Source organism: Heteronotia binoei, chromosome 8 (assembly GCF_032191835.1).
Source record: "Heteronotia binoei isolate CCM8104 ecotype False Entrance Well chromosome 8, APGP_CSIRO_Hbin_v1, whole genome shotgun sequence".
NCBI lineage: Eukaryota > Metazoa > Chordata > Lepidosauria > Squamata > Gekkonidae > Heteronotia > Heteronotia binoei.
The window spans coordinates 49,211,374-49,321,845 of record NC_083230.1 but is presented as its reverse complement, the minus strand read 5'-3'; the positions used below and the strand labels follow the sequence as shown (position 1 = coordinate 49,321,845).

General features: G+C 40.6%; 2 protein-coding genes across 6 annotated transcripts; both read right to left on the bottom strand.

Moving 5' to 3' along the window:
* Window positions 1-12,197: 12,197 nt before the first annotated feature.
* Window positions 12,198-79,824, bottom strand: FRS2 (fibroblast growth factor receptor substrate 2). 4 transcript variants are annotated; one of them, XM_060245047.1, is made up of 8 exons: window positions 79,410-79,824; window positions 33,697-33,790; window positions 28,058-28,158; window positions 26,250-26,341; window positions 25,654-25,840; window positions 16,400-16,558; window positions 14,252-14,415; window positions 12,198-13,993 (listed from the first exon to the last, which is right to left on the bottom strand). In XM_060245047.1, the coding sequence occupies exons 4-8, from the start codon at window positions 26,313-26,315 to the stop codon at window positions 13,004-13,006; spliced, it is 1,566 nt and encodes a 521-aa protein (XP_060101030.1). In that variant the 5' UTR covers window positions 26,316-26,341; window positions 28,058-28,158; window positions 33,697-33,790; window positions 79,410-79,824; the 3' UTR covers window positions 12,198-13,003. The 4 variants fall into 4 exon arrangements, with proteins under 4 accessions (XP_060101030.1, XP_060101029.1, XP_060101028.1 ...); XM_060245046.1 differs by lacking the exon at window positions 33,697-33,790 and having other exon boundaries at window positions 79,410-79,822; XM_060245045.1 differs by lacking the exons at window positions 33,697-33,790; window positions 79,410-79,824 and adding an exon at window positions 54,057-54,164.
* An 11,264-nt stretch (window positions 79,825-91,088) lies between these two features.
* Window positions 91,089-96,292, bottom strand: YEATS4 (YEATS domain containing 4). 2 transcript variants are annotated; one of them, XM_060245043.1, is made up of 7 exons: window positions 95,983-96,292; window positions 94,424-94,543; window positions 93,382-93,448; window positions 93,200-93,294; window positions 92,228-92,320; window positions 92,065-92,152; window positions 91,089-91,864 (listed from the first exon to the last, which is right to left on the bottom strand). In XM_060245043.1, exons 1-7 carry the CDS (start codon window positions 96,031-96,033, stop codon window positions 91,695-91,697), a joined length of 684 nt encoding a protein of 227 aa, XP_060101026.1. In that variant the 5' UTR covers window positions 96,034-96,292; the 3' UTR covers window positions 91,089-91,694. The 2 variants fall into 2 exon arrangements, with proteins under 2 accessions (XP_060101026.1, XP_060101027.1); XM_060245044.1 differs by lacking the exon at window positions 94,424-94,543 and having other exon boundaries at window positions 95,983-96,259.
* Between the last annotated feature and the right edge of the window lie 14,180 nt (window positions 96,293-110,472).

Genomic DNA, 110,472 nt, shown 5'->3' with positions numbered 1-110,472 from the left:
TCATTGCTGAGTTTTTAGAAATAGACTCTGATGAATCCAGCTATTAGTATGACTATATAATAATAATAATAATAATAATAATAACTTTTTATTTATATCCCGCCCTCCTCGCCAAGGCAGGCTCAGGGCGGCTCACAACACATAAATACAATACACAGTAAAACCATACTACACAATAATTACAATTAGATAAAACCATCATTTAAATCGACTTATATTAAATTAACATTATGGTGCTATAACTCAGATCTTCTATAAAATTCAGTGGCTAAAAAGCATCTTCAGCGAATCTATCTTGGCTCAGCATTAAGTGAAGGCCATTTTAAAGAGAAAGGTCTTGCAGGCCCTGTGGAATTCGTCCAAACACCGCAGGGCCCATACTTCCTCCGGGAGCTGGTTCCACAGTAGTGGGGCTGCAATAGAGAAGGCCCGTTCCCGAGTAGTCTTCAATTTGGCCTCCCTTGGCCCAGGGATATTCAGCTGGTTCTTTCCAGCTGACCTCAGCGCTCTCTGGGGTTCATATGGGGAGAGATGGTCCCTCAAGTAGGCAGGTCCTCGGCCACATAAGGCTTTAAAGGTAATAACCAGCACTTTGTAACGAACTCGGTACACCACTGGCAGCCAGTGCAGCCCGCGCAGCCCTGGCCGTATGTGGCCCCACCTCGGGAGTCCCAACAACAGCCTAGTCGCCGCGTTCTGCACCAGCTGCAGCCGCCAGGTTCGGCACAAGGGCAGCCCCATGTAGAGGGCATTACTCTAATCCAGTCTCAAGGTGACCGTTGCATGGATCACCGTTGCTAGGTCCCAGTGCTCAAGGAAGGGGGCCAACTGCTTCGCCCGTCGAAGATGAAAAAACGCGGACTTGGCAGTGGCCGTTATCTGTGCCTCCATTGACAGTGAAGGCTCCAGAAGAACCCCCAAGCTCTTGACGTATTGTTGAAGCGGCTAGCGAACTAGAAATCACTTCGAAAATGGCAGAATGTTCGGCTGAAATATCTTTATCTTTGAAAGAAGAAGTAAAGCAGTTAAAAGCAAAAGAGTCTTTATGCAACACTAAAATAATATCACTGGAAAATCACTGAAAAATTGGAGAGCCCTGAATTTAAAATTTCGAGGGATCAGAGAGGGCGTGGAGGAGAATGTAGATCTAGCTGCTTTCATGTCACAATGGTTAACTCAGGTTTTTAAACAAGAAGATGGTGCGTCTCCAGCCATTGCTAAAGCACAGAGACTTGGACAGTTATTATTGGCACGCAAAGAAAAACCACGGGATATTTTGGTACAGTTTCTCTACCCCAAGACAAGGGAAAAAATTCTGAAGGAAGCCCGACTGCAAGGCTATTTTTTGTTTGAAGATCAGAAAGTGTGCTACTAGACCTACCAGCAGAGGCGTTAGAGAAGCAGAGGAACCTAAAGTTTTTTGCTTCAAAGTTGTACCATGCTAACATTAAGTTTCGTTGGAGCCCTGTCTCAGACATCCTAGTGTATAAAGGAGGCACACTGTTTAAGGCTTCAAACATCACCACAGAGAAGTTGCTTCTTCAAAATTTGAACTTAAAACTAACAAGAAGTGAAGAGAAAGATCTGGGTGCTGATGCGTCCATAGCAGAGAAACCACACATGCCTGAAGCATGTGGCTTTATCCCGGGTCATTCTATTAATGATAATGTTCGTAGAACTCTCAATTTGATTCACTATTGCAGGTCATCTGAGATCCCCTCGTTAATACTTTCACCAGACACTGAGAAAGCGTTTGACAAATTGGAAATACCCTTTTTGAAAACAGTTCTAAATTCTATGCAATTTGGTCCCAACTTTATGCGCTCCATAGATGCCATATATAACATGCCAAATGCCCAAATTTCTATTAATCAATTCAGAACAGATAATTTAATTCTAGATAGAGGTACTAGGTAGGGTTGTCCTTTGTCACCAATTTTATTTGCGTTGTCGTTAGAGCCACTGGCTCATGCAGTTAGAGAAGACCCAGGAGTGGAAGGCATTGTTCTAAAAGATAGTTCACATAAAATTAGCCTCTTTGCGGATGATACTTTGTTTTATCTCCTTTGTTTTATCTCCTTGTCTCCTTAAATAAATTAAAGACAATAATTGATCAATTTAGTATTTATTCTGGATTTATTGTTAATTTTTTGAAGTCTGAGATATATCCTATAGTACTTTCACCCAAAATGAAACAAACTATTTTATCTCACTTTTCTTATAAGTGGGTGGAAAAGTCTTGGCAATATCTAGGAATTAATATACCGCTGAATCTTAAAGATTTAGCTCAAGCTAATTTTCTCCCCTTTTTCTTTCCATTAAGAATTCGCTTGCTGAATGGTCCAGAGGTACCTTTTCACTGCTTGAGAAAATTGATCTTTTAAAATCTTTTTTATTACCAAAATTTCTATTTTTATTTCCGAATTTGCCTATTCCAATTGATAGATGTGCTTTGCAAAGGTGGCAAAAGCCTTTATGGATTTCCTGTGGAACTATAAGCACCATAGACTCTCCCTTTCTATGATATCAAAACCTACATCATTTGGCGGTTTGGGTGTTCCCCTCTTAGAGAAATATTATGTAGCATCTCAACTGAAGTACATACTTTTATATGCGAATCCGTACTACGAGTTGTCGTGGCCCAGTATTGAAAAAGTCTCGCTAGGCGAGACGTTGTTACATGAGGCTTGGGAAATTTGAAAGACCAAAAATGATTTTGAGCAACCCATTTTTAGAACACACAATTAGTTTATGGAATAAATATAGAGAGATTGTAACACCAGCCACCTCTCCTTTTATGGTTTTTCTTGGGCAAATCTGGTTTTTGCCAGGGAAAATTTTTGAATGATTTTAAAATCTGGCGTGAAAATAATATTTTTCGTCTGACAGACATTACAACCAATGGTAAACTTAGTTTAATAGCCCAACTAGAAACAAAATAGAAAATCAAAATCCCCTGGATGCAATATTATCAAATACATACCTTGAACAAAATTATACCTCTTACATGTGCAAACAGACAGTTAAACACAATTGAAATTCGGCTAAAGAATGGATCTACAACTGTTAGAGGTGTAATTTCAAATATTTATCAGTTACTAAACTTAAAGACATGGGTGAAATGTACATTGCAACAAAATCAATGGAAGAAAGACTGTGAAAAAGTTTTCTCAGAAGAACAATGGAACTCAGCATGGAAAAGCTCTCTATTTAAATCAAGATCCTCTTATGTTAGAATCCAGAATTTTAAAGTCTGGTCCAGATGGTATTGCACACCTTATACTATGTTTCGTAGCAAACTAATCCCAAACCCATGTTGTTGGAAAGGGTGTGGAGATATAGGCACGTTCAAACATTGTTGATGGGATTGCCCTAAGATAAAAGTATTTTGGAAGTCTGCGGTAAAGATTGTTACGAAAATAATAGGTTGTGTTATCCCTCTAGAGCTGGAGTTGATTCTGCTGAATATATGGAATAAGAAACCGTGTTCTAAATTGAAATTAGAACTACTTTCTATTTTATTAATGGCAGCTAAAATCAAGGTGGCACAATGTTGGAAATCTGATAAAGCTCCTAATATTCGTCAATGGTTTGATAAAGTCTGGGATCTCTTGATTCATGATAAGTTGGCATCCTACATATTGAAATTTGAAAATCCATTATTAGCAGATACCTTTGTCAAAAAATGGTTTGGGTTCCTTGCATACATAAATGAAAATCCGTCTTCCAGCTCATCTATTCCACCTAAATATCTGGATTACATTCTGTAGTAATTGGTTCTTTAAATATGTTGCCAGTATGTAACGAGTCAAGGTTTTGTATATGTATATTGTATTTATATTTAAGTTTTTGCACTGTTTCTGTATGTCTTATCTCTGTAAGTGATGTTTTTTATTATTATTCTAAGTTAAAATAATAAAAATGTGAGTTATAAAAAAGGGGGATTCTTGATTTGTTAAGTTACCTTGTTTCTTTTTTTCTTTAATTTTAAAACACCGGCGGGGATCAAGAAAAAGAGGGAGGAGAAGGGGGGGAAAGCGATGTATTGTTTTTATTCTGTATTATTTTAAAATTTCTTATAGATTTCTATAACAATATATTGCTAATTAATAAAATTATTTAAAAAATAAATAAAAATAAAAAACGTTGTGCTGCAACGTCACCGCAGAGTTGGAAATGACTGGTGTTTGCACAGGGGGCTACCTTTACCTTTTTAGTATCAACAGCATAGGGATTGATTTTCTACCCACCCCATGTCCTCACTGGTTGTTTATACTTCTCAGAAACAATCCCCTTGCAGGGGTTCTATCACATCAGAGTATAGATGGGTGTTTGAATATCCTTTAAAAAAAAACTCCTTGCAGAGAATCATTCAAATATGCGCGCATGATCCAGTATTGTCCTCTTGCTTAACTAGTGTATGTACCACTGGAATTAGAGATAATGAACTGCATAAAAAGACAGAAGGCTGGATATCAAGGGCTGTATTAGGAGGGCCTCAGGACTAGATTGAATTTCCCAGCCAACTGCTTATCCTTGACATGGCCCTATATCCAGCATTCCCTGCTTGAACACATTTGCCCCCTAAAGAATTCTGAAATTATTCCCCTTTTGAAATCAAGTAGGTTATTTGTTCCAAGCTATCCCTCTGAGCACAGTAACAGTTAAGGCAAAATGCCAACTGCAAATTGAGATAGGGACTGCTACACACAGTAAATAACTGTATACATTATCATAATAAGTTTGAATCATTCAGAGAGACTGATCAACCAGCTTCAACATCCAGGCCACAACAGCCAATAAAAATGTATTCTGTGTGTTGCATTAAAGAAAAGTTTAAATTGGCTTGACTGTAAGACATAACAAATCCTGAATCAGAAACCCAAGAATAGTACACACGCTTATATAGCAAAAATCAATGCTTTATTGCCATGCTACAATTCTTATGAAGCTGGCACTGGCAAGGGGACAATGTTGTCAATATTACAGAACACATTTTAAGATGGAAATCTGGTAAGCTCAATGAAAATGCAAGCCAAAATTAATTGGTAGTACATGGTGGTTGAAAAGGAAAACATACTATGCATAGTACAATGTCATTTTGTCTTTAAAAGAAGCCTGGAATGTTCAACGAGAACTAGGGGAAAGGAAATTCAAGCAGTTTGTGAGTTTTTGTGTGTGAGAGATTTTGGCAATGGTAATACCCAACTCTTCAGACTTTTTTTTTATAAAATAAACTCTAAAAAGCTACCTTTATACAAAGTTGCTATATTGATGCCTTTATGTAGGAAAACATTTTTATAATGCAAAATTAGGACATACAACTTTACAGTATTTTACAATGTAATGACAAAGTAACAAATACAGTTTTGGCTTTTATAGAAATGTATATTTATGCATTTCATAAATGCATTTGTGGCACACTGGTGATTACTCAACTACTGTTGTCTGTTTTCAGGCTAAGACTTGAGATCAGTTGCACCGTAACTTCAGAACCGTAGTATGGTTAAAGAGGCAAACAGTGTTTCAGAAGACATGGCTGTAGTTGATGCTACAATGGAATGAAATGTTATGCTTAAAAATTTCTTTTAAAAAAGAAAGGCACCATACTTGCTGGTTGGGACACACTATATCACGGTATATGTTACAAACACTATTTCCTTATGCAAAATGGAAGCATTTCCTATACATTCAGTAGCAATCAATGTCTTATAACCAAGACAACTGCATTCAAAGTTTGGCAAAGATCAGGGAAAATACAGAATTAGTACCATATATATTTTATATAATATATTTATATATATTTATATATTGCATTGGAAATTAACAGGGAGTTAAGGTTGTTGACACCCATTATTAAAACAAAAGCAAAGTATATAGAAATTCCTGAGTGAAGGGTCCTCTCAATTTTTAAAATTTGTTTCATACAGAGAAAAATGCCTTTAAAAATCAACACACAAGTAAAATTCAGACAGTAATCTCAGAATTAAAACCATCATTTGTAAATTCTGTTAAACATATAATCTTGTTTGACATTTCATAGTCTCTGCTAACAGAACATACAGGCCATGCACTGGAAGACTTTAACTTTCTACCTTAGAGAGGAAGCTCAGATGCAAGTGAATGACTAGGGTAAGCACTATTAGTTCCTACCTTTATTCAAATAATCCCCTCTTCTTCACAAGTGCAAAGGAAAATGGTAGAACCAGTCCTGGTTTATGGCTAATTTTACAACACATCAGGCTGTCCTAATATTGCTCAAGGCTCATCCTGCGGCCTTGAGACACTTCAAGCAGACCAACAAGGATATAGTTATGCTTTAATTAGAATGCTATCTAGGTCTTCCATAAACTGTAGATCTGGCCCTACATCACAAACTCTTCTGTGGTAGGTTTCAAAACCATTGATCAGGGAAAGATGCCTTTTTGTGGCAGGTCCTTTTTGAACCTATAAGTCTGCTCTCTGCCTAGAAACCTAACCATCCAACTGCTGATGACAGTCAACTGTTCATACTAATATGAAAAAGATACAGTGCAATGAATACAGCTGAAAATATGTACTTTAGGAAATATATAATTTACCAACATGAAAATACGTAAGTACTTTAAATGCCCTTTGCAAATATACTGTTAAAAGTAAACACACTGTTTGAACTATAACGGCAATGCTGTATTAAATTTTTACCCCCACAAAATATTGTGTTAATATGAAATAAACAGCATATTATGATAGCAGCCTAATAACACATTTGACAAAACTTCCTGACCATACCTCAAGAGCAATAACGATGAAGACCTTTTAATATTTGTGGCCAGAGCCATTCTACACAAAGGATTGGCTCAGTTAGTGCTGGCCTGTATTATCAGAAAGAAGAGATGCAGGACTGAAAAAATAATGTAAAATGAAGTTATAACCTGCTTGTATATATACCATGAAACAGATATCAGGAACCTTAACTCCATATTAACATCATTATTTTCTGTAATAATTTCGTTAAAGATTTCTTGGGCCCTGTGAGATATGAAGCACAGTTTGCAAGGTAGAATGGAGTGCCTGCGCCATTAACAAGTTTAAAGGACAAGACTGACTGATGAGAAAAGCTGAAACTAGAATCCACACTTCTATGCAGTTATTGAAGGTACAGTAGCTCTCTCTTCCCTTTTGTATTCAAGAATGACAAAAGAATTAAAGTTAGAGCTGAAATACATTCTCTGATTCTTCCATTACCATAGAAACATCATGAGAAATCACAGTGAAAAATTCACAGAGAATGTAAGAAAGCAGGACTGAAGTTACTAATGATTTATGAAGAAACAAACTCTATTGCTTAGTTCTTGTGATGGAAGAAAACACAATTACAGGATTGAAGTGTTTGTCTAGCCCAGAGGTGTCAACCATGTGGCCCGGGGGCTGAATCAGGCCCCCAGAAGGTTCCTATCAGGCCCGCAAGCAACTCACTGTCATCTGCTTATTACTCCCTCTCTTGCTTCCTTCTGCATTTCAACTTGTTTTGCCAGGTTTGCTCAACTGCACAGGAATTACAGAGCAAAGTTCCTCCCTTGCAGAGGAAGGGGGGGGGGGAGAACTAGCTTTGCCAGGCTCTCTCAATTACACAGCAGAGATACTGAGCCCAGCCTCTCTTCCTTCTGTTGACTGAGGCTCAACAAGCCAGTGATGTGGATTAGGCTGAGTGTGTGTGTTTTCTTGTGTCCTTTATAAGGTTTATATCTCTCCTACTTGGAATTACATTTTATGACACACATGGCCCAGCCCGACAAGGTCAGGAGCTGGCCCTCATAACAAATGAGTTCAACACCCCTGGTCTAGCCGGTATTGCTAATTTGAAGTACACAACCATAATTTAGGGCTTAAAAATTTGCCTTTAAAAGAAAGCCTTGTGTTTTACATTTAAAGGGATGGGTATCTGCTTCAGTCTTTCCTGGATAAACAAAGTGAGAGTCTAAAACCCTATCAAACTTCACAACTGACCACTGTAGAATGAGATTCCATACAATACTGCTTAGGTCTAGTCTATTACCAGTTTTTACATAAAGCCATTCCTATCTTACAGTTAGAAAAACAATCCATAGTACAGTAGAAGCGACAGTACCAATGACAAATTGAAGTCCAAGCTACTCATATCCATGCTGTCACCATAATAAACTGCATGCAACTTGAACGCATATAGGCCTTATCTGCACCAAGGCTTTGTTTTTTAAACATTTCATTTTACCTTCCTTTCCTGGCCCAGAAACAAAATTTGACAAGTTTCCTGCATGTATGTATGCTCCCACTCTTGGAATGTATGCCCTTTAAGTCATACACTTTCTACTTTTGGCACAGCATTTAAGAGTCCTGTGAAGTCTCATGGAAGAAAAATATGGGGAAGGGGGGGGGAGTAACATAACATGTTATAACTTTGAACTTGGAATACTGATGATTTGTGGGATTATGAAACAGAAGCTGAAAACCTGGCAGCAGCCAAAATGCATAAAGTATATAAGTGAATGTGTACAACAGTGCAAATTCCTTGCAAATTAGTGAAAGGCAGAAAGACAGGGAATGAGGAGAGGTGGCTATGAACAGTGACAACATAAAAGATTCAATTCACAAACCAATGTTGAAAAATACTTGCACCTTTTCAAATGCATGCTTTTGTACAAGAAAACTATGCCACTTTCTCTGCACAATTATCAGTGGCACATCATGGGAAAACACTACTGAAACAGACACAGCTTTTGCATTAGTTTGTTCCAAGGCAACCTGCCCTCCAGTGATAACACCAGGGATGCTCATTCACGTTGAGATTCCTAGTGTTTGGGGTGGAGTTTGGAGAGGGGAGAGGATAACACCATGGAGCCCATCCTCCAAAACAACCATTTTCTTCAGGGGAACTGATCTCTGTATTCTAGAGGTAAGTTTTAATTCCAGGAGCCCTCCAAGCCCCACCCAGAGGTTGGCAAGCCTATATACTACCCCAATTTAGCCTCTGCATTTGATGTGGCATTTTCTATCATGCCTTCAATAGGAATAAAACAATACAGTTTCACAGCAGAATTATAACAGCAATCAATATCATCTTCACTCACTTTTTTGTAGGATGTTATTCATTTGAACTGAAGTCAACAAGGTACCTCCCTGCTTGGATGATGGATTGAAAGGGCTGTGTATCATCCAAAAGAGAATCTGATAACCTGATTATCAGTGCCAGCTCATTTTTTTTCTTTTTAAAAACCATTTGTTGAACAAGTTTAGAAATACATCCTGATAAATCTCTGAAGCAAGGATGGGGATCTGTAGGACTTCCTGTAGTCAAAGAACAGGATTCCAGTAGCCAGCACAGTTTAATTTCATGTTTGGAAGGTGCTATGGCTCAATGGTAGAGCATCTGCCTGGCAGGCAGAAGGTCCCAGGTTCAATCTCTGGCATCTCCACTTAAAAGGACCAAGTAGTAACTGATGCAAAAGAACTTCTGTCTGAGCCCCTGGAGAGTTGCTGCCAGTCTGAATAGACAGTAATTACTATGAAAGACCAACGGTCTTATTCAGCATAAGGCAGCTTCATGGGTGAGTACTTTCGCCCTCTTCCCATTCTGCCACTAGTTGCTTCAATTCCAGTTTTCTTTGGGGAAACATACAAAGTAAGATCAATATGCAAATATGTTTGCAAGGCATAATATGATTTGGGCTGACATATAATACAGCCTTGACGATCATATCTACGATTTTATAGAGATGGCTTCCAGAATAGCATAGCACATCCCTGTTATTAAACCTGGTGAGGTTTTACCCTTGTGAACATGATAAACTGTCATATGCTCTGACAAAATTATAAGACCTCAAATCAGTTAATATTAGCACACATATTTTTACCTTTTTATAATAATGAAATAAAGGTTCATTAACCATTAAAGTTAAAACAAAAAGGCACCTGAAAGACTGCATGCATTCTTTCAGGGCATCACATGGATGATCAGTATTGCCACTTTTTCACAGGATTTTTTGGGGGATGCATTTCTTCATCATGCTGGTTATTTCCCCCCAAAGTATTTGGTGCTTTCCTGCTAAGTACATTTGCAAGTCCAATGCAAATATTAATACTGATGACAAAGTAAAAGGAGCCCCAGATCTGCAGATGATGAATCTTTTGCCAAAATTTTGATAAATCTCCAACAAAGTGTGGATCTTGTGATTTCAATAGCAGCTCATTAGACAAACCAGATGATTCTACTGAAAATACAGCGAAGAAACTCTGAAATAATTTTTAGCTGACTAAAATTCAGAAAAGAAAGAACAATCCTAATTTCTTTCCAATATACATGCAAACAGGTGGTGTTCAGGTTTGTAAGAAGCAAAAACAAGTTAAGGCATTTCTTGGGGAAACTAATGAAATAGAGGATTTGCATACAGAAATAAAATGACAGCCATATCTTCCTACCTAGCCCACTCTAGTGGACACTTGTAATATCCATTTACTTAAGCAAGATCCTGACCTTGAACAGCATGAAGTATCTGCAGTCTGGGCACAGGTGAAGATACCTTGTAGACACATTTTGTTCACCACTGGTTTGAGTGTCAGCGGTCTCTTGCATTCTTGGTCAAAATCAGAGCTTTTTTTTAAAATACCCAAACTCTACCCACAGGTTCAGGTTGCCTGTGTTGTATGGAGTCTTGTGCTGCACCAGCAGTCTTACATGCTTTTCTATAATAGTTTTAGTTTAATTTATTTGATTTATATCCCGCCTGTCCCACTGAAGCAAGCTCAGGGTGGCATTTTTTGAACAGAGCACCAGGGAAGATCAGCAATGCTAGATGTATTGGGAATATTCAGCAGTAGTCAAAATATAATCCATTCACAAAAATATTGCTTTTGGGGATTTTATGTGATGTTAGCAGGTCTCAAAACTCACTGTGCCAGCAAACATGATGCTTAAGATGAAATATACTGCTAGTAGCCCAGCATCACAAAGGAGGACATTATGGCAACATTGCAAGGAATTTTACCGGCATCCTGAAGTGCGAATGTAGACAGAAGCAGACCAGGATCTCTGTCTCACAAAACCAAAGAGTACTATTATTTATAGAATATATAGCAGTACACCACAGGATGTATTATGACACTGACCTATGATGTTTGCCTCTGGAAGAAACCAAGACATGAAAGCTCATATCAGTTATCATCTAAGGTGCCACAGCACTTCTTAACCTCAGCTAATACATTTTCCCTTGTGCAGGCAATAAAAAGGTCTTTCTGTTAGTGAAAATATTACCAACAGGTCTTCAAAAAGCTTTTCCATGGCAATGTGGAACTTGAACAAGATGAAATGCATAAAGTATTTTAAACAAAGACTATATACAAAATTAATAGTTGCAATTTAAACACTGTACAGACACACAAATGAAAAGTGAGAAAAAGAAAAGTAAAATTAGAGGATCTCACTATAGATACAACGTAACTGACCTATATCTCAAATGTCTTCTTAATATCTGTACAACTGTACAGAAAAACTTGAAGCTGCCTCTTGAAAATCTGTAGTGGACCTGATGCAAGGCTGATTTCAGGATCTGATGAAAAGAAGTTCTTTTCTCAAGATGGCAAAAAAAGTCTCATAGAAGCACATGGGCTGGGATCAAAGCATGAGCAGATTTCCCCCCCCCCCTTATGTATGTGTGGGAATGGGGTAAGGGATTGTTTGTTTTTTCTCCCAGATGCAAGGAATTTCATTCTGATTACATTTATATCCCACCTTTCTTCCATCATTGAACTCAAGGTGGTGTACATAGGATTCCAAAGATTTCCCACCCATGCACTGATCAGACTCTTAGTGTCAAGCAAGGTTATAGCATCATGTATGCTATATCCTGGGCTGCTCTGAGAGGTTACTTTGATCTTCAGGAGTAATTTTGAGGAGCAGAAAAAGGTGGAAAACAGAGAACACCCACTGGACATGCAGAACACTGCACATGGGCCTTTGGATTCTGATTAAGGAACTTCTAAGCCCTTCAGCACAGTACAAACTCTATTGTGCCAGCCATGCCAACTTGCCAAAAAATAGAATTTATCCAGATGTATCCCAATTTCCCTAAATGAAATACCTACTACACATTAATCACTGCTAATTTTAACCTTACAGAGAAAAAGAAACAAAACTGCAGCATAGACTATTTCTGAAATGCAAAGTACAACAAAGCTTGTTCCTCAAGTACTAGTTGCTGCATTTATTGTTGGAGGTTTTAAAGTGCATCTGGTCATTAATTCATGAAGTGTTTAAAACTGTGCTAAATGATCCTTGTATGCTTAAAATGTTGCTGATTTCATCAGTTTTTCTCAAGCCACTCACTCTAAGAAACGGCACCATATACACTATTAAATTTTTTAATTTACTACTTGGATTTATAAAGAGTTGCACTCTTCAGCACTGAGAGAGCTGTACGGAGGGCTTTAAAGAATGACAGTTGCTGTCAGTTCTTTCCTATCAACTAAGTTCTGGTTTCTACCAGAGTAATTCAGTCCAAGTCTAGATAGAGGAATTTTAACCATTTTTGATTCAATTAAAACAGATAAGAGAAGATCAGAGAATCTCTCATTTATGCCACATGACATTCAGTTGGAAGATATGAGTCTATGGACATATACTATGAAAGACTATAGTGATCTGCTAATAATGCAAATTTCAGGAGGCATAAAAAGTCATGCCTTTAGGGGCTTCAGACATGGCCGGTTTGTCAAAAATGGCAGGTTACTCCAACTTTCAGTCAATAAAATAGGCACTATAAAAGATGGCGATGCTGTCCAAAAGCTGTTACTACAAATGTAAAATGAAGCAGTGTTATTTAATACTCTACCTTAAATTCCCTTTCATTAAACAAGCACATGGAATATTCAGGAAAAAAAGTCTACTGAATCTATGAAAGGTGGTATTAAAAATAAAAATCAACAATTTGTTTTTTTTTAAAAAAAAACTTCACAAAGGTGCAAACAATTTAACTAATGCATTCCAGGCTCACATAGGCAAGTCAGTACTGTTATGTCTAGTTTTCCTAGAAGTACCGTCGTCTCGTGGCAATGCTTTCTGCAAGCTTGACATAGCAGCTGTTCTTTCAATGTCTATCACAGCATACAGCTCTGTGCGCCTAGTTGGAGTCTGTGGAAGAGGAGTGGTAGGAGTTTTGGGGGTCTGAGGGTTATCAGAATCACTGCCACCTTCCAGATCAACCTGTATATAGTTGAGCTGCCTGTGTTCTGAATTCGGTCGCCTAATATCAAAATTAAAGACCGTAGGGGTACAGTCTCGCCGTCTTGCATATTCTACTTTGTGAGCACTTGATGGCACTGTTACATTCTCTGTATTGACATAATTATGCATGGGATCTAAGTTATTATGGTAGCCATTCAGAGAAGGGGTCTTTGGTCCTAAACTGTCATCATCCTCTTTACTTAGCTTATGGCCTTCCCAAACTGGAGGCAAAGATGGCAAATTTTCATAATTCAGCAGTGCAGTTCTTCTTTGAGCTGAATTGTTGATATTCTGTGTATCAGAGGTACTGGATGATATCAGACGACCTCTCCTGAGCCCTGGAGCACTAGGTATAGACAATCTATTTACATTTTCATATGCTAGTTTATTACCAGAAGAGGCTTCTTTGCGTTCATCACTGTCATATCCAGTGTCCCATTCACTGTTACTACTCCCACTAGCTTGAGTGCTGCTCACACTAGTTTCAGTACTGTTCCCAATAGCTTGTGTACTGTTTCCACTTGATTCCAGTTTTTCTTTTTCCATTAATTGTCTCTGGACAGGTGTTGGTCCCAAAATAAATCTGACTCCTTCAGGTTCCAGTACAACCTGGGCATCTCTGTCCTCAGAACAATTTTCTTCTTCTTTTGCCTTGCTTGATTCTGCATGAGATACCCTTTGTTCCAGAGGTGTACGCACACCTGGCCTATTTTTTCTTTCCTCCTGTACACCAGTTGTATTCACATATGTATGGACCTGCAAAGAACAGATTAAATTGTCAGCTGCATTATCATTCAGCTCCATATAATTTGCCCTACTCCCTTTACAGTTCATGGCCAATGAGCACATAGTTTTGTTATGTCCAAAAACAATACATGGTGACTTGTATGTATGCTTGCACAAGATACTATTTTCTTAGTACTTCCACCACAGAATATAAGAGTAATAAGACCTTAGTACAAATGTCTGTCATGGTAACATTGGCCATGTACATAAGAACTCAACATTCCTTACCTGCTCCTCTGCTACAAGCAAAGGATGTGTTGACTCTTCACCTACGGAAGGAAGACGTGCACTTCCTACAGAGGGGTGTCTGCTGGAGGGATGGGATGAAGCATCTCCATAGGAGGGATATCTTGGATACCCGTTAGGTAAACTCTGACCACTCAACCCAGGTGCTGATTGGAGAGAAAACCAAGTTATCCTATTGATATGAAATGCAGTTTTTCTTTGGAAAATGTTTCATGAAAACATATCTATTAAGCATTAAGTCATTTGATGTTGAATTCAAGGGAGGTCAGAAATCTTCCTTTAAACTAGTATATCATTACCATAATAAATACATTTAAATAGTTACATTGCCTGTGCAATAGGAAAGCTCCTTACTTGACACATGGGAATCACAGGATCCATCCTCCAGAGAACAATGAAAATAATAAAGCCATAGAAAATTTATATCCTGGAAGGTACTTTCTTCTTCACCAAATCAAGATTAAGGCTGTTTTACCATGAACGATCAACTTTTATACAGTATATCTAAGACTTAAAAACACATGGCTGTCCTATACGGCACCAAAACTTGCTAATGCCATTTATAATGGATAATACGTTTACATAAACAGTAGAGTACATTTAAAAACAAAACAGCAGATGGAAGTTTCATCTCCCTTTTTACATAAAAGAGTAAATTTAAAATCAAAATAAAACTTCAGATAGTTTAGTCTCCCCTTTTTTAAAAGGAGAGCGTTCGTCTAACATCATAAAATCTTAAAGGAAGAATGAGCCTCCTCAAAGTCATTTTCAGTCCCAAATTACTACCTGCTTTCCTCTCACTTCCCATGTGCACTATGAGCTCCTAAAGAAATCAAGGGAAATTGATTGGCACAGCCTCCAATGAACAAGCCTTCTGAACCAGACTCAAAAAGGCAAGGATTCTCTGATCACCACAAAATCTGTCTTTTTAGGAGAATATTTCAACATTTAAATTGACCGGTATTTCATAGCAGCAATTATGAAGTAATGTGAAATACAAAGCCAGACATCTTTAAGAATGACTGGTATATTATTTTTGAAAATGAAATACTAGCAAAAAAGATTTTGGGCCTGTGCACATGTAATATTTTCAGCTCTTTTAAATAACTGAGAGCAACTCCGTGGGATCAGATGCTTCCACTCCCAACCCCAGACTGTCTCCTCCAGTGGAAACTGCCTTACCCCACCATCCTTCATCCCTGTTAGGAAAGCACCCTGATGACAGTTAATGGTAACCAGGGTAAACTGTTAGAATGTTGATGCCAACTACAAACTCTGCTTTCAAATCCTGGTTAGAACTGGTCATAGTTAAGAACAATGCCATTAGGATGACAATAGTTAGGGAATTCATGCCAGATAAAGTGAGGTTTCATATAATTTTGGTCCACTCCTTATTTCAAAACTTTGGTGAAGGAACTGTGAGGGTCACATGTAAGTTAGTCCTTTGATTACAGCACTTTTTGTACAATCCCTAAGAATTTGGAGTTTACAGGAAGCCAATCTGAGATTGCAAAGTGTTCGTCCCAGAAGAACATTTTTTCAAGCAGATATCTTACTAATAATAATGCATAATAATGCCTTAAACCATTTCAGTAATTCCAAAAGTGATTTTTCAGTTTTTCTTAAAATGGGGCTGGGGGGAGGGGGAGGAGAAGACTGGATTTACATTCTGCCCTTCACTACACAAAGGAGTCTCAGAGCAGCTTACAATCTCCTTTCCCTTCCCCTCCCCACAAAGGACACTCTGTGAGGTAGGTGGAGTTGAGAGAGCTCTAACAGAATCTGCTCTTGAGAGGAAGAGCTCTGCGAGAACTTGTGACTGACTCAAGGTCACATCAGCAGGTGCATGTGGAGGAGTGGGGAATCAAACCCGGTTCTCCCAGATCAAAGTTAACCACTACACCAAACTAGTTAATACTGGGAAGGGAAGTCTCTTATTTTTATTTCTTCTTTTCATCTATCTGAGACATACCTCTAGCCTCTCTCTTATATCATGAGTGAACATTCACAAGAAATATTAATGCTGGAAACTGATTAAAATGATCTCACTGTGACTTTAGCATGTCAAAAGGAAAACTGGTAATTCAAGTTTATGTTCACACCCAATATTCAGTAGAAAAAAAAACTTACTGGTAGGTGTTCGGGGAGTTCGTGGAACTTCCATCTCTGTTTGATGTTGGTTCCTTTCTACGACTGGCTCTTCTACCACATTTATGCTGTTATTCTGCATGATCTCTTGCAACATATTAAATAGCTCTTCAGCACGGGCACACTTGAATGCAAATATTCCTAAAACAACATATTGTACATTAGTTACAAGAAGGAAAATGGGCATTTTCAATTTTTAATATTGCTGGAGTCCATTTAAGTGCATACCTGTTAAAGAAAAACCTATCAAATTAACCACAAAGTTAAATGGCCTTTTAAAAAGTTTTTAAACCTTTATGCACACATTTTAAAAAGGGTAAAGTGAACAGAACACAAAAGAAAGTGTTTGGTATGCACTTCAGGAAAGAAAAGTCTCTTGGTAAGTAGTAGCCTTTGTAGGAACAGAGTTCTGGTGCAGCAAAGATACGCTTTAACACAAAGCCAAAAAAGTTGACTTAGAATTCCTGCACAAATAAGTAAGAAAGATTTGACACAGGGAATAGGCCCAGGTTAATGTAAGGATTTAGGATGAAGGATTATAAAATGGATTTGGGTGAAACAGACCAAGCCAGTTTGGTTTTGGTCTCATGGATAGACACAGAAACAAAGCAGCCAATACCATAGATTCTCCTGTAGTATTGTTCCACTTTGCCTTTCAACAGCAGAGGGAGCCCAACTTACCATCATCGACACACAGAGAACCCGTGCAGTTGTAGCTTTGGATTTTTCTTCCATTGAAAGCATGAAGTTAAAGTTGACATTCTAGTTAACAAGTGTGTGTGCTTTTGCTGAGTGTCAGCTTATCTAACATGCTAGAACTATTGCATCTATTCTATTTTAGACAATGCAACTAAGCACATACAGAAGGGACAAGCAATAAAGAGGCAATAAACTAGAACTCTGATTCTAGTTTATTGCCTAATTGTCAACTGTAATGGCAGAAATGTTCCAGGAGGTAGCAGTTAAGTCAGTTTTATGCATGCATTTATAATATTTTTAATTTGCACAGAGTTATTTTTCATCACTCACATTCATGCATCTCCATTTGGTCTGTTCTTGCAACTCACAATTCCTTTATCCTACAGTACACTATTCCTTTATCCTACAGTACACTATTCAAATATATGCTAATACTTCAGACTAAGGGGCTCTTAATTGCTGTCTTGGTCATTCTGTAAAAATGCTTGTGTTTTTCATGTCTAGCTTTTGTAACATATGACATCATTTTTCAACACTTTCTACTCTGAGGTACTACTGATCATGTAGCCTAGTAGAGGATTATGGTGTAAATTCTAGGGCAAAAACAGTTTATGCTACACACTAGCCAAGCATTTACAAATACAGCATGAACCAAGTATATGTCCTAAAACACATACAAATTCCCTTGCTGCTGTGCATTTTCGGGGATGATTGAAAAAGTCTCTTAAAGAAAACCACTGCTGATCTTTTCAGTGAGGAACTACAGAGTTTCCCAGAATACATTGAGAATTACTGTCTTGGTAAACAAAACACATCCTAATGAAGAGAGCAATTCAGAAGAAATTTAAGCCTTGTAAACTGCAGGGCAACTAATACTATAAATTTGTGACACAAGTAAATTCCAAGAAAGGTTTGTGATACAACACGGATTTCTAAGCTAAAGGGTACCTGGGCCAAGGAAACAGCCCATTAAGGAAAAGCTAAATTTGTATCCAACAATATTAACCAACCCCACATTGTGTGAGGGAAGCAAACATGTACATTGAACTAATTTGGAAGGTGTTTGACAACTCCCTAGCAATTTTTTATATCTCCTCAAAGACTGAGGCAGAACTGAAATGTGCAAATTTTTTAGTTGCAACTGTATACAGAATGAAGTACCAATGCAACTTTTTGACTTTTCACAGGAATTTGTGTTTTGTTTTTTGGTAAGCATCCTCTCTTCCTTAGTGACCTCCTTCGGAAGGCCCACTCCACATTTAAAGAAGATTGATCCTAACTGACTTGACCTCCACCTGCAGACATGATATTTTGCAGCTGTAGGTCATAAATGTTTGAGGTGGGCTGAATATGCACTTTTGACTTTTAGTGGAAGACTGGACTAATGGTAGCCATTATACTTAAAATTTTGTTTGGGGAGTTTTTTTAAGTAAACCAACACCCCAATACCCCATCCTTCACAGAAGCAGGGAAGCTTTACACAAAAGGCTGGAGATCAAGATAATATTTGGTAATTACACCGAACAAGCCATACATTTCTGCCACCTTTAATCATTTAGTGAAAGAAAAATGACATCTAAAATATTGCTGTATATGAGTCCAAGTACACACACTTGTTTTCAAACACTAAAACAAAATCTAACTGGTCACTGAAGGAATGGCTAAGCATTTCCCTTGATACAGGTTTCTTCTGACATACTTCACCCACAAAATGCCTCCTTAACGATGGAGGCCAAAGTAGCTGCCACTTCCAGGTCAGCTTTTTACCATCTGTGGATGGTAAGGCAGTTGGTTCCCTTTCTTGATCTTGATGACTTAGCTGTGATCTATGCTACGGTCACCTCGAGATTAGATTACTGCAATGCCCTCTACATGGGGCTGCCATTGTCCCAAATCTGGCAACTCCAGCTAGTGCAGAATGCTGCAGCCAGGCTGTTAATGGGAGTTCCTTTACGGGAGCACATTCAGCCTGTGCTGAAAGCACTGCACTGGCTACCAATAGTGTACCAGATTCACTTCAAGGAGCTGGTTATCACCTTTAAAGCCCTATTTGGCCTGGGTCCTGCATACCTTAGGGACCACCTTTCCCCATATATGCCTCAGCGAACACTTTGGTCCGGAACCCAAAACCAGTTGATGGTCCCCAGCATCAAAGAAGCTAGGCTTGCGTCAACAAGAGCCAGGGCCTTTTCCATCGCTGCTCCTAGCTGGAATAAGCTGCCGGAGAAGGTGAGGGCCCTGCAAGAGCTCAGTTCTGCAGGACCTGCAAAACGGCACTCTTCCACCACGCTTTTTCACAATGACATCTACAGCCATGGATTGGGCCCAGAAACACCACCAGTGGCTTGTCTGGGACCTCCAGAGGTTTAAAAATCGAGCAGTCTACTACTGCTACTAATATCCACTACTAAAATCTTCTTGTTCAGATACATCAAATTAGCACCAGATGTTTTAAATGTTTTAATGTTTTTATATTTAATATTGTTTATATTTACTGTTAAAAATGGGGAAGGAAGAAGAAGAAGAAGAAGAAGAAGAAGAAGAAGAAGAAGAAGAAGAAGAAGAAGAAGAAGAAATAATTGGATTTCTATCCCGCCCTCCACTCCGAAGAGTCTCAGAGCGGCTCACAATCTCCTTTACCTTCCTCCCCCACAACAGACACCCTTTGAGGTGGGTGGGGCTGGAGAGGGCTCTCCCAGCAGCTGCCCTTTCAAGGACAACCTCTGCCAGAGCTATGGCTGACCCAAGGCCATCTCAGCAGGTGCAAGTGGAGGAGTGGGGAATCAAACCCGGTTCTCCCAGATAAGAGTCCGCACACTTAACCACTACACCAAACTGGCTCTCCAGGATGGTGGCTCAGTGGTAGAGCATCTGCTTGGTAAGCAGAAGGTCCCAGGTTCAATCCCTGGCATCTCCAACTAAAAGGGTCCAGGCAAATAGGTGTGAAAAACCTCAGCTTGAGACCCTGGAGAGCCGCTGCCAGTCTGAGTAGACAATACTGACTTTGATGGACCGAGGGTCTGATTCAGTATAAGGCAGCTACATATGTTCATATGTTAAATGGTTGGGCATGCTATTGCTGACCCTCATATTGTTAGCCGCCCTGAGCCTGCCTTGGCGGGGAGGGCAGGATATAAATTAAATAAATAAAAATAATAATAATAAAATAATAATAAAAATCTTCATCAATAATTTTATACATTTTAAGGTTAACGATGTATATTGGTGTACATTTGATATAATCCGCACAAGAATATTGAAGAGAGGTTACAAAAGCAGTTTCCTGATATCCTCCACTGCAACAGCTATACTTATCTTAGCAAAGTCTTTTGAAAGTCCCACCCTGTAGATGCATAAGATCAGCAGCAGCCTCTACCTGAGCCTTCTCTGTGGTGTTTCCCCTTTTGTAAAATGGCCTGCCTGATGATCAGGAAGGTTGTTATGCTTTTATTGTTCTGCAGAGTGTGTAAATCAGAATTATTCAGGAGGATTGTAATAATGCAGGTTGTAATAAAATGGTATTGTTCAGGGTGACTTTTTTTTTAACCAAAGAGACTAGGGCTATCGTTTATGGTACTGTTTATTGTTTTCTGACATCTCTAATCTAGCTTCTAGACTGCTTATGATATGCCATGTTATATACCATTTCATGGCATTGTTTTCTAATTCTCCAATCCAATTTTATTGTATTGTTCATTGTGTCTTATACTGTTTCTATTGCATGATCTTTCAATTTTTTAAATCCACCATGAGTCCCAGCAAGAAAGGTAGACTATCAATAAAAGAAATCTTGCTGCGGGTTGGTGGCCATGGTGGGGTGGCTAAAGAAGAGCAGGCTGAGACTGAACCCAATAAAGATGGAGATTCTGTGGCTGGGGGGGGGGGAGGGGGGGATTCTCCTCAGGATGGGGGCACAGATTCCCTGCTCTTGATGGAATGCCACTGGCATCAGCATAGTCCATCAGGAGATTGGGTGTGATCCTGGATGCCTCCTTAAATATGGAGGCCCAGTTCATGCATACTGTCAAGCTGGCATTTTTCCATCTCTGTCAGGTTCAGCAATTGGCCCCTTTCTTGTCACGCCCCAATCTTGCCACAATTATCCATGTGATGGTCACCTCCAGACTGGACTACTGTAACCCACTCTATGCTGGCCTGTCCTTGAAACTGACCCTGAAGCTCCAACTGGTCCAGAATGTGGTGGCGCAAGTCCTGATGGAAATGTAATGGACAGCACATATACAACTTGTGCTGTGCCACCTACACTGGCTTCCACTGAAGTACCAGAACAAGGTCAAGGTTTTGGTGTTAACTTCTAAGGCCCTGAGCAGTCAGGGACCAACGTATCTGCAGGATCACCTCCTCTGGTATGTCCCCGGGGAAAACATTACGCTCCCTGGATAACAACCTGCTGGTGATTCCCAGCCCCAAACATATACAGCAGTCATCAACCAGGGCCAGGCCTTTTTGAGTCCTGGACCAGGCCCGTAGCCAGAAAATTTCAAATGGGGAGGCCCGCGAAATAAAATTTTGGCCCCCCGCTCTGGCAGCTCCCACTCTCTCCGCCGCCGTTGCTCTGGCGGGCCTCGATCTCCCTGCGGCTCTGGCGGCCCCACCCCCTCTGCGACGCCTCCCCCCTGCCTCCAACCCACCTGGTGAAGGCCCACCCCCCCTTTCCCTTTGCCTCCCCCCCGCACAATCACGGCAAGCCCTAGAAAGAAAAATAAGCCGTGATCGGGGGGGGGGGGGTGATGGGAAGAAAAGGGAAAGGAGGGGCAGGCAGCACTAGTGGTGCCGGCAGAGGAGTAAAGGGTGGCGGGCGAGCCCTGGGGGGAGGTGCAAACCAGTGCTGATCAGGGATTTATTTTTCTTTCTGGGGGCTGCTGTGATTGCATGCGGGGGAGGAGACAAAGGGAAAGGAAGGGTGGGCAGCGGCAGCAGCAGCGAAGGCTGGCTGGTGGAGGAAGCACAGGTGGTGGGCAGCGCGCTGGGGGGGGTTGGAAGCAGGCGCTGAATGGAGGAGCATTACAGGGGGAAGGGGGGGGTTAATAAAGGCTAAGGGCCTGTCCTGGCCCCAACCTGGCCCCAACCTGGTGGAACTCTCTGCCAAACACCATTAGGGCCCTGTGGCATCTTATGCAAATCTGCTCAGCCTGCAAGGCAGAGATGTTCCACCAGGCTTTTGGTTGAGGGCAGCAACAGTTTCCATTCTGGCTGGCACCCTACCATGTTTTCCTTTCCTTCAGACTGTTTCTCCTCCCTGTACACTCATGAGACAGTCCAGTCCAGAATTAAGGGATAACGCTATTCTTAGTATCTTTGCCACTTGATGTTAGACTGCTGCAGAATGTATTTGTTCTTAACTTTTAAATGTTTTAATTATGTTGTGTATCGCCCAGAGCCATGCAATTGCAGGGATTGGGTGATGCATAAATTTAAATAAATAAATAACACAGATCACAGAAAGGGTCTGGGATCCCTGTACTCTGGCTTCATGATTCCAACCAGTTAGATGAGTCAGGAAAGCCAACAAGCAAGGCATAAAAACAAAAGTTGTTCTTCTCTATTGTTTCTGCCTCCCCTCATCAACTGGCATCAGAGGCATGCTGCCCCGAAGATGGAGATTCTACTTTGCCATCATGGCTGACAGCTTCTGAAAAACAGACTGATTGGTTTGTCTTATCTCCTTTTAAAGCCATTTAAATGAATGGCCATCACCATATCTTCTGGCAGCAAATGCCAAAATGTAATTATGAATTGTATAAAAATTATTCCTTCTGTCTAGAATTTATTGCCTGTAAGTTTAATTGGATGACGCCAAGTTCTAGCATCATTGTAGAGGGGGAAAAAACTCTTACCAGCTCTCTCTACATTTTTAGATTAACACATTTCACCTCTTTATGATGTCCCAGTTAAATTTTCTACAATAAGAAGAACTAGACATTTAGCCATTCTATGCTGAGAAAATGTTCCATTCTGTTGATCAGCCATACTTATCTGTAACCATGTTAATCTGCTGCAGCAAACAGGAGTCTGACACTTTAAAGAGCAACACATTCCTATTCTAAACATCACAAGACTTCATGAACTACACCCCAGTTTGTAAAAAGCATAAGCATCTATGGACAAGTGGGCTCTAGTCCAAAAAATTCCTATAAAATTCCTATAGGTTTTTGAGAATTTTGGATTCCCATTTCTGCATTTGCTTTTCTCATTTAACAGTATTTCTAAGCTAACAGTACTGGATATAGTATGCCAAAACCAAAGTGGCTACAATATATAATAATGCTAATTTTATTTTCAAATTCCATTCAGTAGCCACTGATAAAGGAGACTGCCTATTTCACTGCCTGCACATTCAGCTGCTATTTTGATTGAACTATTCATCATAACCCTAAGAGCTGGATCATCATGGCCAAGTCAAACTATGGCAATCTTGCCCTCTTCCCTTCCTCACACTCAGGATTTTCCCTTCTCTTTCTTCTTTCATTCTTGCTGAGCAGTCCCTACATCTATTTTCTTGTTTGTTGGTCTATGGCTGTGCCATCCTGTCATGTTATTATATATTTTGATTCTGGCGCAGCCGAGAGACTTGAGGGAAGAGGCAAAAATCACCTTCTTATAACTGTATTTCTGTAACGGCACACAAGAGACTTTTAAAGTTCAAAAAATATCCAAAATATTTTATTTAACTTGGACGGGGAAAAGTCACATGGAATCAGGTGCAGGATGTGTGAGCTGAACTGATAATAAAAACTGAAGTACCTTTGTAATCACACTAAATCCAGCTAATATGTTGCCAACAAATAAGTGTTTTTGCTTTTCAACAAGGTCTTTGAAACTCTTTGGAGACTTTCTTTTCAGTTTCTGCTTTAACTCACAAGCAGAATAAGAGTCCAGTAGCAACGTAAAGACTTATAAAAAACTGTGGTAAGGTACAAGCTTTTGCAAGTCACTGCTCACTTCTTTAGATAGCTAAACAAGTTTGCCATCTATAGGAAATAGATCATCAATGTTGTGCTGAGTCCTGCGTTGACGAGGCTTTGATGCCATATTGGAATCGGTATGCTGAGGTTGAGCAGTTGAAGTTGAATGTTTAGAGTAGTTTTTGCCTTTTTTATAGGTGGTTCAGAAGTTGCTTTCAGAGCCTGAGTCATCTGCACAGCATCAGGCTGAGAATGTTCAACTGGCACAGAGACCACTGAGGGGTATGTGTGTCTTGGCTCTCCTCTGGGGGGAATCCAATTTTTCAGAATCCAAAAAAGACTGCTCCCACAAGGCAGCCTTGAGGCAAAGAGCCCTTTCTTGCCACACTTTTGGGATGAAGAGGCTGCATGCCTTACAAGAAGCTGTGTTGTGCCCTTCCCCATAGCACATGAGGGAATAGTCATTATTTTGTGCCATTTTTGTGCAACAATTGAGGCATTTTTAAAGAGTGCCATTGTAATAAGATAAAGATAATCTGTGATCCCCAAACATACAGTTTTTATCTAAGGAATTCTCTGAATGAACCAGATGAAACTGTAGTAATCCTTTCTCCACAGCAGCAGAAAAAGGACTGAGGAAAGAGTGCTATCCTCGCCCCTTATCACATTATTATTTGGACAGAAACAGAGTCTATAGCTCTGTTGTGCCATGGGGAGGGGGAGTACTCAGCTATAAAATTCTAGAAGCTTGTAGAAAACATCTCCGTGGCAGGCCTGCTCTGAGGCAGTCCCATGTGGGACTGCACAGAAGACATGGAGATGAAGTTAGTTTCCTGCTCTCCTGTGTTTTGCTACTTTTTACCGTTCTATCTGTTTATTCAGTTTGAAGTGATCATACTGAAGGTCTTCACAGTTGTATGTGTTTTCACCATCATGAAAAATGTGACATCATCTGTAAACTTGGCCACTTCACTGCACACACATAATTCCAGATCAACTGGGAGTGGGTGAAATGCTGCTGCCACCAATACAGATCCTTGGAGGAGTCTATCATTTGGAAAATGGTCCAATTTTTCCCAACTCCCTTAAAGAGGGAGGACATCTCTATAACATATTACACTGTGCAAAACAATATAAAGTTTCAAAAGGATGGCACAGCAGTCAATTACATAAGACCAAGGATTCCACTGAACTAGTTTAAGCTCTTTGCATAACCTGAGCAGCAATTCTTAATGCATTCTGCATATTTTTCTAGGTCATTAAAACATCAGCTACCATATACCTTATCTAGCATGTTTCAGTAGAATTACTAAATGAGAATTCAGTAGTTCTATTTGGTGATTTCAATAAACTTCCACTATTACTTACAATGTCACTTTAAGAAATACAGAACTACGTAGCTAAATTTCATCAGTTACTTAAACGTAATTGATTAAAATCATGTATCCCATTTAATCAGAACAGTTTACATTGTAAGATCCATCTCCCTTTAAGTTATAAGCAAATTAGGCTATTTTAGAAGACATAGAACAGAACAAACACAGCTAATACACCCTTACTTTATACCTGAATTTCACTTACACTTTATGAAATGGGAGGCTTCATACATACCTGGTCCAGTTTGACATCTTCGACCACTTTCAAAAGAGAAGAGATTGGAATCATAGCCATAGCGGCGAAGACAAAGGTAATGCCACTTGACAGAGTCCCGTTTACGAGTATACAAGATTAGTTCTGTGTCCGTAAGTTCCATTATACCAGAACCCAATTCATTACCATCATCATCCACATTAATAACCTATAAAATGTTTTTTAAAAACACGACATTAAATGCTTGCATATATAAAGGTAAATAATTTCACAGCTACTGAAAAGTAATTAACTAAAATCATGTATTCCATTAAATTCAACTCGACAAAGGTTTTTTAAACTGAAGTCTCAGCACTATTCCTGAGGCAGCATAAAGTTATCCATATAGATTATAACTGTTCATGAAATGGGATGGCTCTGTCATAAAACAATACCAATGGATTTTATTTTCTTTCTGTACCCGGGTTCATGAGTGTACAGGCCACACATATCTCAGAAGAAAACTGAAATTTACCATGGAAGTCCCTACTAATTATTAACATTCCTTCTTCTCTTCCCTGTCATTGCAAAACAGAATTCAGACCATCAAAGCAACAAAATCCCACTTAGAATTTTACCTTGAATTTGTTTCGATGGTTATCTGGGACATTTTCTTTATCTGGACAGCTACAACAGCTACCCATGACTTTTTCAGAAGACCATGTGATTGCTACAGGCAAAGCAAAGAACACAATTTTAAGAAAGTGTTGAAAGTACTCTGTGCAAATAGCAGTTAAATGTAAAAAAATAAAACTGACAAAGAACAGAATTGTGCACCAACGTGGAGTTCATATACATGAGAGATGTCACTTCAATTTCTGTTGCACAAACTTACACTTTATGACAAACATTTTACTTTGAACATAAAAATATGTGTTTATAAATAGCTATATTTATAAACACATATTTTTATGTTCAAAGTAAAATGAATGATTGGAAAATGAATAATAGGGATGAATTCAAAGGTAATTTGTCTGGAAGGGATTTCTGTCAGTGGAACAGGACTTTCTTGCCTCTTCCATTGCTGGCCAATACTTATTTATTAAGGAGCAAAGCTTACAATTAAAATAAATCACCAGCATAGAAATACACAACCCATTAACACAAGCCCACAGACCTACATAAAACTATCCATAGACCTCAGAACAGAAGCAGAGCATATAACAGATGGAAAGACAATTAAAAACTTGGAAAGGCCATCAGTCAGAGCAACAAAAGCTGTTGAAATGGAGCGCCCAAGAATGGAGGAAGAAGAGATTGGAATTATACCCTGCCCTTTACTCTGAGTCTGAGCAGTTTACAATCTCCTTTCCTTACATTTCCCCACAACAGACACCCTGTGAGGTAGGTGGGGCTGAAAGAGCTCTTTTGAGAACTACTCTTAAGAGAACAGCTCTTAAGTCATACCAACAGCTGTGGAGGAGTGGGGAATCAAACTTGGTTTTTCCAGATTAGAGTTCATGCTCTTAACCACTACATCAAACTAGCAACCTTGTGGGAGTTATTTAGGTCATTTGGGTCTAGAGATGCCTTCTTCTGGAGGGGCCTCACAACTGCTTCTTTCAAAGCTGTGTGAAATATATGCACTTCTTCAGAGAAGCAGTTATTGCCTTCTGGACCCATTCATTCAACCCAGCCTGGCACAGCATTATTAGCCAAGAGTGGCAAGGGGCAAGCCCAGAATTAGGTGCCCTGCCACTTCTAAGCAATATATTCACTATATCCGGTCTCACCAAATGAAAGTCATTCATATGATGACAACTGGACTCAGCTCCAGTAGCATTCTGACTGAATGAACCATGGTATCTAAGTCACTGCAGATGCAAGTAACTTATCTGCAAAATTTACCTACACTGGCCACTAGTTTCAAAACTATTGTATAGTCACATAGGCAGAAGGGCCAGTGACATAAAAGCACCCCATAGTGGCATGACTTCTATCAGGCAGTAATGGCTTTGACTATAGGGAAGAGGCCATTGCTCAGTGGTAGAGCATCAGCTTGGCATGCAGAAGGTCCCAGGTTCAATCCCCAGCATCTCCAGTTAAAAGGTCAGGCTGTAGGTGATGTGAAAGAACTCCACCTGAGCTTCTGGTGAGCAGCTGCCAGTCTGAGTGGACAACACTGACTTCGATGGATCCAGGATCTCATTCAGTGAAAGGCAGCTTCATGTGTTCAGACTAGAAGAATCCCGAAGAAAGCTAGCCCCCCCCCCAGCAATAATTATTTAAAAGGGAGCTCTAAAGTAACTGTGCGAGAGTCTCCTCCCCCTCCCCCCTGCTACTTCAGGAAGACAACGTAAGTAGTGACATTGATATTACAGCTATTTTCAATTCAAGAAAATATTTTAAACACAAGCAAAGAACATCTGCGTAAAGTGAAACTCACCTAGATTTGGCCATTAATATTCCTAGCCTCTGGTGCAGCATCAGTATTTCTGTCATACTTCAAAACATTGTGTTCTTCTTCCACACAAATTGCCACTTGATCTAGAAAGCAAAATTTAAAAATTGGTGGCTTAAAGAGTTTTAAAACATGAAACTGGCGCTGAAACCAAAATAGCATAAAGAGATGTTTGGATAGGGAAGTGTGCAAGCCACTGTTGGCCACTGAGGTGTTGCCTTTCAATACTGTCATTTATTTAAGGGTGGTGCCCAGCCTGACCTCTCTTTATGCAAGTAAGAAAGAACAGACAGGTCAATACAATGTGGGGACAGGACATTTCCAGCTGTAACAGATCTCTCACCCGCTCTGCACATTTCATAATCAAATGCTTATTATTATTATTATTATTATGGCTGTTCTTTACATTTTAGTAATTCTGCAAGTTCTGTTATTTGCCACTTGCCTGAGACAGGTAACAGCTCCCACCAGACAACAATCTGAGGAGGCAACTAAGGAAGCCAAATCATACAGGTAGCCAGCCCCATGTATGCGGCATGTAAGCCTTGAAAGAGTGACTGTGGCGCATCAAAAATTATTATTTAGAACATGCATTTACCACCTCACCATTAACAGTGTACAAGAAATGTTCTACAGTCAGTGGAATGAAACAATGTAGTATCAATATAAACCACAGAATTTTAAAACATAGTATCTAAAACTAAAGATAGCACATGTGGCCAATGTATTAGGGGCTGTATCAAAGCCTGTAAAAAATGGGTATGTATGCATCTTGATTCAGAGTGACACAGTGATTGCCACATTCCCAGGCTCAAAGGAAACAACGTCAAGAATCTGTGGTGTGGATCGTACCCCTATTCAGTCTGGTATTTGACTAAGGGAGCTTTGACTCTTAAAAGCTTATACTCCCAAAGTCTTGTTGGTCTCTAAGATGCTGCTATACTCAAATGTAGGCTGTACCCCGATCCCATGACCCCACTGAGCAAAGCTTGAACATAGCTTGTTGGAAGATGGTTGGATCTAGCCCCATATCTATACATATTTTCCTATCCGGTGAACATAAGGATTGACTATTATTTTTCTACTGAGGTGCAAGGGAAGAAGTGGTGGCAAATACAGGAAAGAGGATGGGAGGGAGGAAAAAGAAAATGGATAAAGCAGACCTAGGGCAAGTGATCAATTCCCTAAGTTAAAAAGCTGACAGACAGCAGTTAAAACTGCTTTGTTTACTTGTAGGATTTTAAACATCAAGGTCATACAAGTCCAACCTGCTAAACAGACACTTGTTCCTTTCAAACAGAAGCAACTGGACAAGCATTGGTATGCACACAGACGTTAATGCCGCAGCAGGCCAATGTCTCAAATACATAATGTGCATATTATTCATCCCAGAAGACAATATATTTTTAAAGCAAGGGGAAAGTCCCCTTGACTAAACATTTTAAAGGCAACATGTCATATCACTACACAGCCCTTCAACTCTTGTAGGTAAAACAGAATGGTCCAATAAAATGAAAGCCTTTTGATAATACTACACAAGTCCAGTTTTTCACAAGACTCCAAGAAAGCCAAGATTGTGATACAGTCACCAATAGTCTACTCCATCTCTCTTGAACATCTTTGTTTTTGCATCAGTGTCAATTATTGAGCCCCACCTTCATTTGTGCAATCTAGTGTTTCTTTTTAAACAAATACTTGGGTCAGTTCTCAGTATCACACAAGTGAAAACTGAGTAGCTGTACTGAAGTCTGTAGCACACATAAATTAATGCAGCCCATGTGTGTTGAATTAATAAGATTAGAACCTGACTCATTATACATTCACTGTTATGACTAAGAAATATCTTGTTTAGAAAACTTTAATTATATGTATTGCATAAAGTATTACTTTTTCTTAAAGAAAAAAATCATTGCCAGTGGCCATTCCTTTCATCTTGCATAATTAAATTGCAGTGGGAAGGCTCAATTGGTGTTCTCTAAGCTTACACACACAATGCTGATTGCTTTTTACACACTACACACATCCTACCTCTCCACTCTAGAGTACAGTCTTAAAGAACATCTGATACAGAATAATGTCTATAATTTATTTTTGCTCTCCTTGAAACTGAAATAAAACTTCATAGCAAGATCCAATTTTCATTGCCAACTCTTCCTAAAGATTTGTTGAAACACACTTCATCTACTGTGGAGCATACAAAAGTTATGGGATAATAATGGCAGAGACATTTATCACAGATTTTACCAGCAACTAAAGTAAACAGGCCTTGAATCACAATGTGTAAATCATCTAATAGTTTCTTTCAGACTTGACCTACATACAGAAGATATCAAAAGCTAGACACTGTATTCCCCAGACAGTCATTTAGGGAACAATACCAATTTTGAAGCTAGCACCATTTCATTTCCATTATAAAACCAATGTCTTTTTTTCAAAGCAAGAATCACTGTAATCAAATAGTGAACTAACTCATCTCTGTATAGATGACAAATGCAGCATAAGAAAGGCGCCTAGAAACAAAATGAGGGCCTCAACATACTACAGGGACTTTCCATATAGCCACAGAAACATGACTGAAAATTTACCAAAAACAAGGTAACCTTTAAAAAAATCTGCTTAGAACTAAATTGCACTCCAAAATCCATAGCCAATAGGAAACAGCGAAAGGAAAGGGGTGAAGAGAGGGAGATAAATCAGACTGCTCAAGTCTCTAAAAGCTCACAGAATGTTTGAGAAGATTTTGGAGCAGGGCTTTTCAAATTAACATCCTTCCGCATAATTCCATGAGTCCTAAACGTCCACATTTTATTTAGAATTGGAAAAGTTTTTAAACTCTGCTTTGTTGTACTGTGTGGTGCATACAATAAACAGCAGGCATTAGGACAAAGTCTTGTTGAAACAATGCAGTTATTGTAAAAATAAATATTCTCAAGGACTAGGCGCAGCCACTGGATAGCATACTAGTTTATTTAAAAATGAAAATTTCAGCTTCTATCAAATAATTTCTTGAAATGTAAGATCTTGACAATATATACACATTTTTTACAGGACCAAATAAAAGAACAAATTTTATGGTTATAAAACTGGTATCATGATTTTTACTGGCCTGACAATGTAAATGGATTTTAATGTCTTAAACTGGCAGGAGGAAATCGCTGCTGGTGTTAAGAGCTTCCAGAATTTAAGGCAAGCTCATTGCCAAGGCCCTGGTTCCATCCAAAATCTTAATGTATGCACAACACCCTACAAATAACACATACACACACTAGAAATTGCATACCAGTTTGAAAAGGAATTTGAACAAGCTGTAACATGGTGCTGATGAGGCAGATATGTAAGCGGGCAAATGCATTGCTTGTCTTTTTTGAGCAAAACTGCCAGGCTGCTGACTAAACTAAAACTGCTGTATAATCATTGGAGTTCAGAAACTCCAGTCTAAGAGCGCTGATACTGTCCTGGAACTTTCTTTAATTTTTCAAAGTCTCAGCAGTTTTTCAGGTAAATTAGTACAAGATTTACATGAAGCAAATTAGTATGCAAACATCCATTTTACAATTCTCTTGGCTACCTCTGAGTTATGTACAACTGAGTGATTGAGTGGTAATTTGGTTCACAATCAAAGTATTCCATAACGCTGTAAAATCCCAGGTAATTTGATTGTCAGGGCTGATAAAGACTGGAAGTAGTTTTTCTGCCCTACCAGTGCAAAAGCTGACTTGGTGAATTGGATCAAGATCCTCTTCGCCCAGCCCAGCTGTTTGTCTGGTAATTTAAGGTATGTCATTCCTGAATATAAAAACATCAGTTAACAATCACGGTCAACAATCACTCAGTGAATTTGCCTATTACTTTTTCAAAGGCCATTTTCACATGGGCTATTTGCCCCATATTCAGTGCTACTGGGAAGTGTTTTCCCCCTACTTCCCCACAGTACCATGGTGCATTCCCGGCATTTCTCCTTTATAAACTGGCTTTGCTACAAAGGTTTGATAAAGATCACAGCAGAGCCTGGGTGGCTACTATTCAGGTGGGGAAGTTCAGATTTTTCTGGTCCCTCCTATAAGGCAGTCATTTCTGGTCCCTCCCACAAGGCAGTAACCACCAGCCCACACCACCAGAGGACTTTCTTTAACTGAATTGGCTATGGACTATTGTTATAACAGTCTATGTATCAGATTCTCTAAATTCCATTATTTCATTTAAAACAGAAAAAGTTACTCACCTATTTTATTGTTGGAAGGTAATAAAAAAAGATGGAGACTTACTTTTTTAAAAAATTAAGAGAACCTGATAAAGAGATAGCTAAATAATTGAATGTGCTGATAATACAGGTGGAGGAATGTCCACTGCCAGAGGACTGGGGCAGAGAAACCAAGAGGAATTTGGTCATGAGGAAGCACCATTGCTGGGGCACTGCATCATCAGCAACAGGGACACTACACAAGCCTGCCCCCCCATGCGGAAACATCAAAGTCAGTAAAGTAGCAAATTCTATAAGTTAACTTTGTGCCATGTGAAACAGTACTTCTTTGTACATGTCATAAATAAGGATGGGCATGAACCTAAAAAGAGCAGTTCAGTTCAGAGTTTGAGGTGGCTGATAAAACAAACCCCAAACTGAGCCAAAAGTGACCCACCTGAAATGAGCTGCTCTTTCCCTCTCAGCTGCAGCTTGCCACAGCCAGAAGCAGGGGTGGGGACCACCCTGGAAGGGATTTCCCTTCTACCCGTCTTCTGGCCACAGTTCACTGGGGTCAGGAGAAAGGGGGGGACTGCCCAGAAAAGGAACTCCTTTCTCCTGACCAAAGTTCACCGTGGCCAGGAGAAAGAGGGCAGGGATTGCCTGGGAAGGGTTGCCAACCATTTAACCATTTAGTTTTGCTCTCGGCTGCTTTGAAGGGGGGGGGGGGGACTTTGAAGGGATTTAATGGTGCATAGCCATTTAACCTAACAGCTCAGTGGAACCCCCAGTCAGCTGCCAGCCATTTAACCTGTCGGTTTCACTCCCCCCCCCCTTAAACCTAGCAAATGAGCAGGTCTGCCAGTCGGCTGTCAGGTTTAAATGGCTATCAGCCATTTAACCTGTTGGTTTCGCTCTCCCCACCTCTGAAGGGAGGGAACGAAACTGAGGGGTATAATGGCTCACAGCCAGTTAAACCTAACAGCTCAGCATGTCTGCCAGTCAGCTGTTAGGTTTAAATGGCTGGTCCTGAACAACTGAAGTGGACAAAAGTCCAGTAAATGTTTGAGGCACTTTCCCCAAACATTGGTTCGTGAGCCAATTTGTGTGCATCCCTAGATGTAAATGGTATCACACTTCACTAGACACCTCTGAATTCTATCACTATCATATTTTTCTTCCAAGAACATTAATTTTAAATATTCTACACTTTTCCAGGTTTAAACCTTCCAAAATAAAAAGATGGTTTCTAGTTCAAGCCTAACTCATAAAAGAATGTAATGTCTAATCTATAAATTGCTGAACTGCAATTAATGTTTAATCTACAAATTGCAAACACTAATTCTACCTTAATATGTTCAAATATTCATTCTTCAATAGAAAACACAATTCCACATTTAGGCATAGGAATTCAGTTCAAACAGTATTGTAATTATATATTCACCTTTCATATGAAGCAGAACAATTCTTCAAGAGCAATTTCCCTGGGCCAACAAGATACTTCTTATATTGCCTTGGCCTTCCCCACTCACGCTCCCCTGATATGATACAAAAGAAAAATAAAACAGGGGAAGTAAGTACCCAAGGGCCAAACCAGAAATTACCTGGGAATGCATGATTAGGAGGATCCTACAGTTATTTAAAAGCTGCTTTGGTGGCCTCAATTCAAATGAAGGAGAAGATGGCAATCTAGAAAATAACAAACAAAGAATAACCCCTTCATTCCCCCAGTATCAAAGTCCTGATGTTAACTATACCCATCAGAGTTGCTTTTAGCCTTTAAAACAGCTGGGTATGTGTGTCCTAATCATGGATCTCTTGCTTCAAATCTATTTTGGACTTTTTCTGCATCAAATAAAGTGAAAATAAAGTCAAAAGCATACTCTGTGGCTCTAATTGATTTTATTGTAGTTTTAATAACTATTTTACTGGATTGTTCAAATCTGTAATCCTATTGGAAGCCACTATATAAACCTTTGGCTCATGGGCAGTGTTAAAAAAAAACAGCAGCCAAACTTAACAATGCACTAGAGAACCAAGATTTTCCTCTCTCTAACAGGACAGAACAAACTTACTAGAACAGTACTGGAGTGCCTTTTTTAAACACTTTTTGTTAGAAGCAGCAAAAAGAAGAAGCCACACGAAATTAGCCTATTTAAGCTTTTAATACCTAACTTGTGTATGTTATAATTTTCTTGTACTGGCATGCAAAAAAATTAATGCATGATGCAGAAAGCCTCAAATACTGAAAAGACTATACAAAGTAAGTTTTTACTAAGCTTCAGAAGTAAGTGCCACAGCTGCTGCTTTCAGAACATGAAAGAAACTACATTCAGTTTGGAAGTTTATGAACACATTCTTCAAATACCAGTAATATTAAAGGTCTCAGAAAAGGCAAGACCTTGTTCCCCAGCCTTAACATCACAGTTTAATCCTTTGAACAGCTGATAAAAAACCCTGCAATCTAGTTGGACTTCACAGCTTAAGGGAAAAAATCCAACATTCTGAAGAAAGTAAGTTAACTTCCTGAAATATCTTACAAAGATAAGGTCTGAACCTTTGCAGAATCATTTCACAGTAGTTCCAGCAAAAATTAAAATCTCAGGTTTTAGGTAATATTCAGCAATTTTCCAAACAATTATTCAACATATTTACATAAATTCTGCATCAGTCGCACAGGTCACAAACAGGCTCAAATAGAGGAATAAACACAGATGTTTGTGCTTGCTTCTGCAGCACATATACTAAAATTGGAATGATACAGATGTTTATCATTTTATTGTATTAATTACTTTTTAGCATAAAACTGTCTCCTGAATTGAAATTGAAAATTAATCTCAGAGTATTAAAATGAATATACAAATACATGAAGCTTCCATAAGAGACCACTGATCTATCAAAGTCAGTACTGTCTACTCTGGCAGCAACTCTCCAGGGTCTCAGACAGAAGTCTGTAATATCACCTATTACCTGATTCTTTTAACTGGAGATGCTGGGGATTGAACTTGGGACATTCTGCATGCCAAGCAGATGCTTTGCTACTGAGCTTCACACACCTCCTAGATCTAATCTGTATGTAACACCTAAATGTCTGTTAACACAGTACTCTCTTCAGCTGTGGAAGCATGGTTTTGCAAAGTCCTTTAAATAGCATCTCTTTTTTTGGGAACATATCCTTTGTATCATGTTCACCCATAACACAGTTATAGCAACAACAAAATCCACAAACTGTGCAGATGGAAACATTTGCTCAATATATACAGGGGTCAAATTCTGACAAGATTTCCACTGACAGGAGGGAGGGTATTTTTTTGCCAGTGCCCCTGTGACAGTCAAGAGTTAATGTTCCAACGAAGTCTGAGAACTTTTGAGTAACAGGTGGTTCAAACAGAATTCTATGGAAAGCATCAGTTAAGAAATGTCAGTTGGGAACTGACAGTTGAAGAAGAGACAGTTTAGCATTGACTGAGGCCTGGAAAGAAGGCAAGGAGGACTGAGAGGATTACAGAAGATCACTGTTCAAGCCAAAAAGGGACAGAGCTTCTAGTCAAGAGAAGTAATCCCTGCCCAGTGAAAAGGGAAATAGCTCTAAAGTGGGGTGATCTCTTGGTCTGTATATATAGGATTCTGAGAACTTGGTTGTACATTCCTACTTTCTAAATGTGAAGTGACAGTGAAAGTTAGAAACCTATGCTTTTGCATTAAAGCAGAACTGAAAAGAAAGCCTCTTTCTTCAAAGTTTCAAAGACCTTGTTGAAAAGCAAAAACATTTGTTGGATTTAGCTGGATTTAGTGGGATTACAAAATTACCGCAGATTTACTATCTGCTCACCTCATATATCCTACTCTTGGTTCCACCTGATCTTTCCCCCTTCAAATTAAATAAAATGTTTTGCTTATTTTTTTGGGGGGGGGGGGGAACAGGAGATCTCTGATAGGTTGGCCGAAGTCACTCCTCCTCCTTGTGTCCATGAAAAGGTAGGTAGGATCATTTTGTAGCAACAACTGATGTAATTAAGTCTATAAATTCAGAAGTAATAGTCTTTTCAAATACTTTACTTTCTTCTGCATACTACCTGCTTAGCAATTAGGGCCACAGTACTCCAAGTGGCCCATGTACACTGTTTTTTCTTCAGTCTTAACTGAAAATTTAAGGTTGCAACACACACTGACTGGCTTTCTGGATCCCTCAGATTACTATCTGAGAAGTCTTTCTAATATGAATTAGATACATACATCCTTCACAGACATCTTACCCCTACCAGAGAAATATATTTTAAAAACTGCTAGTTTTGCTTAGTTACCAGCAATCCTCTGCATCCATCCTCATGAACAAGTCACACTACTGCTGACAACAGATGGCCAGCTCAGGCGGCATCAAGCTGTCCCCAAGAGAGCTGGCCGGAAAAAAAGTGGCTGGAAGCCTCCAGACGGCCAGTGGTCTGCCCCTGGAACAGACACAGGCTGCGTGCACTCTGGAGGAGCTTCTGGAGCACTTGTGTGCCTCCCGGGTGCTTCCCGGCCATCCAGACCGTCAGGGATATGTGGTGCTTTTCTGAGGTGGCTTCAATCCAGCCCTGGAGAGACTGCGTGCGATACAGGGACAGAAGCAGGTGTGTGTGTGTACATGCTTTTTTTCATCTGCCTGCCTCCAATCCCCAGAGCAGCTCAAACTGCCTGTCTGTTATCACCCTACATATCCATTATATCCTCCTAAGATTCTTGTTTTCCAGGCTTACGCACAGCAATAAACACAGATGTTTTATCATTTTATTGTATTACTCTTTAGCATAAAACTGTCTCTTGAACTAGCTATAGCCAAAATTTTAAAAAGTAATCCTAAATGTTGGGCAACACCTTTGGCCACCTTTTTCTCCATTGTAAATTCTACCAGACACATACCTACAGCATGGACTAATGCAATTATAGTCCCAATTTATAAGCGGGGCAGTCACGCAAACCCTTCAAATTTCACTTGCTATGCTTAATGTCCTTCCCTCAGTGATCCTAACAGGAAGAATAAATGGCACACCTTTCCATAATGGATTATGTCCCTGTGCAAGTGGTGCCATCGAGACAGTATCCCATGCGCTATTAGAATGCTGTCACCACATCAATGTACAGCATAGCATATTATCACCAGTTCTTAGTAGTATTTAGTTTTACCTGACTCACACAAATTGTTTTTTCTGCTAAACAATACTGCTGATGATGTTACTGAAACTGTGGCAAAGTTCCTCCAGGCAGCTCTACTTATACATGGTAAACGAAGCTATTTTATAATGATTTAATTCATAACTTTTCAGGAATGGAACTGAAAGATGGAATATGTTTTTTATACATGTGTATGCTTTATTTTCTTTTATCCTACTCTTTTTCTATACTAACAGTTTTATAATGCCAATAAAGGAAATTGCTATGTAAGTCAGATTTATTCTTGTTTTTTTAATAAGAAAAAAGAAATGGGTCAAGTATCCCATCTTGCAGTTTCTCTAACATGTCATGAATCATTTAGAAAACTAAATAATGACAATGTGCACAGAGCTAAATATATCAACAGAGTTACGTGTGCAATGCCATTCAAAGCAGATTTATGGCCTTATGAGCCTACAGACTTCTATGGACATAGAAGGGTGTGACTCTGCTTAGGATGACACCATTAAGAGTATTATTTCAAGACGAATGTTGGTTTTCAATATGAAATGCAAGTAGAAAGATTCTGAAGTTGAAGGTGTCCATCATCTCTGCAATTGTACACTAACTTAAGCATCAACATTTCAAATATAGCAGTGAATCTGTCATACTATGCTTCAAAATAAAAAAAAGGAGTTTTCATAGTATGCTCTAAGTGCTTTGGCTTCTGAGAAAATGAAGTAATTGGAAGCTTCATACAAGCTTCAGCAGAACTGTAAATTACTACATACCGCCCACATAGCTTTGAGTGCTTGAGTGTGTGTGATTAGGAAGACTGATGCATGATCACACCAAATTCCTTCCCTCAACTCAGATCAAAAACTTGCCCTTTCAGCTACATTCTTCTTTAAACAGCCACTGTTACCCTGGCAACCCTATGCTGCTGACACAGACAGCTGGTCCATTTAAAGTTGGCCCTAGCTGGCAACTGAAATGTTTGTTCAATCAGATGGGAATTGTCTCCTTCAATTCTCCAAGCTACACATGGGAGCTGCTGCCTTCTACTTTCAAAGCTGATTATCATTTTCGTAAACTTATATAATGGTGTACTTTAATAACATACACACAGAGAAACAAATTCTTCATGTATACACCCTTTCTGTTTGACAATGCATGCCAAAAACTAAAAATTTCAACAAATCTAAGGAACAGTGACAGGGGAAAGAGGGAGAAAGCATTTTTAATTAGTATTTTTAAGTACATGCAGTAGAATTAATCAGTGGGTTGAATCTAAGGATCCTTCCTGTCCTCTGCACCCACTATCTATGCCAGGGATGTCAAACTTACTTGTTATGAGGGCCAGATCTGACATAAATGAGACCTTGTTGGGCCGGGCTATGCGTGTCATAAAATATAATGCCAGGTAGCAGAGATATAAACTTTATAAAGGACACAGACAAACTCAAAGACTATTTAAAAGCTTAAAATATTAGCACTTGTTGGTCTTAAAAATGCTTTCTTTATATCTCTCCCATGGGATCCAGTGAGCTTGACAAAGGAAGCTCTGGCTCTTTCCTTCCTTCCCCAGGGGACCAGGAGGGGGAAGAGCCTCAGCCAATAGAAGAGAGGCTTGATCAGTAGTTCTGCTGTGCAGTTGAGAGAGCCTGGAAAAGCAAGCTATCCCTCCCCCCTTCCTCCCCAAGGGAGGAGCCTCAGTCAATGGAAAAAATAGAGGTTTTGTTCTGTAGCTCCTGTGTGATTGAACAAGCCTGGCAAAGCAAGCTGCGATGCAGAAGGAAGCAAGAGAGGGAGAAGGAAGCAGATGACAGCCAGTTGCCCGGGGGTCCAACAGGAGCCCTCTGGGGGCCTGATTCAGCCCCCGGTCTGCATGTTTGACACTCCTAATCCATGCCATCAAAAAAAGCTGTTTTTAAAATCAGGAGATAAGGACTGCAGCTCAAGTGGAACATTCACAAAAAACAGCAGACCACTCTTTTGTGCAAAGCTACCTTAGGACCCAAGAAACTTTTGTGTCCCTTGAATACCAAAACACGTTGTGATACTTTAAAGCAGGGGTGTCAAACTCATGATGGCTGGATCTGACATAAATGAGACCTTGTCAGGCTAGGCCATGTCAGGCTGGGCCATGTGTGTACCTATTTAAAATTAGGTAGCGGAGACATAGATTTTATAAAGGACACAAACACAATTAAAGATTTTTTAAAAAAAAATTAAATAAAACATGCTTAAACATTAGCACTCGTTAGTCTTAAAGGTGCTTTCTTTATATCTCTCCCATGGGGTCCAAGGAACTGGGCAAAGGAAGCTCTGACTCCTTCCTTCCCCAGGAGGGGAAGGAGCCTCAGCTAATAAAAGGAAGAAAGGTTTGGCTCAGTAGCTCTGCTGTGCAACTGAGAGAGCCTAGCAAAGCAAGCTCCACCTCCCCCCTTCCTCCCCAAGGGAGAAACCTTAGCCAATGGAGAAAATAGAGGCTTTGCTCTGTAGCTTCTGTGTGATTGAGCAAGCCTGGAAAGCAAGCTGTGATGCAGAAGGAAGCAAGATGTAATGTAATGTAAAATTTTATTTATATCCCGCCCTCCCCCGCCGAAGCAGGCTCAGGGCGGCTTACAACATTTAAAATGAACAATACAATAATAAAACATTAAAATCACATTAAAACCAATCAGTAATTAAAACATTCCTAAACTAACAGTGGCGGTAAGTATTATTAATCTAGCCATAAACATTAGTACAATCATTAGTAAACGCCTGTCTGAAGAGGGTGGTCTTGCAGGCCCTGCGGAACTGGTCTAAGTTCCGCAGGGCCCGCACCTCCTCTGGGAGCTGATTCCAGAGTTGTGGGGCTGCGGCAGAAAAGGCCCGAGTGCGGGTGCTTTGCAGTTTTACTTCTTTTGGCCCAGGGATATTCAGTCTGTTTTTGCCTACTGACCTCAGTGCTCTCTGGGGCTCATATAGGGAGAGACAGTCCCTCAGGTCGGTCGGTCCTTGGCCATATAGGGCTTTAAAGGTTATGACCAGCACTTTGTACTGGATCCGGTATACAATCCAGTATACAATAAGAGAGAGGGGAAAGGAAGCAAATGACAGTCAGTTGCTCGGGGGCCTAATAGGAGCCCTCCAGGGGCCTGCTATGGCCCCTGGTCTGCACGTTTGACCCCTGCCTTAAAGATTAATAAGTTTATTGTGGCATAAGGTTTTGTGAGCTCATGCACGGCTTATTCATCAGTCTTTAAGATGCCACAAGACTCTGCTGTTTTGGCTGCCACCAACATCATATTAGTCTTTACTATAAGTATGTTTCAATAGCCATAACCCTATAAGTTTATTAAAGATAAACAGAAAGAACTTACCTAGCTCCTCAGAGCCTATCTCAGAATTGTTTTCTGTTGCCCCAGAAGGTCGGACCAGAACCAACAGGTTGAATTAAATCAAAAGAGTTTCCGTTTAACCATTAGGAAGACCTTCCTGACAGAATGGTTCCTCAGTGGAACAGGCTTCCTTGCAAGGTGGTGGGCTCTCCTTCTTTGGAGCTTTTTAATACAGCAATGCTGATTCTGTAAATTAGGCAGATCATGAGAAGAAGGGCAGAAAGGGTTGCATCAGTGTTTAGTTCTTGAGGCCCTTTCTTGCACACCCAGGGAAATGCTAATTGACACTTTGGGGTCAGTCAGCAATTTTTCTCCAGGCCAGTTTGGGCAAGGGATACTGGAGGTTTTTGCCATCTTCTGGTTATGGAGCAGGTGTTGCTGGGGATGTATGCATGTGGGGGACCTACATACCTATGGGACTGTCTCTCCCCATAAGAGTCCCGGAAGCCTCTATGATAGGCCAATCAACATCTTCTGATCATCCCTGGCCCAAAGGACATCCGGCTTGCCTCAACCAGGGCTTTAACCTGGTGGAATCAGCTCCTCAAGGAGATGCAGGCCCTACTGGATTTACTGCTATTCCGGAGGGCCCGTAAACCGGAGCTGTTCTGCCAGACTTTTGGCTGAGGCAGGCGGGCATCCTCACACCAGCTAATTGACCTCCCTGCACTGAGCACATCCTGTGTTTCAATCTGTGAAGGATGTACATATCTGTACACTGACGCTGCCTTATTTTATTTCATTTTAATGGTTTTAACTGTGTAAATTTAATTCTTATGATATCATTTCAACTATTTTATGATGTTGTAATCTGCCCTGAGCCCGACCTGGGAAAGGGCAGACTAGAAATTAGCAAAAATAAATAAATTCGTGAAGTTACTGCATTGTGTGAGGGGTTGGACTAGATGACCCTGAAGGTCCCTTCCAACTCTATGATTCTATGAGGCAGAAAAGGCTTTTGACAAAGTATACTGGATATTTTTGACACCTTGACTAAATTCAGTTTTCCTCACAATTTTCTGAAGTGGATTAGAGTTCTCTGTCTCCCAGATCCAGGGTGCTGAGTAATGCCATATTTTCTGCATTTTTCCCTCTTGAAAGGGGTAATATAAAGGGGTTGGCTTTTTTCCCTGCTCTTATTTTTTAGCTGTATCTGGAACTTCTATCTTATGCCATCAGACCAAATAGTAATATTCATCATCTTGAACATAACTCCTTGCCATTTAAAATTGTTTTTATGCAGATGATATTTTGTTATTTTGGAACTGCAGTCTCCCTTTCTTTCATTAATGAATATGATTAATACCTTTGGAGACTTGTCTGGATAGTCAATTAATTGAGCAAAATCTAAGTTCATGTCACTGGGAGACTGCACAAAGTGCATTTGCCTATGGACATATTCATTGGTGCCCAGATGTCTTCACTTACATTGGAATATTGATTCCTAGCGATATTACACATATTATTATGCTAAATTTTAGCAAACTAATTGCTGATATATCTTTGGATTCAGACTGATGGGCAACTTTAAACTTGCCTTTATAGGGCAAAGTAAATATACTCAAAATGAGTATTTATATTTTACTTGCAGTTCCTTTCCACATACGTATCTTGCAGATATATTCATAAAATTAATACCAATTTGGAGTTCTTTAAAGAGGATGCAACTTCCATTCAATGGAGGAGGATCTGGTTTCCCTGATCTTAGTTTATATCATCAGACACACTTGTTAACTTGTACTAATGACTGGGCTCACTCTTTTATGCTGGACTATTCATCTGGGCTCTTTTGGAGGCTTCTCCTGTTATAAAAAAAGTTGAATAGATTTGCCACCACTGTTATATTTTTGTCTCTACTTTATATACAGCTTTTTTCTCTTTCAAAAGGTTTATTTAGTGGCAGGATCTTCAGGTTTTTATCCTTTCTTTGTTGGCGTGTTGGTGTTTGTGAGTGTGGAGGGAGAGAGAGAGAGAATAAACTGCCATTACCATTGCAATTTTGAAAAATAATACATGTGCCTGAATACACATATAAACAAACCCCTGTGATTGGCTTCACCAGACATTATTCCCACAACATTAGAAAATTTATTTTGATATTTTTCATGGTAGAAACGATATATTTTAAAAAGTGAAAAGGAGTTGCTTGCGCTTCGCAGTTTTGTTGTTCTTGGTACAAGACCTGTCACTTTTTTTCTGATGTAATTAGCACAGCAATTTAACACCAGTTAGGGCCAAAATATTTCTTTTCTAGTTACCAGTAATGCATTTATAAGTGGTGCTAGTAACTTAAATAGGGAAATCTGCAAATCTAGGAGACACATAGTATAAATGGAATTTGCAAAATCCACTGTGTTCAATAGGATTTACTCATAAATGCATGTGAGCATGGTTACGTCTTTTTGGTGACATAATCCTCAAAGCTTGGGATATTCACTAAAAACATTTCATACTTGGTTTTGATCTGTTTTCATGTCTCACTCATTAAAAATTCAAAACTGGATGTCTACATGCAGGACTTGTATATGTGTATAGCCCAAGAGCCCCTACCTTAAGATTACAAAACTTTGCCAAATGCATCGGCTATCAGGCGAACTGAGAGTGCTGAAACTGAGCCATCAACCAAATCCATTTGAAAGAACTTCATACAATCATCTCAGGTCCCTGATGTGGTGTTCACCAACATCTTTCCAGGTGCTCACCAAATGTTCAAAGGAAGTGAGTGGAGCTCTTTCCAGCAGGACTTCTGACTGGCCAGCGGAGATTTTTGTCCAGGGGTCTTGGCCAATTACCGCCCAGTTTCAAATTTACCATTTCTGGGTAAGGTAGTTGAGAAAGCGGTGCTGGAGCAGTTACAGGTTTTCCTGGATGAGACATCCACCTTGGACCCATTCCAGTCTGGCTTTTGCTTGAGCCTTGGGATGGAGACTGTCCTAGTCGCTCTCACAGATGACCTAAGATGGCACCTGGATCAAGGCAGGTCAGTGTCACGGGCTGAGGCCGGGTCAGGCAAAGTCCAGGGGCAGTCCAAGGTCTGTAGCTGGTCAGCAAAGAGGGTCCAAGGTGCCAAAACCAAATCACAGTCCAGGTATCGCAGGTCAGAGGTTCAGAAGCCGAAGTGAGGGGGTCCAGAAGTCAAAGCCAAAGTCAGGGAGTCCAGAAGCCAAAGTCAAAAGCCGAAGTGGATGCTAGAACGTCAGGTAAGTGACTAGTTGCTTCCACAAAGCCTCCTCCCAAAGCCCACAGCTATATAGCCCTCTGCTGGCTGTTGCCCATTTGGGCTAATTGCTGGCTCAGAGAGGCAGCCAGGATCCTGCTGAGACTCAAGCATCCTCACTCCAGAAGGGCCAGAATCCTTTCAAAACTCAGGGCGCGTCTTGCTCGTGAGTGTGCCGCCTTCCTCCGATCCCTGAGGTCCTGACGAAGGCGGTCACGCACACGAGCCACCCGAGAGGGCGAGGCAGGGGGGCTTGGATCTTCTCCAGGAGGAGGCAGGGGCACTGGTGCAGGTGGCAGGGGCACAGTTTCTTCTGCAGGCTCAGCTTCTTCTGCAGGGTCCCCAGCACCCATGACAGGTCAGAGCTGCTGATACTTCTCGATCTGTCAGCAGCATTTGACACGGTCAATTATGACCTTATGACCCACCGCCTCACCGTTGCCGGAGTTCAGGGGGGCGGCCTTACAATGGTTTTCTTCCTTTCTCCGGGTATGGGGATAAAGGGTGGTGCTTGGCGAGCACACTTCCTTGCAGCATCCACTTATATGTGGAGTGCCACAGGGAGTCATTCTCTCGCCAATACTGCTTAACATCTATATGCGCCTCCTTGCCCAGATTGCCTGAGGTTTTGGGTTGGGTTGCCACCAGTACACTGATACCCAGCTCTATCTGTTGATGAGTGGCCGGCCAGTCGCCGCACCATAAGAACATAAGAGAAGCCATGTTGGATCAGGCCAATGGCCCATCCAGTCCAACACTCTATCACACAGTAGCCAAAAAAATTATACATATACACACATATAAATACACACTGTGGTTAATAGCCACTGATGAACCTCTGCTCCATATTTTTATCTAACCCCCTCTTGAAGCTGGCTATGCTTATAGCTGCCACCACCTCCTGTGGCAGTGAATTCCACATGTTAATCTACTTTTGGGTGAAGTACTTCCTTTTATCTGTTTTAACCTGACTGCTCAGCAATTTCATCAAATGCCCACGAGTTCATGTATTGTGAGAAAGGGAGAAAAGTACTTCTTTCTCTGCTTTCTCCATCTCATGCATAATCTTGTAAACCTCTATCATGTCACCCCGCAGTCGACGTTTCTCCAAGCTAAAGAGCCCCAAGTGTTTTAACCTTTCTTCATAAGGAAAGTGTTCCAGCCCTTTAATCATTCTAGTTGCCCTTTTCTGCACCTTTTCTAATGCTATAATATCCTTTTTGAGGTGCGGTGACCAGAATTCTACACAGTATTCCAAATGAGACCGCACCATCGATTTATACAGGGGCATTATGATACTGACTGATTTGTTTTCAATTCCCTTCCTAATAATTCCCAGCATGGCATTGGCCTTTTTTATTGTAATCGCACACTGTCTTGACATTTTCAGTGAGTTATCTACCACGACCCCAAGATCTCTCTCTAGGTCAGTCTCTGCCAGTTCACACCCCATCAATTTGTATTTGTAGCTGGGATTTTTGGCCCCAATGTGCATTACTTTGCAGTTGACCACATTGAACCTCATCTGCCACATTGACGCCCACTCACTCAGCCTCAACAGATCCCTTTTGGTGTGCCTCACAATCCTCTCTGGTTCTCACTACCCTGAACAATTTGGTGTCATCTGCAAACTTGGCCACTTCACTGCTCACTCCCAACTCCAAATCATTTATGAACAAGTTAAAGAGCATGGGACCCAGTACTGAGCCCTGTGGCACCTCACTGCTTACCATCCTCCACAGTGAAGACTGCCCATTTATACTCACTCTCTACTTCCTATTAATTAGCCAGTTTTTGATCCACAAGAGGACCTGTCCTTCATGACTCTCGAGCTTTCTAAGGAGCCTTTGATGAGGAACTTTATCAAAAGCTTTCTGGAAGTCAAGGTAAACAACATCTATTGGGTCTCCTTTGTCCACATGTTTGTTCACCTCCTCAAAGAAATGTAACAGGTTAGTGAGGCAAGATCTTCCCTTACAGAACCCATGCTGAGTCTTCCTCAATAACTTATGTTCATCAATGTGCCTACTCATTCTGTCCTTGATAATGGTTTCTACCAACTTTCCTGGTATTGAAGCCAGACTGACTGGCCTGTAATTTCCCGGATCTCCTCTGGAACCCTTTTTAAAGATGGGGTGACATTTGCTACCTTCCAGTCCTCAGGAACCGAGGCAGATTTCAATGAAAGATTACATATTTTTGTCAGAAGATCCACAAGTTCAACTTTGAGTTCTTTCAGAACTCTTGGATGTATGCCATCCGGACCTGGTGACTTATTAGTTTTTAATTTGTCTATCAGTTGTAGGACCTCCTCTCTTGTCACCTCAATCTGACTCAGGTCTTTCAACACCCCTTCCAAAATAAGTGGTTCTGGAGCGGGCAAACACTTCTCATCTTCCACAGTGAAGATGGAGGCAAAAAATGCATTCAGCTTCTCAGCCATTTCCCTATCCTCCTTCAGTAATCCTTTTACCCCTTGGTCATCCAAGGGCCCCACTGCCTCCCTGGCTGGTTTCCTGCTTCTAATATATTTGAAGAAATTTTTATTGTTGGTCTTTATGTTTTTTGCAACATGCTCCTCATAGTCCCTTTCTGCCTGACTGATCACAGTCTTGCATTTGATTTGCCACAGCCTGTGTTCCCTTTTATTAATCTCACTTGGACTAGCTTTCCACCGCTTAAAGGAGTCCTTCTTACCTTTTACAGCTTCCATTACTTTGTTTGTTAACCATGCAGGCCTTTTCTTATACCTGTTGGTGCCTTTCCTAACTTGTGGTATATATTTTATCTGAGCTTCTAGGATTGTAGTTTTAAATAGCCTCCAAGCTTCCCCAAGGGTTTTGACTGTATTTACCTTTCCTTTCGGTTTCCTCTTCACATGCCTTTTCATCTCAGAGAATTTACCCCTTTTAAAGTTAAACGTGGTTGTGCTGGTCTTTTGGGGCAACTCTCTATTTATACAAATGGTGAAATCAATAACGTTACGGTCACTGCTCCCAAGCCGTGCGACCAGTTGTCTGAGGCATTGGGAGCCATGGCTGGGTGGTTACAACAGAGCTGGCTGAAATTGAATGCAGCTAAGATGGAGGTCCTCTACCTGTGTCAGGGTGTGGTGGGTATGGGCATCGAGCTCCCAGGTTTGGATGGTGCCACACTGGTGCCAGGTCAACAGGTTAGGAGTGACCTTGGATGCCTCCCTTTCCATGGAGGCCCAGATCACGATGGTTGCCAGGTCTGCCTTTTGTTATCTTTGGCAGATCAGGCAGCTAGCACCATATCTATCCCCCCCAGGTCCTGGCTACAGTGATCCATGCAATGGTCACTTCCAGACTAGACTACTGTAACTTGCTCTATGCTAGCTTACCCTTGAGACTGATCTGGAAACTGCAGTGGGTGCAGAATGCAGCTGCTCACCTGCTGCACCACCTTTAAGTGATGCTCCGGAGTCTGCACTGGCTGCTTATTGAGTACTGGATCCTTTCCAAGGTTTTAGTTCTAACATTTAAAGACTTACACAGCCCGGGACCAACATACCTGCAGGACCGTCTCCTTCCATATATGCCCAGGAGGTCATTACGTTCAGCCTCCCAACATCTGTTGGCCATCCCCGGCCCAAGTGATGCCCGCCTCACCTCAACTAGGGCCAGGGCTTTTTCAGTCCTGGCTCCGACCTGGTGGACTCAGTTCCCTATTGAGACCTGGGCCCTACCTGGCTTATTAGCCTTCCATAGGGCCTGTAAAATGGAGCTGTTCCACCAGGCTTTCAGCTGAGGCTGCGGGCATCTATTCTTGATCAGGTTGGCCTCTCCAGCCAGCACTGTCATCTATGCTAGAGAATGGAATAAAAACTGCCATGTCTATGAGATATCATGATGTGAGATGGCTAGGCTGGACAATATGTGATGACATGGTAATCTGAGTGCTGCTGAGTTGTCTGTTTATAGAATGTTTTTATTGTATTTTATTGTTTTATCATATGTTGTACTCCGCCCTGAGCCCTATAGGGCAAGGATGGCCAATGGTAGCTCTCCAGATGTTTTTTGAATACAACTCCCATCAGCCCCAGCCATTGGCCATGCTCGCTGGGGCTGATGGGAGCTGTAGGCAAAAAACATCTGGAGAGCCACCGTTGGCCACCCCTGCTATAGGGAATAGGCGGAATAGAAATATACTAAAATAAATAAATTTTATTTACTGGGCAGATTAAAATAACAGTTTCAGAGGCACCTGCCACCACAGAATTCCAAACATGCCCATAGGTTCAGAAAGGCTGGGAACTCATTGTCTAGCCAATGCAGTGAAGAATCTTCAGGAAAAAACATTTGATATGTCTCACAATTAATTATTGCCAGAGTATACAGCATGAGTTCCACCAACACTTGCAACTCCCTCCATCAATCTGACGACTCAGATGGCATTGCCGGCCTCCAGGTTCCTTTTGGAGGTCTCAGCAGAGGCCAGCTCAGCAGTATCAGTGCAACTGTGTGTCAATAACACATCACCACAAATGGCAGTTCTTAGGCAAGTTGCTGAGAGGCACAGCTGCCTGGGACATTTTTTCCTTTAACAAATTAACAAAGGAGAGGGCTATATTTTAAATAGTAAAACCGAGTGCTGGTTCAAAGGTTAAATCCCCTTTCCCCTCCCTATACAACCATAAGGCAAATTGCACAGGCCTAAAATATATCTATGGAATAAGGTGATATTCATATTGCCTCTTTGTACCCTAAGTGTTGTTAAATCTGTAGCACTGTAAACCTTAAACAAGACAGGATGATGACAGGGGTGATGTCATACTTTTCACAAGGCAGCCCCCTTAGTTGCAATCAAAGTCAGTTCTGGGCCAAGTTATTCTTTGATTTGTACACCCCTGGCTTATGGTATGTCCCAGTGAACTCAACTTCATTTGGATTATTTGAGTGACTCCTGGGTGATTTGCAAACTTCCATATACATGCAACTTCCAATGACATGTAGAAGGTACCAGAGATGTACTACACTTCATAACAAGTAGCTGTATGACAAGTTAAGGTTGTTTACATTCAGGAAACTGCATGGAGCACCAGAACAGAAGACATGCACCTCCTCTTAAAGCTGCCACCACTTTGGGTCTACCAAAGACAGTTGCAGAGGAGGTGCTTCCTTTGCAGCCACCATGCATGCCTGCAAGGATGGCAACAACTTGAAAAGAGATGCATGCCTCTTGTTTGCAGCCACTTTGGATCTGCCTCATCGAAAGCTGCCGCTGCCTCTACTCCATCCTGTGTAGCCCACCCTGAAGTCACTTCCTTTGCAGCACATGTCTTCTGTCCCATCTGCTGTCTTGCATCCAGCTACAGCATTTTCTTGGATCTTGTTGGGGAGGGCCAGTAGGGGAGGAAAGGATTTGGAGTGGCTCACTAATTTAAATCAGCTCTGAGAACATGTGCCAATCCAAAAAATAAGTTTCTTCAGGAAATACTTAATTACTGCCTTGCAAGGATGGTTCACTTAATTTCTTTGCCTTATAGTTGTTTAAACCTAAGTACCTTGCCAGACATTTTGTTTCTATTTATTTGTTTTTTTAAAAAGTGAAATGTTTTAAAAACCATCCAGGGAATATTCTGCTTACCTATAAAAAGGTAATCTCCATGCTGGGGGCCTTTATAGCTCACAGTACTGATTCACTCACCTTGACAGCTAATGCTTACTTGTAGGAAAAGCAAGCAGGCAGTAATTAGAATTGGGTGTGACTGAAGATTGTCAATATTAGTACTGAGTCACAGAGACAATTATTATTGCAGGAATAGCTACTTTGAGCTACACGTAGGAAGAAGCGGTGACAGATTTATACTTTTCTTTCACTTCAACTCTTGCCAAAGGAAAAAAGAGGCAGATAAAGACAAGTCACCTGCTCTCTAATAAATGACATACTTAATCTTGCTACATATGACACCTTCACTCTCCACCCTGATATCTGTGCCATTAATGGCAGTTGCTTTTGTTACGTTCTCTCTAGTGCTGGCTTTCCTAGAAAAGCAGTAGATGCTTCAAGGCTTACTTATATCACTTAGGTGATGCATTTGGATTTCAGCTGGAGAGCAATAGTTCAGTCTTGGACAGATTTTCAATTACCTTTCCACAAGGTAAAATACTTCTTGCTTTAAATTGTATGTTGGCAGGCATAAAATAGCATATTATGATGTTTCCATATTACTATCTATAAAAATTCTCTAAGCACATTCTGAGTTTCTAGAGGTTTAACTTCCAATTGCATGCATTTAAACAACATCTAAAGGTATGGCATATCACACACATACAGTATGTCACAGGAGTACACCCCCTCACATTTTGTAAATATTTAAGTATATCTTTTCATGTGACAACACTGAAGAAATGACACTTGGTTACAATGTAAAGTAGTGAGTCTACAGCTTGTATAAGTGTAAATATGCTGTCCCCTCAAAATTACGCAACACACAGCCATTAATGTCTAAACTGCTGGCAACAAAAGTGAGTACACCCCTAAGTGATAATGTCCAAATGGGACCCAAAGTGTCAATATTTTGTGTGGCCACCATTATTTTCCAGCACTGCCTTAACCCCCTTGGGCATAGAGTTCACCAGAGCTTCACAGGTTGTCGCTGGAGTCCTCTTCCACTCCTCCATGATGATGTCACGTAGCTGGTGGATGTTAGAGACCTTGCGCACCTTCACCTTCCGTTTCAGGATGCCCCACAGATGCTTAATAGGATTTAGGTCTAGAGGCATGCTTGGCCAGTCCATCACCTTTACCCTCAGCTTCTTTAGCAAGGCAGTGGTCGTTTTGAAGGTGTGTTTGGGATCGTTATCATGTTGGAATACTGCCCTGCGGCCCAGTCTCCGAAGGGAGGGGATCACAGTACATGTTGGCATTCATGGTTCCCTCAATTAACTGTAACTCCCCAGTGCTGGCAGCACTCATGCAGCCCCAGACCATGACATTCCCACCACCATGCTTCACTGTAGGAAAGACACACTTGCCTTTGTACTCCTCACCTGGTTGCCGCCACACACGCTCGACACCATCTGAACCAAATAAGTTTATCTTGGTCTCATTGGACCACAGGACATGGTTCCAGAAATCCATGTCCTTTGTCTGCTTGTCTGCAGCAAACCATTTGCGGGCTTTCTTGTGCATTATCTTTAGAAGAGGCTTCCTTCTGGGATGACAGCCCTGCAGACCAATTTGATGCAGCATGCTCAGACAGGCTGACCGCCCCCCACCCCTTCAACCTCTATAGCAATGCTGGCAGCACTCATATGTCTATTTCCCAAAGCCAGCCTCTGGATATGACGTGGAGCACAGGCACTCAACTTCTTTGGTCGACCATGACGAGGCCTGTTCGGAGTGGTATGGTCTTGGTCACCGTGCTGCAGGTCAGTTTCAGGGTCTTGGCAATCTTCTTATAGCTTAGGCTATCTTTATATAGAGTAACAATTCGTTTTTTTCAGAGGTTCATTGCCATGAGGTGCCATGTGGAACTTCCAGTGACCAGTATGAGGGAGTGAGAGCGATAACCTGCTCCCCCCTTCACACCTGATACCTTGTACCACTAACGAGTCACATGACACCAGGGAGGGAAAATGGCTACTTGGGCCCCATTTGGACATTATCGCTTAGGGGTGTACTCACTTTTGTTGCCAGCGGTTTAGACATTAATGGCTGTGTGTTGCGTAATTTTGAGGGGACAGCACATTTACACTGTTATACAAGCTGTAGACTCACTACTTTACATTGTAGCCAAGTGCCATTTCTTCCCTGTTGTCACATGAAAAGATATACTTAAATATTTACAAAATGAGAGGGAGTGTACTCACTTCTGTGACATACTGTACTATTCAGAAAAACTAATTCTTCCAAGGGTAGAGGAAATACCTTTACAGTACATGGGCTTCTGCCATTTTTTGTATCTTCTCTTCAACTGCAAGTCCCTTGATGCAGGCAAGCAGGGCTGCCTCACTGCTTATGTGTCAAGATAAAATACTTTCTTCTCTTGCAGTTTTTTTTTTTTGGGGGGGGGGGTTGCAACTTCCAGTTTAATCTTTGCTAAAGCAGTAACAGAACTGAAATACAATTTTGCTAAACTGGTAACTGGGTCTCTTTTGTTGCTGGACAGCTTCTCAATTAGTAGCTTGATAGCTTAGCCAACAGAAGGCAAACTTAAAGTTCTTTCACTGTAGGCACTCACATCCTTCCTCTAGGAGCCCAGGTGGCTTCTCCACAAAGGGCAAGATGAAAATTTACAGACAGATGCATCTACCAAAAGAAGTTGTATCAAACCTCCCATGTAAACCCTTATGCTTTCTAATATTTCCATGTGGTCTTCTTTGTATGGTTATACACATTTTGACATGGAACATCATTCCTGAATTACTAGAGTACCACATTTAAATACTCCTGAAACATTTTGCAGAAATTCTTGTCCCTCTATCTGGACTTCCAAGACTACCTACCAAGGCTGAAAATTAATCAGAGTAGATCATAAGAAGTCTTTACACAGACTTCTGTGTAGTTGATTTAGAATCAAGGCAACTTTATTGTAGCCAGTCCTTTAAATTTAATCTAGAAAATTATTTCCATTTTAGGCATCAGCCTCATTTCTTTAGAAACTAGAACCAGATTATGCAGGTACCACAAACAAGCTTGAAAATGTTTTAAAACTAAAAATGTAATCTACACTAGGAATTATACCAGGATCTCCACTCCTTTCTGCCCCCAGCTTCCAATGCTTTTAAATTTCATACATAATTGCCCTCTGTTTCTGTCAGTCCATGAAATTGCACATGTGCAATAAACACTATCACATCTCACTCAAGAGCAAAATCAGAAGGCAAAGATTTAGAAAGAAGCACTGTTAGACCTATTGACCAAGGATGCTTCTGATCTCTCCAGCTCCAAGAAAATTAAACTTGTCCCATTTCTCATTACTTGCCTTCTCAGTCACATTAACTACAAAACTATCCCATTCTTCTACACTCACACCTCTGCAAAGGGGGGGAGGGATCCTCTCACTTATCTGCTTAAACTATTCATCATGCCAAGTGTGTGAAAGGTTAACTTTGTAGCAGACATGCAAGAAATAACTTGACTTGAACAAACAGAACTTCTCAGGGTGCCTATGGTCAAGACAATTACAGTCTGGGAAGAAAATATTAACAATGTACAGACCAAGAAAAATTAAACAAGTACCCATATCCTCTTCTCCATAGAAATGTTTTAAGTTCCCAAACTAGTATTCTGAAGTTGTTTTATGGATCCGGGGTAGGGGAGGAGAATCAGTATTCTTATGATATGAAGTAGTAAGAGGAGAATGAAAAATATTATTAAAGGAAGAATAAATAACTTTACATGGGACAGAAATCCTCCTCACCCCACAAAATTATGTATGAACATGCAAGTGTCAATACACAAAGCCTTGACGTTTTAAAATATATGATTCTGTAATCTATGATGGTTCATTTTTTTAGGTTAACTCTGCACCCACTGAAATGCAGAAGACAAAGCACTGCACTTGCAGCTATGAATGTTAAGCAGTTCATTTCGCTTCTTTCAAAATAATCCAATGTATCTATTTTGTAGGTTAAGTACATAGACAGAGATTATCAAACAATCCCCCGCAGATCTCTTTGATAACATGCTGTTTTAATTCTAAAGGGTCTTTTATGTGGCATAGAAATGGTCTCTTAGGTGGCCTAAAAATGGTAAGAGCTGTTAGTAAAGATTACTATTTTTGAATTAAAATATAAAATTAAAGAACAGAAATCCCTACAAAGAAACACCATACACAGCCTTAATGGTGCTGAAGTAAATTAAGCCTGCACATTAGCTTAACAAAATCAGTCTCACTGCCTATATCAGAGAACTGAGGAACAGATTAATCTATCTTTTGCCTGCCTACTCCCTATACATATATAAACAGCCATTCTTTTCAATTTAAGGCCAGGATAGAAATTGTATAAAAATAGCACATACATTTCAAAGCTGACAGCTTTAACAAATGTAGGCCTTTCCACTGTTTTCAAAGATGAAACACTTCACACCCACCTCCACAATTTCTTTTTCATCTGATGTAGATGAGACAGTGAGTCTGGAGCCACTGGTTGGACAAGGCCAGCAAACTCAGTTTAGATAAGATAGTGACACTGTGAGAACTTGGCCTGGTCAGGTAGATGGGTGTTCAGCCTGAATAGTATGGGGCTGCACCTCCTGTTAAAGAAGCAAAACTGCAGATTCAGAATACTTGTAAATTCAGTTTTGACTCTGTATATTCATATGGCAACCATGACATCCCCTACCCTAAAAAGCAAAAAGTGAACAGAGTCCCTGAAAATTTAATGGGTGTGTGTGTATAAATGAGTGACAGGGTATAAATGCAATAAAGTATACATGTTCCAATGCATAGTTATAGGATGGGGAGACTTGTCTTGGTAGTATGTGTGAAAAGGATCTAGGGGACTTAGTGGACCATACACTGAACATGAGTCAACAGTGATGTGGTAGCTAAAAAGGCAAATGCAATTTTGGGCTGTATCAACAGAAGTATAGTGTCCAGATCATGTGAAGTGATGGTATCGCTTTACTCTGCTCTGGTAAGACCACATCTGGAGTATTGTGTTCAGTTTTGGGCACCACATTTTAAGAAGGACATAGACAAGCTGGAACAGGTCCAGAGGAGGGCAACAAAGATAGTGATGGGGTTGGAGACCGTCCTATGAAGAAAGGTTGAAGAAGCTGGGCATGTTTCGCCTGGAGAGGAAGTGGCTGAGAGATGATATGATCACTATCTTCAAGTACTTGAAGGGCTATCATATAGAGCAGGGGTCCCCAACCCCTGGGTGGACTGATACCGGTCTGCAGCCTGTTAGTGACCGGAAATGAGCCCCTGACTGGACGAGCCTCTGCCTTTGCAGTGAGAAAAGCACATCCGTAGTCCAGCTGTCTGACCCGCCAAGCTTCGCCCAGCTCTTTTTCCCCCTCTCGGCCTCCAGCACAGCGATTCCACAAAGGCAGAGGTTGAAGCTGCTGCGCTGCCCTATGCACACACAAGGAGGATGCCTAGGGGGCTGGGGGAAGCTGCTTGCACTGCCCCTACCCCCTACAGTGTTGTCAGTTGTACGCACATACCACAGCAGCAATTGCGTGAGCAGAGCAGAATGGGAGAGCATGTGCTGCTGCCACTGCTTGTTGGTTAAATACAGCTGCCACAAGTCTGGACGGAAGGAGGCAGGGGACCTGGGATATGAAGGCTGGGCACCCTTGGCAATGGGAGAGGCTGAGCCTGTGAGGGGGAGGGGCATAGCAGCATGGAGTACGGGAGCCCTTGCCTCTGGAAGAGGAGAGGTTGAGTCGTCAAGATGAGGTGAGAGTCAGCAACAGTGGCGTGGAGGCCGGGCTCCCTTGCCACCAAGAGAGGGGTGACTGATTTCTTCGCTCACCTTGTTTTGGGGCCCTGGGAGCAGCAGAGCCAGCCAGATAAGGGAGGTAGCTGGCTGGAGAAGGGTGAGGCAAGATTGGGCGCACGTGATCTGGCTCCAGAATCAGGGTCTGTGTGTGTGCAATGCTTTGGTGGTGATCCTGAAACATATTTTGGGGACACCGAGGTGTCTGTTGTGGGGAGGGGGGAAGGTAAAGGATACTGTGACAACTCTGAGATTAAGAGTACAGGGCGTCTGTGGGTGGGGGGCAAGGTAAAGGAGATTGTGACTGCTCTGAGATTCAGAGTATAGGGCGGGATATAAATCCAAAATCATCATCATCTTCAGTGTTCAGAATACATGTTCAAGTGTTTGGGCCAGAGGTAGTTTTGTAAAAAAAATATGTAGTGAACTCAGCTACCCCACCCCCACTGCCCCCACTGCAGCAAGCCCACAACCTCACCGCCAAGAGGCCACCAGTGATTGCTGGACAGTGATGGGGTGGGGGGGGGAGAATCTCCCTCTCTTTCTTTCCAATTAATCCACTTTTTCCATCTATCTCTCCCCCCAATTTATGTAAACAGCTATACATATTCTCTGCACAAAAAAACTCTAAAGATGAAGCCCCACTGGAAATGTGGGAGGGGGTTGCAAGGGTTGTTCTCCCATCCCCTCCCTTTGGAATGAAGGAAGGAGAGTGGTGGGAGAAAGAGGGAAGGAAGGGAATTGAGAGAAAGAGAGAGAGAAATTATACCCAGCAGCTGCCTCCCCCAGATCCAGCCCTGATGCAGCCTTGCAACTTCCTTAGCCCTTTCCCTTGCCCTGACACTCTCCTGGGCTCCCCCGACCCCCCAATGCCAAAAAGGTTCTAGAACTGTGTTCCCCCACATTCCTGCTGAATTCTACCCCTGGTTTGGGCCCATGATATATGGCTATATGAGGAGCAATTTCAATCTTCAACCTGGTGGTTAAGATTTTGGCACGGCAAGGTGCTGGCAAAGGAAGAAACTGAAGGAAAAAACTCCATACTACAGAGATCAGTTCCTCAGGAAGGAACTCTAACTACAAATCTCCAGGAATTTCCCAACCTGGAATAGGTAATCTTTGATGCAAATAAAGAGCCCTTGATCTCCAAGAGCCTCTCAGCCTCTACACCAGGGGTGGGGAACCTTTTTTCTGCCAAGGGCCATATGGATATTTATAACATCATTCATGGGCCATAAAAAATTATCAACTTAAAAAACAGTGCTCCACCAAGGAAGAATGATTCAGACCAGCAAAATCAATGCAAATAATTGTTTTTCTATTTGGAGGCATGTGGGGAGAGCCTAACTGGCACATGCACACACATGGCCCACCGCCCTAGGCAAGTGCATAGGTCCAGGGCTTTTTTTGTAGAAAAAGCCCAGCAGGAATTCAGTAGCATATTAGACCACATCCCCTAATATTAGCATATTAGGTCACACACTCATTAGCATATTAGGCCACACCATCTAGGATAATCAAGTGCAAACTGAACTGTGACAGTAACTTTTCCAGGCCCTGCAGCAATTCTGGCTACTATACTACCAGCCAGGCCCCAGAGAGGCTGCCACACAGTACATCTGGGCCCTGTGATCCCTGCCTGGCCCTGGGATGGCTGCTGCACAGCGCGGCTGGGCCCCATGATCCTCGCTGACCAGCCAAGCCCCAGAGAGGCTGCGACATGGCTCGGTTTGGCCCAGCAATCCCCGAGGGCCACACCAAGTGACCTCAAGGGCTGCATACAGCCCTCGGGATGGAGGTTCCCCACCCCTGCTCTACACACTCATTCTGGCATTTGGGCAACTTCTGGAATGAGAGCAAGCTGGCTGCATAAATGAAACAGTTAAACCACCATCACCACTGTGGTTTAATTTCTAACATGCTGCACCTTTCAGGCTCAATCACAGATAATGCCAATAACATTACAGACAAGTCCTGTGTAATTACTGGTAAATACTGAGCTGAACCAGTCCAAATCATCCCAAATCATCCTGAAACCATCATGCCCCCCCCCCCCCCGGTCCGTGGAAAAAATGTCTTCCTTGAAACCAGTCCCTGGCGCCAGAAAGGTTGAGGACCACTGATACAGAGGATGGTGCAGAATTGTTTTTTGTGGCCCCAGAAGGTAGGATCAGAACCAACAAGTTGAAATTACATCAAAAGAGTTTCCGGCTCAACATTAGGAAGAACTTCCTGACAGTCAGAGCAGTTCCTCAGTAGAACAGGCTTCCTCAGGAGATGGTGGGCTCTCCTTCCCTGCAGGTTTTTAAACAGAGGCTAGATGGCCATCTGACAGTAATGCAGATCCTGTGAATTTAGGGGGAGGTATTTGTGCATTTCCTGCATTGTGCAGGGAGTTGGACTAGATGACCCTGGAGGTCCCTTCCAACTCTATGATTTCATCCTCCCCACACTGGCCCACACAGCACAGGTAGGAGAACGACCATTGGTACTTACCGGGAGGGGTCATTCTCCTCTGAGTACAAGAGGACATCTTGGGTGCTTTCCACCATCTTGTCAGGGAGGCAGGAAATAGAATAATTCTTCTTCCTCTTCCTTGACCCTGGAGCACCCAGATCTCCTCAGTTGGGATACTCCGAGAAGCAGTTTCTAAACTATCAACCTTACTCAGAAGAATGAAACAGTAATAACATTAATAACAGCCAGTTAATATGCTAAAGGCATAACAGAAAAGGAACTGTGAAGCAGCAAGAAAAAGTGAAATAGATATAGAAATGGCAGAACAGACCTTAGTATGAGCGATGCGAGGTGGCGGGCCTCTCCTGTACTCAGAGGAGAATGACCCCTCACAGTAAGTACCAATGGTCGTTCTCCATCTGAGTCAGAGGCCATCTTGGGTACTCCTATAGCAGTAGATTAATGACTGGGTGGGGCATCGCTCTCTTCTAGTAATACATGTTGTAACACTTTTCTGCCAAATGCTGCTTCTGCTGAACTATAAGTATTTAATTTGTAATGTCGAACAAATGTTGAAATGGAAGACCATGTCGCGGCCCTACACACTTCATCTACTGAGGCATATTTGTTAAAGGCCGCATTAGTTGCCGTGCTTCTGGCTGAATGTGCTGTAATCCCTTTGGGTACTTCTAATTTCATTGCTCTATAAGCTTCCGCGATGCATTACTTAATAGCATAATTGATGGCAGAGGTTGACATCTTCTGGTCCAAACTTGGTTGCGTAATGTTGATAAACATGGCATCCGTCTTCCGAATTGGTTCTGTCCTGACTAAGTATGCCTTCGGGCAGCATCTAACATCTAAATTGTGCCACATTCGTTCCCTAGGATGTTTAGGGTCTGGACAGAATGATGGCAAACGTAGTTCCTGTGATTTGTGAAATTTAGATACATCCTTGGGCTGAAAGGTAGGATCTGTACGAAGAACCACTTTGTCTTTGTGAAAAATACAGAGTTCTTTCTTTACAGACAAAGCATTAATCTCCGAAACCCTTCTTGCTGATGTGATCACTATCAAGAAAATGGTCTTCAAACGTAGCCATCTTAGCGAAATGTTCTGTAAAGGCTCAAAGGGTGATTTTGTGAGTGTGGACAAGACAGTGCGTAAACGCCTTGTTGGGAACCTGTGTGTTTGTGGAGGACACTTGAGAGTGGCCCCCCATAAGAATCTTTGTACGTGTGCATGTCTGGAAACATCTTTGCCCTGTATCAGTCCCAATACAGAGGATAATGCTGCTACTTGCCTACGTAAAGTGGCTGGTTTCAGACCAGATTGTAGCCATCTTGCAAGAATTCCAAAATGTATTGAATTGAAGGGTTTAGTGGATCCCTTGCTTTCCTTCGGCATCACCTATGAAATGCTTTCCAAGTAGCATTGTAAATCCTGGTGGTGGACTCCTTTCTGGAAGCCAATAATGTATTAGTAATCTCTGAAGAGTAACCTAACTTCAGGAATGTAGACGATTCAATTTCCCCACGGCATTTGCAGCCATTCTGGGTGTGGATGCCAGATTGGGCCCTGAGTCAACATGTCTGGAAGGATCTCCAACCGCAGGGGTTGAGTGGTCGATAACTTTTGAATAGAAGAAAACCATGGGCGTCGTGGCCACCACGGAGCTACCAGGATAACTTGTGCTTTCTGGTGTTGTTTCTGATGAAAGAATCTTGATAGCACCGGAATCGGAGGGAAGGCATACAGAAGTCCCTTAGGCCAAATCCCTGTCAGAGCATCTACTGCCGCTGCGGCCAGATGAAAAAACCTGGTGTAAAATGTTGGTACTTGATAATTGATGTAAAAAGCAAACAGATCCACGACTGGTTGACCAAACTGTTCGACTATCTGTTGGAACACTGACGTCTTCAATCTCCATTCTCCAGGTTGTATGGTCGTTCGACTGTGCCAATCTGCTTGGATGTTGGCAATGCCCTTGATGTGTTCTGCCCTGATGGACAGAAGGTGGTGTTCTGCCCAGTTGAATAGTGTCTTTGCTTCTCTGGATAGAGCTGAGGATCTCAATCCCCCCTGGTGGTTCAGGTAGGACTTTGCAGCCACGTTGTCTGTTCGTATTAGAACATGTTGTTTCCGCACTAGATCGCTGAAGAATAGTAGGGCTAGCGGATTGCTCGTAACTCTAAAACAATGATCAGAAGTTGAGCCTCTGACGTTGACCAGCGACCCTGTGTTGGGATGTTGTCGAGCATCGCTCCCCATCCTGACAGACTGGCATCCGTGAACAGTTGTACTTCTCTGGGAAGGTAGTAAACTTTCCCTTGTCGAAGATTGGAGTCCTTGGACCACCACATCAAGGAGTTCTGGACCTCTAGTGTGACCTTGATCTGTGGATTCTGTTTTTCCATGATCTGGTACTGATGGGGACAGAGCAAGCTTTGTAAAAGTCTCGTATGTAGTCTGCCCCATTGAATTGCATCTATGTTTGAAATAAGTAGGCCCATCAATTTGGCTAATGTCAATAATGGAGTGTGAGCATTCCGAATGACCAGATTCACAAGCTGTTTTGTTTTTTGAATCTTGTTGCTAGGAAGAGAGTTCTTTCGTGTGTCTATGATCATCCCCAGATGTTCTAGCTGTTGTGTAGGCTCTTGGCTAGGTTTATGAGAAAACCATGTTCCTGTAGACACCGGACGGTTGTTTGGACGTCTGATAGAGCTTTCTGATTGGACAATGACCTGATCAAAAGGTCGTCTAGATATGGATGAACATGAATCCCCTGTTACCTGAGATGAGCCACCACGTTCACCATCACTTTCGTGAAGACTCTGGGGGCTGTGGCTAGACCGAAGGGAAGTGCTCTGAATTGAATGTCTGTGTCCCATGCAGACTTGAAGGAACCGCCGATGAGATAATAGGATTGGAATGTGGAGATAAGCTTCCGTAAGATCCAATGATGTGAGGAACTCTCCTGGTTGTAGGGCCTCTGTGATTGACTTTCAGGGTCTCCATGCGAAAGTGCCGAAGTCAAATGAATCTCTCGAGAAACTTTAGGTCGAGTATTGCTCTCCAATCTCCATTCTTCTTGGGGACTGTGAAGAATATTGAGGATACGCCTCGACCCACCTGATCTGCTGGCACATATTCTATAGCATAGATTTCTAGGAGATGTGCGATGGCCTTGTTTGTTATTTATCTTTTTGCCAAATTCTTTTGGATCGGAGATACTAGGAAACATTCCGGTGGGGTGTTTTTGAATTCTATTGCATAACCGCAAGAGACGATCTCTAATGTCCAGCAGTCTGTCTGAGAAGCCTCCCAGGCGTCTTGAAAATAATGAAGTCTTCCCCCTACCAGAATTGAAGTCCAGTCACGCCTTGTTAAACTTTGATTCCCGTTCCTGTTCGTCCCTACGATCTGAGTTCTGTTTGGGGAATCTAGGATTGTTGAATCCTTTTCTGAAGGATTGTCTTGGTTGATTCCAAGATGATCTCTTGTTATCTGAATAAGGTCTTGGTCTGGCCAAGGTGTGTGAGGAACGGAATGGCTGAGAATAAAAACCTCTTCTATCAGTTTTCCGAAGGTTCTTTGGCATGGCCTTCTTTTTGTCTTTAGTTTCCACTAAAATCTTGTCTAAGGCACTACCAAACAGTTTTTCTCCTTGAAACGGGTAAGATATCATGATTTGCTTGGATTGGTTGTCTGCGGGCCATGCTCTCAGCCAGATGCCTCTTCTGGCTACTGCCCCTGAGGCCAGACCTCTGGAACAAAAGGTGAGTGCGTCTAAGGAAGCGTCGGCTGTTAATTCCGCTGCTTTAAGCAGCCTAGGGGTTCCCTCCATTAACTTCTTATTGTTTTCTGGTAACAGCTGAGAAAGCCTCCTACCCCAGACTATAGCTGCTCTGGATACAATGGAGGACGCTGTACATGCCTTTATTGCCATGGTTACCGCCTTGTGAGATCTTTTTAGAGCCAGATCGATCTTGTCCCAATCGTCTCTGATGGAACCATGACCGTCTTCTGACACCAAGCCCGGGGTCTGAAGTGCCGTCACTGGTGCATCCACGACTGGAACTTGTAACATCTCATTTGCAAAAACAGGCAAATCATATAACTTTTTTACAAAACCAGGAAACTGGCGATTAGAGTTAGGTTTTCCCCATTCAGCTTTGAGTTGCCTCTCAAAAAATTGTGGGAACGGAAAAACCTTAGAAGTTGTGTGTAGTCCTGGAAAAAACTCCCTATCTCCAGTAGTTTTGTTCCTGGGGTTGGTATCAGTACTGATATTCCCCTCCTCAGGGGAAGGATCCTGCAGCGCTAGTGCTGCCATAACCTTGGTTAATAAATACTGAAAATCATCAGCTTTAAAGCAACGAACTGACTGTTCCGGGACACACACATCCTCCACCTCCTCATCTGAAATAAAACTCTCTTGATCTTTAGATTGAGACTCCACATCCGAATGAGTCTCTTCTGAATCCTCCTCTATAAATCTAGAATTATTAATCTCTTTTCTGGCTGCTTTAGTTGGCCAAGTGTGCTCTCTGGGCAGATTTTGTTCTGGGAAGCGTGAGGAGGAAGGAGAAGGGAAGGGAGACCTGGACCCCACTGACCCCATGCCCATAGTTCCTGATTGACAAGCGTTGAACAGCTCTACCCTAATCGTTTGCTGTAGCATGGACATAAATTCTTGAGAAAAGGGCCCCGTGGGGTGAAGTACATTACCACATAGTTGAAGTAGGGCTGGGTTAGTCATAGAGGCTTGATCCAACAGCGGCTGGCCTCCTGAAGTGGCTCCAGCCGGGAGGTTGGCAACCGTACCATGGGGCGAAGTAAGGGGCTCATGGCAACCATCAGCAGAAAAGTGCGCCAAAAAGTCTTCCCCAATATGGCTGCCATCCATTGCAAGCTTCTGCTGGGGAGGAACATCGAGCCCATCCATTGCCGCTCCTGCATGCTTTAGCCTGCGGTGACTAGAGTCACCATGTCGGGAAACGTTGCCAGGAACCGCAGCAAGCTGAGAAGTCATGCTGGTCCTGGGGTCCCTTCCCACGTCGTCAGCGTGAGAGCCGAGCAAAGCCACGTCCTCCAGGAACTCATCCCTGAAGGCTTACATCCGCCGCTCCTTGCGGCACTCCGCAGAGAGGTGAGAAGAAAAAAGGGGGGAGGGAGTCAGCCGCTTTGCAGCAGCCGCGGGAAGAGCTCCCTCCCTGCTTAAAGAGATATGACTGAAGAAAATAGGTAAAGCCTAGACCAGATTTAAAGTTAAAGAGGAGTAAAGGTTGACAGATAAGACTTAGGTAAGAAAATAAAGAATAAAGACTAAGCTGCTTCCTGTTTTAATAGGAGCTCAGCTAACTAGTTGCTCTCCCTTCAGAGGCAGGAAAGATTATTCCATTTCCTGCCTCCCTGACAAGATGGTGGAAAGCACCCAAGATAGCCTCCGACTCAGGGGGAGAACACAATGATACCCCTTATCTTGAACTATGCTGCTCAAACTCACTGTGGCTTCATTCACACTTATGTCCAAACCCAAAAAGTGAGTTCTAAAGTGCTAAATTTCACTGTGACGCTCAACTGCCAAGATCCAGACCTAGGTAAGCAAGGTGCCAAAGCTTGGTACTGCTGTGCTACTGTACTATGGGAAAGATATCTAGTTTTCCCATATGTTATTCCTCAAACTGTTTTATTTCATTCTGCTTTATACTTGCCCGATGTTCATATAAGGAAAAACTTAATTGCTTTTCCTTTTAACAATGATTGGTGGCCTTTCCTTATTACATTTTAAGTTCACAGTAATATAATGCTGTTCCTTCAAGACTAAAAAAACCATTATAAAATATATTTAACAGTATGTTCCTATATGGTTGCTTCTGTCTGAGTTCATCAATTTCAATGGGCTTAAACTCTGCATAGCACCACATTGTTAATCAACCAAAAAGCAGACTGACTTGTGACCGGTTGCTGTAGCTTTAGCAGCTGGAGAGTTCTGCAGCCACAGTTGCGGCTGTAGCTGCAGTGATCTCATAGTGCTGCCGTAATGGGAAAGCAGGCTGCCAGAGGTGGGCAGGGCTTAGTGAAAGGCATTATCCTGATCACTCTTTGCAACAAAGCCCAGAAATTATGCATGGCACAATATCACAGGGAAACAGTTTTAGCAACATAGCTGGGTGGGGAGTGCTGCAACCATAACTGTAAAATTCTCAAGCTATTCTACTATGCAACTCTTCAGTATCCTACTACATGTATGAGAATTTGATTGTTATTTTTCATAATATTCAGTGGTGGATGATAAAACTGTCAAACCTGAATTACCAACTGGTTGAGAGAACACACTGTGGAAATTTAAAAAACAACAAAAAAAAAAACCCCTTCCATAGTAACAAACACAGCCTCTGGAGCATAAACTGTTAGTAAACAGGTCTAACTTGAGTGACTTAATAGAACAGACTATTACAAATTTGGATAATTTAGAAAAGGAAAAGATATTGTATGGCTCCTTCCAGTACTAGTTTGAACAGTAACAATTGATAATGGGCTACTTAATTATTTCCTATCTTCAAAGTTTATTCACAGGTGTCCAAAGTGCTACTATAACAGGTGATAGAAATTGAAGAGATGTTGCAACAAAGCACATTGAAATGTGATCTTTTTATAAAAAGTAAACAGACTAAAAAAACTTTCTTTGTGTTTTGTAAAAGTAGAGTTATATGCATCCAGCAGTCTTCACAGAACTACTAACTTGTCTTAAGTCCCTCCACAATGTCTCTAGATGTTGAAGCACTTAGTAATGCATGTGGACTTTGTGAGAACAAATATGCAAACACGAACAAGCATGTTCACAGTAAAGATAAAGAGAGATTAAAAACAACATTTAATGGCACTGACTTAAATAAGAACTAGGCATGGGAACAAGCCAAGCCACAAATCGCAATTCGTGCACAAATTGGACCAATTCGTGGATCATTTTGGACTGCTTCTGACCATGGTGCTTCATTTGTTTTATCTTTGCAGTTTGTTTTCCCAAACAGCCTGGCACTGATTCAGTCAAATGCTAGGCAACGCTGGAGGTGGACTTCCAGGAGCCCTAAAAATACCCATAGCAGTTGTCCATAGCTTGATTGACAGCTCCAGGAGCCAATCATGGAGCTCCCATTCTGCAGCACAAAGAATTGTCAGTGAGAGCTGAAGCTGAGCTTTCCCCGGGAGCTTTTTTGGGGGGGGCTATAATTTTGCCAAACTTGGAGGGTAAGTGGAAGAGAGCCTGCTGAAGACTCCCAGTGAGTTTAACACCTCCCAAACCAAATGAATCAACGAACCATGAACAGGGTCAGAAATCAAACAAACCAATTTTAGCATTCCATGTCCACCCCTAGTGAGAACTTTAAATGGCAATAAATGATGTTCATATACACCATTACAATTATATTCACAGCAACAGCCGGTCTTCTTTCGTTCCCTAGTCAGCCCTTAATTTTTGAATTTTCCATTTTAGTTTGCCATGGTGTTTTCAAAGCATTCTTTTGTAATGTTTACATTTTTAACTTTTCTGCCTCCTAGAAAAGGTCAAGCAAATCTAAGACTTTTTGCAACTATGTTTCTTTAATTGGTATAGTATACAGCTCACTTGAGAAATATATTTGGCAGAGTATTCTAAATGCTTGCTTAATAAAAAAAATGCCTCAAATACAGTGTTTTATTTATCCCTCCCTACTAGGAAGGTTTAATATTTTTCAATATATAAAAGGTCACATTGTTTTCAGTTTCTGGTCTAAATCCAAATTGTGTCGTTTTCAGTGGCTAGCATTTGTATACACTAGTGTTGCAGAAGTTCAGCTTATTAAGGGCTCGATGCAACCATGATAAAAATCAAGCTGAATGTGTGTTTTAAAGAAATAAAGTCATCTAACATTAAAATTACGAACTCATCTAGCACTTGAAAAGCTGGATTAACTTCACTAAATAAGCTATAAAACCTACACATTAAAGAAGCTAGCTAAAAGGGAAAGACTGATTTTTTGATTTTCATAGCTGAATAATGCAGCCAACTGAAACAGACCAGAAATTATAGACATTTCTACTCCCCATCCTAAATACGTTTACTTGAAAGTAAATCCCCTGAGTTCAGTGGAACTTCCTAGAATTCATAGATTTATCATAGATAAATACACAGCAGCTACAGAAGCAACTGACCATTACTTCATAAGTCTTAAGGAGCTATGCAAGACCTATTTTTAAAAAGAGCTGTTTTATGCAGTTTTAGATTTATTAACAGCCCACAGCCAGTATAGAAATATATAAATATCACAACAATCAGACAAGGAACTTTATGCAGTTTACATTTCAAATTTGAAATTCTGGATGTCACTAGGCTTTGTGTTTGGGATGCAGTGCAACAGACTAGGGGGGGGAGATGCAAATATGTGGCAGTACTTAGCAGTCTAGTAATCAGGAGAGGGGACTCAGTCATAGTTCAGTAGAACACACTTTGTGCCCTACTTTTCTGCTTGAAAAATAAAATCTACTCAGCCCTCTCTCAGAAGCCAGCCGACTTCAGTATGCCATCATTCTCAATACATAGCTTGATTCATCTCTTGTTACTTATTTTTGCACACGCATAAAATCCCAGGCTACTAATCAACTGAGCACCTGAAAATGTTAGTTTTAAAGACAGAGACTGAGTCTCATGCAGGCTTGATGCTGGCTTCTAACACACAAAATATTTTCCAGCCTTGATATATTCTGCCCTAGCTGTTACTCAGAACAGTAAACAATATTTCAAATTCCTAACTGACACTATGCATTTATCCAAGCACTACAGAGGATCAACCTCTGTAGAAACAAGGAACAGGGGAAAGAAAGAGTTCAAGAAGAAAAGAGCTACAGACAGAAATGCAGAACAGGATACAGGAACAATTAACATGGATGACAGGCAATGATGAGACACAATGTGAAAATTAAACAGTTGTGAGAATAAAAAGGGAAATATGGGGACAAAGGGAACAAAACTGCAGCACAAGTGTGAGGCAGGCAGTGAGGTGAGGGGTGACACTTCTTTGTTCAGCAACATGGAATCTAGGATATGGCCAAAGAGAATGCTTCTCTTATCTGCTTTTTGTTCTCCACAGTGCAGTAAATCAGCCTTTCCCTTACACACAAAAACCCCTCAAGAGAGTGATATTGTGCTTTCCTAGTTAAGCTTTTCTTAATGTGCTCAAAGAGTTATGTGAACATGGGAAGCTGCGTTATACTACTAGTCCATCTAGTTCAGCATTGTCTGCTGTTGCACCCACTTTCCAGGGCCTCAGATAGGAAACATCTTTTGCAATTCCTACTTCCAAAGCCCTTTAGGATGCCAAGGATCTGAACCTGGGACCTTCTGCATGTAAAGTACTGAGCCAAAAAGGAAGCCAGACATATGCCAGCCAGGACATGAACTCCAATCACAAGACTGGCAACCTTATATACTTATACATCACTACTGCAACTGCATGATTACTACTGCAGCATGAAATGTCTCCCATCTAATAATAAGTTTCCACCAGGGATGGGCACGAACTGAGAAATGAACTGCAGTTCAAGCATGAACCAAGCCAGTTCATGGTTTATTCTGAACCAGTCTGTTTGGCCACGTCATCCCCAAACCAAAAAACGAACCATACTTTTTTCCATGGTGTATCTGGTTTGGTTTTGTGGTTCATTCTCCAGACAGCCTGGTGCCAGTTCAAGCAATTCCTAGGTAATGCTGGGGATGGACATGTAGAGAGCCCAACACACACCCAAAGCAGTTGTCCATAGTTTGATTGGCAGCTCTGGGAGCTAACCACAAGGCTTCCACTGTGCTCTATGGGAGCAGATTATATAGCAGTATAATACCACACCTTGATTCAGCTGCTTTCACTTTGCACCACAAAGAGTTAGTTCAGTAGTTGTTTGCTGTGTGGCTGATTTAGAGGCGGCTTTGAGGGACTCCTTTTCCCCCCACACGGGGGACAATTTTTTAAACACATCTCCTAGCTGGGAAGTTGTTCTTTGCTGTGGTTTCAGGGATTGAACATAAAGCTAGAGCTGAACTTTCCTGGAGGCACCTGCTTTGGGGGAGCTATAACTCTGACATCCCAAATCCAATCTTCGTCAAACTCGGAGGGCTGGTAGGAGAGAGCCTGCTGAAGACTTCCTGTGAGTTTGCATCTCTAGCTTATGAGGGGGCTGTTCTTCCACTTGAACCAAACAAACCATGAACCGGTTCAGGAAACCAAACAAACCACAAACCAACATGAACCACCATTTTCCTGGTTCGTACCCATCCCTAGTTTCCACAGCTGTTGAATATTCTTGATGAAATTGCCTTTGTAATTTGTCACTTACTGCCTATACAAGGAAATATTTTCGTTACTGTTTACTGCTGTAATGTTATTGAACCGTTTTTGCAATTTCGCTAATAATTCCAAATCTTATATTCTATTTTTAAGCAGAAAAGAAGGGCACATAATATTTCCAATAAATGAGATTCAGCTTTGCTAATATTACCAATCATATCTAAAAAGAACAATGGTGAAGCCTCAGAGTGAAAGAACTCAGAATCCAGGTAGAAAACAGTGAGACAGTAGGGTGTTTTCCAGCTTGGTAAATACTCAATTATAATTTAACTAAAAGACAGTCTATGTGCAATCTATAGTTAAACACAATCTCCTACCTACCACCCTGTATATTATCTCAAACTTGAGAATCCTACCTAATATTTAGTCTGAACAAATGCACCTTGCTAGCCCTGACTGAGGGGGACTAAGCTAAATTTGTTATCACTGTATACTACAAATATTGCTAAAAATCTATGCCTACTCATTAAAGCGTCATATGCAACTTTAACTTTTATAGGCTTCATTTACTTGTTACTGAGTAGTAATATTCTTGATGGTCATTCTGGTGACCATGCGTTGTTGTTGTTTTAAAAAAACCCTGACATTGAAGTCACAACAGGAAAAGGGTAAGAGAGAGACCTGCACTTTTTTACTATGTTTTTGGCAAGGTAAACAATCTGCTACCAAACTGACCTGTCAGAAAGCTCTGTAGGTATTTTTGGCTTATCACATGTAAGCATGGGTTAGTATACGGCATACCAATTTCTGTAATTTGTTCAATTAGCATGCTTCTCAATGGCTCTACAATTAAAACAGCTATTCATAAATAAAGTTTGTAAAAGAGGGGAAAGGAGATGGTTTTCTGTACAGTCAGTCTCTCTTATATCCTTGCCATAATACTACAACTTTTCCTTTGCCTCAGAGAATTCTCTCAGGTGTAATCTTAGAGAAGCCTCAAGTGCACTACAAAATCCCTATTTTAGGGGCAGCAATGAATAAGCATGCTAAATACAGTATAACATTTTCACAACCCATACAGAAATTGTTTTAGTACTTCCAATGCAGATATCACCTTTTTAAAAAGAATGGAAGCATTTGAAATACAGCAAAACTATTGCAGTAAGACTGTCAATACACAAACTTCCACAATAAATTTCTATATTTGGAAAGATCTTTAAATTCTAACATCAAGGAATGCGTTACAGGTTGAACCTGTTAAATACTCTCAGGAATACTATCATTTTACAGAGTTTACAAAATGCAGGGAGGGCTCTATATTCAACTTCACCAGAAGCCTGTTCAGAGACACCTACTGTGAAGACCAGAGTGGGCTTTTACAGATGTCATTGTACTGAAAGAGATGACACTAAGTAGGAGTTCGTTAGATGACTACAACTTGCATACATATTCATACAGGGAGGGTCAGTCCTTAAATCTCAAGCTGTCTAAAGCTTGAAAAGTAAAAACATGCCCCTTGAACTGAAAAAGCAGTCAGTGCAAATGTTCTAAATCTGGCACCATATGCTGGCAAAGCCAAGTCTTCATGAGAATACAAACTGCTGTATTTTGAATGGCTATAACACGGGTGTCAAACATGCCACCTGGGGGCTGAATAAGGCCCCTGAGCAACTGGCTGTCATCTGCTTCCTTCTCCCTCTTCTCTTGCTTCCTTCTGCATCGCAGCTTGCTTCACAAGACTTGCTCAATCGCACAGGAGCTACAGAGCAAAACCTTTCTCCATTGGTTGAGGCTTCTCCCCAGCATGGTCACCTGGGGAAGGAGAGAAAGAGCCAGAGCTTCCTTTGCCCAGTTCCTTGGATCCCATGGGAGAAATACAAAAAAAGCACCTTTAAGACCAATGGATTCTAATGTTTTAAGCATTTTAAGTTGCTTTTAAAAAATCTTTAATTGTGTTTGTCAGTGTCCTTTATAAAGTTTCTATCTCTGCTACCTAATCTTAAATAGGCACACACATGGCCTGAACCGACACAGCCTGGCCCGACAAAGTCTCATTTATGTCAGATTTGGCCCACATAACAAATGAGTTTGACACCCCTGGGCTATAAGGTCCTAGCTTTTATTCAAGGGCAAGTCCATGTTATATGCATTTCACTACCCCAAGATCGGTTGCATGGATCAGCATGGCTAGGTTGAGTAAAATAAAATAAAAAGTTAACATATGTTCCAGAAATAGATGAAAATAGTCACAGCAGCAATCTGGATTTAATAACACCAGCTTGTTTAATAACACTGATAAAAGAACTGGATTTAATAATACTGCCAAGCTTTTTATGCAATCTGCCAGTAATAGTGGTACCCCATATAATGTTGGCACAACAACTCTATTTAGGCTATCATCCTTCCCAATCAGCATCAACTAGATTACACTTTAGTTTATTCCCCCTTTACAACTTGATGGCACCCAGGACAGAAATGACAAGTTCTGGTTACTTAACTCATGTAATATAAAGTTGTGTGTTATCAGTACGTAGCCTACAGCTTTGGGGTTGGGTGTCACCCTTCTCATTCAGAGCTCTAGAATAAATGTTAGAAAACACTGATGAGAGAAATGATGCAGGGGCTAATTCAGCATCCTCAATGCTCACTTTCATTTACAATGCAAAAGATACAATTAAAAAACAAGCAGACCATTGTGTCTCTCAATCTAGTCTTTTTATTATTATTATTATTATTATTATTAAACGGGATGAAGAACTGGTTCCTGAGGTGAATGTAGTGGGCACCTTGGGTAGTAATGACCATGTAATTTTGGAATGTATAGTCTTGGGGAAAGGAAAATCTGTATGTAGTCAGACATATAGGTTGGACTTCAGGAAAGCAAATTTTGACAAATGTAGTTATGCTAGGTAGAATCCCATGGCCAGAAATACTTAAGGAGAAAGGAGTTCAAGAGCGTGGGAGTTTCTTAAAAGTGAAATATTGAAGGCACAATCACAAACGATTCCTACAAGAAAAATGGGAGGAGCCTAAAGAAGCCATGGTGGCTCCATGAGCAGCTTTCGATGGACTCATTTAGGAAATGGAAGGAGGACCTTATAACCACGGATAAATATAAACAAATAACCATTGCTGGTAGAGATAAAGTTAGGGCAGCTAAATCTCAGTATGAGCTTAGACTAGTGAGAAATGCTAAAAACAACAAAAAAGAGTTCTTTTTTATGTTCAAAGAAAAAAAGCAAGGACATGTGGGGACAGGAAAATGAAATTTTAACAGGTGATGAAGAGTGGGAAGAACTGCTCAAACTCTACTTTTCCTCAAGTCTTCTCTTGTGAGGGAAAAGGTGCTCAACATGGCAAAAACAGAACACATGATGAGGGAAGGCAGTTGCAGCCTAGGATGGCCACAGGGGTAGTACATAAACACACAGTTTCTTTAAATGAAACGAAGTCCTCAGGGCCAGATTAACTGCATCTAAGGTTTCTAAAAGAACTAACAGACATAATTTCTGAGCTTCTGGCCTTTATTTTTGAGAATTCTTGGAGAGTAAATGAGGTGCCAGAAGACTGGAGGTGAGCAAATGTTGTCCCATCTTCAAGAAGGGAGAAAAGGAGGACCCAGGTAACTACTGACCTGTCAGCTTGACATCTATTTATGGAAAAGTTTTAGAACAAATCACCAAACAGTTAGTCCTGGAACATTTAGAAAGGATGGCTGTGATCACTAAGAGCCAGCATGGGTTTCTCAAGAACAAATCATGTCAGAGTAACCTTATCCCTTTTTTTGAAAAACTTACTACCTTGCTGGATAAGGAGAATGCTGTAGACAGTTTATTTTGATTTCAGTAATGCTTTTGATAAGGTTCCACATACTGTTCTTGTTTACAAGTTGGTAAAATATGGTTTGGATCCTATTACTGTTAGGTGGATCTGTAACTGGTTGACAGATCACACCCAAAGAGTGCTGGCTAATAGTTCCTCATCCGCTTGGAGAGGAGTGACATGTGGAGTGCCTCAAGGATCTGTCCTGGGACCTGGGATATCTTTATAAATGATTTAAATGAATAAATAGAGGGAATGCTTATTAAATTTGTAGATGAGACTAAGTTGGGAGGGGTTGCAAATACAGTAGAAGACACAGACAGGATACAGGATGATCCTGACAGGCGGAAAAACAGGCTTAAAACAAAATGAATTTCAATTGGAATAGATGTAAAGTTCTGCACTTAGACGGGAAAAATCCAATGCATAATTATAGGATGGGGGAGACTTGTCTTGGCAGAAGTTTGTGTGAAAGGGATCTAGAAGTCTTAGTGGACTGCACACTGAACATGAGTCAGCAGTGTGATGTAGTAGATAAAAGGCAAAAGTGATTTTAGGCAGTATCTACAGAAGTGTAGGGTCCAGATCGATCAAGTGAAGTGATGGTATCATTTTACTCAGCTCTGGTTAGGCTGAGTTCAGTTTGGGGCACCACAATTTAGAAGTGTATAGACAAGCTGGAACACGTCCAGAGGAGGGCAATGAAGATGGTGAGGGGTCTGGAGACCAAGTCCTATAAGGAAAGTCTGAAGGAGCTGGGTATTTTTAGCCTGGAGGGAGATGACTGAGAGGTGATATGATTACCATCTTCAAGTACTTGAACGACTGCCATATACAGAATAGTGCAGAGTTATTTTCTGTGGCCCCAGAAGGTAAGACCAGAACCAACAGTTGAAATTAAATCAAGAGTTTTTGACTAAACATTAGGAAGAAATTCCTGACAGAGCGGTTTCTCAGTGAAACAAACTTCCTCAGGAGATGGTGGACTCTCCTTCCTTGGAGGTTTTTAAGCAGATGGCCCTATGACAGCAATGCTGATTCTATGACTTAGGCAGGTCATGAGAAGGAGGGCAGGAAGGGTTGCATCACTGCTCAGTTTTCGTAGCCCTTTCTTATATGCATAGGAAAATGCTGTTTTCCACTTTGGGATCAGTCAGCAATTATTCTCCAGGCCAGTTTGGCCAAGGATCCTGGGGAGATTTTTTTTGCCATCTTCTGGGCATGGAGCAGGTGTCACTGGGTGTGTGTGTGGGGGGGAGGTATTTGTGAAGTTCCTGCATTGTGCAGGGGGCTGGAGTACATGAACCTGGAGGTACCTCCCAACTCTATGATTCTGTGATTAAAAGATGGTGTGAAATCCAACAAAATCAGCAAAAGAGGCATTTGATATGATCATATGAAGATTGTCCACTGGTGTCACCAAAGCCATTTCTGTTCTCAAACCTGAGCCTGAAGGTACACTGAAACAGGTGGTCCAAACTGGTCCAAATTGTATGTGGTGGCCTTCATAATCCTAGGAACTGGAATTTAACCTGCATTCAAGTTGGAGCACTTCTGAGAGATTTCACCTACAAAGAACCTTGCAAAGACATCACAGCTGACGACCCAATTCCTGTCTACAATAGATTCTACGTGAGGATCTCAAATTTTGAATTATCCTGAAAAATTTCACCAGATGAGATTCTGCACATGCAATGGCACTCAGTTCCTATCTACAATAGATTCCACTCTAAGAACTCAAATTTTGAATTAACCTCAACAATTTTACCAGGTGAGATTCTGCAAATGCAATGGCAGTGATATAAACTCACCACAAGACCTTCTTCCATTCCCCAGCTCTGAATGACACCTCTGTCTCCCAAGCCAAGGAAAACCAATGAACACCCCATAGCATTTTTGCATCCCACAACAACAGCATGAAAACATTAAATTGGATTTTTAACCATTATTAAAGGAAGGTAACAAAGTATATACTTAATGCTACATTTAATATACAAGTATTTAAAGTTTAAATGCATCATACTTAACTCTTTAAAAAGTGCAAACTTATGGCGAAATTCTATAATATTGTATGCTCAGCACCATGCTCTAAACAGCAGTATAGCGGGTATTATTGTTGCTTTCCACCACTACGATTTGCTTTTTATAAGAGTTTACAAAGTGACAAAAAGAGCAGTGTTGGGGAATGTGACAAAATACAAATACTGACTCCAGTGAGTAACACAATGGGTTGGAGTTCCCATGGTGCAAGTAGGAACAGTGGATCCATGATTTCCTCAAATTTATCATTAGATCTGCGGCCTCCCACCTTGCATCCAACTTTTCCAGAGGCAGAAAAGACTGAAGATGGACAGATGGAGATAGGAAAGATCTTTTCTGTGAGCAAAGCTTGCGGATATTTTGATCCAATCTAGTTTTATTTATACAGCCATTTTATTTTATTTACTTTATATAGCCCACCTTTCTCACAGAGACTCAAGATGGATTACAAAGTGTCAAGTTAATGAAATCAATATAGCATTATCCTAACCTGCAACAAGGTATTATATTAAATATGTCAAATAATGCAGGAAATGGTATTACATAAGTGTAAAAATAAAGCAATGAGAGTAGGATAATGCATACAGCAATAATGCGGATGATGCTTCAAGGAGTAAACAATGACAGGTTTTTGCACAGAGGAACTTTCAATGTAAAGTTTCACTTACAAGGAAACAAAGGGAGTTAAGATGGTGGGGATACACAGGAAGAATATGTTTAGTTCACAAGTACAGTTGATGTCAAACTAAAGATACAAAGGGGGTTAAGATGGTGGGGATACACAAGAAGAATATGTTTAGTTCACAAGTACAGTTGATGTCAAGCTAAAGATACAATGGCTACCAAACCCATATATTCATGGCAAACATAAACACTTTACTGCACTTTAGGTAAATGTAATAAATGCAGCTTCCTACCCAGAAACGATCTCCATTTATGAAAACCTGATCTTGTGAAGTGACCCTAATTACACAAGTAAAGCCCCACTATACTTGCTCAAATGAATGTGTCTTTGTAACACAGATTATATTATTTGTGTATCTAAATTTAACAAACCACAAGGCCATAATTTGTTATATCAAGTTCAGGACAACAAGATTCTCTCATTAGTTTTGATCAGAGCTCGCAAAGTGCTTTACTTGGGTTACCCTTGAAGAGTGATTGGAAGCTACAGCTACCGCAGAATGCTGGGGCTAGACTACTAGTCGGTGCCAGCTACTGGGAGCATGTGGCCCCGATACTACAGCAATAGTATCTGAATATATCTGAAGGACCATCTTCTCTCATACATTCTTGCCCAAGAATTAAGATCACAGGGAGAGGCCCTCTTGACTGTCCCACTAATCAAAGATACTCATCTGGTGGATACACAAGAGAGGGCCTTTTCTGTAGCAACCCCATGATTATGGAATAACCTCTCCCCAGGAAAGTGTGCCTGGCCCCCTTACTTTCAGTCTTCAGGAGGCAGCTGAAGACAGTTTTATTTAGGACTTTATTTGACTAATTTGTTTTTTATTTATTGGCAATCCTAATTGGAGATTTGAAATTGTGATGTTAGTTGCAAGATAAAAAGGCAGCTAATAAATGCTTTAAATAATATTTTTTCAGTAATTCAGGTATTAAAACACAATATGCTCACCTTTACATTTAAGTTAATTTAAAATATGAAATAAAATGCTTTAATTGAAAAGTGTTTTAATTATGAAATTATACAAAAATAAATCCACAATAAAATATGAATAGTGAAATCCTAAGCAGGTCTACTTAGAATCCTACTGCAATGTATTCTATGGGGTTAAATCCCAAGAAAGTGTTAAGCATAAACTGTAAATACATTGATAGGTGTATATACTAACAGTAAGAGAAACAAATCGTGAAAAACCTGAATTCCAATTTGAGCCCAACCTGTCAAACTGAAGTCCACAATAATTCTGAGTTTGAATTAGCTTTAAAAACAATTAATTTCTCAAAGAAACAGTCACCATGTTCTAATTACTTTGGTTAGTTAATCATCCTGGCTCATAAGAATTGCTCCTCCTTGAGGTATCCTGAAAAGTCTGGACTACCAAGTTTTCATCTAACATTGCAACATTCACTATGAGCTACTTAAATAATCCATTGCCAGAATGTTTAAGATTCATTCTGTATTTCTCAAAACCACTCTTTAGCTCCTAGACTTTTCTGCTCATTTGACTTATTCCTGATTTTCTTGGCAGTCAATCCACAAGCACTGGAATCAGTTTGGGTATGGCTCTTCCACATGTCTGCCCTTCCTCTGCATTTTCACAGTTGTGAAGTCAGGTTCTACATTTGCCTTCGATAATGAGGCTATTCAAGGGAAGGCGCTGTCATCATTGGCGACATCACTGGTGGTGTCACAGAACACCCTTTTAATCTTTTCTGCCTGCTTATATTGATATATTAATATACCATTGCAATGATAGGTTAAGCAGGTTCTTTGAATTCCCAGATTCATTTTTTGGAGGAAAAAAGCCTTTAACACCTTCCCCTGTGAGAGAAAAAGGCATATCTTCATAAGGGAAAATATCAGACTTGCTTTTTTAAAAAGCAAGCAAGCTGGGAATTCAGAGAACCTGCTAAACCTATTGTTATATTCATACAGAGTGCCTTTTAAAAAATAAGCAAAAGCATTCTTCTGGGGGGGAGAGGAAGTGGCTTGACAGTCCTATCATCAAAAAGTGAGCTGGAGTTGAGTGAGAGTGAACTGGACAAAGAAAACCAGCAGAAACATTAGCACGAGGAAAAAGTCAACTCAAAATTTGCTTCCAGAAAAATATTGGGGTAAGAAGGGGTAAAAGAATTCTCAAAAGAATTAGAGGAGGTATGTGACAGGAAAACAACCAAAAAAGAAGCAAAAACTAAAGACACAAAAAAGCATAAGGAAATCAGAGGATAAACTGAAGCAGTATGGGACCAAAATTGATGGGGGGAAACCCATACGGAAAAGCCCCTGATGTATTTAGAACCTTTCAGAAAGGCAGAGGTTTAACTAAGGCTGGCAGTTGTTTTTCAAGCCACATTATTTATCTCACAAAGGAAGACTATCAGAACAATTAAGGGATATAGGTGCTCTCTGTGCCCACTGGTAACTGACTGATTTATTCATCACTATTCCACATCAACTGACCTCTCTCACACTCTAGCAACAATGAGACTCTATAATCATATCATGTACTGTAATAATGTTTCCTGCCTTTTCAAGGGATGTATAGGATAATGTAGAAATTTGTCATATTTATTCATTAAGAACCTGCAGTTAATTGACTTCCGAGATTCTGGTTCACAAGAAGAATCTTCAAGACCAAAATTAAATACATAATGTTTGGTGAACAATGGATCCCTGAGAAAACTGCTACACCCTACTGAATGTCACCTTACTGTAGCTTAACTTCTACATCAATATGTTTTGTGTTTATTGTATTTCCCACAACATATAAAATATCATGGGGGATGAGATTCCACCAACACATTTATTTGAAATACATAACTGTAATAGTATTCAATTTTGTTAGATACCTGCATCTCTGTTTATATCAACATTCAGTCTAAATTAGCCTCCATCTAACTCCAAGGAGACAGTTGCTACCATATCATCTAAAATGCCAGCTGACATTTATTGCTCATTTCAGTAATCCAACAACTACACACAAATAATGCAGGTACAAGAGTAAATCATCTGTCATACACTGTGGCTTTATCATATTACAGAAATTCTATGAGAGCACAGCAACACTCTCAGACTCCATCCTCTCTCAAACAGAAATAGGTTGCTACAGCTCAAGGAAAATTGGTTAGAAGAAAAGGCAGAATCACTACCTTTTGATATACATGCTACTTAGGCCACGGCCTTTTTAAAAAGCCTGACTGAATGGTTGCATTGATCTCACCTGCACCCATATTCCCAGGAATTCCACCAATACTTTTTTACATTGGTTTGAAACTGATTAACCTTAAAGCCTAAAATTTCACATTAAATTCCATGAGTTATTCTGATATTGAAGTAACTATGAAAAATGTTCAAAAAGATAATGCATTCATAATCTCTGATTACACTGGTTATACATTTAGCAAACAAGGATATATGTTTCGGAAAACAAGTCATTATTTAAAACACTACTTAGTAAGATCACTGGCCAACAGGTTATCCAATAGGATATCACAAAATGCTATATGCAAAGGGACTGTCATACTTAGACTGCCTTCTGAGTGAAGGGAATTTGATATCTCCCCACCCATCTTCATACATACAGAACTTCAGAAATGAAACATACTCCATTCCAGAAGAGAGTCAAAGACCACTTTCTCATAATCAGCACAGGAATCCAGCTGTCTCAAATAAGGTGGAGGGGGTACTCTAAAAAAAAGGAATGACTTACAGGATTTTCAACAGACCCTCAACTTCCCTGAATCAGTATTAACCACCCTAAATGATGGGAGAAATTATTAATCTGTTTTCTACTTCTAACAAGAGATCTGCCAGGAAGAAACACAGCTCTGGCAGGAACCTAACAAGAGAAAGACCTTGTAAAACTAAGTATAATTGTTGTCCTGAACCGGTGTTTGGAAGCCATGGGCAAATGAATAAGTTGGTGCTGAATCAAAACAAGATAAAGATGGCGCTGGTAAGAAAGTCACTGTTTTCTGGAGGAACTGGGTATTAGACTCATAATGTGTTTATGCTACAATGTACACAAACTGAGCACATTTCATTTTAAAACACCAAAGGTACACCAGAAAATCGAGGGGAAAAAGAGTGGTGCTTTAAATGGTTCCCTACTCCTAACGAGAGGGAGTTGTCAACACGAAACGCGCACTGCCAGGCCCCACCAGGGGAGGAAGACGCCCCTTCTCTTACAAGAGAAGCGCTTCGCGACAACAATTCTGGCGAGGCAGCCGCCAAGGCCAATCCTCCAGTGACATTTCAACGGCCACTTAGACCAAGGGAGCTGCCCAGCCGAAACCGCAGTTAGGGCGGACGCTTATTTGCACCGTCCCTCAACAGAGGCTCCACACGCCACGGCACTACCCGCCCTCCCCGGGTCTCGCACATCCTACCGAACTTCCCCAGGGGGACCTCTCCCAACGGCCGGCCGCCTTCCTTCCTTCCTTCCGCACCGTCCACCGGGACCCACTACAAGCGCTACGGGGGAAGGAAGCGGGAGTCCCTCGCTTCCGCTCTGACATCGGCGGTGTCAAGCCCCCCGCCCCTCCCGACCCAAAGGAGAGCGGCTCTCTCAGGCCGAACGGAGAGGGAACCCCTCGAAAGGAGCTGAGACGCCAGGGAGAGTTGCTGGCGGAGGCGATCCCGCCAAGAGAGATCCCGCACTCACTTTCTTCATGAGGCCAAACCGCCTGCGGGTGGCCGGAGACAACAGCCCCGAATCCTTCCCTGCCTAGTCGTGGGCGAACCGGGGATTCCGTTCCAAGAGCGGCAGCCAGGCCTTGCTCTGGGCCGGACTCTGCCCAAGACAACTTCCGAGGCCAGGCGGGCAACTCCTTCCGGAGCAGGGGAGGGTTGCTCGGCGATCGCCGGTGTTCCTCGTGTCAGGGTTCCTTGCTTTCTCGTCCTATCCAGAGAGAGGGAGGCAGGAAGATCGGGGGGCAGCCACCCGCGGCCAAGGCCTCGCCTTCGAGGGCGCCACCTTTCGCCGTTGCCATGCAACGCCTGAGATTTGTGTAGAGATTGTCAACGTTTAGAAGTTACGGGGGGGAGGGGGGAGCGCAGGGAAAGAGGGCCGGAACTCTAATTGCAGGTCACTGGCTGCAGCTTTTAAAGTAGCAGCAGGCTTAGGACCGCAGGCAAAAGCCGGTTATATGCGAGCAAGAGCTCTCTGGAGGACGGGATTCGCGGACCATCTCCACGGCTCGTCAACACTCCGTTTACAAAGTGCCTTGAAGACGCGAGGCTGCATTTCATGTCATATTTCTCGTTCAACAGCAAACGCTCTACGGAACGCTCGGCGGGCAATTTGGTTTTAACCCCGTATATGTGCACAAGAACTTTAAACAAAATCATACTTACGAAAATATACCGTGTTTAAAATATGTAGGATAACAGACTTGTGGAAAATCTGAGCCAGTAACTAACAATATACTCAGATTTTCCTTAAAATTGGCTTGCTGCACACTCTCCATCCAGATTTATTGCCAGCTTCATTCAGTTCCCGGATAAATACCATGTGCGCACAGATGATCCAATGCAAAATGATTCAGTGGTGCTTATTTCCAAGTGCACAATCCTATAGGTGCGGTTCTAAGTATAATTCTCTGGGAGTATAGTTTTTCCCTCATTTTATCCCCACAACACCTGATTAGGCCCAGGATTATATTCTCTTGACACTTTATTTGGAAATTTATGTAATCTGATTATTTGCAATGTAAACAAAGCAGCGTAAAAGTTTGTTAATAATGCTTAAACACGAAGACTTTTTTTAATTGCTTGCTATATGTTTCCAATTCCCAAATTGTTTCTCCACCCTCTCACTGGGTAAGAACTAGGGACAGAGGCACAGAACTCCTTAGCGCATAGTTCAACAGAGTTCTTCCTTAAAATAAACATAATTTCACCATGATGATCCATGCTGTAATCACAGGTTAGATTACTGTAATACAGTCTTCAAAGGTCTTTGAAAACAGTCTGGAAACTTCAGTTGGTTCCCAATGTGGCATTGTAGCAATCAGGTTACTTGCTGCAAGCTGGATACAGTTATTGTACCATCCTATGCTGAAAGGTCTACAGTGGCTGCCCAAGAGTTTTCAGGCACAGTTCAAGGCACTGATTCTTACCTTAAGACCCTAAATGGCTCAAGGCTAGGGCACTGGAAGGGCTACCTCCAGCTGTACTGTCCACCCAACCAGCTTGGATCTTCTGTACCTCTGGCTGCAGAGGTTAAGGGGGTGGTGACTACACATTGCTTTTTCAGCAGTAGTGCTTTGCCTTTGGAATGCCTTTCTTTCCTGAGGTTTGCCTGCAGGCCTGCCTTACTTTCCTTTAGAGGCCGGGACAGACCACTAACCAAGGGGCTTTAACATTTTTACCTATTTGGAGCTCTGTTTCTGGCCTGAGAACTGTTTCATAATATCATTTCAGGCTAGTCAGTGTTTGTTTTATGATCTGGCTGTTTTTTAATTGTCTTGTTTTATTGTTTCACTTGTAAACCTCTTGAGAGGCATTTTTCTAAATAAATAAACCATTTGAAGTGGCCAAGGAAGGACATATAGCAATGGAATGTAGTCAGGCTTCATTTCCAAGAAACATCTGGTGAAACTTCACTGCATTTTAATGTTAATATTTTGGTTCACCCAATTTAAGGGCATATAAAAATTAATGTCATTCATAATTATATAGGCAGGGCTTTTTTTGAACAAGAACAGAGTTCTGGCTGGCTTGGCCTCCAGAGGTGTGACCTAATATGCAAATGAATTCCTGCTGGGCTTTTTCTACAACAAAAAAAAGCCCTGTACATAGACATGTTCAATTAATATTCTCTACAAATGGAAAATAAATCTAACATTTACTCAGCAGTTAACTTCAAATTTATCAGTTGGAATTTTGGTTATTCTCACAAAAAACTACAATAATTGTGCTGCATCTCTTTACAGAGAACTGTTTTACAATATAAATGTTAGCACCACTTATTTGTGTCATTATTTTTAAAGTACATTTTTTTAAAAAAACTGAGTGGATTCAATCTGCCTGTTGTCTTACATTCTAATCCTAACCAAGTTTACTCAGAAGTAAGTTCAGTGACACCAAAAGGACTTACTTTCAAGTAAGTATGCTCAGTACTGCAGCCTTAAATTACTCATGTATGTGTGGCTGGGGCCTACATTAGCTTCTCTTTCTCTCAAGGCATCTCAATCTTGACCTGTCATGCCCCTATTATTCCAGTCCTTGCACTCTTATAAGAAAGAACCGCTATTGTGTGGTGCTTTTGTGATGGAGATTAGACTGCATACATATTTTCACCTGTGACCCATATTGTTTTAGAAAGTAGCCAGCTCTGTAGTCTAAAGAGCAGTCAAGCAGCATAACTTGTTTCTACACAGTGGAATATATCTGTTAAATAAATTGTTCCTTATTCTTTCCCATGTTCTCTTTTAGTTTGCTGGAGTAAATCTCATTCTTCAGTGGTTAATTTCCCACAATCCCTTGTGGGACCATTTTTGAGAGAGGCAGTTTTATAAATTAAAAAAAAATCTGGACCCCACACACATCTCTGACAGTTGCTTTCCTTTGCCAGACTAGTCACCAGTAAAAACACACTTTTACAACACTCATGGAAGCAGGTAACCTTCTGTATCTAAAATTCGCCATAGCACAAACATTGTGAGCATTCTATTCCTTATACTGAGCAATCTGCTGTCAAACAGCTAGGAATACTGTCTTTTGTCAGATGATAAATTGTGCCATATTCTGAGTTGCAACAATTTAAGGGATCACAGATCAGGGGATACTGTTTTTCTGTGATGAAAAGCTCCAACATTACTCAAAGGCAAGAGCTTTGATGCTCTTCCCGTCCCTCCCCCTCCCTGCTTTACTACACTATATCTAGCATAACGAGGGCACACTGAGAAAGATTTAGGATTTCACTTCTTCAAGGATTTTTGGACTTTCTTTTGTCATCTCAACTAATTAGGAATCTATTATGCCTTACAGAATTAAAAATACCAAATATTAACAATAACTGTGCAAAAATAAATGTGCAAGGTACAGTTTGTAAAGTAAGACGAGTTCGTGCTTTCACTGCAGAATATACCATTCAGACCCAGCAGACCAAACAATAGGGCTTGAAGTCTATTAATAGTAACAATGGTGCATATTTACTTTCACAATTATAAAGGGCTCTGGTAACAGAGGCATGAGATACTTATCACTGATTTTGTAATAACATCTTCTGAGTACTCATGACTCATCCATACAAGTACCTCCCAAATAAAATTTGGCAAGAGAAGACCTATTTGCATTTTAAGAGATTGACTCTGTGACTTCAACATGCAGGATTCCCAAAGAGCAATTATTTATAAGCACATTTTAAAATGAAACATATACTAAAAACTTGTTAAAGTTGCATATACTATGCAAGCAAAGTACTGTACTGCTACAGTGTATGCTTCCTCATGTAGTAAGGAGAATAAGCAGTCATGATCTCAAGATTCAAAACAGGCTTGCTCTTTTACATGAAAAAACACTCCCGAAGCTGTGGGATCCATGAAATACGTCCCTTGTGATGCAAATTTGCTTCCTTACTCATGGAGGGGGGAACCTGGATACAGATTATGTCTTGCAAAAATTATGAGATGATAACACGCTCCAACCTTAAACATATTAACTTGGACGTTGCTGATACTGCACGGCCAGATCTAGCGGGGAGCAGACGGGGCGCTTGCCCTGGGCACCGGTAGGGGGGGGGCAAATTGGGTATGGAGTCCATTCTATTATATGGGCCCATAAGATAGAATGGGCCCATAAGGAGGCATCATTTTTTAATTTTGCCTCCCCCTCAAAAAAAATGTAGATCTGGTCCTGTGATACTGATATGAATTAACTGTACTTAGAGATTACTGTTTGCCCATAATTAGCCAATGCTACATGTTTAGTTTTGTAATTTTTTGCTGATTATCATCCTCAGGAATTATTTTGACAAATTACATACAGAGACAAGAATCCAAACAACTATATAGTCATTTTTTATGCTGACGGCTGCTTTATGTTCATGTTTCTTAAACAAGAGACAATGGAATTTCCAAACTTCCTTTGAAACCAGGGTTTTTAAGAACAGTTGCAATATTATATGAGGGTTGGTTAAGTCTCTCGCAGCAAAGTTCACCCAGAAAATTATCCTTTTGAGGAAAATGCTGTCACTAGACAATTCATTAACATTACTGACTTGAAGATGAATGTATACTAGTGATGACTACATAGGTGCAAAGTGAAATAAGTAGTATACCTGATATTCAGACTACTCCCTTCCTAGTAATTCCTGCAAGGGAACCCCTACTTTGGGAGAAAAACCATTTAGGTCTGGTAGCATTCACTTCTATATAGAGTGAGCTTGGGCTTCAAGTCTAATGAGACTGAATACTAGTGCCAAAAACTGCTTATGAAATTCCTGGGACACTAATTTAAGTGGGATATGGAGTACAATTTATTCCCTTCTGTTATGACCTCAAATGGCCATCATGTTTGTTAGCAAAAATCATCAAACTCTGAATGAGTTATTGCAGAGATCAATAAATCAGTTGATAGAAGTTAGCTGGCACACTGAGATTGTTATATAAATAATAGAAAACCTCTTTTCAGATCTGTTCAACATATTTATTTCAGCCATAAACCATAGCAACTTCACACCAATAAGTGTAGTATAATTAAAATTTTGAGGCAACAAGATAGACCCTATAAAATAGAGTAAGGACCATGGCAGTGCATTGCACAGTCAAATGCTGCAATGAGAGTTCTTTGCTCCCTATGACAGAGAGCAAGAATTTCTTGAGTGTGGTAATATAACTTTTAAAATGTTAAGTAAGAATGGAGCAAGTACACACCCTTGCTTCACACCTCAAATGATTAATACAGTTTCTGTTAAAATGCTACAGAAGCTGATTTAACATTCAGGTACATAAAGACCACTCACAGCAACAAGAGTAAATAATGATCTAGTCATGGTGATCAATTTTCCAGTGTTCAGTTTATATCAGAGTATCTCTATATCAAAAGACTGCCTTCAGGTCATGAAAAGGTGACCCTTCCAGGCAGGGAGCAAAGCTCTTCTTTCATGCCCATTACGCACATGTTGCATCCCAAGCCCAAAATATCATTTTTCTCTGGCTGCTGCTCTTTATCCTACAGAACTGAAGAAGGCTAAAACACTGGAGATCTGGCAACCATACCTACAGACTTATTGTTTGAAGTGAGCAATATAACTTTAATGAATTTTAGTCAAACTACAGTGTCATTCTAAGAATACTTTCCTGGGAATAAGCCCCACTGAGTAGACTTTGATAGGACTCTGAGTAGCCTTGCCAAGGATTGCACTGTTAGTCCCACTGAAGTTTCTGTAGGTCCTCCAAGATTTTACACCACTTCCGAAAGTCCCTGCCACACAATGCATGGGAGACAGCATAACTGAAGTTGTTTTAAGGAACTGCAGAGAGAGATGAGGAAACTAGAGCTGTGATTTATATAATCTATCTTATCCTATGAAAATAAGGTTTGGTAGGTAAGGTTGCCCATGTAGGCACAGGCATAGTAGGCTTGACCAAAAAGCAATGGGAAAAAAAAACACCTTACGTTTCAGATACCGGATGGCAAAACTCTCATCTTCCTTAAATAGCAATTATTCTGTAGGTTCATAAAATAACTTTTTTTTTGGGGGGGGGGGGGACTGTAGGATACTAGAAAATGCAATTGTGAATTATCTATCATATTTGTTTCCTTCTACTTTCTCCGAGGAGTTCACTTAGCAGGTCTCCGAGGAGTTCACTTAGCAGTATCCTACATCTAGCACAATCCTAAGCAGGTCTACTCAGAATCCCATTATGTTCTATAAGGGGTTAACTTCCAGGAAAGTGTATTTAAGACTACACTGTTAGTGAGTATCACAGCTGAGTAGGGGATACCATTATCCTTCATAGTCAAGTTCAGTCTGGTTGCATTTATTAAGAAAAATCCAGGTTTCTACCCCCACAGTGTTATCACATTTTCTCAATATATTCTGTAAAAACTGTAATAAGTATCTGTAAATCAAATGACCAACTCTGCATTATTTAACGTCGTAGTGAATGTCACTGAACCCAGACCTATATTCTTATCAATATCACCTCTTGATTGGAAGTGGCTTTGTCCTTATCCTTATATTGGTTAATATCTTCTAGCCAGTGGCTAGCTGAACAGGAATGGGAAGGGGCCTAAGAAAGTTGCCCAGAACTACTTCCAAAAGTATGAAAGAAAACAAAAAATCAGTATCACATGGCATTTAGCATTTAAGAATTCAATTGAAAACTGCTATTGGCTGTTATTGTCTATAAACACTAAGTGGCATCTCCCTAGCTGTGATAAAATTATCTGCACTGGAAAATCAGTTCTATTTTATGATGACTGTATTAAGATTGCTCCCTTGATGCCATACAGCCAATTAGAGTTTCTAGGGCTGAGCTAGTACTGGATTCTAGCAACTAATCCACATGTTTATGGTTATTACTCTGTCATCTGAAGACTGTCTTTGAAAGACAGAAAAGCTGAAGGATTTACATAGCCCCCTCCGCCTGGGGGGGTGTCACTGGACTTCCATTTGAAAAACACAGTGCTATACTATGACACTAAGGATACTACAGACTGAGGAATCAACTTTGCATTAGTGAAGACTGTTTCTCAGACTGATAATTGGATTCATAAACCTAAGCCTATTCATTTCTAGATACATGAAGTAATTTAGGGATGAATTTCCAAAGGATCGTACGAAGCACTTAACTGTAACCAACCAGGGAAATTTGCTATTTTTCAAGAGCAATTTCTTAATAAACAGCTTTTCCCTTAATAAAAACTGAATTGCCCATATTTTATTTTTTAAAATTCTTTCATTAGCATTGATCAGCAGCAAACTCTCAATATGAAATTATCATTTTGAGATTTTAACTGTAGAAACCATTTTATTATGGGTCTTCAGGGAACATTCCTATTCCTTGCTAAAAGTTCAATTAATATTAATGAACAGAGAGCAATTTTGCACACAACTGCCACCTAGTGTACAATATAGATCCAACCTATTTACCATTATCCAACATAGAAGAAAAAATACCTCTGGTTCTTTTTTTCCTACTTGAAAAAGTTTGCCTTCTGACACAATGCATTTTCCCCCTAGTGTCATCATTTGGAGCTTAGGCTAGGAAATGTTCTCACTCCAGTTCTATGACCCCAGCTTTTCCTCCATGTTTAGGGATGCTGGGAAAGACTATAATTAAAAACTGCACAAAGGGCCTTCCTTATGAAGATCCTGTATCCATGGAGATAGATTCAGCTGTTTAGCCGTGTTGATATGATGCAACAGAACAAAATTTGAGTCCAGTGGCACTTTGAACACCAGCAGAATTTAATTCTGGGTATAAGCTTTCCTATGCATCTGAAGAAGTGTCTGCGCACAGGAAAGTTTATACATAGAATTAAACTTTGTTGGTCTTAGAAGTGACACTGGATTTAAACATTTTCCTGTATCCATGGGTAAAATATCAAAGGAAATATGACACAAAAATGGTAATCAAAACCAAGGTACATAAGAAGCATATGGTACTAAAACGATATACAGACAAGACCTACAAACTTCTTTTCTGGCATGCCAACTGTGCCTATGCAAGACTGTAGGCAATTATGAAGATGGTTCCTGGAGTATTAATATATCTCATTCTCAATGTGGCCCCATCTGTGGATACTTAACTCCAGAGACAAGACACCTCTTTCTACAAACCTGAAAAAAGCCCCAGGCTTGCAAAAAAAAATCTGAAAAGACATTGGGAAGGTTAAAACCCCTCAAAATAACAGAAGCACTGGCTGTATATTTAAGAAATAAATAGCCTCAATTCTCATTGTTAGGAAACCACAACTGTACTACCAGCCTTCCAGCCTTGGTTTCTGTTAGTATAAGCTGTGGGAGGGAACAGGACCCTTTACAGCTGTGCAATTTCCATTACTGACCCAGGCCCTATTACTGTTCAACAGCAGCTGCCACATGAAAGCCAGTGTGGAATAGTAATTAGAGCTTCAGACAAGGATCTGGAAGACTCAGTTTTGAACCTCCATTCTGCCATGGAACCTTACTGGGTGACCTTGGATCAGTCACAAGCTCTCAAGCCTAATTTATCTCACAGGGTTGTTGTGCAGATAAAACTGAAGAGAGGATAATTATATAACAGGAGTGGCCAACGGTAGCTCTCCAGATGTTTTTTGCCTACAACTCCCATCAGCCCCAGCCAGCATGGCCAATGGCTGGGGCTGATGGGAGTTGTAGGCAAAAAAACATCTGGAGAGCTACCGTTGGCCACCCCTGTTATATAAAATGCTTTGGGATCCCATAGTGGAGACAGGAAAGTTATAAATGTGATAAATAAAAATATAGCTGAACAAGGGGGGCATAAAAGGTAGGTTACTTGGTGGGTGGGAAGAAGAGAAAAAAACCAAAGGTGATGATACAGGGGCTGCGAAAAGAAGATAAAAAGAAGAGGAAATAGTGTGGGCATTTAAGCCTGAGTCTCTTAGATCTCTGGCACTAAACACTGTATTACACAGGTTCTTAACCAGTGATACTAGAACTCTAATCCATAACTATATCTGAAATTAAACTGATACAGGCCAAATAAAGTTGTATCCACCACTTAATAATCAATAGTCTTGCACTGAAAAGACTGGCTGATAATTACCCAGATTCTCTTAAATCTTAAAGCAGACTTTAAAGGATTTGTCTCTCATCTGGCCTAAGAAAAACTGCCCTTCAACAGGAAGGTGCTAATTAATTATTGCACCTAACTGCTGAAAAAAATTACAGCAGGACCCCAACCATATCTATACTGAAATCAGTTCCATTAGGTTCAATGAAGCTTACTCCCAAGTGTGCATGAGACTGCAGCCTTTATCAGCTACTATGGGCATCTGGTTTTCAAATAGTAGTCTTCATGACCCAGAGCGCCTTGTCTATGCAAATCAGGGAAAAGCCATCCAGCCGAGACCTATGGATGCTTTCAACATTGCCAATATAGGAGCCATATTTAATCTGGCATATGATTAAACAGCTACCATAGAAGCTAATAATCTAGCAAATACATCGCAGCTGACTAATTACTATTAATTATCTTTAAGATTTGGGTCTAGGTGCTTAAAGATACAAACCACTTTAATGAACTCCACCTGATAAGATTCTGCTGATGTAACAACCATGTAGAGAAAGAAAAAAAGACTCCTGCATTGCTATCACCTTTACAACTCAACCTTTAAAGTCTCTTGTCCTTAATTGTGCTTGACTTTAGCATGTTCTAGGTTGAAAAGCAATACAGATAACATGGGGGTAAGAGCAATCTTATGTGGATTTTTTAAAACTGGTACTCCCATAATCAACCAGACTGTTTTAAGTTTCCAAGTGTATAGTATCTTTTAACAGTATAATATGGAGGATGGGTGTGGGACATTTAAGGTGGGACCAGCTGCATATATCTGATATAAGCTGCCATATTATCCCATTGATGCTTCCCTATGGACAGCCAGACCCCCAACCAGAAGATAGCTGCATGAGGCCAAGACAATGCATGCACCTGGACTGAATTAAGACCTAAGTTTCCTGTCTTATTACCAATGCCTACTATTACCAACACCTAATCCAATCACATCTGCTATTGTCATTTGGCAGCTGAAATCACTCCTTTCTGATATATAGGACTGATGGACTCTTTCCAGCTGTATCTGAAGAAGTCAGCAGTGACTCATGAAAACTCACACACTTCAAATTTTGTTAGTCTTGAAGGCACTTCAGAGGACAGGTAGGCACCGCTTCCCTGTGGGGTAGCAGATGATATTCAGGGCACATGCCTCTAATGAGGGTGCACTGTTGTGGGTGCTTTTTTTCCTGTTCTATGGCACTGACAACCATCAGTGGCCATATCAGCAGGCTGTGATTGACTGCACCTGTCTGTGCCACTTAGAACATTCTATCACACACCACTGCCTGACTGGTGTTGATATGGGCTCTGGCATGCTTGACTACCTACCATCAGCAGGCAAAGACTTTGTGTTGATTGACATATCCTCGGTAAGTTATTGGTCTCCATGGTTCTGGCATTGTGTGTTCTTACTAAATTTCTTTATAATGCTTCTAATTTTAATGTTTTATGTTCATTGCCTTGGGAAGTGTAGGGAATATCCCAAACCTGGTTAGATTTTTTTCAGTGGATGGAGACAAGCTAGGGAACTCAGGCTTCCAGAGGAAAAGGATCAGAGAGAACAGCTTAAAACTCTTATTCTTTAAATTAAAACGCTATATGCTATTGAGTATTACACAAGTATTACTCAATAGCATATGGAAGCCTCAATATCAATCCAGAATATACTAGGCCAGCCCACTACATGAATGAAGTCTTGCCTAGATATATTTTATTAACTGCAATGTCAGCAAGCCTCAGACAGCTACAGCATCTCCACAGTGGTATATGTTTAGGCTTTGGAGTCTGGCACTTAGAAAACAGGGAATATCAGATACAAATTCAGGCAAGAGTGCATTTACAGGGCAAGGTCTTAGGTTTTACACTTAGGCTGCCAGAAAAAATACAAGGTTTATGGGACTTCAGAACCAAGAAACCAAAGTCAGTTATAGCAAAACGTACACAGAACAGAAAGGCCCAGGCTCATGTAACCCCTAATTCTGCAACAGGGAGTGTAATTGAGTAGAAAGGCAGCATAAGAATGTTTCTTTTTAAAATTAAGTAGTGGTTGGACATGTGTTGCTTTTTCCGTGTAGGATGTCCATATGGATTTGACCAGTGCCACTACAGTTATATGGAAAGCTAGCAGCCACTGCCACAGCAACGTTCAAGACTGAGCTACACATCATGTTAAGTGATCCTAAATAAGCATACTTAAGTGGCAGGCAAGATCAGACCCAAAATCAGGCAGCTGTCAACTACAAGTTAACTAGAAATAATGGTTTGTGGTCAACCTTCTGGTCACCTGCACATCAAGCCATCATTGCTGGTTGACTTGTAGTAGTCTGCTGCTTGTTGCTGGGATTCTAGGTAGTTTAGTTATTGCTAGCCCCACTCAATAAGTGGAAGAAAGGTATTAGGGTCACTCTCTGATCTTCTAGCCAATCTACTAACAATGGTATATTCAAAGCAAATAGCCAGCTGACCTGTTAAATCTCAACTTTATGGTTTGTGATTTAAAAGAACCTTACTGCTGCTGCGCAGTCATATCACTTTCTGGTACCAAGGAAAAGAGATACATCTGTGAAAAATTTAAACCACACAATATGAAATAGGACTGTCCATTCCCAAAATACTTTTATTCACAACAACAACTGAAAAAGGCTGGTACCTGCAATTCACAAAGCACAAAAACTGTAGAATTATCATTGCGAAGTGTAACCTATGTAAACCCAACAGCAACTCTTGATCCAATAGGCACTATCAAATGATCCTGACAATGCTGCACAGAAAGCCACATGAAACTTTAACTGATGTCAGGAACATAACTTTGCTTCAGATGGCACTATTACCAATGCACCAAAGACTTTCTCCTATTTGGGTTAATGGCTGAAAAGCCCATGAAGTGAACAACACTATTAAATATGTGAACACCAATTATGTGGACAGATTTCACAAACAGTTTAGTGAAGAGCAATACAAATGCTTAAGTTTTTAACTTTACCTCAAATGCAATTTAGAATATTTTTTTCCAGTTCTGAGGTAGTTGTATGATTTAAAATAATAAAACATCTTTAATTTCAACAATGAAAATATTACTTTAAAAGAAATGGTACATTGTTTCCTTTTGCAAAGAAATGCCTAAATCCCTTATATACAGTTGCTACTACAAAATCTGTGTCAGTTCCATGATCATCTCTTTAGGAGGATTGTATGTATTATATCTCTTTGGACTGATCATCATCTTCAAGTTTCCTGATTTCATTTTTCAAACAGTTTATAGTTTCACGACTTGCTTTTAATCTCTCTTTAAGCTCAGCAATCTCAAAACTGGTTTTCTTTTTGGCAGCTTCTAGCTTCTCCCGAGTTTTTACTTCTACATTGGCAACTGAATGAAAAACAAAAGATACACTTAAAAATAATACTTTAAGGATCTTAGCACTTCTGTAAAACCAGATTACAGACCTGACCATTTTTCACAGTAATAGCAACAGCATGAGAATTATGAATCTGGCTGCTGATCCTCAAATCAATGCCCAAGGTACCTAAAATACAGTATGACTTTACAAACTTTGCAATTTGACTTACATTCTGTTTCATGCTTATAAGCACCAAGTGTTAATTGCCGAGATGTAGTCAGGAGTTGCTGCATCATTGCAGTAGGATCCTGAAAAATCTAAAGGAGAAAAAACAACTTATTTTTATTCTATGCTAAGATAAACAACTTTTTAATTATGCTTTGTTTTCTTACCATCTCATCATAGAATTCAGAAACGACAGTTTTTTTCCCCAGGATTGCATTAGTATCAGACTGAAACAACTTCAGCAAATGGTACAGGGTCACCTATGCGAGAAATTATTTAACTTGAGACATTATTTAAACTGTATGACAAGAAAGTGTGAACATCCTACAGAAAAGGTACAGTGATTAATAGTAGAGAAGCATTTAGAGAAAAATATTATTGGACTGCACAGCATCTAAACAGTTAGCTGAATGATCACAAGGCACTTGCACTGGTATAGCCCCTATGAGTCTTGGTTTTCTATCTGTGTAACAGATGTTTTTCTCCAAATGCAGTTCACTTGTTAAGAAGATAATGCTTTCAACTTTGCATCTTTCAGAATTCCAGTTGATCAGAACTGTCCCACACATCTGATATAATAAATTATTGTACCCATCTTGGAAGCAATAGACAGGGAACATACAATTTTGTTTTGAATTATTTTCTTTTTTATATTTTTCTTATTTACAAATATCGTAATTCCCTCTCCTCCACATTCTCAGCTATTAAATTCAGCTACAGATCACATAAACCAGCTCTACATTTAATTAGAAAAGAAATTACAATAATCTCAGTTACACAAATAATTCTAGCTTCCATCAGCTCTTGAAACCATGATCCCTCTCTGACTCAACATAAAAGTACTAACTGAAGAACTTAATAACTAAGACTGAACCAAGCTCTTCCTAACAAGGATGCTAGACTATCTCATGCCAAGCTTGTGGGCATTTAATACTTGCTTGCAATTTAGAATTTTAAATATAATGTATCTTATAATGTTCTTATAAAGAGAAAAAGTGCACCACCCCAACAGTCTTCTGCACAAGCAATTATTCAAGTCAAAGACACCTTCCTCCACATGGGCTCAGCCAAAACAGTTTAACTTTTGCAATACAATTAAATATGAAAAAGGCCCATGTCATTTGAGTTAGAATACTTACAGGTCTCTCATTAGGATCAATAAAAAATATTTTAATGATGATTTCAAATTCACCCCATCCGGTTTCAGTGATTTCATACGGTGGTTTAGTTACAACTAAAAGAGAAGAACAGTAATTGTAAGTGTACATACCAGTGTACAAGTAACAAAAAACTTATTTCATTAATGAAGCATAAATCGTACCTCGTAATGGATTACCATAGCTTTCATGCAACTTAAACTGAATTTTCTTTACGTAGGCAGACATATCCTAGAACAAATATAGTCACCAATTAATTATGGCTTCTTTAAACACTTCCAGAAACATAGCCTTACGGGACCTTGTCCAGTTCCGCAAGGCTTACAAGACAGCTTTATTTCAACTTGCTTTTAACTGATAGCTACACATGAGGATACTGAAAAAGACTGAAGTTACTGGAATGTACTATTAGCACCAACTGTTTTAATATGTTTTAATTGTTATGCTGTTTAAGGTTTTAATTAGTTAATGCTTAATATTTGTAAATGTGCTATTGTTGTAAGCCGCCCTGAGCCTGCTTCGGCAGGGAGGGTGAGATATAAATCCAATAAAATAAATAAATTTACAATGTTATTCGTTCTTTCCTAGTCCCCAGAACCCCACAATTGACCCTTGGTTTTGTTTGGTTAGAAACAGCAGTTTTTAAGCTTCTGTTCCTTACAAGATTTGCGTGATCGGCTTGATTTCCCCTAAGATGTCTCTTAAACTATCACCCTTCTTAGAAGTAAGTGAAGTGCATTCCAATAAAAGCATTTCAGCCAATGGGAATTTCCAGCCATACAACTTCAGACTGCAGTACTTCTCAGGGTATCCGATGTATCTTTTCTCAAGCAATCTTCCTTTTATTTATTGCTGTACATAAATTCCCAGTTTGAAGCTACTAATATATTTAATTTCACATTAAACAACTGCTAGAAGAGCCAAACAACCAACTTCAAGGAAAGTTGTGTGTGCAGAACACATCTTTGCTGTCTCTCCATTCCTGTCACAGATCCCAAGAGACTCCTGTGAGGTTAAGGAAGGCAGGGCATGTAGCGTCAGGTCAGCAATGGGGTAGGAGAACTCTTGGAAATCATTTTATTTCTAAGGAAATGTCTTTCTCAAGGAGGCTAAATAGGTTCCAGCCCCATAATCAAGCACAATATCAGAATAAAAATAAATGCAAGTTTATATGTTTAGTAATTTGAGTTGAAATGGTTTGCCTACCTCGTTTCTATAAGGTTTAACATAAACTGTCCACTGATGCGTGTGTCCATCCTCTTCCCGTTTCTTCCCAAAATAGCGTGCAACATTCCCATAAACTATAGGTTTCACAATAGTAACACCCTTTGAATAAGATGCACACAAAAATCATTTCAGAATCCAACGCTATAAAACCTGACATTAAGCATGTTTTCAAACTGTCTGAAACTAATTCTTCCACTATGTCTTAAGAAAACCATATTCCTGTAACAAGAGAATATATTGCCCCAGGGCCAGAATGACTTACTCTTTAATAATAACATAGTACAAGAAAAGTGGAATGTGTACCTTAGTACCTATAAAAACCCTGCAAAAGTTATAAACTCTGAAAGAACTGAAACACAAACAATTCCAAATGTTATTTGACACAAACTTAGATTCAAAATTGCAACAATTATTTCTAAAAACCAAATGAGAGAAGTCTGGGGAAAAGAGGTGATTAAAAAAAAATTAAAATAAAACTGAAATACTAGTTCAGTTTAAAAACACAATCCAAAGAGCTCAAGTCTGTGTACATATTCAGTCAATTCTACCATAATTAACAGACATTTTAAGCCTTCCTCTAGGTTTGTACAAAGATTCACATGCATTATTTCCAAACTGCACTATTTTCCTTCAAACAATTATTAATCCTATTTCTGCATTTTCCCCTAGCGTTGTTTCAAAGCAGTGTCCAATAACATACATAAAAGCAAAGTAAAAAATGCAATACTAGAAATAAATATGTCCTAAAATGCCTTATTTTAGCAACTTAATTAAGCATTTATGGATTGCACAGAATGAACCATCCACTGAAACCTACACTAATTGACTAAGTCTCCTCTAAGTGGGTAATAGCTAAAGCTGTTAGTTCCTGGAAATTTAGGGGTGAAGCGGGGGAGGGCAGAGTTTGGGGAAGGACTACAGTACCATATAATTCACCTTCCAAGCCTCTCACTGTTTTCCAAGATAATGGCTCTCTGTAGTGGAGATTTAGGCGATCAGGCCCTGCCTGTTGGAGGCCAACCATAATAATAGATGAAAAAGGAAAGGTCCCCTGTACAAGCACCAGTCATTTCCAACTCTGGGGTGACGATGCTTTCCCAATGTTTTCACGTCACACTTTTTTACGGGGTGGTTTGCCATTGCCTTCCCCAGTCTTCTACACTTTCCCCCCAGCAAGCTGGGTACTGATTTTACCGACCTCGGAAGAATGGATGGCAGAGTCAACCTCGAGCCGGCTACCTGAAAACCCAGCTTCCGCCGGGGATCGAACTCAGGTCGTCAGCAGAGCTCAGGACTGCAGTACTGCAGCTTTAACACTCTGCGCCCCGAGGCTCTTTTATAATATAATAATAGATGACGGTGCAACAAAAACTACCCGGATGCGCAGCTGTCTTCGAGAGTGCAAGAAAGCGGGCGCGGGGGGGGGGGGGGAGCTGCTCTCCTTCCCCTTCCGAGACAACTCTTGGTCTTCTTGCACCTGCCACTCAACACAGCCGTTAGGTCCCGCGCTTGACTCTCCCGCCCACCGATGCCCGCACCTTCACTCTCCCTCCAGAGTCAGGCCCAAACTCAGCCATTCTCTTGAACATATTGCACCGGAAGGGAAGACTCCTCCTCACGCCGCTCGAGAGCAGCCAGGCCGCCCTAAGGCGAGGCCTCCCTCATCTGCCCTCTCGCCTCAAGAGCCGCGGGGCGAAAGAAACCAATGGCTGCTTTTCTCAGCCTTTCCCGCTGTACTCGCAGCCGCTGCGCCTGAACCACTTCCGGCCGTGGAGAGGCTCGCAATTTACGGCGTTGCGTCGCCCTTGCTCGGCACCTCCCACCTCGACGCGCCTGGGAGAACTAAAGGGGAGGACTCTCTTCAAAGCGGGAGGCGGTCGCTGTAGAGAAAGCTCTTGGGGATTGGTGGGCAGCCGGTCTCTCGCGACAGCAGTTAGAGCCACGATTACGCCTGTGATGTAGTGTACGCTGCTGCTAGTGGAATGTGTCCTAGTGGGGTTTCCCCTTAGGAGACTGGCCTCGTTTGGCTCTTGCTGAGCCAGGACCACCGCAGGAAGACCCCGGGAGGGGGGGCAAACTCACATACACATAGCCAGTTATTTTCTTCTGATGCAGTTCTTGCTGCAGGCCTAAGGGCTCAGGGATATCTGAGCACAGGAGAAAGCTAGTGTATTTTATGCAAGACTGAAGCAAGCGTGCCAGGTGGTGGTTGGAAATCTCAAGGGACAGAAATGTGTTCACCTAGAGAAAGTGGCTGCTTTGGAAGGTGGGCTCCATGGCTTTATACACCGTTGAAGTCCCTCCCCAAACCCCACCCCATCCCAAATCTCCAGGTATTACCCAACCCGTAGCTGGCAACTCTACCTAATAAATCATGCTGAGCCCGTCGACTAAGTTAGCATTGGAGCAAGACACGGCTGTTGGTTACTTTAGTAATTCCCAGCCTGCTAACAAGGCGGTTGTCTCTAACAGTCCTCTCTTCTTTCCCTTGCTCCCAACTCCATAGTTTTGCCTGCCCAGCCAGCGTCCAATGGCACCTTTAAGACCAACAAAGTTTTATTCAGGGGGTGAGCTTTTGTGTACACACACTCTAGAGCAGACAATGGAATGGGGCTCCGTACATGTAAGGCAGAGGTTAAACAGCAAATTGGCATACAAGCAGGCCTCATTTTGGGCAGGAGCTCATAGGCGCAGAGCTCCGGAACCTCTAAATTTTATTGTGCTTTCTCCTGCCCCGCCCCTTCCGCCATACTTGCTTCTGGGCTCCATTGTTTAAATCCCCTGTGAGAATTTTGCTGAACTCTTAAGATCTGATAGACTTTCTAATATTTTTCCCCAGAAAAAACACATCAAGCAGACAGAAGGATATATTTATCATGCCCCTGTGGCCACATAGGAAAATTTTTTAAAAGTATGACAGGAGTGAGGTTTTATTATTATGACAATTATAATTCAAGAAGTATTTTAAGACAGATACTGAGTGGATATAATTTAATACACCTTCCAGTGTGTGGCATATGTGTGGCAATGAATTGTGCTAATGAACTCCAGCACCTTTTTCTACAAAATGACCTCCGCATACAATATAATGAAATGTTTTAACAGATGTAAACAAAAATAACCAGCTAAATTTATAAGGTCATCATTGTTTAGATTAGATGTCAGATGTGTTAATTATGGAGTGTTAAGTGTAATCATCTGACCCTGTTGTCACAGTAAGATAAAGGTCTTTCCCTCTCTTTTAATTAAGTTCTATCCCTCTTTTCCACACTTAACTCATTCATTTCTCCAGGGCTTTTTTACTGGCAAAAGAGGTGCCAGGTACCAGAACTCTGAAGAGGGAAATAAAAGAGAAACAAATGGCTGCCCTCGGGAACTTTTAAACATTTTTTAAAAAGAATTTTGTTTCTACAGAGGTTCTGGAACTCCGTTCCACTGCATTCCCCCAGAGAAAAAGCCCCACATTTCTCTTCTCTTCCACCTAATTTGAAATGAAATGACATCAAATGATATTAGCACCTGTTTTAATTTAAATATGACATAATTAATGTGTTGAAATGTTATTGTGATTTTATTCGTTGTGAGCCACACTGAGCCTGCTTCAGCAGGGAGGGCAGGATGTAAGTCTAATAAACCATAATTTTTCTGTGTTCCCCCCTCTCTGTTTTGAAGTCTTGATCTCAACTCTTTCTCATCCCTGTTCTGCTCAACAACTTAGAATGTACTTTAGTAGTATAGTAGCTAATTTTTATTAGTATTGTTAACAGAAAGGGGGAAGTTAATATTTTCCTATATCTAACAAAATAATAAAAGGATGCTCTGTACCCTTTATATGCATGGTAATGGAATATTAATGTTTTTGTGGTTATACATGTGGGACTCAAGTTGGAACTCCCAGTTCAGGTGCCGAGTTATCATTATTGTTGTGTTAGTAGGAGATCTATAGTCCTTTATAAAGGCTACTTTGCTATATGGCAAATAACATTATCTTTTTGATGTCAGCAAAACTCATCCCAATGGTCCCAGAACTTCTCATGCAGAACCACTACATAATTCAGTTTGCCCCTACTTTAGTGCTAGGTAAAGTTCCAAGGGTAAAGTAGATTTCTTACTGATTTATATACTAAAGAATTATTGAGACATACATTTTTTGTGAACTAGAGTCCACTACATCAGACTGAAGAAGTGTATCCTATATTGGTAGTGTGTGTAAATATATAATTACAAAATTAGGTACATAGCTATAGAGTAATATTGAGAGGCACATGCTGTCCAAACGAAGTACATGTGGTGGTCATTTGTGGCAGGCACAGCTTGTCTGGAAAGAGGAAAACCCCTGCTTCTTTTGCACAATTACAATGGCTTCTATAGAAACGAGAGACCTACCCAAGCACTGTGCTCACAATATTTAACAGTAGTTTAAATACTGAATGATCAGTTTTTCCACCTGCCAAAAGCATTGCAGCAGTACTTGATGAAGCAATAGCACTCTTCAATTTTTTTTGTGAGCTGTCAGCAAAATTAGATCTATAAGAAATGTCATACCCAGTCTTTCTTCTCAATGAACATAAGAACATAAGAGAAGCCATGTTAGATCAGGCCAATGGCCCATACACACACACACACACACACACACACACACACTGTGGCTAATAGCCACTGATGGACCTCTGCTCCATATTTTTATCTAACCCCTTCTTGAAGGTGGCTATGCTTGTGGACGCCACCACCTCCTGTGGCAGTGAATTCCACATGTTAATCACCCTTTGGGTGAAAAAGTACTTCCTTTTATCCGTTTTAACCTGTCTGCTCAGCAATTTCATCGAATGCCCACGAGTTCTTGTATTGTGAGAAAGGGAGAAAAGTACTTCTTTCTCTACTTTCTCCATCCCATGCATTATCTTGTAAACTTCTATCATGTCACCCCTCAGTCGACGTTTCTCCAAGCTAAAGAGCCCTAAGCGTTTCAACCTTTCTTCATGGGGAAGGTGTTCCAGCCCTTTAATCATTTTAGTTGCCCTTTTCTGAACTTTCTCCAATGCTATAATATCCTTTTTGAGGTGCGGCGACCAGAACTGCACACAGTACTCCAAATGAGACCGCACCATCGATTTATACAGAGGCATTATGATACTGGCTGATTTGTTTTCAATTCCCTTCCCAGCATGGCGTTGGCCTTTTTTATTGCAAACGCACACTGTCTTGACATTTTCAGTGAATTATCTACCATGACCCCAAGATCTCTCTCTTGGTCTGTCTCTGCCAGTTCACACCCCATCAACTTGTATTTGTAGCTGGGATTCTTGGCCCCAATGTGCATTACTTTGCACTTGGCCACATTGAACCACATCTGCCACGTTGATGCCCACTCACCCAGCCTCAACAGATCCCTTTGGAGTTCCTCACAATCCTCTCTGGTTCTCACCAGAGAACCCTAAGCAGTTACCCTAAGCAGCATTGTTCTCCTGTCCTGCATTTTATACTCACTACAACCCTGTGAAGTAGGTCTGGTTGAAGCAACTTCCATGGCAGACTGGAGGATCTGAGTATTAGACAACAGGTTGCTTAAAAGCTCTTATTATTACATGCTACCCTGGTTCAGGGTGCTCAAGTTCCCTTCATTTTTGGCACTGCAACTTCCATTATCAATCGGGTTGGTGGCAAGTTTTCAAACATGTTACATTATTTTCTGATGAACTGTATCTGCCACACAAAAAAAAGCTTCCATTGCAAATGGCACCGGTAGGTGTGTCTTAAGATAACCTGGGCCAGACTATTCCCATGCTTTTCATTTTGGGTCCTAGAACCCACAGCCATCCTTAAGCTGGTGGCTAGTTTTGTCTCCTAGCTTTATTCTCTGATGAGTTCTGTCTGCTACAAATAGACAGATGGTATAACAGACTGTTTATTTTATTACTATAGTTAATGGTAACCGCAAGCCAAGTGATTTGTTATATTTGGTTTGGATCAAGGTCATATGGGGGGCAGGTAGAATCTTTGTCTGGGGTCCATGGTGGCTCATGGCAGCCCTGTGCACATTATAGCTTTGGGGGAGAAGAGACTGCCTGCTGAAACAAATAAAAAGGCACACTGGAACTCATAGAATTAAGGCTATTTGGACACTAAACTCTACAAAAAAATTTTTGTATAGGCAAGTTGTTAATGAGGTGCTTGGGTTCTCTGTAGTAAGCATCTTTGAATTGTGTACAGCCATCCTTGTTAGAATACAGATTCATTTGTAACACGATTCAAGCCCATGAGAAATTATGTTTATCTGTTAACGTGCCGTGGGACTTTTTCTTTTAACAGACTAGTGAAGCTTTCCAATACCTGGGCACAACTTGAACAGATATCTAGATTTTGTCTAGATATTATCAATCTAGATAGCAGACCTGTTGTTTAAGTGGGGCAAAATAGCAGGACCTGAATGTGATTGTAATGCAGCCCACCAAATTATTTTCCATCTGCCGCAGGAATGTGAGTGTCATACTTTCCAGGGAGATGCAATGGCACTCTCTGAACTTCCCCCTGCTGACATTGAGCGGACTGAAAATTTAGATGTTGGTATTTAGGGGAATTGCCCAGTAAGTTTGCATACCCATTGCATCAACTTGGTTATGTTATATTATTATATACTTCCTATGTGCAACTCTGCCATACGATAAATAATATTTGAACAAAGTTTGAGCCAATTGGCACCTTTAAGATCAACAGTTTTATGTAACATATAAGCTTTCGCGTGCACACACACTTCTTCAGATACAAACGTCATACTTGAGTTTTTCCATAGGCCTGTTTTTTTAAAGAATCCATTTGTTCAGAAATTACCATTTTTTATATTTTCAGGAGTCATGCCAGGTATGTATTCAGTGCATGCAACCTGCTGCCAAGATCCTTTACTACACCTAATGGCTTAATTTACAAGGTTGAAGTTGTTTTGCAATTCCAGCTTTGCACTTCCTAGTTAATTGTTCATACATCCAATCAGTACTGGAAAAGCTCTGCACTCAAAAATGTTTGGACAGCTGCAAATCATATATTACCATATTTAGATCACCCCTATGATGGGACTTATTGCTGTTCACTGTGCTTCAAAGTAGGCTGGCCCTAGAACAAATGCAGATACACTGGGGTACCTCTAGCTCCCCAGAATCTCTGGACCACTCCAAACCATATGCTCAGCAAGACTGTACCCTACAAGGTGATGTGCACTGAAGCTCAATCCAAACACAGTTTGGGCACTGCTTCTATTTGGGATGACTGCATGAAGTCTAAAGGATAGTATTGGAAAGATTCCCTGAATAAGTATTTGGAATGCCTCCATGGCTTCTGTCTCTCCCTCCAAAAGCTTTGAATCACCCAGAGTTGCAGAGGTCTCATTTATGTAAAATTTTGGACTGGTTCCGTCTATCATCATAATATTAAAAGTTACAAAATCATCTAGCTGAAAATAAACAATTTCAAGTCATTTTTAAGCTCCCCGCCCTACCCAGGCACCCCCCCCCCTCCAATTTTCCAGAAATTTATTTCCCTACTCCCAGGTGGCACCCTAGCAGTGCCTAAACTACTAATGGTGCCTCTAGCAGCACAGATACCCTTTCTGTTGTCCTCAGGAATGTGTATGATTCAGGGTAGTTCGTTTTTTAGCGAGTGCAGAGAGCATGCAGCTGTCCCAATGCCTTATTTAGGGCAACTCTCTAACATTTTCCTTTAGATTTCTTGGGAATATTCCCACTTAGAAACTCTCGGCGAAAAAGCACCAGTGCCTGTCCCCTGTAGGGAGCAGTCTCCTACAGTAGCCAACCTTCAGTGGGTCCTGAAGCTCGCCTGGACAAAAAACTAGCTTTTGAGGATAAATGATGTTGCAGTACATTCCTGCTAAACTCCCTCCTTACATCTGCAGGAATTTCCCAACCCAGAATGTGCAACCCTACATGTGTGAGTGTATGATTCAGGGTGGTTTAAAGTGAGGGAAGGAGACAGTTGTCCCACTTCCTTAATCGGAATTTTCCACCAATATAATCCTCTAGACTTCCTAGGGGCATCCCAAATTACTTTAATTCATCATCTGATCAGGCAAGTAACTTAGATGTTCACATTCCTGATATACAATTATTAAATAACTTGAGTGAACTATTTATATTTAAGGGTAAGACAGTGGCTCAGTAAGCTAGTAATGCCACATTCAATCCCTGGCATTTCCATTTAACAAGTGTTACTTTTTTCTTTGGTTAAGACTCAGGAAGTCATTGCTAGAAGATGCACCAATAGTCTAATTCAAGCTAGTTTCATATAATCACTAGGCCTTTATATGTTGACTTGTCAGAGAATTTATTAGAAAGTAAAACTGGGTCCTATTCTCTCTTAGCCATGTGGAATTACCTCTGGCCTCTAGTCTATTGGTTCTTTCACTGAGCATCTCACAAGGCTATGCAGTCTGGCTAAGTATTGTATTTGTCCAAGTGTGGATTCTCTGGTGCACTTTGCCCTAGAACAATTTGTATTTTTCCACGTCCATTGTACCAGTTTCTAAGCCTAAACAGAGATTGCCCAGTTCCTGAGGTATCCTTGACATAGTACATGTAGTCTCTAGACCCACCAATACCACATGGAGTGGCACCATAATAGTCTGGGGCTTCTTACCCTTATAGATACTACATTAACCACAGGCATAGTTCATGTTTGATATATATGAGGGGTGGGATTCTCTCAAGTGCCTCAGATGTTTGCCAGATCAAATTGACAGCTACATTGGCTTCTACGTATGGTTAAATGGTAGTTAACATCTGGATTTTCTTTTAATAATAATAATAATAATTTTTTATTTCTATCCCGCCCTCCCCGCCGGGGCAGGCTCAGGGCGGCTCACAACATAAAACATGGTTATCAGTGTTCCCTCTAAGCTGAGTTAGAGTGAGCTAGGTCACAGATTTTTAGCCTCCAGCTCACATGTTTTTGTCTTAGCTCAGGAAGAATGATCCCAGAGCACAATAATTTAAGCAGTAGCTCACAACTTTAATACCAGTAGCTCAGAAAGCAGAATGTTTGCTCAAAAGACTCTGCAGCTTAGAGGGAACATTGGTCATCATTGTGTGTCAACCACCCTCTTTATGGGTCTTGACAGACAACTAAAAAATATCCTAATAAACTACAGAGCACTCTAGTTCAGGTATTTGATTAATTTTGTATGTTGCATACTAGAATGTTACATATTTGAAAGTTTCTGCATTATGGTTTTGAAGTTAAATAAGAGATTCTTTGGAACAACTGAGAGCCAGTTTGGTGCAGTGGTTAAGGGCGCGGACTCTTATCTGGGAGAACCAAGTTTGATTCCCCACTCCTCCACTTGCACCTGCTGAGATGGCTTTGGGTCAGCCATAGCTTTCATAGAAGCTGTCCTTGAAAGGGCAGCTGCTGTAAAAAGCACTCTCAGCCCCACCTACCTCACAGGGTGTTTGTTGGGGGGGGAAGATAAGAGGAGACTGTGACCACTCTGAGACTGAGATTCAGAGTATAGGGCGGGATATAAATACAAAATCATCATCATCTTCAACTGTCTCTCTTTTGAATGCAATTAGAATCCCTGCCTGATTCGCATCCTCCCTTTTGAACCTGTTAGGAATGGAAGTTGTAGGAAAAGCTCCTGCATTGGTAATTCCCCTAGCATTACATAACATTTTTGTCTCCAGTATCACCTCCTTTCCAATGTCAGTGTCAGAGAGCAGCTGCCAGTCTGAGTAGACAATACTGACTTTGATGGACCAAGGGTCTGATTCAGTATAAGGCAACTTCATACGTCCATATGTCAATGAAAGAAAATTGGCTAGAGATAAAGGGAGGGTTTTTAGTTTTAAACAATTTATTGGTAGCATATGGTTACAAAGCTTATCTATTTCTTAATTTTTTCTTTTTTTTCACATTAACCCATATGACATTTCCATCCCCCCTCCCTCCAATGTTGACTTCCCCGAGGTTATAAGTTCAAATCCATACTAAAGGCACTTCTGATTGCTCAAAGTTCCGTATATATATTCTTACAACTAAAAAAATGTCCAATATTTCTTTACTTTCCAAGTTTTCTCCATATATCCTTTAAATTTTCTCCACTCAAAGGGAGGGTTTTTAGGATGTGCTACAGAAAGAGATCACTTGGATGTTCTGTGTGATAATAATAGGTGAGAAACAGTGATGCCTCATGAGGGAAAGGTTTTTAAAATGAAGGAAAAGCCACAACACATGCATAAAACAGTGATATACAGACACGGAGTAGTCTGTGTTATGAAACAGGATTAATATTAATCCCAGTATATGAACAATCCAAACTGGAGTATCCTTACCTCATGAATTGGCTTTTATGCCATTCAAGGTTTTGAAATGGAAATTGAATTGAATTGAATTGGCACAACTCAAACTAATAAGCAAAGCACCTCTTCGGTGCACTACAGAACAGTAATGTTAAATGACTACATTCAGAAGGATGGTTGTGCAAATGTAACAGTAATGATGTCTAGTGCTTCTACATTGCCGCAACCACTGACAGTAAAATGACTGAACATTGTCAACAGTATAGTTGGGTCAATTAGGCATTCCTTGTCCATTCTGGATCAAGAAAGTTCACCAATGTAGAACACTTTTCAATTAAAATAACAGCTTAAAATTTTACCAGATTACCAATGTATACCTCAAATGGCAAACCAACGACAACAAATTTCAAGGCAGACTTAAGATTGCATAAAATGTGGTTTATTTTTCTTCAATACAATGCAACTCCTTTTGCAGTTTAAAAACCAACAAATAGTTGGACAGCAAATTCTTAACAGTCACCTAAAGGCTGGAAAGAAAGGTAATATAATCAAAGGATTAAAAATGTAAATGTGGAAACTTTTGATGAACCACATTTAGAGGCAGGTTAGGCCTTTTAAGTCACATATGTGATCCCTCTTACCTTGTGAAGATATCAGTGTCCAGAAACTCAAAACTGTACAGATTGATCTTTGGGCTGCCAGTTTAGAAAGCCATTAGAAAAATAAATGCATAACCCACTGAATTAACCTGTAATTTAGTATCTCTGCAGTTTAAGGTATTCAAGATGCTAGTCCAGGGGTCCCCAACTTTTTTGAGCTTCCAGACTTCTGATATAACATGGTGGGCACAGCAACAAAATAGCTGTTGGAGGAAGAGCTGGCCACAAAGAGGTACCGCAGCTTACTTTCAGCCACACATGCAATTTTTTTGTGGCAGCTGCTGCAAAAGAAGCTTTTAAAAAATCTTTACAGCCAATCAGATCTCCAACTTTTGCTGGTGTGTGTGTGTGTGAGGGGGGAACATTTGGCCCTGTCCACTTTCCAAAAACACTTGATGGGCACCCACCATGGAGTCACATTGGGGACACCTGTGCTAGGCAATACTGTAAAAACTAAATCATATGAAGACCCCTAAGGGAAAGTAGTTTGTTCCACAGACATTCTGCTATTTTTGTGACAATGGATAGAAAATATTTTAAATCTTGCAATCAGTAAATGCAATTACTGCTATTAGATTTAGAAAGTCAAACTATAAGAGAAAATATTAAGCAGGTCTCTTCAATTATGCTAAACCTGTTAAGGTAGATTGCAAGCCTGCTATTGCTTTGACTCAGTGTCATTGTACAAAAATAACTTCCACAGAAGTTAACCATATACAGCATACTTCCTTCAATGGTGATTGTGGTTAGTTTGTTTCAGCCAGAGCTTTAGAAGATGATGATTAACATCTACAAATGATCCTGCAAATAGGAAATCATTTGAATGCTATGATCTGCAGTCATTTTATGAAGGTAGACAAAACAAGAAATGCTCAAAACTGAGCAGAATCCCTAACATTTAGCATTAAAGGCAAACAGTCTGAATGTAGAATATGCATCTAAATCAGATTTTCAGTTCAAAAACTGGATTGCCAGGGGGAAAAGTAAATATGTAAGCTGTAAAGACAGAAGAAGTCTGGTTTTATATTCTCTGGATTTATGGTTGGATCTTAAGCACAAAACAAAAATTAAAGCCCTCATTAAACTTTTTAAAAAATCATATGATACATGTGTTTACATGGACACAATGGCATTATTTCAATGGACAAAGCCAGAGTTAAACAACTTCAAGGAGAGAAACTAGTTTGAGATGAAATGGAGAAATAAACTTGTGCATATAGATTTTTCAGACCCATGGTTGTGATTTTTTCAATACTATGTTAAGAACGGGGAGCATTTAAGATATTTTAACATGCTTGTAAAAATACCATGTTGCTTTCAGAAATCAATATTGCTGCTGCTCACCCCATCCATTTTTTATATTTTTATTTCAAGAACTCTACAGTTTTTTCTACTGACTAACTTCCAAGACTTTATTTCACAAACAATTGAAATCTTATTAAAATGTACATTTTACAGAGGATGCTATAATATTAAAAGCTGCATTTTAAGGCTGTTCTGCACTGCGTTCTACACCAGCCAAGTAAACAATGTGACTAAGAGCCTATATATAAAACTTGGAAAGTATGGTTACTGTACATGAGTGAAAAATGAAATAGTCCAATATTTACATGGCATTTAAAAACTAAAGTCAATACACATAGCATTAAAAACCTGCAGTACTTCTCTGATGGGGAAAATGCAAGAGACTTGAGTATGCAACTAAACACAGAGACTTCAGCATTAAGTTATCTAACACTGAACCTCAACAGTTCCAAACTAATCATTCCCACTCAAGATCACTCCAAAATCTAAACATAAATAATCATGTAATAAATGGACAATGCAACATTCATTTAGTAGGCCATCAGGTTTGAGGCGTAGTGTAACACAGCAAGTTATTAGTAGAGAACAGTTAAAAATGGGAATGAAAATAGAAGGCAGCACACACTTCTCCTGTAGTCAATCTGAAACTGCTTTTTTTCCTAGAAGCACTCCAGCAATTAGTATCATAATTTAGTACAGAATTTAAAAACACAACACAGCCCATAAAATTCTATTATTTTTACTTATGAATGCCTATGTACAGCATTATTGGGTACTTTCTTGCAAGTTATTTTCCCTAACAGAAGCAAATTAAATACAGTTTAACATCAATATACAATTAAGTAGCAGCCAAGATATTTCCCAGATTTTAGTTTACTGTCTCATGTTTCTATGATAGTATCTCCCAATGGAGCTCAGGAAAATTCTTAGCAATGTTTACTAGTCTGGAGGTATTCAGATTTTTTCAAGACCTAATCATGACTGAAATGCACCTTCTTTTTCTGACATTTTCTTCTGTGTGCCTAAAAACTCTTTGGACTTAAAAAAAAAAAAGTATTGAAAACCATTACTCCAAAGACAGCTAATCAGGATTATTTAGTACCATACTTGCTATAAAAGTTCAGCCTGCACATATAAAAAAACTGCCAAAAATCATTCGTAAGATTTTTTGGGCAGACCCATTGCCAGCAATGGTAAATCTCTTGAAGAAAAAATAAAGAATAATTTGCAGCCAAAAGTGTCTCCCTTGTTCAATGGTAACATGTAAGTTGCAGAAAACTAAATTATGATTTAAATTTTCAAGTTGGTTCCTGAATACTTGAAGCTATTATTCAAATAAAAACTTCACTCCATTGACACATCTAACTTACCTTACCTCTAGTTTCTTCAGGTTTTAGCACCTTAATCCAGGTTGTTTTGCCATCACACACACACCCCAGCAATAAGCAATACCACTTTGGACTTCTCAGAGTTGGGACAATCACCTACTCTAAATGGATAAACAATTCCAGGGTATTTCATATGTTCTAATTGCTGACTATCTTGAGTAATTCCAATTACTCTAGGGACCTCTGCAGTCCCAGCCACCTGTCACAAAGGAAGGAATGCTTAAACATGCATCTTCACTTTATCCCAGTGAATCAGGAGTTCCTGATTTTGTCTTTGATTAATTTCAGCTTCTGAACATCTTTCAGTGCACAAACAAGCCAGAGGCTTAGTGAGTTCAGGAATTGTCATGCTTATTTAGCAAACTGAAAAATCCATCCCCAACAGAATTCTTACAACAATTTAATCTTTACATTCTAAGTGTGATAAATCAACATAACCTATTCACAAAGCAGGACTGGACTGCAAGAGTGCCCAAGTGTACAAAAATAAAAAAGCAGTTTCATATTAAAAGTTAATCATTTAAAGTGTTCAAATACTGAACAATTTACATAACAGGTACACACAATTCAGGAAAAAAAACAATGGCCAGAAACTGGGTAAACCAACTGCATTGGTCTGAGCTGTGCAAATAAAAGGCTGATAATTGCAATTATAGAAGCCTTCAGTTGTATAGGACACAATCTTCTGAGACAATAATCTGAGGGTTCCCAACTATAGCAAAAGAATGAGCTCACAGTCATTTCACACATTATGGCCTGGGTCCAAAAAGGAAGGTGGAACCCTTCTGAAAACTGGAAAAGAGGTACACAGTACCAGTGGTTATAAAAAGGTGCAAGGCCATGGAAGGTCTGAATAACCTGCATCCAATGGGGGAGGGACGGTGGCTCAGTGGTAGAGCATCTGCTTGGGAAGCAGAAGGTCCCAGGTTCAATCCCTGGCATCTCCAAAAAAGGGTCCAGGCAAATAGGTGTGAAAAACCTCAGCTTGAGACCCTGGAGAGCCGCTGCCAGTCTGAGAAGACAATACTGACTTTGATGGATCAAGTGTCTGATTTAGTATAAGGCAGCTTCATATGTTCATGTTCAATTAATATATTTTCACACACCTCTGACTGCTGTCAGATTTTCTTCCTAGATATACTTGTTTATGAGTATGAAGGATGGTTACAAGTTATGCCGAATATGAAATCCACAGGTAAGAATTCTCTTTTACACCAGAAAAGTTTTCATCCACAATGGTTAATTAGAAATCTTCCTTACAGCTCCTTTTTACACATTAAATGCAACTTTACATCTGTCTCTGTGTATCATGCTGCTGAAGTGGAGAACTTGGCTCAGAAATTTCAACAACATGGATATCCTATCAAAGTTGTTACATCAGCCAGGAACTGTACCAACAGCAAACCTAGGAAGGATTTATTTACACATCATTCCAAATCTAATGAAGATGCTTAATATGTTTTTCATTGCAATGTTCTCCACTTGCCTTGCAGTTTAAGAGTACCATTATTAGACACTGGCATTATTAGACATCTTATGAAACAAAACCTATTACTGGGTTTAAGAAACCTCATTAAGGATCTACTTGGATAGGTTGATCTTAAAATGCAAACACTATGCCTATTTTGAAGGGTCATTACAAATGTAATGGATCTACAGACTGCGCACAGGCAATTCAGACAAAACTTTTCATTTAACTTTCCACTAAAAAGGTTTTCATTTCACACCATTTTATCTCCCTGTTTGTTTATATTCTAATCTGTCCCTGTAATCTCTTATATGTGGGTACAACTACACATCCTATGATAAACAGATTCCCTGAACACTGTAGGAAGATCAGGAAAAAACTCCTTTAGTAGCCCATCAACACATTGGTTTTAAATTTTTTGTTATTGACAAGATACAATCTAGGCCCTTTTAATCTCCAAACACAGATAAATTATGGTGACAGAGAGAGGACTTTTGGATTTTTACTTTGAACTCACTGTCTCTGCAAGGCCTTAATGACTGCTTGAATTTGTCTGGTTTTGTATAATTTGGAACATTGTATTTAATTTGGGTTCTTCCTCATACCAACCTATAGTCAATGAAATGTTACCTTTCTGCTGACCCTTTTAAGGATGGGCACCCAACCCATATATAAGTTTGTCTGATGCAAATGCCTGTGTTATCAAGACTATATATGAAAATCTGAATCTGTGGCTTTATGTACTCATACTGTGAGTTTGTTAACTTTTACTGGTATTTTATCCATATATTTATTTCACTTTTTGTATATGTAATCCCACTAACTGGTTTCTATTTTACTTTATTACTGATTTGTATTTCATGCATAGTAATTCCCTTTATAATGGCTGATAGAAACAGTAAGT

Excerpts from the sequence above, each read along its gene's own strand:
- FRS2 (XM_060245047.1), bottom strand. The coding sequence starts at position 26,315 with ATGGGTAGCTGTTGTAGCTGTCCAGATAAAGAAAATGTCCCAGATAAC. Across the intron at positions 14,416-16,399 it reads AACTCCCCGAACACCTACCA|CACCTGGGTTGAGTGGTCAG; the intron begins GTAAGTTTTTTT and ends CTCTCCAATCAG. Across the intron at positions 13,994-14,251 it reads TGCTTGTAGCAGAGGAGCAG|GTCCATACATATGTGAATAC; the intron begins GTAAGGAATGTT and ends TGTTCTTTGCAG.
- YEATS4 (XM_060245043.1), bottom strand. The coding sequence starts at position 96,033 with ATGTTCAAGAGAATGGCTGAGTTTGGGCCTGACTCTGGAGGGAGAGTG. Across the intron at positions 93,449-94,423 it reads TTAAACCTTATAGAAACGAG|GATATGTCTGCCTACGTAAA; the intron begins GTAGGCAAACCA and ends TATTTGTTCTAG. Across the intron at positions 92,153-92,227 it reads CTGAATTCTATGATGAGATG|ATTTTTCAGGATCCTACTGC; the intron begins GTAAGAAAACAA and ends TTTCTCCTTTAG.